Below are 117,523 nucleotides of genomic sequence, written 5' to 3'. Positions count from 1 at the left end.
TTAGAAAATTTTGGTTCCACCACTGCATAGATAATTACATACTAAGGTACTACCTGATGTAGTGATGTCTACATAAAAAAGTTGATCAAACAAGCAGCAAATAAAATCTAATAGTGCACAATTATATTCTAACAACCAAATGGGTTATTACACTAATTAACTTTTAAACATGGGAAGAGCTGAGTATTTATTAGTGCAAATGTACATAGACTACCCTGGTGGTTGTTTCTCCTAGCACGCGGATTGGTATCAGGAGTGTTCGTTGTGTAGTTTAAGTAGAAGTTAATACTGTGGCTATGTGGATATGTCGAAATTGAAAATGTTAGCAGTTGGCCTAGCTAGTCATATTAAGTACGAGTAGTACTTTTATTTGTTATTGTATAGTTATATACTTGAATATAAGCACTTAGTACCTGGACGTACTAGTTTTGCTCGAACAAATATGTTACAATAGAGAGTTACGTTGCCCATACATAAATGATTGTAATGTTTATAGAAATAATGAAAAGTAAATTTGAGAGTATGATATTGAAGGCAATAGGCAGTATTGAACTCAAACTTTGAAGTTCCCTGGAAATGCAGGGGTGTACCCTGTATTTTTCGTAAGCCTTTATTGCTTAGGGGCGGTAGGAAGGTAGGTATGGTGTTCGTTTGCTTTTCGAGTTCATTAAACAATGTCGATCATGAAGATGCTGATTGAATAAAGGATCAGCAGCCAGGACCTAGCTTGCTTGATTCCTTTACATAAAAATGAAGATATAAAAATCATAAAAAGCTTTAACTTTCACATAAATCAATTGGTCTTAGTCTTTATACACATAATAAAGTAAACTTTTGTTAATAGCATGGCTGCTTACAAAAAGCATGGTTTTTGCAAGAAAATCATTAGCATCAGTCAACTGCCCTATCATCTAATTAGTCAGCTAATTAAGTATTTAAGACTCTTAATATAGCCGAAAGCAGATAGTAATTTAATGTAAAGATCTCCACCTAATTGCTATATACGCAAATGAATATGTGAGCCCTACTATTATAATATGCCCAATTTCATTTATCAACCATAATTGACAAAAGCTAACGAACACCTCGGGGACGTTGGATAAGCTAAATAAAAATAGAAAACTAAAATGAAATTTGCTCACAATAACTAAATTTCATTTTTATTTTGTACACTTTTATTAGGCCCTGGTTATGCAATTTGCTCACTAGTTTTTCTTAAAATTCTATAATTTGGTCTACAAGGATAATTAGGCCCAATTCTATAGGCCCACTTATCTTTTTTTGGTAACACTTGTCCTAACTGATGACATGAATGTATACTCGATTTTGTCAAAATAATCTAACATGTTAGGTGCCTAACACGCCATGAACTGATAAGTGAAGTACTAACCCGATCTTAGGCATACTCATGACTTTGCTTTCGCTCTTGTAGTCTTGTTAATTTGTTGATGACTTCATACCCTCTTATTTTTTTTGAAGCTGTATTGTCAACTATGTCAATGACATGGTAGATTAGGCATAGACATACATCATGAACTTTGTCTCAATAAAAATAATCTTCATCAACTTGCTAATTTAAGAATTTGATATAGTTGCACATAAATTTGTGAGTTGACTTAGCTGCTTAGCTATCCTGGTAGTTGTACTAGTGACTAATTTAGTTCCAAATCTCATCTAATGATCTAAATATATCTAATGACATTGTTTATATACCACTTTCTATGCCAAAAGTGATTAAACAATTAAGTAAAAAATTGATTAGATTGGTGCAATAATGTGTCTCTTATAATCTTATCCAATTGTTCAAAACAATTTTTCATGATCCCAACTATTCATCATGGCCAAGCTCTAATTCGCAATTAAATCTCAGATGATGAGAATTGATCCCAGGATTCCTTGAAATCCGGAGGAAAACTCTAACCAACTGAGCTATCCCTCACTCTCGTGACCTCTTGCAATCTAACAAGCTTAACATTGTTGGAATATACTTGTGATATGTGGATTTATAGAAGTAAATTAAACTAATCACTGGAATTCGGAACTAAGCATTGAACAGGAATCTGTCAGCGAAATCAAGGCGAAAACAAACAAAAGATCTGACATATGAATCAAATTAACAATATGTGTTTCAAAGATCAAGAATTAGAGTATGCAATATAAAACAGAAATGGCTGTCAGAGTTTTAATTACTTTAATCACAGTAAGATTTAGCAAAAAGAAATATACTTTGTGCTTCAAATGGCATCCGAGGTGAATGCTAAAGAAGCACAAAAGTTTAACAATATAGTTCTTGCTTCGAAATCTTAATAAGCTATACCCCAACAAGGGGAGGAAAAATCCGTGATCGGATAAAAAAATAAGGGCTAATGAACAAGTACTAGTTAATAAATTCCCAAAAAACCGCGATTGGGAGTAAAATTTTGTGTGTGAATTTTTTTTGATGATTATGCTTGAATTTCAAACCTTGAACACTTGATGGATCCCATGCAGAGATCGATTTCGATGAAGTTCTCTTCGTTCATTTCGTTTAGCATCTCCATCCAATTTTGCTGTCTGAAATGTGATTTTAATGAGCAGTCTGATGACCATTTCTGATGCTGAAATCCATACCATGATTGTTCTTGTGTTCTCTTTGAGTCGACATAGTGGCCTGTTGGAAGCGCGATTTCAATTTAACTCTCTTCGTCTGAGATTGACCCGTCTGAATAGTTCGTGCTGTGGCTCAGATTTTCTCTGAACATAGAATCGTTTTCTGAATCCTCACTTGAAGTTGTGTGATCAACACTTTCACTGTCAGACAGCAGTATTTCTGGTGACCTGTGATTTTCATTCTGCTGTCTTTTGTGTTTTGACACCTCCTCTTCTTCAAATCTAGCAACATTTTTCTGTATTGTTTCATGAATTTTACTCTCAGCTTCTTCTTCTTCTTCTTCTTCCTCTTCTTGCAATGACTCATTCAACGGGCTGTCTGTCTGTTGATGACTTGATTCGGAAACAACTTCTTCAATGGAACGCGTACATGACTGTTCTCTTCGTGTTGATTTCTGCTCGTATGACTTTAACCGACAAAGAATTACAGGACATAGAATAAGAGCTGATGATGTAAGGAAGGTAGTAAGAAACCCGAAGCCTAGAGATTGAGAACAGACAAATAAACATCCAAGGGCAGCAAGCCAAGGAAGTGGATTTCTGACTAAACATGAACAAGCTCCCATTTTTTCTTCTTTGAATAGAACTATGCAATCTGTTGAACAAGGGAATCACTCTATTGGGTTGATGGTGTTTTGGATCTAAAAATATGTTAAACAAACTTATGTCTGGCTACGACGAAACAACAAAATGTTTAGTCCAAGAACAACACAGTACAACCAAAAACACTCGAGTTTAAGCTCTTTGGGAGTTGGATATATAGTTTCTTAAATGATTTCAAGTGGTGTTCCTATTTGATCCTAAGAACTGATTGCTAGAGATAGAAATATGTTCGACACGAAAACGAACATTATATCCGAAAATAGAAAATCAAAACCAGTATCATATATGTAGAGAGATAAAGAGACCCTTTGAACTCAATATCACAAAGTACTTAAGAAAAGGAATAAACTACGCTATATATTCAGAGTAAATAACAGAGGATTCTCTCTTGAAAAACCCATAAACTTTGTTTTTCAGGTACCTAGTTTTTATAGCATTTTAAAGAGATATAACTTTGGAGTAAGAGAAACCATGTGAAGTCTTCTGAGCTTACCACATGGCACTTTTCCCTCCAACTTGTATTTTAAATGAGTAAAATGACACACCAAAATTAGTAGTTTAGTACTATTACTAATTATATAAACTAACCTACTTTCTGTTTTTCTTAGAAATTTCCCTACTTCAAACTTCTGCTGTCACACCCAAACCACCTCCTTTGATCTTCTTTTGCTTCATTAACAAATAACAATGTTTCTCTGGCTCTTTGGAAGTCCGAGGGAACGAATCGAGCTCTCGGATGATCTATTGAGCGTTTACACTCAACTATAGAGGCACAGAACAAATGTAACAATATAAGCAAGACTAGAAATATGACTAATATTAATTTTTATGTGCTTAATTAGTGCTAAATGGATCTTGTTTGGCTTAATTCGGATCGCGGTAATCTGTAGAGAAGATCAAGAGGGACCAAGAAGGGTGATTTGTTGCAAGATTAGGCCATGCTTGCTTGTATATTTAGTCCTATAATGATGGCTTTTAAGCATGCTTTAGCATTTGGACCATCAATTTGTCTGCAGGAAAGTTAAACCCCGCTATCCATTGTCTCATACTTAGGCCCTGTTTGATTCACCTTAATTTTGCTGAACTTAAATTATTTTTACTGAACTGAACTTATTTTTACTGAACTGAACTTAATTTTACTGAACTGAAATTATTTTTACTGATTTTCTATTATAACTCTTCTTTAAGAAAACTGAATTTTACTGAACTGAAATTATTTTTACTGAACTGAACTTATATTTACTGAACTGAACTTATTTTTACTGAACTGAAATTATTTTTACTTAATATTATTTTTTTAAGGTGAAGAGAACAGGGCCTTAATCATACTAAAGTGGGGTTATTTAAATTGCTCGTGTAGTTTGTAACTGTTAAGATTTTTCTTGGAATAATTTTTTTTAGAGGGAAGAGTAAATCTTGTTCATGGTATAATTGTTGTATTATTATGTACTCCATAGAAGATAATAAAAGAAAAGTATACAGATTTTGTCCAACATTGAAAATCTTTTACTAGCTAGTAGTCTAGTATTATTTCCCAACATTGTAAATGGCAAAGTCATAAGTCATAAGTCACAATCTTTTTACTCCTCTGTTTATGAATTGATGCATCATACGTAATTGACAATTTGACATATAAACAAATAAGTATTTTATGCATTTGGTAAGCTTTAAAATAGGGTTTGTAAACGAGAAGCGGAGAGTTGTCTCCACTTATTTTGAAGATAAGATAGTAATTTCACATATAAAATCTTAATAACAATAGATTTGATACATCTATTAATAAATGAAAATTCTATCAGGAGCTACCCCACAGATGCCTTGATTTGTGAGCAACTATCCAATTTTTTTTATTTGGCCATGTTCTCTTCACCTTAAAAAAATAATATTAAGTAAAAATAATTTCATTTCAGTAAAAATAAGTTCAATTCAGTAAAATTAAATTCAGTTCAGTAAAAATAATTTCAGTTCAGTAAAAATAAGTTCAGTTCAGTAAAATTCAGTTTTCTTAAAGAAGAATTATAATAGAAAATCAGTAAAATAATTTTAGTTCAGTAAAAATAATTTCAGTTCAGTAAAATTAATTTCAGTTCAGTAAAAATAAGTTCAGTTCAGTAAAAATAATTTCAGTTCAGCAAAATTAAGGTGAATCAAACAGGGCCTTTGTAGACAAATACCCATAAAATGTAAAAACTTTGTGAAGTACTCCCCATTAACGGTTTCCGTTCAATTTTGTCGTTTATAGGCCCTATTTCCCCCATAATCACAACTAAAACTCCATGAACCATAAATTCGAGAAATTGAAGCCAGTTACATACATAATTTTGCAATTTTTTTTAAATAAAATTGTTGTAATTCGTTTGCAATGTATTGGGCTCATGGGTTATAATTTATTTCAATTATCATGATTAGGGATTCAGTTTATGATTTCAATTGAATTGGAGGCTTTTGAATTTCTAAGGTTCAGGAGGTTCAATTAAATTAGGGGAATTGCATTTTTTGGGATTTAGGGTTTATTGTTGTTTTAGCAAATTATGTTTCAATTTCCATTTGTAAAATGTCTAATTCATCCTACCTCTGTTTACAATTTTCGATCAAATGCAATATATTGCTGTATGACTGGTATCCACCAAATATGGTGCTCTACTAGTTAATTTACAGGGAAAAAGGGAAATATAGAGCAATAATTAATAAGATTCAATTAAGTCAATTTGGAGATGTTGAAAGGTGGAAGGAGATCGAAAAATAGAGGAAAATTCAATGAAGGAGAAGAGAGGCAATTGAACTGAATTTAATTGAGTGGGAACGTAACTGTGGGCCTAACAAAAGACAAAATTGGACGAAAACCGTAAAAGGGTAGTGCTAGACAGTTTTTACATACTATGGGTAGTTGTTTACAAATAAAAAAATTTCGAGTAGTTGTTTACAAATCAGACCATCTTTAGGGTGATTCCCGACAAAATTTCCTTGTTAAAAACACCAAAAGAAAAATGTATCCTAAAATAATAATTAACATGTTTAACATTTTTCTACTACATGAAAAAAGCTATAAATCTATAAGGACATATTTTTTTAAAAAAAATTAAATTAATGTGAAATATGTTGGTTTAATGCCCTGATAGGTTAAGAAGCTACTCGGATTTCAGTCATATTCAAGTCGTGTTCTCTTCAACTTTACAAAAATATTCATTAAAAGTAATTAAGAAATTTAACATGGTAGCCTCCAAGATTCACAAATTCTGTTTGTCGAAAAAAAAAAAAAAACAATCCACAGTTTCTAGTGACCACCTAGAATTGAATAAGTCTAAGTAGTGGTCTTCTAAGACTTATAGAGTGGACACTCACAGTGGGTGTGGCTCAAGCCCGTATATCATATTCCACAAAACTCAATGGATAGGGAGACAATAAGTGAGATTAAACCCCCACCCCCCCCACCCCCCCCAACACACACACACACACTTTTTCATAAATAAAATGCATTTCAAAATGGATTTTTAACTTAAAATATTTCTCATAATCCTTTGATGTGCTTGCTTTTAATTTAATCTAAATAATAACTAATAAGAGCATAGTTGTTTTTTCTAATTGCAAATTGCATTTTATAATGATGTTCAAACTCCGTATTAAATAGTGCAAGTTGGTGGTTTTGCTTGGTAATTTCATAAATTAGTTTTGGATACAACCCCAAACCCTTTTTTCTAAAAAGGGTATGTATTGTACATAATGAGGAAACTATGATCACTTTTGATTGTGCAGCTTGCCAAGATTATGCCAACTAGATCTCAAACACTATGGATCCTTCCTAAATCAAGTAATTTTATGTCAAACATCAAAGTTATTTAGAAGAAAGCAACACTATAATTAAACAAAATAATACTCTGTAGCATTATATTTAATTGCTCTAAATCTTCAAGCTATTATTAAAACAATCATCATATACATGGTATATATGATGAAAAGCTTATAGTGTAAATTGATTCATTAAGGCATATAATCAGGCAAATCAGCACAACTTATGCTAGTTTAATTTCTTATGTTACAAAGAGACTTTCCCTCCAAAATTACATTTTAAAGTGCGAATATAATTGGCTTATTGTTCACAAGCCTTAATTTATGGGTGTAATATATATAAGACTTTAACTTTGGTTTTCAAGTTTTTGAATCACCTTGAAAATTCTATGACAACAAAAATCATATCATAACTCATAAGTACTCTATGTGATTAACCTTTATGGTTAAGACTTTATTTCCAATCAACTGTATATGGGTTGCAAGTTACTTAATTTATTTGTAATGTCTTTAACCTAATCTATGAAGTTCTAAGACTTCTAACAACATGGAGAAGTGTATGTAATAAATTGTTATAAAGATTGGGGCTTGCCCCTCGTGTGCACCAAAAAAAGAAGAAAAAAAAAATGTTATAAAGAGTTAGTATGTATCACATAAACTTAACAACGAACTTCAAAGTTATATATTATGCATATGTGGCTATTTGAACACCCAAGATGTCAAAAATTATAAGCCAAGAAAAGACCAATATGATTGTTTATTAACAAACAAGCTAGCTATATGTTATAAACATCAAAGATTTCAAGGTAAGCTTGTCATATGTATCATCCCTACGCGTTTATTACTAAGCTAGCGGCCTGAATTGGACCGACTACTGAGTAACCTTAGCAACGCGTTGGCTCAAAATAAGGTTAAAACAAAGACTCAAAATGGTTTAAATCTTTCAACTTATTGCCATGTTAACGTCAATTTATCTCTTACGGGCAATGGACTTTAGAAAAGAACTACAGGTTGCTAGGTTTCATACCAAATCAAGTACAGTAGTAAAGGTCTTCCTACAAGAAACAAGTGAAGATCCCATAGCTAACATTGATGAAACCTATGGCAAAACAAATACAGCCACTTGTCGACTGTCTACAAGGAGCAAATGGTAGCTAAGGTACATGCCGAAAGAGATGCAGCCACTTGTCGAATGTCGACTAGATACGAACGCTAGCTGTAACAATGAAGCAATGCCACATGGAAATCCAGCAATTTAGAGACCTCTTTAGTGTTTGCCCTGAGTTCTAGCTACAAAACGTAGCTTGTGCAAATAAACAAAAGGGTTTTAGCCTTTAAGTTTGGATTTATTTTCGTTGAAAGTTGCTAACTTTGGTAGATGTAATTAGATCAATTATTAATATTATGCTAATGTTTTTGGGGAGAGTAATTAGGCTAAGGAATGTCTTAGGGTGTGATTTCCTATTCATTTACTAGGTTGGGGACCATGCCTCTTTTTTGATGAATGTTTCATTGTAATTTGTTGCCTATTAGGACTTGTGACTTTTGATAAAGAGTGGAAGTTTTTCATTTTTAAATTGATTATCTTTCCTTTTTAATTTTGTAAAAATTACGTACTCTTCATATTTTTGTTCCGTCATACTAGTGTCGTTTTCTTAGACTACTTTTAACGTAGTTTAATGGTACACATTTTAAAGAAAAGATTGATCGAATAATATAAACTGAAGAACTAATTAATCAAAATAATTTACATAATAATACACATATCTTCTTATCCTAGCTTAGTGTTAAAATTATTTTAAAACTATTCATTTACCTTCTCCACTACTATTAACTTTGGCCTTGTTTGGTAAGAGCTTTTAGCTTATTGCTTGTGAAATTAATTAGAAGTTTGACCAAATAAAAAAGCTAATATAATTATTTAATACTACCTCCCTTACATATTATTTGCAACGATTTGACATAAAGTAGAGAGAGAATATGTCTAATCGTTGCAAATAATTTGTAACGGAGGTAGTAAATAGTTTAATGAAAGAGTTTTATGGGCTCAAAAAAGCTTTTTATTTTTATTTTATTTTATATTATAGCACAAAAATGAGCCTTTTTAAAGTAGCTTAATTACATTTAGCTTTTCCTGTCAAAAAAAAAAAAAAAATTACATGAAATGGTTAATAATTATCATCTATTTATTTATCAAAAAATTATATACAACCGATTAGTCAAATTAGCTAATTAATACAACCAGCTAGTCAAACCAGGTAATACAACTACCCAGTTAAACTAGTTAATGTAATCAACTATTTCAATAAGCGACCATATAATTACCAAACAAGGCCTTTCACAGTAGTTTTTTACTCATTTGTTCAAATATATATCGCTTTGTACGTATCTTATAAAATGTTGTTAACAACTAGTCTAGTACCTTTGTTTTATTAGTTGTAATAAAGGAATATTATTTGTGAGACATACAACAACTAATAGTGATTTCTAGTAAGTATAAAAACTTAATTTTGAAAGAATATAAAAGTGGAGGGAACATGAGGATTAAATTGTACGTACTTTGTACCTAATCCCCTCAAAGTTTGGCAATTGGAACTACATATTTTGTCTGTTGCGATGATCTGATGCTGCTTTTGAAGGTTGGACTGCTTCACTAATCACTATACTTTCTAGTAATTTTGTTTTTTTAATGGATAGTTTTCGAGGTTACTTTTACGATTTCGCATTTTCTTGTACTAATGTTACCGTTCAAAACAACAATTTAAAAATGTTAATCGTAAGAAATGCAATTTAATCCATATTTCATGATTTTTGTCGTATTCGAGCAAAAGTGGCCGGTTGATACAATATGATTAAGATATTAACTTGGAAAACATAGCAAATTTAACCTAATTTGATAAGGTTGTAACTTGTAATTACATGGGAATGATATATTTTCATTAAGATTGGATATATAATGTAAATACATCCCCTCCATACTAAGATGGGTGAATAATAGTTGAAAAATAAGACTAAATTGATAAAAGATACAAAATACTTTAAATTGACTCACACGAGATAAAAGATGCATCGAAAGCGTTAGGAGTCAACATCACATGAGTAAGTGGATAACATATAAAGTATATTTTATGTAGCCAAGTTTTTTTGTGGACTTTATAAAATGAATTAAGGGAAGATTAGTTGTGCATGGAAAGCTCGGTTTTGACATATATTAAAGCCAGCTCTCAGAGCTAGTTACACAAAATCTGGTAGTAGATGCATATATGGCTGCCTGCCAAATTGGTATACAATAGGACCATATATAGGAGCTTTTATCAATGCATAGTTGCATCCAGTATTTGGCTCACTGCATTGGTGCATACTCTTTAGGCAGACTACATCATAAATCAAATAAAACGAAAAAACCAATATTTTACACCTTTATGCAATGGCTAATGGCTCCGTGAACTTCGAGCTCTAACACTATAAACTGAACACACATCAAAATGGAGCATTCGAGACACACATATAACAGATTATACAGCACAATACAAAAGGGGTGTGTAAGTATAGCATCCAACAGTATGTCATTGTATGTGTATTATATTAGAAGCTCCCAGTGCTAGTTACACAAAATCTCATCTGCTGATATATTTAGATGCAATGCCTGCTGCCAATTCAACCTGGTATACTATACAGTATTTATTTTTATCTAATTGGGAGTTTTTATCCATCCATTAGCAAATGCAATGGCTAGAATGATAAAAGGTGTGGACATGCCGAATATGAAAAAGTATGGAAGAGGTGTTGCCATTGGATTTTCGCCTTCTCTTTCTCCTGCCGTTTGCCAATACCTACAATTGTTTTTAACACATGGATTTTTGTCAGCTCGCTTGATCGTTATATGATGATATCCATTAGTATAGTATTAAGCCAATGCAATGTTATATGGATTTAGAAGGTTTTCAATCTTGCTCAATTTCATTGGTGCATATATACTTCATGTATAGAAGGTTTTCAATCTGGCTCACATGTCCAAGTGCATTGGTGCATACTTTGTACGTCATATAAGATATCTCACCGACCATTGTCCCACATTTTAAACATTCATTCACACACAACCCTTAATTATATCTTCTCACCACGCATGGCAGGCTGCGTTTCATTCATGGTTACGTTTGTAGAGTATATACCCCATTCATCCCATAATGTTTTTCCCATTTCTATTTTTATGGTTTAAGTTGTTAAACTTAGAAAACTTTTGTCCAATAATGCTCATTGATTTACATAACAAAAATATGGTCATGTGAGATATTGTTAAATTCGTCTTAAAGACAATGTAAATAGAAAAGGCCAGAAATAGCATCACAGCAGGAAGGGGGGAGTATTACTTTTTGGATTGAACCGATAGACCATTAATATAATTGATCAATAATTTGTATATATATATATATATATATAGTACTGTATTTTCTATCTTTGCATAGGTCTAGTTTCCTTGTTCAGCTTAATCTCAGATTCATAGCTTAATAATCAAAAGGAAATTTTGGATTTTGGTACCCATTAAATTTTTTTTTTTAAAATTGGTACATCAAAAATGACATAATTGTAGCTTCAGTACCTCCGTTTACATTCCGTTAAGTTTTCCGTTAAAGGGACCCATTATCTAATTTTTTAATAATTTAATTTATTTAAAAAAAAAAAACAATTTTTTTTTTAAAAAAAAAAACACTTGCCACTGCCACCCCTTCCCCTGTGCCGGATTCCAGCTGTTGGTGGCCAAATTCCCCGGGCACCGGCGCCGGCGCCGGCGTCGACCACCCCACCCCTCCTTTTTCCCTCCTCCAATCTCAGCCATAAGGGCCCATAACCCCTGTTTTCCCCTTCCTTGAAACCCTAGCGCAACCACAGCCTTCCCTCCCCCCTCGTTCCAGGCCGCGGCGACAACCTGCTGTGGGTGGGATTTGCGGCGGCAGCCTGCTGTGGCTTGGATTCGTTCCTGGCCACGGCGGCAGCCTGCTGTGGCTGGGATTTCCTGGCTGCGGCGGCAGCCTGCTATGGCTGGGATTTGTTCCTGGCCGCGGCGGCAGCCTGCTGTGGCTGGGATTTGTTCCTGGCCGCGGCGGCAGCCTGCTATGGCTGGGCTTCGTGCCTGGCCGCGGCGGTAGTCTGCTGTGGCTAGGCTTCGTTCCTGGTCGCGGCGGCAGCCTGCTGTAGCTTGGTGGTCGCCGTTGGGCAGGTATAAGGAGGGAGGCTGGCAGTGTAGTGGCTGAGGGGGAGGAGGGGGTGGCTGGAAGGTGGCACGACCATAGCTGGGCCCCACTAACGAAAAACTTAACGGAATGTAGACGGAGGTACTGAAAGCTACAGTTATGTCATTTTTGAGGTACCAATTTACAAAAAAAAATTTAATGGGTACCAAAATTCAATTACCCCCATTTTTTAGGTACCAAAATCCAAATTTTCCTAATCAAAAATTTTGTAGCATATCGGTCTTCTTTGCATACATATGCCACCATTTTTATTTTTATGTAGTTGTGAACAATTACATTACACCAATACAAATATATTCGGCCATAATTTCCCATTTCTACTTCCTTTTGATTTTTAATGCTTTTCTAGTTTATCAATTGATTAAAGGCTTACAGCTGCTTTCTTTTCACAATTAATCATTATTTTTCCTTCTAACTTTTCATATATGCTTGTACTTATTTTTGCGGGAAACTCATCCTTCTTGATTTGGTCTAATTATCAAACATTCAACTCTTGTTAGTCATTGGCCTGGGTACGTCTCTACAAGTAAGGATTTACCTCTTCATTAGTTGAGTTTTTACCACCTTAAAAGTTAAAATGACAATCTTTTCTTTTCGATTCTTTATACAAGTTACATACATGATACTATATCGATCAGGTAGTTATAGGCAGTTCCGTGATACAGGACACTATATCGATTGTACATAGAGTCTAGACAATTAGGCAGTTCTGTGATACAGAACACTATATCGATTATACATAGAGTCTAGTCAATTAGGAAGTTCCGTGATACAATTAAGTGACAACGGCCGAGAATATCTCAATCTCAAATCTTTAACCAACCATATATCGATTTGTACATGTTTAGCCCCATGTAATAGTAGATTAGTAGATTGCACAATATATTTGAATGTTTCACCAATTGTTACATCTTTTTGTTCCAACAACTCATAATTCTCTGTGCAACATATGTTATGCAAAATTACTAATGTCATACGGAGTAAATCTCGATATTCTTTAAGTAATGACATACGAGTAATGTTTAAGACGATCCCAATTCATTTATCATACTTGTATTATTTTAGCAAACATACTTCTTTTTTCCAAAATTTCAAACACGTAAATAAGTGACGATTAATTCTGGACGGAAGGAGTAATAAATAATTGTAATTGGGTAAGAGACTCACTGTTCTGGTTCTTGCTCTTTGGTGATAAATTTCCTCTTCCCACCCTTCTTTGGTTCTGCTTCTGCATCATCTCCACCTAACAACACAAACATCCCATTTCTTAGATTATGTTAAATTAATTAAAACAAATGTATTATTTATAAAGTGGGAAAATTAAATATGAGAAAATTAAAAGTACCTAATTTTGCATTAATTCTGAAATGTAAATTGGTGCTAGTTCTTGGTAGATAATGAAAATGGGGAGCTGAAGTTGAGGGTAATTTCGGTATGAGATGAAATTTGGTAGTGATATAAGAGGAAGACAAAGCAATTTTGGCTGCCATTTTATGTTAAGTTGCAGAAAGTGTTTCAAGTTATAATTTGAAGAACCATCAATCTTAAACAAAAAGATGACGAGTACTACTACAAGTTACTCAATGCTATGGATATGGTGGGAATCGCATATGACATATCTGCCTTTCGCCTTGCAAAAATCTTATCTTGCCTATTGATTGCGAAATGACCTTCTTGCCACTAAGATTTTGGGAATCTTACGTTTGTGTGATTGTTGCTTTGACTAAGAGTTAATACAAATTGAAGGTACTAACGTTTGCCAAAAGTTGCACTTAAGGTACTAATGTTTCAGAAGTTGCACAAAAGGTACTGAACTTGTTATAGGAGGTAAAGAATCCGGTACAAACTTGTTGAACCGGTTACAACAAGTTTTTGGTTTTTTAAAAAAAAGAAAAAAAAATTAAAAAAGAGTGACGTGTACTTAGGGAAACGAAAAACCATCATTAATGCCTTTTTATTTTCCTTCACCCCATTCGCTTCCCTACATTCTTCTTCGTTGTTTCCTATCTCCTCTGTACGATCGCCATTGTCGGCAGCTTCGATTACAACTTCTACATCATCACTACTATTTCTACCCTTCAATTCATAATTCCTCACAATCTCAATCTCCCCATTTGCTTCTTCGTTGTCTTCTCTCTCCACATTAGGATCGCCGTCTTCTCCGCCATTAACGGGGTCAATCGAGAGAAAAACAAGGCGATTGTTGCTGGGATCGGAAGATTGATGACAATCAAATGATGGAGATGAAATTGTTGAATTTTGTTGATTTGTGAGAGAAAGCCCTAAAGGGCAGGTTGTTGTTGATGATGATGATGATTCTAACCCTAACTCCATTTGTATGGGATGATATCTGAGTATGACCGATATCTTGTGAAGGCACGTGACCAGGCTCTAAACAGTTATGAGAGGATGCCGATATGTTCCAGAAAGAAGACATGTCGGCTTGTCGGAATTCAACACGTGGCAGCAGAAGCTCGACACTTGGCACAGAAGGCTCTGCATGGATGAGAGCCACCTGTCAAGGTAGATCATTATAAATAGTAGGTAAGACCTCATTAATGAGGGCATTAATTACACTCTTTTTCTCTCTCTCTCTCTACTTTCTCTCTCTTACTTACTTATCTTCTTCTCTTAAACACCTTTTGACTTTATCATCGGAGTGGTTATCCCCGGACCACCCCGGGGTTAGCTAACTTCTTCTCATTGTGTAGGTTCTCAGCTTACCGATAGGAGTATCAGGATCTCAGGTTCGAATTCTTGGGGAAGTCAGGATCAGACAGAAACAATTTGGCGCTAGAAGGAGGGGAAGTTGATCACTTCTATCGCCTAAGAACCTCACACAAAACATACATATAACAACGATAACCATGGCCGGAAACAATGGAATACCAGTAGAACAACCCCAGGTGGAAGTAGTAGATGAAACCCATACCCTAGAGGGTAATCAGTTTCACGTGCCGATAACTCCCCCTGCAGGAGGAGGGGAGGCAGAGGATCCTATGGCGGCATTCACTCCAGATGAGTTGGAAACGGCCGCAAGGGTGATGAGTGCAATGAGTAGGAAGAGAAAAGAGGTTGAGGCGGCGCAGGCTGAAAGAGAGGCCGCTCAGGCCGATAGAGGAGCATCGCACCGTCACCAGGAGGAACATCACAATCAGTTGGAGATGTAATACCCCGTATTTTCATACGTATTTTCCTAATTATTAATTAGGAATTATTTTATAAAAAGGGTATTTTAGTAAATTTATTATTTGGAGCCAAAATAATATTTGAATTTTGGCGCCAAAAGTATTTTGAAAACTAATCATTATTTTGGATAAGATTTATTATCCATTTATCCTATTTTAAAAACCGGATTATTTATATATTTCGGATATTTTAATTAAGGCAAAAGCTATATTTTATTATTATTTTAATAAGTCCGAAAATATAATTTATTTAGCTAATAATTTCAGATTTTCTTATGAATAAAATCTGATTTTTATAAGTTAAATTATTTGGTAAATATTTGGTATTTTATTATTTAATTATTTATTACAATATATATTATTTACACAATTATTTTTAATTCCTTAAAACTAGCAAAATATATTCCTAAATACTAAATAGGAAGGCTGAAAATATGAGCTTAGGAAAGCTCAATAATTTCGGCCATCCCATAAAGATTTTGGGAAAATATTTTGGTAATTTGTATTTTTAATTATCTCCCTAAAATCTCCTATTTTCCATAATTCTAATTCTCCATCTTTTTGATATCCAATTATTATATTTTGTTTCCATTCATTCTTCTTAATTATTCCCCAAGCAATTCCAATTTCCTTAATATTTTTCATGACATACATACCTTCCATATTCAATTAAACACAATCCCTTCAAATATCAAAACTTTCCTTAAATCTTTGCTTACTTCTCCAAGTAATCTCTTAAACCCTAATTACCATAATTATTCCTACATTTTCCTACCATAATTCATGCACATACTAGCCTATAAATACCCCTTCATACCTCTCACATTCTTCACACAAATTCTCTTCTTTTCTTCTCCTCAATTTTACACAAATCATCCCGTCCATCTTTGAAGCCAATTTTCGGGCACTTCTGGTCAGTTTTTGGGGTAGTGACATTTCACAGAAGGTTGTTCCTCTCGAAAAATCCTTGAGGTTAGGCTCAAGAATCACTCAATTCGGAGCTATATTGAAGGAGTTATAGCCTCTGAAAGTTCTGCCTATTATTTCCTGCGCAAATCCAATTCTTTTCTTCTCCTTTTCTTTTATTCAATTATTATTATTATTATTATGGGAGATTAATATGAAATTATTATGAGTAGTTTTAATTATATAAAATCATGTTTTAATAATATTCATGTTGAATTAATTTAAGAGGTTCATGTACATATAGTTGGGAGGGTTTAATTTAATTATTTGTGATTATTTGTTAACCTTATATTGATTAAGGTTATATTTATTTGTAGGGTGTTTTTGATCAAACTACTTGAGAGTTCTTTTGAAGTGTTGTTGGCTAAGTGGAGATCAAGGTACGTTAGGTGGCTAGATACCTTGAAAGTGATCGGTTTGAATGATGAATTGAATTAAATTGAATTGAATTATGGTTTATGAATTAAAAGTATGTTTAAAGGATTGGTTTTAATAATTAAATTGGAGTAGGAATTTTTATTACATGTTTTGATTAATTAATTTATTATTCATGTTTAAAAAGGATTGATTTTAAAAGCATGTTGAATTTATTAAAAGAAGTTTGAATTATTATTATTAAAGGTTGAATTATTGGATTTAAAAGAGGATTTATTGAATCATGGATTTATTATTATTTATGCTTTATAAGCATGTTAGTAATCCCACTATGGGGATTTGGTTTATTGATAAGACTATGGACTTTGTATGACCTAGTCTTTCCTCAAGAATAGCCTTGTAATATAAGGAGACTAGCTTGGGGGGTGTGCACACTTGGGAGAGGAATTGGTTTTAATATAAGGAATTGGTTTTAAATAATTGGAATTGGTTTTATTGATTATTGATATTGGAATTATTGAGAATTGGTTTTAAACCATGAGTTTGGAATTATTGGATCATTTATTGGAAATTGGTTTTAAAGCATGTTTGCGAATAAATTGAGTTTAATTATCTTGCACTTATCGTACTTAGCATATTTTGCTAACCCGTACTTCTTATTTGTTTTGGTTCGCCCTGTTTACCGTAATGGTGAGCAGTGTTGCTTATTTTCAGGTTGGAGTCAATAAATGATGCATTGGAGTCCCGGGATTGGTTTTCACTAAATTAGGAATTTGGTCTTGTATCTATTTTAAGTACTCATAACTTTGGTTACTATTTATGGTTATTATTAATAAAGAAGAGTATTGAAGTTTCCGCTGCAAAGTATTGTTATTTTTAGTAAGATGAGTAGCCTTGCGTAATCACGCGGCGGTAATACGCCTAAGTCTATCTCTACGGTATAATTATACGTATTATACTAGTATTTCCGTAGAGGGAGATTTGGGGGTGTTACAAAGTGGTATCAGTTTTCAAGGTCCTAAAAAGATTAAAATGGGAATAGTAATAAAAATTGTGGGTAGACTTAAGGGGCATATAGGATAGATAGAGTTTCGCATTTGTGCGTGAGTGAAAAGCTTTATTTTACTTAAAAACTATTTTCCTATTTGTGGAAAGATGATTGAGAAAAGGATGCTCGAGTTCTCTACGGAGGCCTATAATGGGTACGTCTCTCTGTCTAGGAAAGGCTCTCCTCAACGTCGTAGGTAACTTTCCTGGGAGATGCGGGCTTGACCGTCCTTTAATCTTGATTCAAGTACATATTTATTATTTTCGAAAATAAAAAGAATTGAAATTATTTGAAACTTGAGTATGCGATTATGTGTGCATTAAAGTTGGTGTTAAAACACCCTAGGGTTTGGTCAAGAGGTCCGAAATTTTGAGTCATTACCCATGGTTGGGTAATCTTGAGTTATGCTTGGTTGAGTTGTGAATTGCTTATTGCAAATGGATTTTGAATTGGATTGTTTGTGTGATTTGACACTTAATTAATTGTTTTGCATGTGTGTGTGAAACAGATGGAAATGATTGATGGAATGAGACACAAATATTTTGATATTCATTACTTGAAAGATAGTGGAGTCACAGTTAGTGATTTCATAACTGGAATTTGTACTTTGGCTTTGACCCTTTATGAGGAGAATGGTGAGGAAGCCTTGACCCAACAACCTTGGATGGTTCTTCTAGCCTTGGCCCATTTGCCTAGAATTGAGAAATACCAACCTCTTTTTGACAAATATGGGGATGTGATCAAGGAAGATGGAACAATGTGGAATGAGAAACACCATCATGAAGGGAAGTGGTTAGCAACCATGTCTAGTTTTAAGAGGGACTTGCACTATGTGGAGCGCAAGTATGAACCTAAGAGGAAAGTTGTGAATATACCCACGATCCCAAAAGACCGCACCTTTAGACCTGATGACCAAATGTACTTCTTAAATGCCCAAGTACCTTTTTCATACCCAAAGAAGCGGCATGAGTATGTGGAATCTAGTGATGAGTCTGTACCACCTCTTGGTAGGAGCAAGCATTACCGTTCTCTTAGCCAATCTTCGAGCTCTGAATCTTCAAAACATTCTAGCCCAAAAGCCCAATTCCACATTGCTAAAAGGCCCAGAACCCGTGCCCAAGTTGCCAAGGAGAAAGCCTCATGCTCAAAAGCCCAAAAACACATTGCTTCTTCAAGCCAACTTCTTGTGAGCCCAACTAAAAGTCCAAGCTATAACCCTGGCCCGGACAACAACCAAAGTGAATCTGGGTCAAATTCATCAGGCCGTACCCCAAACTACAGTGATTACAACCCTACCTTTATGACTGAACCAAGTGATAGGCGAGAGGATCCTGATTATGATCCAGTTGAAGATGGCTATGCTGAAAGTGCTATTTGAATAATTAGATTATGACTATGTTATTGCTTTGAATAATTGCCTAGATGGAAAAAGATGTACTTCTCATTAATTATTAATGATATGAAAGTTATTTTATTAAATTTTTCTCTATGTTATTAAGTGAATTAAATGCTTGTATGAGTAGAATTTGTTTTGATTTCCAAGTGTAATAATCATACCCAGGAATTATGTCTCCAAGAATGAGGGAACATTTAAGGAGTAAGCGCACTGGTTCCAAAGTTGGAAAGGTCCTTAAGCAGTTGACCCAAATTACTGAGAACATCACGAAGGTGGTGAACAGGGAACACCGAAATCCTGAGCTTGATGCCTATAGTGAAGTCTTTAAGAGGGTAGCTGCAGCTAAACCACCTGTTTACTTGGGAAAAGAGGACCCAGCCAGCCTTGAAAACTGGATTAGGGAGTTTGACAAACTGTTTGATGCTATCAATTGCCCAAGCGAGCTGAGGGTGAACAATGGGGTTTACTACTTGAGGGAGGAAGCTGACTTATGGTGGGCCCAAAGAAAGGATGAGTTGCTGAAAAGACCAAACTTCGGGTGGGATGAGTTCAAGGAAGCCTTGAGAGAGAAGTTTTACCCTTCCTACCTTAGAAAGCAGAAGTGTATGGAGTTTACCAACCTAAGAATGGGAAACATGTCAATTAGTGAATACTACAACAAGTTCATTGAGTTGATGAGGTTTGCCCCGGAAGTAGTCCCTACTGAAACCATTAAGGCTCAAAGATTTGAGCAAGGCCTAACCTTGACCCTCCAAGGGAAGCTAGGGGGAGTGACTTTTGAGACCCTAGATGAAGTCTATGGCCGTGCAGCCCATCTGTACGGAATTAAGGGGAGGGAGATGGAGCAGGCGGGAGAGAAAAGGAAGAACCCAGACTCTTTTCACGGGGGTGAAAAGAGGCACAAGCCCAATGGGAATTACCAAGGGAATTCTGGAGATAGGAGGGACAACAAAGGGAACTTTGGGAAGGGGAATGGGGGACAGCCATCCAACCATAAAGGGAATGGGAACCAAAGGGGTGAGAAACCCAAGAGGAAGTATTTCTGCAAGAGGTGTGAGAAAGACCACCCAGGGAAGGACTGTGAGGGAAACCCGGTAACTTGTCGTTACTGTCAGAAGTTGGGACACCGTGAGTATGAGTGTTTCAAGAAGGAAGCTGATGTTAAGTCTGGGAAGGTGAAAGAGTCTAGTGCACCTAGTAAACCACCTCAGTCTAGTGGACCTACAACCAAGGCTGGAACCAGTAGCGGTGCGGGAAGTGCCCCAAAGGGTCGTGTGTTCGTGATGAATAGTCGGCAGGCTGAGTCTGCTAATGATGTGGTAATTGGTGTTTTCTTTATAAGTTCTTCTCCTGTGAAAGTCTTGTTTGATTCAGGGGCGTCGCATTCTTTTATTTCTAAGAAAGTAGTTGGGAGTCTCGGGTTAGAGAGTCCTGAGTCAGTTTCTCTAGATGTGTCTATTCCGTCTGGGGAAGTGAGGAGTTGTTCGAGATTATTTTTGAGTGTGCCTATTTCCATCTCTGGGGTAGAGTTTCTGGCTGATTTGATCGAGTTTGACCTAAATGACTTTGATGTGATTCTGGGTATGGATTGGTTGGGAAAGTATGAAGCAAAAATTGATTGTGCGGCTGAAAAGGTCACCTTGACTAGCCCAAGTAAGACCAAAGTGGTGTATAAAAAGGAAGGGAAAAGCTCAGGGTTGAGAATTGTGTCGGCAATGCAACTACAAAAGCTGGTTAAGAAGGGTTGTCCTTTGTTTTTGTGTAGTGTTCAAGAGGTTGAAAGTGAGGAAAAGAAAGGTGAAGAGGGTATTCCTGTTGTGGAAGAATTTCCAGATGTGTTTCCGGATGAGATTCCTGGTATGCCACCAGTGAGGGATGTTGAGTTCACTATCGATCTAGTGCCTGGAACTGGACCTATTTCTAAGGCTCCATATAGGATGGCTCCAGCTGAGTTGAGGGAGTTGAAGACCCAGTTGGATGATTTGTTGGAAAAAGGTTATATTAGGCCTAGTTCATCACCTTGGGGAGCCCCAGTATTGTTTGTGAAGAAGAAAGATGGAAGTATGAGGTTGTGTATTGATTACCGAGAGTTGAACAAGGTGACGGTGAAGAATAAGTATCCCTTACCAAGGATCGATGATTTGTTTGACCAGTTGAAAGGAGCAGGGGTGTTCTCAAAGATAGATTTGAGATCGGGTTATCACCAGTTGAGAATTGCAGAGCAAGATATTGCAAAAAGTGCTTTCAGGACCCGTTATGGTCATTATGAGTTCACAGTTATGCCATTTGGTTTGACCAATGCACCTGCAGTGTTCATGGACTTGATGCATAGGATTTTCAGGCCATACTTGGACAAGTTTGTAGTGGTGTTTATTGATGATATTTTGATATATTCAAAGGATGAAGAAGAGCATAAGGAGCATTTGAGACAAGTGTTGTCATGTTTAAGAGAACATCAGTTGTATGCCAAGTTATCTAAGTGTGAGTTTTGGTTGGAGAAAGTAGCATTTTTGGGCCATGTGATTTCCAAGGACGGAGTTTCGGTGGACCCAAGCAAGATTCGAGCTGTGAGTGATTGGCCAACCCCAAAGAATGTGTCGGATGTAAGGAGTTTCTTGGGTTTAGCAGGCTATTACAGAAGGTTTGTGAAGGATTTTTCAAGGATCGCGAAGCCCATGACAAGTTTGATGAAAAAGGACCATAAGTTCTCATGGACCCAAGAGTGTGAGGAGGCATTTAAGATCTTGAAAGAAAGGTTAACCACAGCACCTGTGCTGGCTTTGCCGGATGGGAGTGATCTATATGACGTGTATAGTGATGCATCGAGGTTGGGATTGGGATGTGTGTTGATGCAGAATCGAAGGGTGATTGCGTATGCCTCGAGACAGTTGAAGATTCACGAAGGGAATTACCCAACCCATGATTTGGAGTTAGCTGCAATAGTGTTTGCCTTGAAGATTTGGAGACATTACTTGTATGGGGTGACTTGTAGGATTTTCACGGATCATAAGAGTTTGAAGTACATTTTCACCCAGACGCACTTGAATGGGAGACAGAGACGGTGGTTGGAGTACATGAGTGATTATACATTGGATATTCAGTATCATGAGGGAAAGGCTAATGTGGTGGCAGATGCTTTGAGCAGAAAGTCAGAACATACGGTGAATGTGATGGTAGTTCCAGATCAGTTGTGTGTGGAATTTCAGAAGTTGAACTTGGAGGTGATGGAACATGGTGAAGTGGCTAGGATGTTGAATGCCTTGGTGGTTCAACCATCCATTTATGATGAGATAAGGGATAGTCAATTGGAAGATGAGAAATTAAAAGCAATTAAGAAGAAGATTGATGAAGGGCAAGTGTTGGATTTCACCATTGGTGATGAGGGAAGTATTCGTTTTAAGGGAAGATGGTGTGTGCCTTAGAATCGTAGTGATTTGAAGCAAAGATTGATGGAAGAAGCCCATAATTCTCCTTATTCAATGCATCCTGGAGGGGATAAGTTGTATAAGGACATGAAGAAGACTTTTTGGTGGCCCAATATGAAGAAAGAAGTGGCTGAATTTGTGGCTAAATGTTTGACATGTCAGAAGGTGAAGATAGAGCATCGTAGGCCTCAAGGAAAGGTCCAATCCTTGGAGGTGCCCAAGTGGAAATGGGATTCGATTTCTATGGATTTTGTGGGAGCTTTGCCAAAGACCAAGGCAGGGAATGACACTATTTGGGTAATAGTGGACAGGTTGACGAAGTCAGCAGCGTTCATACCCATGAGAAGTACTTGGACCATGGATCAGTTGGGAAGAGCTTATGTGAAGTTTGTGGTGAAGTACCATGGGGTACCCACGGATATCATTTCGGATAGAGATTCAAGGTTTTTGTCTAACTTTTGGCAAAGTTTACAAAAGGCGATGGGAACTAAGTTGTTAATGAGCACAGCATTTCATCCTGCGACAGATGGTCAGACAGAAAGAACGATTCAGACATTGGAGGACATGTTAAGAGCTTGTGTGATGGAGTATCAAGGGTCTTGGGAAGACCACTTGGATTTGATAGAGTTCTCATACAACAACAGTTACCATGCAAGCATTGGGATGGCACCGTTTGAAGCTTTGTATGGTCGAAAGTGTAGAAGCCCAGTATGTTGGAATGATATAAGTGAAACTATGGTACTTGGACCAGAAATGATTGAGGATATGGTGAAGCAGGTCAAGTTGATCCAAGAAAAGATTAAGGCAGCCCAAGATCGACAGAAAAGTTATGCTGATTTGAAAAGGAGGGAAGTGGAATATGAAGTAGGAGAGAAGGTTTTGTTAAAGATCTCACCCATGAAAGGTGTGATGAGGTTCGGGAAGAAAGGAAAATTAAGCCCAAAGTACGTAGGGCCTTATGAGATCATTCAGAAAGTGGGGAAAGTGGCTTATAAGTTGGAATTGCCTAATGAGCTTGAAAGGGTTCACAATGTGTTCCATGTGAGCCAAATTCGAAAGTATATTCCTGATGTGACACATGTGTTACAACCAGAAACCATTGAGATGGATGAGAATTTGACTTATGAGGAAAGACCGGTAAAGATTCTTTACTCTAAGGTCAGGAGCACAAGGAACAAGGATGTGAGCATTGTGAAAGTATTGTGGTCAAATCAGAAAACTGAAGAGGCTACATGGGAAGCTGAGGCTGATATGAGGAAACGTTACCCAGAACTGTTTGCCTAAGGTTAGTGGTCGAGTTACGGGGACGTAACTCCTTTTAAGGGGGGTAGAGGGCGATAGAGTTTCGCGCGTCAACTTTTCGGGTCATTTTTGAGTTATTTCGAGTCTTATTTGAGTTGACTTGGAGTCTTGAGTCAAGTTAGGATGTGCATGAACCAATAATTTCGAAATGTTCTTCGTTTCTTTTGACCAAGTTTCGAGTCGAAACTTATTTTAAGGGGGGTAGACTGTAATACCCCGTATTTTCATACGTATTTTCCTAATTATTAATTAGGAATTATTTTATAAAAAGGGTATTTTAGTAAATTTATTATTTGGAGCCAAAATAATATTTGAATTTTGGCGCCAAAAGTATTTTGAAAACTAATCATTATTTTGGATAAGATTTATTATCCATTTATCCTATTTTAAAAACCGGATTATTTATATATTTCGGATATTTTAATTAAGGCAAAAGCTATATTTTATTATTATTTTAATAAGTCCGAAAATATAATTTATTTAGCTAATAATTTCAGATTTTCTTATGAATAAAATTTGATTTTTATAAGTTAAATTATTTGGTAAATATTTGGTATTTTATTATTTAATTATTTATTACAATATATATTATTTACACAATTATTTTTAATTCCTTAAAACTAGCAAAATATATTCCTAAATACTAAATAGGAAGGCTGAAAATATGAGCTTAGGAAAGCTCAATAATTTCGGCCATCCCATAAAGATTTTGGGAAAATATTTTGGTAATTTGTATTTTTAATTATCTCCCTAAAATCTCCTATTTTCCATAATTCTAATTCTCCATCTTTTTGATATCCAATTATTATATTTTGTTTCCATTCATTCTTCTTAATTATTCCCCAAGCAATTCCAATTTCCTTAATATTTTTCATGACATACATACCTTCCATATTCAATTAAACACAATCCCTTCAAATATCAAAACTTTCCTTAAATCTTTGCTTACTTCTCCAAGTAATCTCTTAAACCCTAATTACCATAATTATTCCTACATTTTCCTACCATAATTCATGCACATACTAGCCTATAAATACCCCTTCATACCTCTCACATTCTTCACACAAATTCTCTTCTTTTCTTCTCCTCAATTTTACACAAATCATCCCGTCCATCTTTGAAGCCAATTTTCGGGCACTTCTGGTCAGTTTTTGGGGTAGTGACATTTCACAGAAGGTTGTTCCTCTCGAAAAATCCTTGAGGTTAGGCTCAAGAATCACTCAATTCGGAGCTATATTGAAGGAGTTATAGCCTCTGAAAGTTCTGCCTATTATTTCCTGCGCAAATCCAATTCTTTTCTTCTCCTTTTCTTTTATTCAATTATTATTATTATTATTATGGGAGATTAATATGAAATTATTATGAGTAGTTTTAATTATATAAAATCATGTTTTAATAATATTCATGTTGAATTAATTTAAGAGGTTCATGTACATATAGTTGGGAGGGTTTAATTTAATTATTTGTGATTATTTGTTAACCTTATATTGATTAAGGTTATATTTATTTGTAGGGTGTTTTTGATCAAACTACTTGAGAGTTCTTTTGAAGTGTTGTTGGCTAAGTGGAGATCAAGGTACGTTAGGTGGCTAGATACCTTGAAAGTGATCGGTTTGAATGATGAATTGAATTAAATTGAATTGAATTATGGTTTATGAATTAAAAGTATGTTTAAAGGATTGGTTTTAATAATTAAATTGGAGTAGGAATTTTTATTACATGTTTTGATTAATTAATTTATTATTCATGTTTAAAAAGGATTGATTTTAAAAGCATGTTGAATTTATTAAAAGAAGTTTGAATTATTATTATTAAAGGTTGAATTATTGGATTTAAAAGAGGATTTATTGAATCATGGATTTATTATTATTTATGCTTTATAAGCATGTTAGTAATCCCACTATGGGGATTTGGTTTATTGATAAGACTATGGACTTTGTATGACCTAGTCTTTCCTCAAGAATAGCCTTGTAATATAAGGAGACTAGCTTGGGGGGTGTGCACACTTGGGAGAGGAATTGGTTTTAATATAAGGAATTGGTTTTAAATAATTGGAATTGGTTTTATTGATTATTGATATTGGAATTATTGAGAATTGGTTTTAAACCATGAGTTTGGAATTATTGGATCATTTATTGGAAATTGGTTTTAAAGCATGTTTGCGAATAAATTGAGTTTAATTATCTTGCACTTATCGTACTTAGCATATTTTGCTAACCCGTACTTCTTATTTGTTTTGGTTCGCCCTGTTTACCGTAATGGTGAGCAGTGTTGCTTATTTTCAGGTTGGAGTCAATAAATGATGCATTGGAGTCCCGGGATTGGTTTTCACTAAATTAGGAATTTGGTCTTGTATCTATTTTAAGTACTCATAACTTTGGTTACTATTTATGGTTATTATTAATAAAGAAGAGTATTGAAGTTTCCGCTGCAAAGTATTGTTATTTTTAGTAAGATGAGTAGCCTTGCGTAATCACGCGGCGGTAATACGCCTAAGTCTATCTCTACGGTATAATTATACGTATTATACTAGTATTTCCGTAGAGGGAGATTTGGGGGTGTTACAGGAGAACTCGTCAAGGAGACCCCGACATGAGTCGCCGGTAAGATCGCATACAACATCACGACGGGTTGAACAATCCTCAAGTCACGTTGTGAGTACCAGAACTCAGCAGCAGAGAAGTTCGCAGGTAGAGGGGCAAGCAGTGCGCACAGTGGTGCAGTTAAGGGCATCCCCATTTGCCCAGCACATCTTGGATCAGCCAATGGAAAAGGTGAAAATGCCGACTTGTAGGTATGATGGAAGAGGGGATCCGGCAAGATTCATAACGTCCTATGAGGGGCACATGATGCTGTACACTAACTCGGACGCAGTCTGGTGTAAAGTCTTTCCGACAACCCTGATTGGGGCTGCAGCCGATTGGTAACAACCTTGAAGTTGGGTCAGTAGATAGCTTTGAAAGATTGACTAAGATGTTTGTGAGTCAATATGTCAGTAACAGTGTGAGGCAGAGAACCTCTGGAGAATTGATGGCCGTGGAGCAGAAACCGGATGAATCTTTGAGGGATTATATCAGGCGATTTAACAATGAGGCAAACACCATTCCAAAATTGCAACAGGAAATAGCTGTGATGGCTTTAATGAATGGATTGGTTGATTCTGATTTTAAAAGGTATCTTACAAGGAAAAGCTTGCCGACATTGGCAGCAGCGTTTAGCAAAGCTCATGATTACATAAAGAGTGAAGAGTTAATGAAGACAAGTAGCAGACATGTCGTTGCCGGAAAGGGGCAAAGTCAGTATGAAGGGACATCGTCTGGAGGAAGTAGGCAGAGAACTCCTGCCCCAGGACGGGGAGGAGGAAGCCGGCAAGATACCAGACCGACAAGGCTGCCAATGAGATATAGCACCTACACTCCCCTGAATACACCAAGGGCAGCAATCTACTCAGTAAACCAGAATAGAGAAGATTGGTCAAGGCCGATTCCCATGAAGGCAAGGCCAAGGGATGTGAAGAAGTATTGTATGTTCCATAGGGATGTGGGACATTATACGAAGGAGTGTACACAATTGAAGGACAACATTGAGGAATTGATCAGAAAAGGGCACTTAACACAATACCGGTTGAATGCGGGCAGGAATCAGCAACCGGCACAAGCAGCTGAGAGGCAACAGATAGAAGCCAGGCCCGAAAGGACGCAAGGAAGAATAGTCCGACAGGGGGATGCAGGAATACCACCGTTATCTACTGGAAGGGTAGATGTGATAACGGGAGGACCGATTCATGGAGGGACAGTTAGTGGGGCTAAGAAGCATTTGGCGGAGCACCGTCATCTAGTTTGTGCTTTGGACGTAGATAACCGTCCTCGGCCGGCGTCAATACCCCAAGTCGTGTTCACAGAAGAAGATGCACGAGGTGTAGTGTTCCCGCACGACGATCCGTTAGTCCTGATAACCAAGGTAAATGGGGCTGACATCAAAAGAGTGCTGGTAGATGGAGGTAGTTCAACAAATGTGTTGTTTATGCAAGCTTTCAATGAGATGAATATAGGAAGGCAATACTTGAAGCCGGTATCGTATCTTGTGATCGGGTTTAATGGGTCGACTGTAAGGCCAGAAGGGAGTATTGTGTTGCCGGTAAGGATGGGTGATGGGCTACAGGCAAGAGATCTGATGGCAGAGTTTCTGGTGGTGGATGTTAAGTCGGCTTACAACGCAATCATCGGCAGACCGATAATACATGACATGCAAGCTGTTGTGTCAACTTACCATCTGGCAATAGCCTATGTGTCGAACTTGGGTGCTGTAGAGAAGGTGTATGGGGGTTAGGTTATGTCAAAAGCCTGTTATGTGACAGCTTTGAAGAATCCGGTTGGTAATGCTACGGTACCATGTAATCCAAAAAGGGAAGGTGAGCCGACAGCTCAGGATTTAACCATGAAAAACTTTGATGCAAGACCTGAGGAAACACCAAGGCCGTTACCGGGGGGAGAAACCGTCCAAGTTGAACTGCAACCAGGCGACCCGAGTAGAACAGTGAAGGTTGGGGCTGATATGGATGTGGATACTAGGTGTAACCTGATAAGCTTGTTGCGTGAGAATGCCGACGTCTTTGCGTTCTCGGCCAGTGAGATGCCGGGAATACATCCAGAAGTAATGGAGCATAAGTTGAATGTTGACAGAAAGTTCAGGCCGATAAGGCAAAAGAATCGCAATTTCTCAACTGAGAAAATAGAAGCAATTCAGGCTGAGGTAAATAAGCTCTTAGCAGCAGGGTTCATTGAGCCTTGCACATATCCAGAGTGGTTGGCGAATGTAGTAATGGTGAGAAAGCCGCCAGGGAAGTGGCGAATGTGTGTGGATTTCACAGATCTGAATAAGGCTTGCCCTAAGGACTGCTACCCACTGCCCCGGATAGACAGGCTAGTAGACTCAACCTCTGGTCATGCCATGCTTAGTTTTCTGGATGCGTTTTCAGGATATCATCAAGTCAGCATGCATAAAGCTGACAGGAATAAAACGGCTTTTATAACAGATGTTGGTGTATATTGTTATAAGGCAATGCCGTTTGGGTTGAAAAATGCAGGGGCAACCTACCAGAAATTGGTAGACAAGATTTTTGAGAAGCAGAAGGGACGGAATGTTGAGGTGTATGTGGATGATACGATAGTGAAGAGTAAGGAAAAAGGAGACCATATAGCAGATCTGAGAGAAACATTTGAGACTTTAAGGAAATATCAGATGAAGTTAAATCCGGAGAAGTGTGTTTTTGGGGTTAGATCAGGGAAGTTTCTAGGCTTCATGGTCAGTGAACGGGGAATAGATGCGAATCCGGATAAGGTGAATGCGGTACTTCAAATGAAACAACCAAAAACCATTCGTGATATACAGAGGTTGACTGACAGGATGGCAGGGTTAACCAGATTTATCAGCAAGTCAGCTGATAAGGCACTTCCGTTTTTTATGGTACTAAGAAAGAACAAGGCATTTGAGTGGGGAAAAGAACAAAGTGATGCCCTAGAAGTAGTAAGGAATCATCTTAGATCTCTTCCCACAATTGCCAGGCCCGAGAAGGGAGAAGTGTTGCAGTTATACATCTCGGCATCGCCAAAAACGGTAGCAGCCGTTTTGTTAGTAGAAAGGAAGAATCAGCAACAGCCGATATACTTTGTCAGTCATGTTTTGAATGCGGCAGAGCGTAGATATCCAGTGATAGAGAAAATGGCGTTAGCAGTAATAGTGGCAGCCAGGAAGTTGAGGCCTTACTTTGATGCACATCCAATAGAGGTACTCACCAATCATCCCTTAGAGAAATCATTGCGTAAAATGGATACATCTGGCAGATTACTGGCATGGGCAGTTGAGTTGTCGGAATATGAGATAAGCTACAAGCCAAGAACATCAATTAAGGCTCAAGCGTTGTCTGATTTTATTGTTGAAACCACATACACCGATGAAGAGGAAGAATTGGGAACATGGCAGGTATCAGTTGATGGATCAGCTACAGCAACGGGAGCAGGGGCTGGAATTGTGATAACGGCTCCAGATGGGAAAATGTTTGAATATGCCATGAAGTTTAAGTTCAAGGCAACAAATAATGAAGCCGAGTACGAAGCCGCGGTGGCCGGAATGCAGTTGTCAATAGCAGCAGAAGCAAAACGGCTAGTTTTGACAACTGATTCTCAGCTGGTATTAAGTCAATTTAGTGGGGAGTATGAGACCCGAGAGCCGGCAATGGTGAAATATTTGGAGAAGATGAAGCAGTTAGCAGCTCAGTTGCAATACTTTGAGATCAAATTAGTTCCGAGATTGAAAAATGCTCAAGCAGATGCGCTGGCAAGATTGGCAAGTTCAAGTTTTAACGACTTGGAAAGAACAGTTATGGTGGAGGTTTTAAAGCAGAGAAGCATAGATGAGATGTCGGCAGAGGTTTTATGTGTTGATGTGGGGAATCAATGGTACGATAAAATACTAGCATACATCGTTCATGGTGTAGGGCCGACAGATAAAGGGGAGCTGAAAAGGTTGCGGAGGGATAGTGTATGGTTCGTTATGTATCAAGGCCAGTTATACAAAAGAGGGTTTTCACTGCCATTGCAAAGATGTATAACGGATTTTGAGTCAACAAGATTGATAGAAGAATTGCATGAGGGAAGCTGTGGTAACCATCTCGGAGTAAGAGCCTTGTCCAGAGAAGCAATGAGAAGGGGGTACTACTGGCCGACAATGAATGCAGACGCAATGGCTTACGTTAAAAAATGCGAGAAGTGTCAAAAGTTTGCCCCAGTTATCAACTTGCCCCCAAATGACCTGACTCCGATATTAAATCCAATCCCTTTCGCCCAATGGGGAATGGATATAGTAGGCCCGTTCCCATCGGCCACAGGTGGAAGAAAATTTCTGATAGTAGGAATTGACTACTTCACAAAGTGGATTGAAGCAGAGCCGATAGCGAAGATAACAGCATCTGAAGTGAAAAAGTTTATGTGGAAAAATATCTTCACAAGGTTTGGGTTGCCAATGGCGATGGTTTTTGATCATGGAACCCAATTTGACTGTAAGCCAGTTAAAGATCTCTTACTGATGTACAAGGTGAAATTTGCTTATGCAGCAGTATGCCATCCACAGTCTAACGGCCAGGCAGAAGCAGCAAATAAGCAAATCGTGACAGCAATTAAGAAGAAGATCGAAGATGCAAAGGGCTTGTGGGCAGATTTGATACCAGAGATATTGTGGGCAAACAGGACAACAGTAAGAGAAGCCACAGGTGAATCACCTTATACTCTAGTCTTTGGAACAGAGGCGGTCATACCAGCAGAAGTCGGGTTGCCGACATTTCGGATTCAGCATTACTGTGAAGACCAAAATGATTTACTCCTACGACAACAATTAGATTTTTTGCCAGAGCTAAGAGAAAAAGCAGCAGTTAAGTCAGCTGTATTTAAAGAAAGAATGTCAAGAGCCTACAACAGAAGAGTATCCCATCGGCCGTTAAGTGTAGGAGATCTGGTACTACGAAGAACAGCAGCAACCGGTAAGGGAAATGAAGATGGGAAGCTAACTGCAAGCTGGGAGGGGCCTTATCGGATTAGAGATGTCGTCATCCAAGGGTCGTTTTACCTGGAAACTTTGGATGGGACACCTCTAAAAAATGTATGGAACTCAGCTGTGTTGAAGAAGTACTATGTGTAATGTACAAATTTTATGTGAAGCTGATATCAAGAAGGATATCAGTGATGAATGAAGAAGTATTCAGACAATGTGCATTGAAATAGGCATCCTCCATTTAACAGAACATCGTTAAATGGGACGGACAGCTCAAAACCGCTTCCATGAAGTTAATAGTTATACAACCTGATCAGTTGTATGCATTAACTCATGAGGTTGCTGGTTCAAAATATAATACCGGCCAAATCAATTCGAGTATACGCCGACATGAGGCATAGCTCAGAAAGTGATCGCCGAGAGGGTACCTAACTGGCTGAAACAACAAAGCAGTAGGTGACCAATGTTATAATCTGAACCACCAACAAACGGCTACTGCTCAGTGTACATAGCTCTAACACGAACTACGTACACAGGGGGGAGTAAGGGATGATATGGTATAAAGAATGATATGGTATTTGTGATATCCATAGTACATTACTGATTTGTGATATCCATAGTACATTACTGATTTGTGATATCCATAGTACGTTGGTAATTTTTAATGTTATTTTCTAAGTCAGGTAACGATCTGATATTTTCCAAAGCTGAGGTTTTGAAATCTGATATCTTCAAAACTGCCTAATTGTTTTTTAAGAGATTTATAAAAGTTGACGATTGTTAGAAGTTGTCGGATATCAGATAAACCATCAGGTAAACCTTTATTTTTTGCAAATTGTCTTTTATATGTTGAAACTGGCAAGGCAATATAGTTATTGTAACATTGTTAAAACAAGCGCATTAGAAAGTGATAAACAAGGACAACACAGTTACGATAAGGGGTGTAAAAATTCGCAGACAGTTAGCAGATAATGAAAATAAAAATAAGTTTACATGACAGATAAAGTTGACAATCGACAGGCATCACCACAAAAAAGGGGGATATGCCGATAAAACAGCATTGTCGAAATAAATGTTAACACATACAAAAGACAGTAAAAAGAGTTATAGCTGGTAAGGCCCAATAATACAAGACCCACAAGAAGATGTCGGTGATGACTGCCCGCCCCTTCAGGCTTGTGCATTCTCAGGCACAGGGGAGTCCAAAATGCTGGGATCTTTGGGGCCGTCATCAGCACTGGGCACCAAATTGTACAAGTCCTCTTCAGAGAACTGCTGTGTCTCAAAGCCGGAAGGGATCTTGTAAGCTTCCTCATTGAAAGCTTTTTCAACTTTTGCCCAGTCTTCCTTCTTCCAACCGGCAGCCTGAGCAACACATCTCTGGGCAGCAGTCCAACCTCCATCAAAACGATCTTGGAGCTTGTAGCAGAACTCATCTGAAGCTAAATAACGGCCCACAGCTCTCTGGCGAATCCCAGGCTTATCAGCTTTCATTTGCGTAACCTTCTCCTCAAGGTTTTTTACTTTAGCCCTGGCATCGCTGAGATCCTTCTCAACTGAAGGAAGGCGCTCAATGGCTTTATCTTTTTCAGCAATCTGAGTCTTCAGACTCTGCAATTCCAACTCCAAGCCAGCAACCTTCTCAACCTTCATCCTCAATTCCGACAACTCCTGGTCATCTTTTTCTTTGATCTTCCTTAAATCGTCCAAGGCCTTCTCAGCATTGCTGATGATCTCTTGCATGGCGTTCTGACTGGAGGAGGCCTGATGGTGCTTCTCTTGATAATAGCGGTACATCTCCACAAGCTCCGTACCAGACATAACGGCCTGTGAACAGGAAAAATATTCTTAAACAAAGATAAACAAAAACTAAGAAATAAGCAGAAAAATGTATAAAGCGTATAGCGGTATACAAAAAATAAAACAGATCAGTTAAGGAAAAGTAGTAGAGTAAACATACCTTCATTAAGTTGTGCATATGAGCAGCGGCGAGAGGACCGACTGGACCAGCAGGTCTGTCCATTGGAAGGGTAAGGTTACTCAGAAGCCGGTAACCAAGTGTCCCACCCTGCATTGGATCGTCGGTAATCATTGACTCATTTCGACCAACATCCATGTTTGGCTGCCAACGGTCCCCAGAATGGCCGGCAGGAACAGCGAAACCTTTTAGAACTTCATCTGGAAACCGGCCAGAAACCCTTTCTATCCACTGGTTGGATCGATAAGTCAGGGCCGGAATGCTGGAATCTGACCCAACTGTAGTAGGAGCGATTGTGGTGGTTGCCTGAGCTTGACGAGGGGACTCGGCAGAGGTGAGATCTTCGATCTCAACACCCTGAATAACCTTCTTCACAATGACCTCAGGGCTCTTAGCTTTGTTGGTGGGTGGAGTCTTCTCGGACTCCGATTGGTCCTTCTTCTTCCCACCACGCCCTTCAGGTTGTCTAGGGCTGGAGATCACAATTCCACCACACCGATTGGCGAGAGATGTCAGCTTTCTCTTCTTGGCGTTGTCGTCAGCCATTAATTCAGCTCTCCTCTTAGCACTAACAGCCGGTGCACGACCGCAAATTGAAGCTAAGGTGTCGTAAGAAGCGGTAGCTTTAGGACAACGCCTAAGAACTCTCTTTCCGTCAGCTGATAAGCCTAGCAACTTGTTGTCCAACTTGTCGATACCTAAAAAACAAAAGGTAAGGAAAACAATAGTAAGCTACGAGTAAACAACGTTAGAAGCAAGGTAAAAAAAAATAGTAATAATAAAACTTAGAAAGATAAGTTGTACCATGTTGGTCAGTCCAACAGAGACCGACACGAGATAACGGTGCGTTGCCCAGAATGTAACTCACATTCGGCACCCACACCGCAGGAACTAGACGGACCTTGCCGTCAACTTCATCAAATTCAGAGATGTCAAAGTGACTGACAGCCCTTTCTTCATGTTTACCGAGATCTCTCTCGGGGATTGAGTCGAAATGGGGATGAGGCTTGAAAAAAGTTCTCCTCAAAGGAAAGTCCTCTGGGACCGACATAAAGAAAAACCTATCTTTCCAACCCTTGTAGCTGGATAGTTTAGGATGAACGGTGTACTTATGGGGTTGAGTGTATAACGACCACCACCCATCTGATTGACCATCCCTCTTCAAGGTAATTAACCGTCTAAATACGTTAAGGGTTAGAGGGAAATTACGATACAACATGACCCAAACCGTAGCAATAACGGCACAGATTGTTTGGGGAGTTAACTGAACCAAACAAACATTCCAAGCCTTCAAAATTTTAGTAACGAAAGGATGTAGAGGAAAACGGAGGCCAAAATCAAAATGTTTCAAGTAAACGGCCACAGAACCAACCGGGCAATCCAACACTGAAGCTCCAGACGGAGGGAGAGATAACCCATACCCATCAGGTAGGTTAAAGAACCTTTTTGCGCGACGGCAATAGTCTTTTTCAATTGCCGTTTTCCTAAAGGCCTCACTTATTTTTGCCTTCGCGACTTTCCCCTCGTTAGCAAGAACCATGGGTTGTCGGAACTCAGCTCTATCAGTCTCGGAATTATAACCCTCATCCAAATTTTCTTCCTGGATAACCTCAGCCGTCATATCGACAATATCTTCCCTACTCTCATTGTTGATACTGTCTTCTTGAGTCTCGTCATCTCCTAAAACCGAATTGACGGCTGAATCATGAACTGGAGATGACGGACCTTCCAGAGGGTTTGCAGGGATGTCATCCACTGGTTCTTCTTCAGAAGAACTTACAACCTGACCTTGCCCAGGTCTTTTGCTGGGTTCTGCTGCCTTAGCGGCCTCAGCTTCCTTAGCTGCTTTGGCGGCCTCAGCGGCTTCACGGGCAGCAGCTCGAGGCTGATAACTGGTACTCTTTACCCTTGGCATAGTGTTTATACCTATATTGCCAACGTTAGTGCCGTATTGATTAAAATACCGTCTCCCAGTAAAGCTGCGTAAGTGATAACGGACATTAACAGGCTCAACGTCAAGAACTTCAGTATCAGCAGGGATATCAGGGTTAAAAGGGTGATAGGCACTTTCACGATGAGCAATGGTCCTATGTATCATAAAAGCGCGTTTTTCTTCTTCAGAAGATAACGTCTCAAACGGGTAGTCTATATTATCAGAAAGAGAGGATGAATTACCCTGATTACTACCGGTTTCTTTGCCTAAAGACTGCCAAATTAAACGACGCCTAGCAGTACTAAGGTTAGGAAAATTCTCTTCAACACTATCTTCAGACATTTAATTAAATATAAGAAAATAAAAACAGCATGCAAAGTCAGGGGTTAGGGTACGACAATACCTTCGATGAAAATCGCTGCTATAATGTCTTTAAATGATAAGAAACGATGAAGAAGGAGAGCACGCCTGAAGTACTGAAGTGCGCAGACCGAAAACAAAGAAGAGAAGAAAGGTAGGAACTCTGGTCGACAAATTCTAACTTTTGAGAGAAAACTTAGAAAAAATGCAAAGTAAAGGGAAAATGGCGTTATTTTGATCTAAAAAGGGGAAACTGAATGGCCAGTTGAAGTGAAAGGCGGTTCAGAGATCCGACGGTTCCCGATCGATAAGTTGTTTCAAAAAGCAGCGGCAGGATTTATGACACGTGTAAAATTTTCCCGCTCAAAAAAAAAAAAAAAAAAAAAAAACGGTTACACTGCCATAACGTGCACATTGTAACAAGTAGACCTTGTTTGCTATCGGCATACAAGGTCAACTGGGGAGGAAATCGGAGTTTTTCGCTCCCAAGTGTTTTATAACAAGTTGACCTTGTCTGCTATCGGCATACAAGGTCACTTGGGGGGGGGGGGAAACGGAGTTTTTCGCTCCCAGGTATTTACAACAAGTAGACCTTGTCTGCTATCGGCAGACAAGGTCACTTGGGGGGGGGGAAACGGAGTTTTTCGCTCCCAGGTATTTTACAACAAGTAGACCTTGTCTGCTATCGTCACACAAGGTCACTTGGGGGGGGGGGGGGGAAACGGAGTTTTTCGCTCCCAGGTATTTTATAACAAGTAGACCTTGTCTGCTATCGGCATACAAGGTCACTTGAGGGGGAAGAACGGTTAAAAGCCAATAATAATGCAAATGGATACAGTATAGGATTATAGTACAAAGATTGTCTTCTTACAATAACAAAATAGAAATAAAAACAATGAATAAGAATAAATCTTCTCAGCAAAAGAATATAGAGCTTAAAAGAATATAGTGAATATGAGTCTCTGAGATATTCTCAAGCTTCGTCTGATAATGTGTCTGAGTATAAGCCAAGCAAGTATAACGAACTGCGGAAACGGCAAGGTCAATAATAAAGTTTTGTTAACGCACAGTGCTTGACAGAGTACAAGAAATGTTGTCGCATGAAATTTCCAACATAAGGTGAAATTTGAAGAATGAGAAGTGGAGCCCAAAGTTTGTTTAGTTAAGTTTGTTGCCAATATTAACTGAGAACGATGATGTATGATCACGCGTCCTCACTTGGGGGGCTAATTGTATGGGATGATATCTGAGTATGACCGATATCTTGTGAAGGCACGTGACCAGGCTCTAAACAGTTATGAGAGGATGCCGATATGTTCCAGAAAGAAGACATGTCGGCTTGTCGGAATTCAACACGTGGCAGCAGAAGCTCGACACTTGGCACAGAAGGCTCTGCATGGATGAGAGCCACCTGTCAAGGTAGATCATTATAAATAGTAGGTAAGACCTCATTAATGAGGGCATTAATTACACTCTTTTTCTCTCTCTCTCTCTCTACTTTCTCTCTCTTACTTACTTATCTTCTTCTCTTAAACACCTTTTGACTTTATCATCGGAGTGGTTATCCCCGGACCACCCCGGGGTTAGCTAACTTCTTCTCATTGTGTAGGTTCTCAGCTTGCCGATAGGAGTATCAGGATCTCAGGTTCGAATTTTTGGGGAAGTCAGGATCAGACAGAAACACCATTGTTGAAGCTCTAACATTTCAAAACCATAAATTTAGATGATGACTCTAAAGTTATTGTCTCTAAATTAGATGATGACAATCAAAGAATTAGATGATGACTTTAAAATAAAGTTATTGTCTAAAATTGATTTCCTGTAATTTTTTTTTTTTTTTTTTTTTTTTTTTTGAAACAGATTTCCTGTAATTTTTGAAATTGCTTCTTCACAATTTTTTTTTATTTTTTTTCAAGGTATGTGAGTAGAAGAAGATGGCTGTGGAGAGCAACATTAATGGAAGTCAGTATTTTTGAGTTGTAATGGCTATATTTTAACCACTCAAAACATTAAACAATTGCAAACATTAGTACCTTCTGACTTTATGTCAGAAATTTCTTTTTCCTTTTTTTTTATTGTTTGGTTAACCTGTTGTAGAAGGTAAAGTTTCAGTTGAGTACTCTATCTGCAACTTGTGAAACTTGAATCCCTTTTGTGCAACTTTTCCCAAACGTTAGTACACTCAATTTGTATCAACTCCTTTGACTAACGTAACGCTTTGACTTACTCCATAATATATACTCCCTTCGTTTTTAAATACTTGTTCCATTTCTCCATGCGCGGAATTTTTTGAGAAATTAGAGAAAGTAATAAAATATGGAGGTGGTGAAATAATTGAGAAATAAAAAATTCTAAAAAGCAAAAGTAGTGGGAGAATAGGAGGAGAGAGAATATTATGTTGGGTCCACCAAGTGTGAGAAATGAATTAAATATTGTAATAGCTTTCCAAAAAAAGAAATTGAGCAAGTATTTAAAAACGGCCGGAAAAGGAAAGTAGAGTAAGTATTTAAAAACGGAGGGAGTACAAAGCCTCATTTCCTTTTTGGGTAAACCAAAATACAATACCTCTTTCGATTTAAAGATTGTTTTTTTTTTTTTTTGACATTATTACCCTTTTTGATAAGTTGTCATCTTTTTTCCTTTACTTTTTGTACTTTTAACATCAATTCCCAACACTTTCTCTCTCAATTTCTTCAATTATTCCAAACTATTTTTCTTTCTCTCTATCTCTCTCTAACCCCATATGCGTATACAGTATGTACTTTTAATCATTAGTTTTAAATAATTTACAACTTTCTTAATTTCCGTGCAAAAACCAAAAGAGACTTTGTATTAAGGGACAGAGAGAGTACTATATTTATTTCGTATTAGAGCATTACACTTATCAAATGCCACCGTATTTTAACAAGCACAAATTCTTATATGTGGTTGATTGCACCGTGTGGCCAGCCATCATGATTAGTGTTACAGGGGTTACTTGGTCAGTGCTACAAGGGTACTTGATTAGTATTACATGGGTTATTTCGTTAGTATTATAAAGTTACTTAGTCAGTGTTAAAGGGTTACCTGATCAGTAGTTATAAGGGTTACTCGATTAGTATTATGGGGGTTATTTTGTTCTTCTACAACTGCCACACGGTGTGACCACAAAACGAAATGTTGAATAAGTGTTACACTTTCTTTTTTGTCTAAAAGATACATTTTAATACTATATCTTTCATATATGACACTCGCTTAGGCATAAATGTTTCACCTACCATGGACAGGCTTGGACAATTTTTGTTTTACTTTGGCTTCTATCTTTTTAATTTTTTTTTTTTTTTTTGGCAAGTCTGGACGTGCCTAGCTGGGATCTAGCTCCATATAACTTAAGCTTCAATCAATAAGCTTTGTGAAGGTTCTTGAGCCTTGGCTTAGCTCGTAAAATCTTCGAAATAGCCTCGTTGACCCTGAAATGCATCAAAAGCAACGGATATTTGAAAACTACCCATAAAAGCATTACATGATCACAACTAAATTAAAATTAAGCTAAAATAAGCAAGGTAACTAAATCATAACTTAAAACTACCTAAAAGACTACAAAAACACATAAAATACTCATCTTATTAGAGATAGTGACACCTTCACACCTGTTTAAAGACTATGAGATTGTGCAACAATTGGTCTAAGCTGCACCCTTGTGCAACTATTCTAGCTGCAACATCTGCCCACAGGCCCACTTTTAAATGTGCCCCTTAAAAAAAAGCCCAAACCAAAACGAGCCCACCCAGATAACTGAGCATATCTTTAAACTCACTCATCCAACTGTCATTTATACAAAATTGTCACTTCCATCGTCTATCTTTTTTAAAAATATAATTTTTTTTTTTTTTAAAAAAAAGACTACTTACTGTCACTCTTAAACTTAAATTTCTGAAATTTATTACTCCTCTCTTTGATTTTCTCTCTCTTAATCAAACATAATTCATTCCCTTTCCTCCAAAACAACCATGGATATTTGAGATGAGATTAAAAAAAAAAAAAAAAAAAAAAAAAAAAAAAAAAAAAAAAAAAAAAAAAAACCTCTCAAAAAAGGTTATTTTATGTAAATTTCACTTGATTTTGTTTGAATTTATATGAATATCAATAAATTTTGTTTGAATATTGTTCTGTTGTTCAAAATTTTTTATTGGAATTGTTAAAAAATCAAACGGATACCTTATGTTCATAAATTTTTTGAAATGTTCATAATATTATATATGTTATTCATATGATATACATTCTTAATGTTCATGAAATATTCTCATTTTGTCTATTTGTGCTTATGTTCATATTTTGAATACTTATGTACACTTTATGAAATGCATATGATGTTCATATTTTTTATGCATATGTTCACTTTCTTAAATGCTTATGTTCATATTTTAATCTTTTTGTAAACTTTTTGAAATGGTTATGTAAATTTTCTTAATTGCATATGTTTACTTTCTGAAATCCATATGTTTATATATTTTTATGTATATGTTCACTTTGTGAAATGCTTAATTATGTTTATACACATTCAAAAAATAAACCAATGCATATGTTCATATTTTGAAGGTGTATGTTCATTTTCTAAATTTCATATGTTCATATTTTTAATACACTTATGATGTGTATGTTTCATAATCATTTTATATTTTATATCTTCAATTTTCTTATGTGCATAATTAAAGGCCGTAAATTCAATTCATATGAATTACATGTTCACAAACCTAATCAAATTGATCAAAATTCATTACAAAATCATCACAAAAAAAAAATCAAAATTTTTACATAGATTAAATTGATAAAAATTAAGGAAAATACAGTTTAATAATCCCAACTTTACTCAATTTACTTTGAATAATCCCAACTTTTGATTATTCTATACTAATCCCAACTTTTACCTCCATTTTCTTCTATCAATCCCAAATCGGTCAACAAAAGTCAACCACCTATTATTGTAGGTAATTTTCCACCTTTCAAGTTGTAAATGGTCCAAAATATTTTTAAAAAAAAATCAGTAAAAAAAAAAAAGAAAAAAAAACCAGCAACCTCCGGCCCACAACCACTGGCGGTGGCCATTCCCTTCCCAGCCCAACCGAACCACCACGTCCCAAGCCTCAGCCTCCACAGCCTCCCCTGAAACCGCCTCACCCCAGCAAAACCAGCCTTCCTCCCTCCCCCTACCCCGTAAAACAGCTATAGCCAAAATCCATAACCCCGAAACAACCACCCATAACCCCGAAACCACCTGAAACACCATCCCCTGCCCTCGAATTCACCTTCCTCGCCAACGAAACCACCAAAAACGCAAATCCCTAACTTTCTCTCTCCTCCATGCGCCGGAAAACGCAAACGACAGGTGCGAGGGGAAGGTTTTCGGTGGCTAAAGGGAGTGAGGGTGTTCGGAAAAGTAGGTTTGAGGGATCTAGAAGGGTGGTTTGGGGTTGGGCCTTGGCGGTTGGGGAAGGAAGGCCACCAGCATTTGGTGGCTGACTGCTGGTGGTCTTCTTTATCTCCTTTTTTTTTGTTTATTAATTTAAATTAATTTTTTTCAAACTAATTAGAATGCAACACGTGTCAAGTAATTTGTTTTAAATTTTTTTTTAACCATTTTTACAGGTAACCGGTAATCTGGCTTGAAAAAAGAAAACACAGGTGAAAGTTGGGATCGTTGCAGAATAATTAAAAGTTGGGATTATTTAAAGTAAATTGGGCAAAGTTGGGATTATTTAAAGTAAATTGGGCAAAGTTGGGATTATTAAAGTGTATTTTCCTAAAAATTAAACAAAATACAATTACCATTGAATATAACTTAAAAAAAAACTAATTACAATCAACAAAATAAAAAACTAACTTGCATTGAAGATCTCTTCAGGTTTAACAACTAATTCCATAGTAAGCACAAAATCATTCAAAAAGTGAACAAAATAGACAAATAAAGAAAATAGAGGAGAGAGAAAATGAAGAAAGAAAGAGGAAAAACAGAGGAGAATAAAATTTTTGATGAAAATTTTGATTAAAATTATTATAGAATAGAAAAGTGAAGAGAGAAGTACTACAATCAATTTGTGTTCATCACCAATTACCCAAAAATTGACAAAATACCCAAAAATTATATATTCAATATCAATCACAAATTCAGAAAATATAAACAATTAAACCAAATTATAAATCAATAACATAAACTAACTTATATCAACAATCTCTTCAAGATTCCAATTAAATACATCACAAACCAAAAAAAAAAAATACAAAAAAAAGGAGGAGAAAGAAAATCTTAAAAGAAGATAATGTCAAACTCATTGGAGAGATAAAAATTCAACTAAAATTAAGAATTAAGTAAAGAATTTGGAAAATAGAGAAAAATTTGTGTGAAAATTAAAAAAAAAAGGAGAGAAATAAAATAGGAAGAAGATTGAAGGAAGGAGATGAAGTAATATATACCAGTACTCTAGTAGTACATAGTATATATGTGTGTTTGGTATATAAAAGGGGATATTTGATAAATGGTGCAGCCAACTTAGACAAAGGTGCATATAAGAATATGCCATTGTGCAATAAATATGGCCTTGTGGCCCCCTAGGCCTCAACATGTTTAGGAATGACCCAGAAATTTCTTGGCCTATATAATGAAGATTCATAGTCAAAAATTAGGGAATGAGAGAATAGATCCTATATCTACATTTTATAGCATTTGTTTAGGCTCTTGTGTTTGTTAAAAAAATCCATAAAGAGATTTAGGGGGCGTTTGACATGACTATTGGAAATGGAGTGGAAAGGAAACCAATAAATGGGAGGAAAGGAATCATTTAACCCTTACTTTTTCATTTTTTTGGTTTAATCATGAAATGGAATCAATTGAATCTATCTAACTATCTTCCTTTATTTTTGTTTGAGGAGAATATGGGTAATTGTTAGCTTAGGTTTTAGAGAGATAACAAATAGGTGGAAGGGTAATGGTAATCGATATCCAAACTTTTCAACTAAACACTTGGTAAATGATTTGTTTAAATCCGTTTCCAATAAAAAAAAAATATTCCAACCAAACATGCTCTTAAAGGCATGTAGTCGAATAAGGACACATTAGGTTATATTAAGGATAAAATGGAGAAAAAATCCACATTCTAGCCTTCTAGGTCAAGGGCATAGCTAAGGATCGGATGAGAAAACATATGGAGCCTCGAAGAATAAACCAAAAGAACTGGAACAACAAGAATAGAATGGGTCATCTCTTTCCAGGGAGGAAAGATAGAGCAAGGAAAGAGTTCACGAAAAATCCGTCATACGATATAATGCAAAATGTTGGCTATCTAGAAGGGGTTATGACTTATGAAAAGAAGCAATCAAGTCCTTAAAGACTTAGCTCAGGTTGGACACCAAAAAAGCAATAGCCAAGCGGCAAAGCACCAATCGAAGTGAAAAACATAGCCAATGCTATCACAAGAATTGTAATTAACTTTTCTTTCTCCCTTTGTCCCCTTTTATAGTTCCCATTTGGAATTTTGACATTATTTATAATGTGAGATAATCTTCTAAATTACTCCTAATATATAAGATATAACATAGTCATGTTGGGTCTTATTTTATTCGTCTCGATGAATAGATTATTAATATTCGATTGTTATTTTACAAATAAGCAACTAACGATATTTATGGTCAAAGTGTTGCATCGGTAAACGTGCACGGTCCAAATGGAAACTATAAAAAGGGACAGAGGGAGTATTATCGTTGTTGTTATGTTTCTAGGGTTAGTGTGGCTAAGGCTGATAACCTAGGGCTTGTTCTCATTGACTGAACTGAACTGAAATGAAATGAATATTTTATAAGAGAAGGAAATTAGGAGCTATAAACTGAACTGAACTGAAATGAACTGAATTTTAACGTATGAGAACAGGCCCCTAGCCTAGAAAAAATACAAATGGAGTATAGTTTAATGTAAAAATAGAGGTATTGGAAGATGATGATTATTTCTTTTATTTATATATATATCCTACCTCTGTTTCATATTATCTGCAATGATTTAACACAAAGTAGAGAGAAAAAATGTATAATCGTTGCAAATAATATGAAACTTTGGGGTATTAAGTGTGAGATACTCCCTCCGTTTTTAAATACTTGCTCCATTTCTTTTGGGCACGTATGCCGATGCTAATTTTTGATCAATTATATCTTTATATATCAATAAGTATAAATTCTAACAATTAAAAATTAATAATCTATTCATTGAGACAATTCCAACAAGTACCCACAAGACTATATTTTTCTTATGTATAAATCACAAACATTAGTCAAAGTAGGACAAATGAATAGTGTAAAAAATAGATGTGGACCAAGTATTTAAATACGGAGGGAGTATAAAAAATAATATCCCAAAGTCTCCGTTAATTGTTATCGGTAACTTTGGGCTATGATTTGTAATATATAAAAAATTCCAAAGTTGCAGATAACCATTAACAGAGATAGACAGATAGTAGGTTGATTCCTAGAACGCCTACAAAAGGCCCATAAAAACCACAACACTAGACCTTTTTTCTACAAGTATCATAGTGTGTATAAAAAAATCAAGTATCAAGGTTTGAGTAGTGTTTAACAGAGTAACTATAGTCCAGTACCGGGTATATGGGCTCATAGTTGTCCATACCACAATATAATATTATTTTTCAAATAACTTTTTAATGTAAATGAAATTAAAAAAAGGTAAAAGAGGTGCGAAAAAACATAACCCAAAAACAGAAGAGTAATGTTATGGAGTACTTCCAGCTGAAGTTTAATTCTCATCGGACTTGTAGTACTCTTAATCTACGAGGAGTAGTGCTCGATCTATCTACCGGAGGTGTGAATTTTGTGGCAAGAATTTATTCAGAGTTCAAATGATGAAAGATAGTAAAGTCGAAGAGCGGCAAAAGATTTTCATGGTCTTCCAACATAGACAAGTTCCTTGATGGAGTCACAAACTTATGGCTCTAGCCATTAAAACGGTGAGTCCTATGGTGGGAATTGTCTGAGTTCGGTCGAAATTGACGACGTTAATTGTTTGTCGGTGCTCAATTATTATTAATTTGTATACCGTTATTATTGGTTTGTATACTGCTATTTTTTATTTGTATACTGTTTTTGGTGAATTACATACTCCCTCTGTTTTTTATTTTATTATTATTTGCATCACTTGTGTTCGTGTGGAATTGTAGGAGAATGAATTTGGTATAATATAATAATGTGAGTGAATTAATTATTTATTATGGTAAAAGTATTGTGGGGACCATGAATGTGAAAGTATGTGAGAGAGAGAAATGTGGACCATGAAAGAGAAAATGATAAATTATTTAAGTGGGGTTTAAAGTAAGAGAGATAAATAATAAAATATAAAACCTCCGTTTCGTATTAGTTGCAACTTTGGAATATTTTATATCTCACAAATAATACCCCAAAGTTGCAACTAATAAGAAACGGAGGTAGTAGTATAAAGTTACTATATATGGAAGTGATGCAAATAGAAAAACATCCATAAAAGGAAAGTGATGCAAATGAAAAACGGAGGGAGTACTATTTATCCAATAAAGTATTTCTAGTGAATTGTAAGTATTTGTTGGTGCTTAGTTACTAGTATTATTGATTTCATGATTTGTATACTATTGTTATTAATTTGTGCACGGTTATGGATGATTTTTTTACTGTTATTATATTGTTGAATGTTGTTATTAAGAGAGGAGAGACTACTTTTTTACAGCTTAGTAAGCAATATGCAAAATTACATTTTTGACCCGGTATGGACCTAACGAGCCTAGAAGATTTGACTACTCGTGGTAGCACGTGTTTGACATTTAACTACTGTCACACGTATGTACTACTTATTCAACGTAATAGGTCAAAAAAATTCTAGGGTGCCAAGAGCTTGAATGAATATCCTTCCAATACTTAAAGATATTTATGTATTTAGAATGATATGAGGAATTGTGTAGAATTCTCCTTTAATTAAAAGTTAAAATATTCTAAGGAGTAGAAATTATGAAGATTCTAGGTTAGGGACCTAAGAATCCTATAAATAAGCCATGAGGCCCATTTGTTAAAATAATAAAGTTGAATGCAAGCAAATTTTAATTTCAAAAAAAAAAAAAAAAAAAAAAAAGATTCTGCTCTCCATCAAACTTCTTCCCACAAACTCATCCTTCTTTTCCAAGCATTGTTTCTCTTCATTAGCTCCTTTAGTCAGGATTCACCGATTCTCCATTAGCTTATACGGAGTACTATCTAGATTTCACGAATAGAGAATATGTAGTAGATGATTGAAATAACATCGAATTTTTTCTACATTTTTATAATACAATTTAATCAATTGAATGGTTCACATTTTTTTAGAAACAAAATTAATTTTAAAAACAAATCTATCCACAAAATATGATAATTTCTTGAAAATTAAGTATTTGATTTAAAACTTTAAACGACAGTTAGTTTGAATCTAATGCATAAATTATACAAATAGTAATAGTTGTTCTAGACTTAGATTGATAAAATTTGATAATTTCTCTAAATTATATTTTGAAACAAAAACTTTTAACTACAATGAATTTTGATTGTGTTTTGTTATAAGTTTCCATTACTCGTCAATGTAATTATAAAGCATAGCAATATCCCAATCATATTTAACAATTCAAGAATTAATAAATAAACCTCAAGAAGGAAGGTAATTCTATAACAATAAATCATGAAGATGAAGATTATGTACAAAATATTAACTTTTTGAATTGGAAGAAAAAACAAATAAGAGTACTTGATGAGATTTTGAAACGAAATAGTGAAAAAAGAAATAAAAATGGCGTATATGGAGTGAGAAAATAAAAATGCAAGGTTGATTATGGGGTTTGCAAGCAAACAAATTCGAAAGAGAATTTAATAATATGATATAAACATAGTTTTTTTTTTTTTTTTAAGATTATATAAATGTAGTTAATGCCTATAAATTTACGTATAAAAAATCAGTCGAATTGATAGGTTCGTTATATATGTTTTGACCATATAATTAAAATTAAAAAAGCATAACACTACTAAATTGTTTAAGAAGACATTAATAAAAGGGGCATTTTTTATTTTAACATTCTCCAATGAAATAAATTTCTAATTTGTATATTTGTTTGTCTTATTTTGTTGATATAATTTTCAACAGTTTTTTACATGCATGTTATTTTACTTTTTAAAAACCTATGTTAACTCTATTATTATGCTATTACCGCCGTGATAACGATTACGAATTTAAGTGTACAAGCATAACAAAATTTAAATCTAAATAAATTGATCACCACATAAGGACTGAATATTTTATAAAAATTAACACATACTTTCCATTTTATTAACAATTACAAAATGTTAAACAGACCTGATTCACATTAATTTATTGTGAACCACTATTATTAGGGACATTATGGTCACTATATTAAATTTTTAAAAAGGTCGTTATGCTAAAATAAAGGTTCCCGTTAATAAAATAAAGGTTTTTATCTTAAAATAAAATCATTGTGTTAGTATAAAGATCATAAGAGGTTAATTTGTTTTTTTTATTGAATGTGTTTTATACTGGTCAATATGAATAATAAAGGTCACTGTATTAAAATTAAGGCCACATAGCATCAGTTGTATATGTATACTTCAGTTTCACAATAATATTAAAGGTCTTTACACGAGTTTAAATAATATCACTATTAGGGTATTTATGTTCAATACAACATTATCAGCGTGAGTATAGGTCTACAATAATATTTATTGCGAGCCAGGTCCACAATGATTTTATTGTGAATTTGATCCACACAAGTTTTTTCCTTTAATAATTGCAATACTTTTCTGAAATGGAAATGTCATAATACTTGCAACACACTATATGTCAAAAGTTATTTTGGGAGAAAGTTAAACTATATACTAGATTAGATACACGGATATAATATAATAGTAAAAAGAATTTATGTGGGTACATTTTCAAGTCATATTATCACTCAAAATATGTAAAATATTTGTATTAAGTTATTAACATAAACAAAACTACAAAAATCAAAAGAATATAATAAAAAAATTCATGTCTACACCAAAAATTTAGTGGACTTTGTAATTAGACGGAGTAATCACATATATAAATGGTTAATATTTTATATTTGCTTTCCTTAAAGATTAGCTATATGTAACTTTTTTTAGGTAATGTAACTTAAGATAATGTACTGTACAAAAGTACTTTGAAGTTAAAATTCAAAATAAAAGGTTGCAAAAAAATTAAAGAAAACTAGGAGAGAAAAAAAAATTAGGTGGGAAAAAATTGAAGGAGAAGCTGACACATGTACAATTTGAAAAAATACATGATATCAGCGGTTGTTATTTTAGTGTTAAACTAGTTTTGTGCCCCGTGCGATGCTCGGGTTGTTGTTGAACTTAGAGATAATTATGTCATTCGAATTTTCTACTCATGGATTAATTATTACTTGTCAATCATACTTGTAAAATAAAAAATATATCGCTCATAAAGATATGGGTGGTTTTAGGAAAGAGTTTGGCCTATCGAGTAGTTCTTGAAAGTAACAGCATGGTTAGAGCAATTAGAATAAATGAATTTGGATTTAAACCTATTTTCATATTAATGGATGAAATTTCTAGGATAAGTTGTGATTTTAACGTCTTTAACTGTGTTCATGTTTGACAAATGGGTATGTAATACGACTACCCATATGATAGCTAACTAGAAGATTGTTATGAATTGGTCACTACTCACTTGTACATACTACATATAAAATATTGGTATTTTATTGAAAATAAAAATCTAAACCAAAAGTTTAATCTTAGCTTCAAACCAAATTTTATTGAAAATAGAATTCAAAAGTAATTTTTTTTATCCTACAAAATCTAAACCTATCCAACTTTTTTTTTATCCTATTTTACTACAAATATTTTCAAATAAATCATACGAGGCATGATGTGTCGCCTGCACGACACTTGGCGAAAAGCTAGAATGCCAAGTGTCAATGTCTCGTGGTGTGGTGAAAAGTTTAGCTTTATATATTAGTTATATGATTATAGATAAATTTTTCTTATTTAAAACTCATAACCCTCTAAATTATACTGCTAACAACCTTTCACCCCATTTTAAAGTGTATTAAGTCATGTGAATCCTACTTTTCTCAAATACAGTAAAAGTATGGGTTGCAAGTATTAAATCGTGGAGAAGGTACATATTAAAATGGGTTTTTCTACATTATAACCCTCTAACTTTCTGATTTCTACGATGTGCCCCCCTTTTGAGAAATTTACACTGTAACCTCAAAATACATTTAGTTTCTATACGGTAACCTTGCCGTTATATTGCCGTTAACACATTCCGTTAGTGAGGCCCACTCACCACGTAATAATATTTTATTTTTCGATTTGCGTATTGGAAATGGTTCTGTTAAAAGTTTTAGGGGCTGTTTTGGCCCTTAAGGATCCAAATTGAGCTTAGATTTGACAAAAAAATGACGCAAATGTCTTGTTTTGCGTATTAATTACGTAAACACGTAAATCGAGACATTTTTTAATATGTAAAGCGAGACATTTGTGTTTTTTTTTTTGCTAAATCTGAGCCCAATTTGGATTCTTTAGGGACAAAATAGCCCCCAAAACCTTTAACGGAACCATTTCCAACACGCAAATCGATAAAAGATATTTTTAAGTGGTGCGTGGGCCCCACTAACTGAATTTGTTAACGACAAGATAACAACAAGGTTACTGTATAGAAGCTAAATGTATTTTAAGGTTACTGTGTAGATTTCTCAAAAGGGGGGGGGGGGAGACATTGTAGAAAACGAAAAGTTAGAGGGTTATAATGTAGAAAAAACCCTATTAAAATACTACTTGTAATTAAATCACGCAATAAAGATCACTTAACACTTAACTTGAATGTCAAAGACCTTGAAACTTCATCTACAATGTTTGGGACAAATCTTAGAAAAGGGTTTCTAGGAATTTGTTAAAGGTTTTATGGGGTTTTAGTAATCAAATCTGCCAAAAGAAATAAACACAACCTCCAAATGAATTAGTAAGAGCAATAAAACAATAGAACTATAATAATAATTATAAATCAAAGAACAAGGCTCAAGATAAGAGAGGCATTTCTGAGTAAGGACGAACTGGTGTCAGTAAGGACGAACTGATGTCAGTAGGGACGACATAAATCAGAGATTTCAGTATAAGAGTGTAGTAAATTATATTAGACAATGTGTGTCTCTGTGAATTACAATGAGCATCCTATTTATAATAATTTATAAGTCTAATAAAGGTAAATATTGAAGAATCCTTGCTATTATGGTAATGTTGACAATATTGATTGGAATCTTCTTATCTTAGGAAATGTTGACTTGGTAATTGATATTTCCTTGATTTGCTCCTTCAATCATGGGACTTGATTGTGCTTGTTGCCCAAACATTCATTACGTGTCTTCAAATGGTCCAAGCTTTGCAGGGAAGTTGCCTTTCTCAGAAAGGCTCAGTAAGGCGGTCAATTTACTCAGTAAGGTGCATTGAGTCCGTGCTGTCCGTACTCAGTAGGGACCACTGCGGGGATAATACTCCATCAATCAAGTTATCCATTTCCCGATTTAGCTTTATTTGATTGATTCCATAGTTTCATAAGATCTTTGATTAATTATTGACTTCTTAATTGGACTAATTAAATCCTTGATTATTATTCTTTGATATCTTTGACCATGTATGCTTCCTCGTTTCCTTATTGAGTGTAATTGATTCTTTTATTATTATCCTTTTCCTATTTTGTAACTTGCTTGGAATCCACTCCCAACATACAAGACCTCAATTAACCAGCAAGTAATGTAATTGCGAAGGGTGGGTACATAAAGGAATGTTCCCTGACCAACCAGCAACAAACAAAGATGAATACGTTTATACATACATTTTTGTTTGTTTGGCATACAAACTAATAAGAGCTAACTATAATCAAACTAATTAGAGCTAACTATAATCAAACATCTTAGGGCTTGTTTGACATCATTTTTTGTTTTCGGTGTTTTTTTTTTTTTTTTTTTTTTTTTTTTTTTTTTTTTGTAATTTTTTGTAAACTAAAAATAAAAAACATGAAACAAAAAAGGTGTTTCCACTTTTCTGTTGTCAGTTTTCAAAATTATCATGATTTAATAGTAAGTCTAAATAATTTTTTATTCATTATGTGACATATATAATATATACTTTTAAAAACAAAAAACAGAAAACCACAGTGATGTCAAATGAACCCTTAAGTTCCTGTTCCCTTCACCTTAAAATAATAATATTCAGTAAAATAATATTAGTGTAGTAAAAAAAAGTTAGATTTTAACAAAGGAAAAATTACCCTCAATAATCCGACCTTTTGCCCGTCCACTGAAAATAATCCCACCTTAGGATTATTTTTAAATAATCCCACCTTTACCCCCCGATCTTTTTTAATGGTCCTAACCGGTCAATTAACTTGTTATAGCAAGTTACTTGACACGTGTTGGCACCCAATTAGTCCAAAAAAAATTAAAAAAATAAAAAATAAAATAACAATTAAATAGTTTTAGAAACCACCCAAACCACCCACCCACCAGCCAAACCACCGCCCCTGCCACCCCTGCGCGCCGACCGCCCCTGCTACCCATCCTCTGAACCACCCTCAAACCCCTCCCTCACGAAACCACCCTCGCTCTAACCCCTCCCTCCCTCAAGAAACCACACACCACTCAAGCCACCGTCGTCCCCGCCACGCGGCTCCGGCCAGTCAGCCCCCTACCCTCCCCGCTGGCTCGGCGCGCGACTGACCCCACTCCCCCTCCCCCATCCCTGAACCACCAATCCCCTCCCTCCCCCCCCACGAAAACGGAAACACCCAGCAACCCTTAACCCTCGAAAATCCCTTTCCTGGCCTGATCCCAGCCCCCTCCCCGTCCACCGTCCTTTTTCCAATCGCTCTGACCTTCCCATCCCCAATCCCGATCCCAGCTGCCCTCCTCGACCTCGAATTAGGGTTTTCGATTTGCCGTGGGTTTTGGTGGAATGGTGGGTTTTCGAAAGGGGGTTTTTGGGTTGGGTTGGCTGGGGTGGGATGGGATTCCGGTCAGTGCGTCAGTGGAGGTGGTTTCGAGTTGGTGCGTCAGAGGCGGTGGTTTGGCGCATCAGTGGCAGTGGTTAAGGGCTCTTGGTTTTGGGTAGTGGTGGGGATGGTGGTGCTGAAAGGTGATGTTTTTTTTTTTTAATTTAATTTTACTTTTTTTTAATTGTTTTTGTTAATTTTGGACAAATCAAATAGTGACACATGTAAATTAAATTTAATTAAAAAAAAATTACCTCTTCAATCGGTCACTGGTCATCCGGGACCATTTTAAGCAGATTGGGTATAAAGGTGGGATTATTTAAAAATAATCCAAAGGTGGGATTATTTTTAGCGGACGGCCTAAAGGTGGGATTATTTCGGGCAATTTTTCCTTTAACAAAATTAAGTCAAGTTCATGAAAAATAAGTTCGGTTTAGTAAAAATAATTTTTAATCAAATTTAATTAGGAATTATAGAAAACAATTATAATAGAAAATCAATAAAAATAATTTTTAATTTGTAAAAATAATTTCAGTTCAGTTAAGATAATACATGAATTGTGTGGCCAGACAATGCCTTGGGTTGGTATATACTTTGTACTTGTTTGGTTTGATTAATCGTGTTGGAACTTCTTTCTTGGTGTTTCAATAATAACTATCTTGAAAGTTTTCTTATAATAGATTACTCGTACATACATACTAATAGACAATGAGACGAGTCAATCAAGACCCCTACTTCACTATTTTTTTTCTTAAGAATAAATCGCAAAATGAAGTCAACGATACTTATGTGAATATATAGTTCGAATGGTTTCGTTTGGTTATTGATCAATCTCAGTTTGACATGGTTTTATATGTTATCAATTTCCAATTGTTTATACTAATATATTATGCTTGTTCTATACATAAAGTAGGTTGGTTTGAATTTAGGGCATCTTCACTTCAGTTTAGTTTCAGTTCAGTTCAGTTCAACTCCAATCAGTTCAATTCAGCTCCAATCAGTTTAGTTAAGTTCAGTTCAGCTCCTAATTTTCTTCTCTCATAAAATATTCATTTTAGCTCTATTCATTTCAGTTCAGCTCCAATCAGTTCAGTTCAGTTCAACTCCAATTAGTTCAGTTCATTTCAGCTCAGTTCAGTAAATGTGAACATGCCCTTAGCCTCCATTTTAATAATTTTGTGCATCAATTGAAATAGTATTAGGTTAGTTTGATCTAGTGAATTCAAGTGAGATCATGTTCAAGTGAAGAATTATTGAGGCTGATTTAATTACATATTGGGTTGTGTCAACTAGATTAATGAAGAATATTAGTCAATTTCATGTTCTAATCTATCGATTGTTTTGAGTTGAGCTATTTTTGTCAGACATACACGCTAGTGACATGCGCTCGTCTCGTGACAAGGTGCATCCTCGTTAGGTACAACTAATCAAAAAACAAAAATTTGCTCATTTCTCATTACAAATGAGGCATTTCAAATAGCTAATGGTTTGGCATCTAATATTGCATTAAAGGAGCATATTATTGAATTCGCAAACTATTGGATGTGGGCACCCGCACCTAATGTTCGGTGCGGCCATTCTACTTTTTCCGCCTTTTCGCATTTCTTCTCTCAGAAAATTAGAAAACTTAATCTTTCTCTCTCCTCTTTCTTCCACCAATTTGCAATATACTTGGAAGCAATTTGTGATTTACGATTTGCAATTTGCTATTTACGATTCATGATGCGATTCATGATTTGCGATGTGCTGGTGGCGGTTTGATGGTGGTTGGGTCTACTGTTGTTGGAGTTCGATGGTGGCTCAATTACGATTTGTGAAGGAGCGAGGTTGTGGTGGGGGCGTTCGATGGTGGATGAGTTGTCCGCTGGTGGTCGTGGAAGCATGCGGATGGTGCTTTTGGTTTGTGTGGTGCTTCTGGTTCGCTGGTGGTCGTATAGGCGTGCGGCCGGTGATTTGGTTTGCGTGGTGCTGTTGGTTCGCCGGTACGGTGGTGCTTCTGGTGGTGCTTCGGCGTTGCTGCATCAAGAAGAAGAAAGATTGGTGGTTGGTGGGGATCGGTGGGTGGGTTCGGTGGTTAGGTGTTTGGTGGTTTGTGGTTGATGGGTGTGATAGGATTAGTGGCGTGGATTTGTGGCCATTGTAGGTTCTTTGAGAAAGAAATTAAAGAGAGGACGAGGGGGAAAGAGGAGAGAGAAAGAAATGATTGTGGGTATGTTGTTAATATTAGCCAATAAAAGATGTATATTATCCATTAGAATGAACATATCAGCCAATTAATGTTTTATATCAGTCAACATTAGGGACATATAAGACATTGGTGAAACCGTATCAGCCTACAAAAGATACATATAAGCCAACAAGAGGAGTATATCAGCCAACAAAGATACAAATAAGTCAACAAGAGGAGTATATAAGCCAACAAAAGATACATATAAGCCAACAAGAGGAGTATATCAGCCAACAAAAGATACATATAAGCCAATAAGAGGAGTATATCAGCCAACAAAAGGTACTTCTTAGCCAACATAAGGAACATATCAGCCAATAAATGAAGCATATTAGCTAACAAAACCAACAGGTAAGCCAACAAAATAAACATATCAATCAACAAAATAAAATATATAAGCCAACAATTAAAATACACATATCAGCCAACTAAAGAAACATATAAGCCAAATGATGTTTGATATCAGCAAAAAAAAAGAACTTATCAAAAATTTAAAAAAATATATCAGCCAACAAAAAGAATACATTAGCCAGGCCAACCCAAAAATCATATCAGCCAACAAATAAAAAAACATATCAGCTAACTCATAAAACATATAGGCCAACAAGTAAAACATATCCGCTAAACTATCCGCACGAAAATTTGTGTGTGGGCATCCGCACGCAATAGCTTCTCTATTGAATTTTTAGTGTCACGGTAGTCACTTTAATACCATTATTACAACCATTTATAATATTTTTTTTTAAACCACAACCATTTATAATATACTAACTCCGTTAACTTTTAGTTGCATTTTGGAATATTTTATATCTAACAAATAATACCCAAAGTTGCAACTAAAATTTAACGGATGTAGTAATTAGATTATTAATGATACAATTTCATAACCAAATAGTACATATATTAACTTCAAAAGTATACCATTGTAATCTTTTTTGGTACCATTATAAATTTATAACCATTCATAGTACTATTTTACTATTCAATATTATTATAAACTTAGTGGTACAAATGTACAATATACCACTTAGTGTACCAATGTTGTTTCCTATTTCTTTGTTCTCATAGTTACAGATTTTCCTTATTATGCAACAACATATCATCAATAACTTGCATTACTTCTCCATTTTTCTAATATTTGTATCACTTTAGTTTATGGACTATTCACATCCTCTTTTTGATTTAAGTTTTTAATTTAATATATAGTGAATAAATGTTACTCGTATTACTCTGTATGTAACCTATCATTTTTTGATGTGGATTGAACCACGTGTTTTATAGTTTGTGAAATAAAGATACTAGCAATTAAGAACAAATCTGATTCAATAAAATTTTGATCTTTTCGACTCAAACAAGAAGAAAAACAACGGTTATAAATCAATTCGATTTACTCAAACTAACTCAGAATTTTCATACTTTTATCAACTAATTAACATATTTCTCATCAATGAAAACAAATTATACATAGGCATACAATCCCATGCCCTATAGGATAAACAAAACTAAAAAATTAAAATACATCCTTAATTATATGTTATAATTATATAGTTAATGATCATATGTAAACTAGGAAATCCCCTATTTATTAGTCACAGGAAAATTAATTCTCTTATTATTTTAGTCATGCATAATTTTTAGATTGACATCATTCAATCTCATTTATAATGAACAACTCAAATAAAAATTTAAAAAAACTTTGATTTGATGCCTTTTAATCAACATCAGTTACAATGTCTATTACCAAGTAAAGCTTGGGGAGAGTCAGGGATAGCTCAAGTGATAAGAGCTTCCTTTCCGATTCCAGGAGATCCTGAGATCGATTCTCATCCCCGCCCTTGTGGCTCCCTAAACACCAAAAAAATCAAGCAAAACTTAGGAGTTGGTAGGGAACTCATCTTGTCACTTTCTCTCTAGTGCTGACTTGGGGAGCTGAACTGGCTCAATCTGTGAGAAGTGTCGGTTTAGTAGAGTCCTTCATCTTACCTTAAAAAAAAAAAAAAAAAAAAAAAAAAAATCTCACCTTGTGACTTTGAGATCACTTATGAGAGATGCCGGGATATTGATAATCTCTTTCAAAAAAAAAAAAAAAAAAAAAAAAAAAAATTAAAAAAAAAAAATCAAAGTAATTCTTCCTCATTACAAACATCTACCAAAAACAGCCAAAGAAAAGTCCTCTGCCGCAAGTCTTGACTTCAAAGTCCTCTCTCAGTCATTTTCTCTTTCTGAATAGTCCATCATCAATCTCCTCCCAAGTCCCAACCCCTTTAACTCTTTTATCTCCCAAATTCATCAAATTTCACCCTTTAAACTTCCAAGTTCAGATCTTTCACCTTCTTTACCCCATCACAATTTCTCCGATTTAATTCTTCTTCTAGCATTAAATCGAATTTAGGGTTTTTTGGGTGCTGATTTCTCACTTGGAATTGCTGATTTTTCAACGTAGAAATAGTTAATTGAATTTTACAGTAAAGGGTTTTTCTGGAGGATTCAACTTCAGTAAGATTACAACAAATGAGGTTACAATTTCTTCTCTTTCTTGATATTTTTCCCTATTAATTGCAGTTCTAGTGAAATTGGTTAATTTTGGATATAATGTCTGTTTCGGCTGCCATGATTCCAAACAAAAAACCTCCTGTTAGAGTTAGTAGTTTTGGGCGATATGTGCTGATTTCAGTCATTGCTACATCATTGGTTTTATTGTTTGTTTCACTAATTAGAACTAATTCTGCAATTGGGTATGATGAGAGTGTACATGATAATCTGAAACCGGGTTCTGTTCTGAAACACCGGGACATTAACTTGCCAAAACAGAATGAATTGTCGAAATCGTTGGAGGAACGGAACAATTTGCCTCCCCGGAATTTGGATTTGTATCCAAGTTTGCCTAAGGATCATGTTGTGATTGTTTTGTATGTTCATAATAGACCACAGTATCTAAAAGTGGTTGTTGATAGCTTGTCGCGAGTAGAGGGGATTAATGAGACTCTACTTATAGTTAGTCATGATGGGTATTTTGAAGAGATGAATAAGATTGTGGAAGGTGTTAAATTCTGTCAAGTTAAGCAGATTTTTGCGCCGTATTCTCCTCATATCTTTAGTGATAGTTTCCCTGGTGTTTCGCCTTTAGACTGTAGGGATAAGGATGATGCTAGTGAAAAGAAGTGTGCTGGAAACCCTGATCAGTATGGGAACCATAGGTCCCCGAAGATTGTCTCTTTGAAGCATCATTGGTGGTGGATGATGAACACGGTGTGGGATGGATTGAAGGAGACTAAGGATCACTTAGGTCATATACTTTTCATTGAAGAAGATCACTTTATATTTCCCAATGCTTATAGGAATCTTCAGCTTCTTATAAAGCTGAAACCTAAGAAGTGTTCGAGTTGTTATGCTGTTAATTTGGCTCCCTGGGATGTGAAAACTAGAGGAGAAGGTATTGCATCATTGGTTGCAGAGAGAATGGGGAATGTTGGGTACTCGTTTAATCGGACAGTCTGGAAGAAAATCCACAACAAGGCTGAAGAATTTTGTTTTTTTGATGAGTACAATTGGGACATAACAATGTGGTCTCAGGTTTATCCCTCATTTGGGAGTCCTGTATATACATTACGAGGACCTAGAAGTAGTGCTATTCACTTTGGGAAATGTGGGTTACATCAAGGCCAAGGGGATAAAGATGCATGCTTAGACGATGGTTCTGTAAACATTGAAGTACAGAATGATGACAGAGTTGTGAACATTAGCCCACAGTGGGATGTGTTTTTTTATGACCATCAAGCGGGGTATAAAGCTGGATTCAAAGGTTGGGGAGGATGGGGAGATGCAAGAGACCATAAGCTATGTCTGGATTTTGCCTCCATGTATCATCAATGACTCGCAAGTTTATTCATTCCTACTTTTGAGGCCTGTGCTGCTTTGCTGATTAGAGTCATTAGACGCGATGGTCTAAGTCAAGCATCCTCATCTGTGACATTGTAAGAGTATCTATTGTGTTCTTATACAGAGTGTTCTTTTTGGGTAGATTTAGATTTTGCATCCTACATTTTTGGTGCTCTTTAATTTTAAAATGCCTTGTATACTGTTATCACTAACAAATATTCAGGTAATTAGAGAGATGCTATTGTATTTAGTTTTATTATTTTTTAGTAAAAATCTGCTTGAATACATTTTCACCTATTGCCTTCTCTCATGTGTTCATCACCTTTATTAGGGCTATTATGCCACAGCATACTTTATTTTGCATAATAACCTCATTTCATGCTGATAGAGCAGAACTCTGGTGACTTATTTTTTTTTTGACACCATCTATCTCCAGCGAGCCATGTTTCCTAAACCAAGTTTGGGGCATTATCATTCTTAACACACCTTTTCTTGGAACATTATCTACTGATGTGTGGAGCTTGCAGCTATTATGTGTGTGTTTTTTTTTTTTTTTTTGTTTTTTTGGGGTGGTATTTCCAGTATAGTGCTTTCTGCAAACCACTTGATTCATTCATTCAACCAGCTAGCCTTTTTTTTTTTTGTTAAGGTGTAGAACCCCTATGTAGAATAAATGACTGCTCCTCCACAAAACCTGTTTTAAACATAATAAATGATTGCTCCTCCACAAAACCTGTTTTAAACATGTATGACATAGTAGTTGTATATGGGCAGAAAAAGTATTTTAATGAAATCTCACCTGCTTAATCTGATGCGTACATCAAGAATAAACAAGATGGATTTGGTGCTTGCTATATGAATCTAGATTTCTGTTCTGAAAAAATTGTTGGAAAGCTTATAAGATAATATATTTAGACTTTAGAGTCTAAATAACTGCCCTACACCACTTCATAGTTCATCCCATGTTGTTCAAGTAACTTCCTTGGACACATAACTGTTGGTATCATAGGTTTGCATCTTTGTGTGTTCTTTGCATGGTGCTGCAATGACACATAAACATATAACCTTCTATTGCGACATCAGCTTAGCACTGAACATGGCGAAAATTACATATAAGCTCATATATGCCGCTTCATCTTGCCTTTGTACTATTCAAGTAACTGCTCAACTTCTTGACTAGCTGAGGAATCAGGTCCCAGATCCTTTCTTGTAATGACAAAAAAGAGTGACAATGGTGCTACTGAAAGAAGAGGAACTATTATGCTATACTGCAAGTACTTTCCTCCGTATAACTCTCCTTTTCTTCTGAGACTTATCGCTCTGTGCCTTAGGAGGCACTGGTGCAAAGCTCTCTGTATCAAGCCACACTGTCCTTGAAAGTTCCCCTAGCTGTGAATTCAAAATCCTGGGAAATAATTCAAGTAAATTATGCCTTCTTACAGAGTCACTTCAAGGGGGGAAAACTTCAACTTGTTTTACGTTTTTTCCCCCCTACTCAATTTACTAAAACTATATAAAACATTGTAGATACGCAGTTAACCAGAAGGGGAAGAACAGAAATTACGAGTGCTTGAAAACTTGTCAATTCATATTAATGGGAGGGAGAGGGGAGGAGGAAGTGCTGGTAAAACGAACCTGAAAGCTGCAGTGAAAAAGAGGGAAACTCCAACCACATTGAAATGGTTGTATAGCAGTTTATCCATCCCACACATCATCTGATACCTCCAATTTGTGTAGAGGCCGAGGAAAGCTCCATATCCGAGTGCATTTGTATTTGCAGGTGGTATTGGCACAGACAACCTACTTGTATGATTCACATATAAGAAATTCTGTACAAAACAAATAAAAGACAAAGATGAAGTGCTTAAATCAACCTTCTCTCTTTTCCTTTAGTACAGAGATGTAACAAGGCGCTCTGAAGTGCCCCTGCTGTAAATCCCACTAAACTAAATTGTACAGCCTTGCATAAAAAAGACAGAACTCTTTTCTGCAGATCAAATTCTCTATAACGATAACTTGCTTCAAATATGTTGTTTGGGAGCTTCTGCAGTGTGTTCTGTAGATCAGAGCTGAAGGTATTGGCATATGAGCAGCAAGGAGCGAGTGACCAAACAATTACTAAATTGCACGCTGCTACTGTGAGTACATTTATAAGTGCTAAATCCCATTCCTCCTTTATTCTGTTACAAACAAAAACAAAACTTTGGTCCGGCAGCTGTTTGATGATTGTCAATGCAATGAGATTGTTACATCAGAGGGAATGGAACTTAGGGAAGAGTCGACTACTATTGTTTCTAAAAGCAGTAAGACATTAAGGTCATACCTGCCCTTCCGGTTTTTCAGTTCTGACCGAACAGAACAAGCAATAGTGACAAACTGCTCAAACAGAAGCTTATGCATAAACGAAGGGTCTGCCATTATCCTGTTGCAGCATATCGAGGATTTAAGGTCATATATTATGCTCAGTTCATTCCATTAACACTCATTGTATGAAATACATGTCAGTAAATCGTATAGTATGGTCATATAATCTGCATTAAGAATTCAAGTGATTTAATGACAGCATTGATCTGCTATTACGGCACTAGATGAGTCGAAGCCAAGGTTATGATTGCAAATGCACCGATTGAAGATGGCAAGTTTTAGTTTATACCTCCCAAGGAATTCCCTTGAAATGTCCTTATGAAGCCTTCGATGTAGTGCTCTTGTGAAGGATGGCCTCGCCTCATTCATCAGGTATTTCACCAATTGAGCTGAACTTACTGCACCCTGACATCAATGAAAATCCAAGTTTACGGCCTAAAATTGATCATAAATAAACAATGCTGTAAACTATAGCTTTAGTACCAGTTCACATGCTTGACGAATTCCTGCAGGTAAATCAAGCAATGTCTTCTGCCACTCACTCAATACCGCATCAATGAAAACTCTATCAAACAGCTGAAATTTCACAGAAAACACTTATTGGCTGTTGCCTGTTGGCTCGTTGTAAATGAATCCTAAAATACACATATACAATCTATACTGTTGTTTGCATACCTCTGGCAGAGATATCCTGCGACTGAACAGTCCTTCGTCGTCTCCCTCCTCATCATCGTCAAAATCCTCAAAAGTAATCATCTTCGTCCCCAGACCCTCCACCACCCTTATCACCACCACCCACATTGCCTTTACCAATGTTATCGCTGTTGTTGTGATCAAAATCCCCAACTGAAGCCTTCAAAAGCCACACCAATCAGTAAATTGTATCAGGATAAACCACCATGTTAATAACATATTTCTTCATCATACAAACACACTTAATTAAGAAAACGGGGGAGGCAAGTGCTAGCTTAGTTGGTATGCTCCACGACGTATGATTTAGACATGAAAACGAGACATGTATAATAGTTCATGTGCATCTAATTAAAATGGTTTGTATAAATACATACACCCGTCTACATCATTGCCCTTAAACGAAGCTTTCAATAATGACTAACACCATGTAAATATAAACATATTATTTCATCACACAATTACATTTAATTAAGCTTAACACTGATAATACAACACAAAACAGGGCAGGCAAGTGGTAGCTTAGTTGGTATGCTCCACTACGTATGATCTAGACATGAAAACGTGACGTTTATAATAGTTTACGTGCATCAAATTAAAGTTGGTTCGTATTTATAAATACATACACCCGTCTACATCATTGCCCTTAAACGAAGCTTTCAATAATAACTAAAACCACTTAATAGTTTATTAAATGCCACAAACCCTAACAAAGAAACACATTGAAATCTAAGAATCACTAACCTCAAGAACAGGTTTGCTAGTCTTGACATCCAACTCAGGTTTAGGCCTCTCTAAATGACCGAAGGCGACGAACCATACGATCCCATAACGATGGTGGGATTTTGTTACGATAAGCATGGATCATCCAACGTCAAAGCCGATAAGGCCGACATTCTTAGACTCCTCGAGGACGATACAAGGACGGGTTTTGGTGGGAAAGATCTAGGATGATCGACGACAATGGCATTCTTGGTGATGTTGTAGGAATTATTAGTGTTTAGGAAGGTGACTTTGTTAGGGGAGGTGATTGTTTGGAGATGGTTGCGACGTTTGTTGAGAGTAGTGTTGTATGAGATGGAGAAGCAAGGTTTAAGGGCTTGAATTGTGGCCATTGTTGTCGAATTTTGAGGAAGGTTTTTGGTTTTGGAACGAACTCAAAATGTTTGATTTAGACTTTTTGATGTGTTAGTTTTGACAAATTTTGGAGGTTTTTTTGGCAATTTAATTGGGTAACAAGAATGATTTTGGTTGTTTTATGGGAACATAGTTCATACATGTTTCTCGTACGTAGATGCAGCTATAGGACTATTTGTTGGCGTGGTTGTATTTATGAGCTTATGTGGCCGCATTAATTGTTGTATTCTTTCGGAAATTAGGTCATGGTTAGAGGTGTCAATTCAGATGATCGGATCTGATCTGATGAGGTTGAGTCATGTAAATTTTTAAAGTTGAGTCATACTAAATTATTGTGTCTACGCGAGTCAAAATCCGAATTAGATATATTTCGGATCGGGTCTGATTTTGACACCTCTAGTCATGGATAAAAGCAATATGCACTTGAAGGATAGAGTGCATATAGTGCTTATGAACAATTATGATAAAAGAACATGAAATATGAACGTTCATTTACGAAGAATTATCTTACTTTATAGAGTTACAGCTATGAAATTACAATGTTTTTCGTATAATCGTATGACTATATCAGACTTCAGACATGTGCATATGAGTTACACTTACATTTGTCCTCCATCCCTCCTAAATTATGGTAAAAAAAAGTTCTTTAAATAACTATTGGTCTATTGCCTACAAAAAGTTATTTAATGATTTCCTTGAGAAAATCTACAATCAAACAATTAAACTAGTGTGGTGTTGTAGGATTATTTAAGTCTAATCAGGTCATTAGGATCATAGTCTATTGAGTTTCTTTTATGTTTAGGTTGAAAGCTACCAATCAATTTTAGTCATATAGTCATTCATGAATACAAATTAATTGAAAGGCAACTTATCTAAATAATTCAAAGCCTGCAAAGTAACAAATGATTTTTAATTTACAGCTCAAACTCAAGTCAGAGAGGTTGTTATATACACCCATGTGTACCGTACATCCATGAATATTTGTTCTTACTTTGAATGATTGTTTTTCATTTTATCATCATTGAAGAGCAAAAACTAACCTTAGGTTAGTTGAGTGTACGGTACATCCAACTGTATATAACAAATTCTACCCGAGTCATGTTATCTAAATTTCAATATAGTCATCAGAGTAATCCCAAGTTATCAAAACAGAACTCAGAAAAGTCATAATTCATGAATTGTGGAATGATAAGAGAATGAGAATAGAAAAGAAACATAAAATCTGGTGTACTGTACATGATTCTTCAAATTTGAGTCTTTTTAACCACAATGTTGGCTGACCAATAACCACAAATGTGGGGCCAAAAATTGAAGATGAATCAAACAATCACTCAGCTTTCTTTCTTTCTTTCCCTCGTAAGAGTTTTGCTTGGAGGCATCTCTCAACTTCTATGATGGACCCAATTTATTTCTATACTTCTATTAACCTTTAACAAAAATTCATGATTCTCACTCCACTTTTTTATTTGGGTTTTGTGTTCTTCTTACCATCAAAGCTTAGAGCTTTTTAAATGATTCTCTTCTATCCAGTTTTCTTCTTAATTTCAAGCTCTTCTGTATAATTACATGGTATGTTCATTTTCTTTCAGCTTTATGAATTTGAATTTTGATTTGAATTGAATGTGCAGTGTTATGCCTAATTTTATAGTCCATTTTGTTATGGTGATTATTATGCTGTGAATTTGCTTATACTCCATGATTTTGCTTGAATTTAGGTGGGTGAGCAATTTTACTGAATTTGCTGCACTGAAATAAGTGATTAGAATGTAGAAATGAGAATTGGGTGAGAAAATTGGATAGTTTGTGTGTGTTTTGAGGCTAAATTGAATTGGGTTTTTACTCAAATTTGAATTGTTCTTTTTGATAATTGAAGGATTATTAATTGAAATGGAATTGTTCAGTTGATTTTTGAAGGAATAATTGAAATAAATTTAATTCAAATTGTAATCTTTGTTTGTTCATTTGGTAATTGAATGCTAATTTGAAATGGGTTTAACTCAAATTTGAATTTTTTTTATTCTTTTGAATACTGATGTATTATTTATTGAGATGGGTTTTATTGAACTTACATTTTATTTACATTTAATAATTGAAGGAGTAAATGAAATGGGTTTTGTTCATTAGTTTTTTTGTTTGTTCATTTGTTTTTGAAGGCTAACTTAAATGGGGTTTCCTCACATTTGGATTTTTTTCGTTCATTTGGAAGATTAATTGGGGTTATTTTCTTGAATTCCATTATTGTTTTTTGTTGATTTTGGGCAGTAAGGAATTAATTAAGTAACTATACTCTTATTGTGTAGGTTGAGTTAATTGAATAAGCTTGTAGAAGAAAGAAGAGTTGCAGTGAAAGATGTCTTCGAGGTCAACTCAGAGGACAAGTAAGATGTCTTCAAGGTCAACTCAGAGGACAAGTTCTAGGGGTAGTTCGGCTCGTTCGAGGCATGATGCCCGGGTAATGGCTCAAACCCCCATTGATGCCAAGCTTGCTTTGGATTTTGATGAGTCGAAGCGCCACTTTGATTATTCATCTTCAGTTGATGTCAATTTGTCAAATTCTACTAGCAATATCTCTCCTTCAACAGTGTCATCCTACCTTCAAAAGATCCAAAGAGGGAGTCTTGTCCAGTCTTTCGGGTGTCTGATTGCCATTGATGAGCAGAACTTCCGTATCCTTGCGTACAGTAAAAATGCCCCTGAGGTGTTGGAGTTAAATCCAACTGTTGCCCCCAGCTTCCAACAACGTGAGGTTCTAAATCTTGGAACCGATGTAAGAACACTTTTTAAAGAATCAAGTGCTTCTTCACTGCAAAAAGCTGTACATCTTTCTGAGGTTAATCTTCTCAATCCCTTGCTTGTTCATTGTAAAAACTCACATAAGCCTTTTTATGCCATTCTGCATAGAATTGATGTGGGGTTGGTCATAGACTTGGAGCCAGTAAATGCTGATGATACAGATGTAACAACTGCAGGAGCTTTAAAGTCTTATAAGCTTGCAGCTAAAGGGGTTTCAAGATTACAATCATTGCCCAGCCACAATATTCAACTTTTGTGTGATGTTTTAGTTAACGAAGTGAAGGAATTGACGGGTTATGATCGGGTTATGGTGTATAAATTTCATGACGATGAGCATGGGGAAGTGATTGCTGAGTATTGTAGGCCTGAATTGGAACCTTATCTTGGTTTGCATTATCCGGCAACAGATATTCCTCAAGCTTCGAGATTTTTGTTTTTGAGAAACAAGGTGAGGATGATATGTGATTGTCTTGCTTCTCCCGTGAAGGTGATTCAAGATGAAAAATTGACTCAACCTCTGAGTCTTGGTGGATCAACTTTAAGATCACCCCATGGTTGTCATGCACAATATATGGCAAATATGGGTACCATTGCATCTCTTGTAATGGCTGTGACAATTAATGAGGAAGATGATGAGGTTAATGATGGACAGAGAGGAAGAAAGCTATGGGGCTTGGTTGTGTGTCATCACACAAGATCCAGATTTGTTTCATTTCCTCAAAGATCTGCATGTGAGCTTTTAGTTCAGGTCTTTGGCATACAAATAAACAAGGAAGTTGGTTTGGCTGCTCAAATGAGGGAAAAAAACATTTTGAAAATTCAGACTGTGCTTTGTGATATGCTCATGAGAGACTCCCCCGTAGCCATTGTTACCCAATCACCTAATGTAATGGACCTGATTAAGTGCGATGGAGCTGCACTCATCTTTCAGAGCAAAGTATGGGTCCTTGGTATCACTCCAACTGAGGAACAGCTTAGAGATATAGCTCAGTGGCTTGTTGATCACCATGGCCCCACTAAAGGATTCAGTACTGATAGCCTAAAGGAAGCTGGTTACCCTAATGCTTCACAACTTGGGGATGCAGTCTGTGGGATGGTTGCAGTTAGGATAACTTCACAAGATATCTTGTTTTGGTTTAGGTCCCATACAGCGAAAGAAATAAAATGGGGTGGTGCAAAACATGACCCTGTGGACACCGATGATAGAAGAAAGATGCATCCAAGATCATCATTTAATGCCTTCTTAGAGGTAGTCAAGTGGAGAAGTCTACCTTGGGAAGACATGGAAATGGATGCTATCCATTCATTACAGCTCATATTACGAAGATTATTAAAGGATAGTGCTACAATTACGGATGATTCAAAAACCACTACAAACAATTCAAAAATGATTGTGAATGTGCCTGGAGTTGATAATTCACTAGTGAATCAACTCCAAACTGTGACTGGTGAAATGATTCGTCTCATTGAAACAGCTGCTGTTCCGATTTTCTCTGTGGACGCGTCTGGTGTCATTAATGGATGGAATGTCAGAATGGCGGAAATAACTGGTTTGCTTATAGAGAAAGCAGTTGGCTTACCTTTAGTTGATGTTGTTGCTGATGAAACAGTTGGAACAATTAAAAATGTTCTCTCCTTGGCTGTACAAGGTAGTCAGTCTATACTCTGATTTGTCTTCCCTTCTTCCAGCTATTTTACCACACTAACAGTAAGCATCTTTTGTTAAAAGATGGATGGTATTTTTTTTTCAATTATTCATCACACTGATGTTTGGCTACTCATATGCATAACAATTAAAATTTTCATACTTTAATCATTTTCTCTAGGCTGAACATGATAGTGTAATTTTTATATCTGGAAATGTTTAATGTAGCTGCAAATTACCTCACGGTTGTTGATTTTTACATTGATGTTGATTTGATAACCCACACACACACACAACAACAACAACAACAACAACAACAAAAAAAGGAGAAAATGAAAGGTATGTGAAAATACTGACAAGTGATCATAGTATACACATGTGCTTTGAGTAAGATTGTGCGAGATCATATGTGTTTGTATTCATTAATTAACTTTGCTCTATATCCTTACTAATATTTTTCTATGCTGATCTCCATGAAAATTTGAATTGGCAGGCATAGAAGAGAAAGATGTTGAAGTAAGATTAAGAACCTTTGGTTCCCTGGAAAAGGATAACCCTGTGGTTTCAGTAAATGCATGTTGTAGTCGGGATGTGGATGAAAATGTTACAGGAATTTGCTTTATCGGGCAAGATGTTACTTTACAGAAAGTCATTATGGAAAAATATACTCAACTGCAGGGGGATTATACTGGAATTGTGAGGAACCCTAATCATCTTATTCCTCCAATATTTATGATGGATGAGCAAGGTCTATGCTTGGAGTGGAATGATGCAATGGAGAAACTATCTGGTTTTGGGAAAGAAGAAGCCATTGGTCGGATGCTTCTTGGGGAGGTGTTCACTACTGAAAGTAATGGTTGCCAGGTCAAAGATCATGACACCTTAACCAAGCTCAGGATACTACTAAATAAAATAATTGGAGGTGAGGATGCAGATAAAGTGTGTTTTATGTTCTTCGATCGGCATGGTAAATGTGTTGATACATTGCTCTCTGCAAGTCCACGAACTGATGCTGAAGGAAAGGTCACTGGAGTTTTGTGTTTTCTCCATTTACCAAGTCCAGAACTTCAATATACCATGCATTTGCAGAGGATTTTAAAAAAGGCTGCTGAGAATACCCTGAACAAGTTAGCATATTTCCGAGAGCAAATCAGAAATCCAATACAAGGGATGCTATTTACACGCAATTTGGTGGAATCATCTGAGTTGAATGGAGGGCAAAAGCAGTTGCTGGTGACAAGGGCATTGTGTGAAGATCAGTTAATGAAGATAACTGAGGACACTGATATCCCAAGTATTGAGGAAGGGTAAGATAATAACTTTAGAATTTGGAGTCTTTCCTTTTCATTATCTTCTTTTTTCTGCTTCCTTCATTTGAAAATTCAAGGTGGTTGTCTGAGCTAAAATATCACTTCTCTGTCAACTTAAAATTGTTTATTCTTTTTTGAATTTTCTATCAATATCCTATACTACAAATTGAGTTTTGATTGTTGCTTGCAGTTACATGGAAACCATAACTGGTAAATTCAATCTCGGGGATGCTCTTGAGGCTGTCATGAGTCAGGTAATGCCCTTTAGCCAGGAAAGCCAGGTGCAGCTCATGCGTAATTCACCTTCTGGTCTATCTTCTATGTATCTGGATGGAGACAATTTGAGGCTACAGCAAGTCCTTTCAGATTTTTTGGCGGTTGCTATCCGTTTTACCCCTGCATGCAGTGGATCCTCTGTTATGTTCATGGTAAATCCTAAAAGGGAATCTCTAGGAAAAAAGATGCAACTTCTTCGTGTTGAATTTAGGTAATTACCTGATGGAAGTTTGATGTTATGATCAATTAAACCTAAAATAAGAAGAAAACACACTACAAATGCTACTGTCATCCATTACTGATAAAATTATGAATACTGACGAGTCTTTTTCCTTGCAGGATTATACATCCATCCCCAGGGGTCCCTGAAGATCTGATCCAAGAGATGTTCCACCGAAACACAGGCATGTCAAGAGAAGGACTGAGCTTGTACATTAGCCACAAGCTTGTCAGAATCATGAATGGCACTCTGCAATATCTTAGGGGAGAAGGTCACTCATCTTTCATCATTCACCTGGAATTTCCGCTCATCCAAGATATTGGCCACAATTAAAATTACTTTTAACTTCTTAAGCAAAGCAGCTGTCAAAACTTGGAAGAAATCTTATTCCAAGAAGGCAGTTCAAGAACTGATCTCTGTAGCATAGCACCAGTTTTCAGACATTGTTTGCAGGTGGGGCTTTCACACCTTTCAGTGTTCCATTTTGTGGTTCAAGTCCTCATGTACATTCTGAACTTATGGTTTTATAGTAAGCTGTAGGCTGTAGCTGAAGGGGATATTTAGGACTTTGAAAATGGTGGATATTCGTCAGAATAATGACTTTCAAATGATTTCGGTAAGGAGGTGACATGTACCCTATGAGCTGCTATGTGCAGATTAATTTCGATGTTTCTCTACAGGATGAAGCTGAGTAAAATAAAACAGATTTGTATATACGCTGATCTGTCACTTCTGTTCTGTTGTAATATGTGAAGTAGCTAAATCAGGTAGGTGGGTTTGTGCAAAAGAGGGCTCCAGGGTACTCTCTTCTAGGAGATAGTCTTCAGATTGTGGTTCGATAACAGTAGCTGTAGCTAGAATATGAGAAAGTCTGATGAACAGAGGACAGAATATCTCAAGGTTCATAGAAGTGTCAGTTTGTATATGCAACATCCATCTAATTGACATTAATCCACTGCTTGATATGTGTGTGTATGAGTGTATGACTATGCTTAAACTTTCTAACTATGTCTGTCTCTCAATTGTTTTACGGAAAGTCTTCTTTATAGAATCAATGGCCAAAGTAAGTCCATCTCCCAAATCAACTGCAACATTATAAAGAGAAAGGAGTGGAATGGAATCAATGGATTTTTTGTTTTACACAGATCTTCTGGCATTTTCATCGATTGTCATATGTAAGTCTACTGCTATTCCTTTATTCTTCTTCTTTCTTTGTTGCATTTTTATCTGTCAAATCAAGTATATAAAACCATTGAAAATAGAAAGTGTGAATTCGCATGATAAAGATTCACGTCTGACGTACTGTAAATGCCCTGCTTTATGGATATTGTGAGAAAGTAGCTGTTCTTTTGCTTTATGTTTGTGATAAAAGAATAACTTTGTATACTGCTTTCTGTAGTTTTTCTCAGGGCCATATATTTCATCAAAGTTTACACAGATGCGAAAAGCAGGTCCCCTACATTCCAACTTGCAAAGCCAGATTATGAGCTTCCTGGGTATGTTTCTACTGTAATAGGTACATCTTACAAAGTCATCGAAGATATTATATCATTGTATTGGTATTGACCCTTTGGAGTTATGACTTGCAAGATTTTAAAAAGTGAAGTTTGTCATGTATACCTCATCCTGATTCCACATAATTACTTTGTTTGACAACAGTAGTGTCATGTACTGGTTTTTGATGTCTGGAAAAATCTGGTGCATCCGTGCATGGGAGATGCCCCGAGTAACTTTGTAAAATATAATTAAATTTCTGAATAAGTGAACAGAATTGTTAACTAGGATTTAGCTTGTCCTGTGAATAGCACAGCTCCGATTGTGTCATCTCTTATAAGGAACGTGAATGGATAGTTAGCTGCGAAGTTTAACACAGGCCTTCTGCATTTCTTTATCCCCGGTTGATAAGAAGTGTGAATTGCATTGTAAATTTTCAGAATTATTGTTTGTTTTGGCTTTTGGATACTGTGAGAAAGTGGCTTTACTTTTGTTTTATGAAAGTGATAAGAAAATTACTTTGAATGGTTTTTGTAGTTTATCTCAGGGCCATATATTTTGCTTCGTACTCCTTATTAAAGTAATGGTGATGCTAGAAGAGAATGTCTTTTTAAAGATATTCATACTAGGTCACAATCACAAGTTCACAACACCATGTAAACTAGTGAATAAATTATACTTTGTACGCCTTCCATGCATTAGGTCCTCCATTTTTTTTTATAAATTTGCAATATCAATTTAGGATGGTTCTGATACCATGTCAAAGTAGGGCTTAAAGCTTACCCTCATTGATTCAATTAATCAAAATGTATAGAGTACATTGTCCCCTAAGCAAATCAAAAAGATATTCAAGATAATCTTGAGCCTATAAACTAGGAAACGGGTACAAATGATAATAATCTCAAAGATATGATAATATTTCCTAATATTTCTAACATTTTGGTTGTTGATTAATTGCTGAAGTTCCATTATTTTTCTTTAAAAAAAAAAGTCATTATTTTGATATAAACAAACAGAATAGGAAAGGATTGAGGACTTGTTCTCTTCACTTGAAACAAGAAGATCTAATTTGATTTTCTTCATAAGGTCTTATCTGGTCTGATCTGAATTTTTATTATCTGATCTGGTCTGATCGGATTTAATAATTTGACTAAACTTTGACCGTATTTTAACAATAATCTATAAAGAAAAACATTGTCAAAATGGATCTTGTTAGATTCGTCTCATCATGAACTTTTCAAATATGTAATTTTCATAATTTTTTATAATACGCAATTAACGATATTTAGCAATAAGTAAATGATAAATAAAAGTTTCGATCGAGTCTAATCTGAATGTTCTGGTCTGATATGAATTTATTAAGAATTAGGTAATAAGTATCTGAAACAAGTTGAGGACATGTCCTGAAAGGGGTTTTTTTTTTTTTTATTTATTTTTTTATTTTGGATGGGAAAGTCTAATTTTGAACTTGGATTGATAATAAAGAAGAGCCGGTCTCACGATTAATATTGAAATTGCCTTTGGAAAAATTTCTACTCAGGTTTTTTAAAGAACAATATATTATAGTAACTCTTCATACTTTCTCCGCTTTTTTAGTTTACACCATTTGATTTCTGATTACTTTATTATTACAAATTATATTTTTACTAGCTTTCGTAAGTTTTAGCTACAATAATAATCAAATTGTATCTTTTCTAAATCATCTCAGTATATACATTTTATTAATATCACTTTTTATAATTTTACAATGTCAAAAATTAAAGATATTAATCGTTAAAATAGTACATTGACTAGCATGATAAATAAAGAAATATGACATTATTAGCATATATATAGTAGATCGTGAGACCAACAATCCATTGCATCATCAAATAAAATTATATTATACCTTGGGCATTATTAGCATATATATAGTAAAATCTTAGCTTGTTTATTTGTCTAAACCAAAGTGATGGATCTTCAACAATCAATCACCAACCAAACGGACGTCTCATTGACAATCACCGAAAGCGTGTTGTCATCAGACGAGGCTAAGAAAACCAACTTGGTCCTCTCACCTCTATCACTTCATGTTGTGCTGAGCTTGATCACTGCCGGAGCGTCCGGCTTAGCTCTTGATCAACTTCTCTCTTTTCTCAAATCTCTTTCCTCCAATAATCTCAACAAACTATGTTCGGAGGTTGTAGCACACGTCTTCGCCGACGGAAGTGCCGTTAATGGACCGAAGCTGAACTATGCTAATGGAGTTTGGGTGGATCAAACGCTTCCTCTTTTGCCCGATTTTAAACATGTTATTGATCATCTTTACGAAGCTGAATCTAACCCAGTTGACTTTGTCAACAATGTATGTCTTTCTTTCTTTTTCTATTCTAAAGTTTTTAATTAAATTGTCCTAACTTTTGTCTTTTTCTAAAATAGACTAGTCTTATATCCACGCGCATCTATAAATTAAAATCATTTTACGCCTTTATCACAATTATAATGTCTTTTTTACAGCCTTTTAGACAAATTATAAAATTTACATCCTTTCACACAAATTTTAAATACAAATTCTTAAATGGACCTAGTTCACATTAATTTATCGTGAACCACTAGCATTAGAGAAACAAAGGTTGTTTTATTAATAAAAAAAAATGTCACTATAATAAAATGAAGGTCACTATGTTGAAAATAAAAGTCATTTTGGTAATATATAGGCTATAAGAGGTTAATTTTTTTAATGAAATATTTTATAGGGTCAATATAAATAATAAAGGTCACTATGTTCAAATTAGGGTCATAACGTCATACTTCAAGTTCACAATAGTATTAAACATTATACAACTTTTAATAAAGATTACTATGTTAAAAATAAGGTTACTATATTAAAAATAAGGGTCACTATGTTCAATATAATGTCAGTTGCGTGTGTATAAACCTCGGGTCCACAATAATATTATTGTGGACCAGGTCCACGCAAGTATTTCTGAATTTTAAAATTGAATATCATCAATTAATAACTATATATTAAAAGACACGCTAACAATGACACATGTAAGTTTCTGGTGTGTCCTTAGTATTTTTTTCAAAAAAATAATTTAATAAAATATTTATTTAAGAAATTATTTTTGAAATTTGATAACTACTATATAAATAGCAATGATATTTACCTTATCTTTTATATTGACATTCAATTTACTAATATGGAAAATATAATATACTTGTATAATATTTTTTGAAATACAATCTTTCACTATAAGTATATGTATGACAAACATATTATATGCTTTAAGGACATAATTGAGATAGACAAAAGTTAATGACTAAAAACAAGACATTATAATACGAAGTATATGATCTGATAAGTATAGGTATAGATTTTTTTTCGGCAAAACTCATACAAAACGTTTTGTGTGAGACCAGACTCACGTGAGACCGGGCTCAACAATAAAAGGCCAACAAAAAGACGCGGGCTGACTAAGCCCGATGGCGAGGCCCGCGACACCAACTCCACATCAGTACCACTTAGAATTTCAACGAGCAGCGCGAAACATACATATCCCCGCACCAGATGCACCTCGCCTCACCAGATTCTCTCTTCGTCCTCCTTATTTTGTAAGCACTTCTTTTTTTAACTTTAATTTCTCCTTTTTCATTTTTATTAAACTTCAACTTTCTCTCTCATACAACCCAAAAAAAAATAAAGCAACTAATGTTCGATCTTGACACAGACCAGGGTAGGAAGCGAAATTAAGGTGGATTTTACAGTCAGTGTATAGACATAGTGGACATCTGTTCAGCTCACCCCAAGAAACTAATGTTCGATCTTGAAGATGTAAGAAAGATATCAAACAAAATAAATCACCGATTTCTTGGAAAACTAAAAACAACCTACAGTTTCTACTTCTTCTACAGAGGCGGAGTACAGGTGTATGAATGGCGCCACTTGCGAATTAAAGTGGCTCAAGGGCTTATTGTTAAGTTTGGGAGTGCAACATCATAAAGCTATTAAATTGTTCTGTGATAGTGAGTCTGCATTGCATATTACGAGGAACCCTGTGTTTCATGAGCGTACGAAACATATTGAGGTTGATTGCCATTTTGTTCGAGATGCGATTACTGAAGGCTTAATTTCCCCGTCACATGTGTCTACTAAAGATCAATTGGCGAACATATTCACAAAGGCACTCGGAAAAGCACAGTTTGATAACCTTCTTTCCAAGTTGGGCATTTTCGATCCCAATGCTCCAACTTGAGGGGGGGTATTAGGATATATTTAGGAAATATCATATATTTAGGAGAATAATTATCTTGTCATGATATCTTTTCTATTTCCTTATCTTCTCTAGTTTCCATATTCATTTAGGACTAGGAGTCTAGAGATATTTGTATTATATATTTCGGCAGTGTTGATGAATGCAAGCTAAGCTAATTTCTGCCTAATTCTATAATGAGTGTGCACTACTTTCGACCATTCAATAAGTCTACCATGGACCCTGGTGCAGCTACAATAGATGGACCACTCATTTTACGCGGCCCACTAACTACAAACCTCATTTTAGGCGGCCCAAACACATGAATTTTTATTCTTTCAAAACTTTACTCCAACAACTTCTCACTCCTCTACACATTCATTTTGAATATTTTCTCTTTCAATAATTGCTGAACAACTTCTCACTCCTCTTTAAATTCACGAATCGTCATGGAAGAAAAACAAGAAAAAGATGAAGAAAGGTAAATTAAATTCACTACAATACTTAAAATTCGTTTAAATTTCGTATAATGTACATGAATTTATGCAAAATTCTTAAGTTTTTTTTTTTACAAATACAATTAAATTTAAGAGTAGTAATTTGAGTGAAGAGTAGTAATTTGTTTATTTTCATTGAAATTTTAAGAGACTCGACAAACTATTATACATGTAGTGATAGATTAAGATGAATTGTTGAATCTAATCCGATTAATTTCAAGGCGTGCAGTTGTACATCGCCATTGTTCATATATTTTTATTAAATGTTCAAAATTTGTGATGTTCGAATTTTTTACTAATGTTCAAAATTTGCAATTGTTCATATTTTTATACTAAATATTTAAAAGTAAGGTATGGTACATTCCGAATGTTCAAATTTTTTACTCAATGTTCATAATTTGCGATCTTCAGATTTTTTACTAAATATTCAAAATTTGCAATCGTTTAAATTTTTTTTACTAAATGTTCAAAAGTATAGGCGTGGTACATTGCGATTGTTGAAATATTTTTACTAAATGTTAAAAACTTTCGATGCACAGCTCAAATTTTTTTTTTTACTAAATGTTCAAAATTTGCTCATTTAGATTTTTTACTAAATGTTCAAAAGTATAGGCGTGGTACATTGCGATTGTTCAGATAATTTTACTAAATGTTCAAATTTTTAATGTTCAGTTCGGATTTTTTTTACTAAATGTTCAAAATTTACAAACGCTCAATTTTTTTTACTAAATATTCAAAATATGCAATGTTTGAATTTTTTTACTAAATTAATCAATCAAATTAATAAGAACAATAAAAAATATCAATTAAATTAATCATTATGAATTACGAATTGAAATCGATCAGATTAGTTTAAACAAATTCAATAGATATTAAACAATAATTTTCAACAAATTCATCTCAAAATCAAAAATATATTATTATTGATCACAATGAATTCATAGTAATTAACGTCAAAAAATGGCCTGGTTAAAGGACCCTCCTCACAACCCAAACATGATATAAGGACCTTTTGTGCCACAATTTTTTATAAAAGGGCCTTTGTCACAAAAAGGTCTACTTAAAAGGACCTTGCTCACAAATTTTCCTTAAATTTTTTATTAAGTGAACAGATTGTTGACTAGGAAGTAACTTGTCCAGCGAATAGCGCAGCTCCGGTTATGTCATCTCTTATAAGGAACGTGAATGGATAGTTAGCTACGAAGTTTAACACAGGCCTTCTGTATTTCTTTTTCCCGTGTTAAAGAAGTGTGAATTGCATTATAAATAGTCAGAATTACTGTTTGTTTTGGCTTTTGGATACTGTGAGTAAATGACTTTACTTTTGTTTTATGAAAGTGTTCAGAAAAATCACTTTGAATGCTTTTTGTATTTTATCTTAGGACCATATATTTTGCTTCGTACATAAAAAAGTTTGCTCAGATGAAAAGTAGTGGCGATGCTTGAAGCTAAGAGAAGGTCCCTTTAATAATTCAGACTTGCATAGTTGCAAAGCCAATTAAATAAAGAGCTTACGGAGCTGAGTAAATGTATTTTGTAAATGCGGTGTTTGGTTAGCATAACTTTAAAATAAGTTATGATTCGATAAGGGTTTAAAAGTCCAACGAGTACCGGGAAAGTTGTTATACCTTTAGGTATCAAATAAAAGAAAATTGTTCATTTTCGAACAAAACCAAACACATTTTTTAAGTATGTTGTTTAAGTACGGGTAGTAATGGGTTGGTGTGTTTGTGCTTTAAGAATCACTGTGAAATTGATAATATAGCAACTTTGTTATAGCACATACTTGGTACATTATACTACACACAATATCTCATACACAGTATATATAACTATTCATGAATCATGATAGCAATAGATGGATAACTTGCCAAAGTGTGGCACCAAACAAACTTCAAACGAAAGCATAAAAATTAACTATTACACGCTCACAAATCACATCATTGGTACTAGATACATATAGTCTAAAATTATTCAAACTCGAACTTTTTAACTCTCAAGAGGATTCGTAACTTGTCCGGTAAATAACACAGCTCTGGTCATATCATCACTTATAAGGAACATGAATGGATGGTTAGCTATGAATTTTAACCTGGTAATTCTGTCACACTCCAGCCGTTTAGAGGCTGTAGAAGCAGCAGCAGATTTAGTCCCTTTCTCGTTGATCTCAATAAAGGATTTCTGAAAAATGTTTGAAACATAAAGTTTTCGAGCTAAGGCCGATGATGATGAGTCTGTCATCTCAGTAAGTCCACCCGCCTTAAAGGGCAGTTCAACGCCTAAACCCCTTAAAACATTTGAAGCTTCAAATGCAAATGAAAACTTGAATTTAGGAATCTTAAATTCAGCAACTCGAACTTTATTAACTAATAATGGAAGGTGCTCATGTAGAAAACCAGGTTGTGAGCTTAGTTGTTGCATCAAGGTGGGAAGCCCATCTTTCGCATCTGGAAGGGAGATACATAGAAAATTGGCGTTTATTTTTTCCTTGTTTATAAGGAAGACGAAGAACTTTAAAACCAATGAAAGTTTTGATGAACTGATTGTGCTCGTTTGTCATAAAAGGAACCTTAATCGAGTTGCCATTGAAAAGATAAAAATCATCTTCCTCTGTTTCGGATGCATTAAACTTCTTCTTCCATGCTCCCTTGAAGTAAATCGCGTTTGCAAAGATGAGCTTTGTGTTGTTATCAATGGAGTCAGGAGCCAACAAATCGGTTATAAGGCCATTAGTCTTGCTCTTTGCCCATGAATTCACATCTATGACCACTTCGTCGGCCTACATACATATATGTATAGACATCATATGGTTAGGTTGCTGTCAAAAATGATCATTTTGTTATTCAAACTTAATCGTGTAAAAAATAAACTTGTAGCTAAATTGTAAAAAATAAACTTGTAGTAAAAATCAGTACATCTTCCAAGCATATGATTCGATTTCTCAATACCTCTTTCTCATCATATGGGTCCATTTTTGTAAAAAAAAGTTCACAATAACAATTTATATAGATATTTGAATAATATTCTTTATCAAAATTAAGCACAAAAATCAATTTTTTAACAAACAAAAAAAATAAAATAAAACAAAAGTTTGGTATGTAAAGTGGTAGAAGTAACATACTTTGTTGCAAAAATCCACTTGATTAGAAGCCGCTTTGTAAACATGATCAAGTAGTTGTTTGAAAGAGGGGTTAAGAGGAAGTGTTTGATCAACCCAAACTCCATTGGCATAGCTCAACGTAGGCCCACCAACGGCGCTGCCATCAGCTAAGACGAGTGATACAAGCTCTGCACATAGTTTGTTAAGTTCGTCCGAGGAGTTAGCCTTAAGAAACGTGAGCAGTTGGTCACGAGTTGAGCCGGATGATCCGGCTGCGATCACACTAAGTATGACATGAAGTGAGAGTGGTGAGATGACCAAGTTCTTGTTCTTATTTGCCTCGATTGACGAGACACGGCTGGTGAGAGTCAGTGAGACGTCTGCTAGGTTGGTGAATGATTGTTGAAGGTCCATTGCTAAGAACACTTAGTTATGGATAAACAACAAGAAGTAGTAAGCTTACTTTTGATAATTTGGATGAGATGAGATTTGGTCTGATTGAGTAACTTTATAGGAGGATTTTGCTTTAATGAAAGAGTTCAACGTGCAACACACCTTCAATGAGTTCCAAAACATCTACTGTATATGTAATTTTAGTCCTCTATTTTTTAAAAATTATCTTTCCTTTTTGTTTGTTCCATTTGTAATCCTCTAGTAAAGAAAGTTACTACCTCCGTCCTAAAATAAAAGGGATACTTGACTTTTATTTTTATCAACGTTGACCACTTTTATTGCTATACTCTAAAATAATAAGAAACAGAGGTGGTATACTGTTATACACAAAATAATTATAATAAAATAATAATAATAATATTTTTTAAAAAAAAACTAATCAAAGTCTTGAGCACCTAATAAGCATTCCAAACAATTATGCAAATACCAGTAATGTAGTAGCTAGGGATCCAAGCCAACCAATTGAGCAGTACATTAATTCTGCTTCGAATCTAGCTTCGAACCCTAAATTGAATATGATGGCACAATTAATTAGTAATAGATGAAGGAAAAAAAAAAACTTTTAAGACGGAGGATTCAAACATAGCACATCAGAAAGAAACATAAAGTAAAGTAATTAATTTATTTTTTGTATAATGTAAGTCATTGTAAATATCTTTTTAATGGTACTTTTTTTTTTCCTTTCTAAATACCTTATTACAATACAACCCGTACTAAAAATTAAAAATAAAAAAAATCCGTATAGCAAAATTGAAGTTTTTCAGTTACAGTTGCTTTGGTAGAAAGAAGCACTAGTAGAAAAAACTAAATGGGAAGCCCCAAATGGCAAGAGGTTATTGAATTCCGCTTCTAATAACACCTTTAAAAAAATAAAAAAAAAAAACTAAAATAAGCAAATGGCAAGCGGAATTTGAGTGAACCGCTTGCCAAAATGTAAATGGCAAGCGGTTTGGACATTGAACCGCTTGCCATTTGCTTAAAAACCCTAAAGCGCGATTCTCTCTCCTCTTTTCCTCCTCAGGCCTCTTTTTCTTCTATCTCGTCTCTTATTTCTCACGCTCATTTCTCTCTCCTCTCTTCCTCCTCACGCTTTCTCTTCTTCTCTTTCCTCTCCCCTCCATTCTCTTCACCTCTCGATCTCCTTCATTTCTTTCTCATCTCGATCTCCTCTCCCCTCCATTCTCTATCTCGTTTCACCACAACAACCACCGAGAAAAACCACCGAATAGCCCTCCCAACAGCCCGCAACACCCATCAGCCCACCCAACCGCCCGCAACAACAACAACGTCGACGAGCTTCGTTCTCGGTCTCACGAACTTCGGTTTTCATGGTTTTTCATGTCAAATTAGACCATTAAACTCTAGATCTAGAGTTTTCGTGGTCGAATTTGACCATTAAAACCCAAATTTCAAGCCAATTTCAAGGTTTTGGTGGAATTCAAGGTATGTTCCTTTTTTTTATTTTTTATTTTTTTTAAGTAATTTTTGGTAGTTTTTTTTTTTTTTTTTTTTTTTTTTTTTTTTTTTTTTTTTTTGTGGTGAGGTTCAGGTCGTGGTGGCCTGGGGGTGAGGGGTTTTTTTTTTGTTTTTTAATCTGTGTTTGATTGACTTCGATTTTGTTTATATTAGTTGATTTGTTGAAGATTTTTGTTGATTTTGGTTTTGATTGTGTTTTATTTGGGTGAAATTGTTTTCTACGTCGAGAAGAAGTAAATCTGAAGTTGATTTCAAGGTAGGCGGTCAAAGGCTGGTGGCGTCGGTTGTGATGGTTGCGGTGGTGGGCCGGTGGCGGTGGTGGCAGTGCGTCAGTGCCCCCTAAGAACATGCGGTTCAAAACCGCTTGCCATCAGGGGGTTTGAACTGCTTGCCATTTAGGGGGTGTTTGGAAACCAGCTTTTTAGCTGGCTTTTGGCTTCTTCAAGTTAGTCAAACAGCCAAAAAACATGTTTGGTTAGTGGCTTTTTTAACTAGCTGAAAAGCTGGCTTTTAAGCCAAAAGCCAAAAGCTAGTTGGAGCAGCTTTTGGCTTATGGCTTTTGGCTTGTTGACATAATTAACTTTTGATTAATAATAATTAATTAATAATTAATAATTAATAATTAACAATTAATAATTAACAATTAATAATTAACAATTAATAATTAATAATTAATAATTAACAATTAATAATTAATAATTAATAATTAATAATTAATAATTAATAATTAATAATTAATAATTAATAATTAATAATTAATAATTAATAATTAATAATTAATAATTAATAATTAATAATTAATAATTAATAATTAATAATTAATAATTAATAATTAATAATTAATAATTAATAATTAATAATTAATAATTAATAATTAATAATTAATAATTAATAATTAATAATTAATAATTAATAATTAATAATTAATAATTAATAATTAATAATTAATAATTAATAATTAATAATTAATAATTAATAATTAATAATTAATAATTAATAATTAATAATTAATAATTAATAATTAATAATTAATAATTAATAATTAATAATTAATAATTAATAATTAATAATTAATAATTAATAATTAATAATTAATAATTAATAATTAATAATTAATAATTAATAATTAATAATTAATAATTAATAATTAATAATTAATAATTAATAATTAATAATTAATAATTAATAATTAATAATTAATAATTAATAATTAATAATTAATAATTAATAATTAATAATTAATAATTAATAATTAATAATTAATAATTAATAATTGATAATTAATAATTGATAATTAATAAATTCATAAATAACAATTAATAATTAATAATTAATTAATTAATAATAGTAATTAATAATTAATTAATAATAGTAATTAATAATTAATAATTAATAATTAGTAATTAGTAATTAATAATTAATAATTAGTAATTAGTAATTAGTAATAAGTAATTAGTAATTAATAATTACTAATTAATAATTAATAATTAACAATTAGTAATTAATAATTAATAATTAATAATTAATAATTAGTAATTAATAATTAGTAATTAATAATTAATAATTAATAATTAATAATTAATATTTTTTTGAAACATAAATTATTAGTATTTTATAATTAGTTTTTAATAATTACTATTTAATAATTAATATAATTGAATAATTAGTTTTAATAATTAGTATTAAAATGGAGTAATATAAAATTATTAGTAATTTCTAACCAATAATTAATTAATTTAAATTATAATTAATTATTATTAAATTATTGTAACCTTATTGTAAATAATTAATAATTAATTTACAATTATAATTACCAATAATTTATTATTTAAATTAATATTAAAGTACTATATTAGTTCATTAGTGTTAATATAGTTTAACAACAGCTAGCACCCAACAGCCAATTTACCAAACACTACAACTCTAGTCAAACAGCCAACTCAAAAGCCAATCTAAACAGCCAGTCAAACCAGCCAATTAAAACAGCCGACAGCCAACAGCCAACAGCCAATTGCCAAACAGGGCCTTAGTATTTTCTACTAGTGAAGTTTTTCAAAATTGAAGCTGTTGAAATCTTACTTGCTGTCAACCATGTTACAAGAAAGGCTTAATGGATCGGATTAGCGTTGATAGCAATTGAAAATGATCTTTTGGAGAAGGTGGAATATGAAGATATGATTGATGAATTTGCTTCAAAAAATGCTAGAAGAATAGCTCTGTTTAAATAGTTTGATCTTTTAATAATTAAGATTGTATTTTGTTATTAACCATATTATTTACAATTTAAATAAAGTACTTTGTGTTTTTTTGGCTTCGTTTTAAAATGTTGTTATATGATAATTTCGTTAAAAAAAATTGATTAGGGCCCAATTTCTAAGTTTATAACAGGGCCCCAAAATGATTAAATTAAGACGGCCCTGTACACGACCATGTAGCGGATAGTTGTACGATAATGAATTTTCAACCAAGGAGTTACTCTCACGTGCTCGGTCGGACAAACCAACCCGATTCAGTATGAACAAAACCTTTCCGATATGATAGCATTACTAACTCCAACAGAATCATTAACAGCAATTACAAACATACAAACAAATATAGTGGTTTACATATGAGTCAATTAGGTTTTGATAATGGTCATGCACGCACAATATAATACAAATATTGTTATGTAATTGTCTGGACGCGATTGAAATAAATACATAATTAAAGTATTGCTGCCAAATATACTAATAAAAAAAAAGCATGAAATTAAATGTTATTGGTATATGCTTGTAGCATAGACATCACTACAAGAAAAACCATTTATTCCTTAAAAAAAAAAAAAAAAAAAAAAAAAAACCATTTGTTGCAATGACTTGACTCAAGTCGTTGCGAAAAGCTAATTGTCGTTGCGGGTACACGTGTAGCGAAAGGTTTAAAAATATTTGGGATTATTATTGATTCACACTTATATTAAAACTCAAACTCAAACTTTTAACTCTGAAGAGGATTCACAACATGTCCAGAGAATAGCACAGCTCCACTTATGTTTTCTCTAATAAGAAACATGAATGGATGATCAGCCACAAAGTCCAATGTTTCATATATTCTTAAGCACACTAGTCTCACTTTACCAGCAGTAGCAGCAGCAGCTTCAGTACCTTCCTCATTGATTTCAATAAAAGATTTCTGGTTAATACTCGAAACATATAATTTTTGAGCTTGAAGCGAGTCTGTCAATTCGGTGAGGCCACCCTCCATAAAGGGCAGCTCTAGTCCTAAGCCCTTGAGAATATTAGAAGCTTCAAATCCAAACGAAATCTTGAACTTGGGAATCTTAAAATCACCCACATTAACTTTTCTGAATGAAAGGTGTTCATTTAGGAAACCAGGTTGAGAGCTTACTTTATGTACCAAGGCTGGAAGCCCATCTTTTGCATCTGGAAGGAAGAAATACATGGAAAATCGACGCTCATCTTCTCCATGTTTATAAGGTAGGTATAGGACTTTAAAACCGTCGAAAGCTGTGATATATTGCTTCTTTTTAGTAGTCATGAAAGGCACCTTAACTGAGCTACCATTAATAAGGTAAAAGTCATCTTCCTTTGTTAGTAATGCATTAAATTTCTTATACCATGCACCCTTAAAGTAAATTGCGTTTGCCAAGATAAGTCTGGTATGGTTATCAATGGAATCAGGAGACAACAACTCTTTAATAAGGCCACTAGTTTGCTTCTCAGCCCAGGAATTCACATCTGCAACCACTTCAATTGCCTACAATGATTGAATATATAGATGTAACCAGTGTGCACATTAAATTAGGTTTCTAACAAAAAAGTAGTTAGGTCTCGTTCACTTCACCTTATTTTTGTTCAACTGAAATTATTTTTGCTTAACATATATTATTTTTACTGAACTGAAATTAGTTTTACTGAACTGAAATTATTTTTGTTGAACCGAAAATATTTTTATGACTTTCTATTATATTTCTTCTTTATGTTTACTGATTTTTACTGAACTAAAATTATTTTTACTGAACTAAAATTATTTTTGCTGAACTAAAATTATTTTAACTGAACTGAAATAAATTTTATCTAACTGAAATTATTTTTACTGAATATTTTTTTTAAGGTGAAGTGAACAAGGCCTTATATTTCTTATTTGAACTTGATAATTTTTACTGAACTGAAATTATTTTTACTGAACTGAACTTATTTTTTTACTAACTGAAATTATTTTTGCTGAACTAAACTTATTTTACTGAACTGAAATTATTTTTACTTAATATAATTTTTTAAAGGTGAAGTGAATAGAGTCTTTGCCTCGAAATAGCTAGTATAAATATCATACCTTTTTTTTTTTTGTAACATGGTACATCATGATATATAATCATATCAAGATCTAAGTAGTAAAGGAGAGATTAGCTTATTCTCATGTAGTTCCTTTATTCTTTTTTAGTTTATTATTATATCACGCTTACCACCACATAAATTCAATCATTATGATATCTATACAAAGGTCATGCTCGCTTGATCCTATTTTTGTTGAATTATTGAAATTATAATTTCTGATCTTAAATTATTTTTACAGAACTAAAATTATTTTTACTGAACTAAATTATTTTCATAATTATCTATTATAATTCTTGTTTATATTTACTAAATTATATTGAATTAAAATTATTTTTACTGAATTAAAATTATTTTTTACTGATTCTCTATTATAATTTTTCTTTAAAGTTGTTAATTTTAACTCAACCAAAATTATGTTTACTGATTCTATATTATAATTTTTCTTCAAAGTTATTAATTTTAACTCAGACAAAATTATTTTTACTAAACTAAAGTGAAAAACGCCTAAGTAATTGTTAAAAATATTCATAAGGTGTAGTAGATTCCCGCAATCCCGCATGACTATGGCCTTGTTTGGCAATTGGTTGTTGGCTATTGGCTGCTGGCTGTTTAACTTGGCTTGTTTGGCTGACTGTTAGTATTGGCTGTTTGACCATTTGTTATATGTAAATATGTTTGGTAAAACAACTTACCTATTGGCTGTAACTATGCAAAATGACCTTAAAAGACATTATTATGTGTTCTTATTCATTTATTATTAGTATTATTAATTACTAATTACTAATTTTTAATTATTAACTACTAATAAAAATACTAACTATTAATTATTAAGTACTAATAATTACTAATTACATACTTCTGCAACTATTAATTATTAAGTACTATTAACTACTAATTATTTTTAATCATTAATTATTAACTATTAATTATCAATTATTAACTATTAATTATTCATTATTCATTATTAATTATAAACTATTAATTATTAATTATTAATTATTAATTATTAATTATTAACTATCAATTATTAACTATTAATTATTAATTATAAACTATTAACTATTAATTATTAAATATTAAATACTCCCCCCGTCTCTTTATTAATGTCCACTTTCTATCATTTCTTGCTCACATACTCCGTAATAAAGAGAAAGTGGACATTAATAAAGAGACGGATGGAGTATTAATTATTAACTACTAAGAACTAATTACTAATTATTAATCAAGGATAAAAAAAAAAAAAAAAAAAAAGTAATTTGTTTAATGAAAAGCCAAAACCAAAAAGACTAGATTTTTGTTTTTGGCAGAAAAGCTAGCTAGTTGAAAAGATATTTATCAAACATGTATTATGGGTGTTTGACCAATAAAAACAAAAAAAGTCAGCTAAAAGTCACTTACCAAACAAGGCCTATATATTTCCTCCGTTACATATTATTTTACATTTTCCCTCCCTACTTTATCTCAAATTGTTGTAAATAATATGTAACGGATATAATATTTTTATAATTTCAAGTCAATAATTGAACTTAGGAAGTCGGTCAATGAATTGGGGTGAATGAATTTTCGGAAACCACGATAATCTTTATCATATTCCCAGAACACCATGAACACTCTCTCCGGAATAATAAAAAGTCAACGGAAATCGTAGAGATTAGAAAAATAGAGATAAACTCGAAAAATCCATACGGTAAGAAGAAGACAGACGTATCCAATTCAAAGCTTTAGCGATCCAATTGATAAGTACATTAAACATTAAGTAAAAGGAAAGAAAGACGTACTTTGTTGACAAAATCAACTTGATTAGAATCAGCTTTATACAGATGATCAGCAACTTGTTTGAATGTAGGCTTAAGAGGAAGTGTTTGATCCACCCAAACACCATTAGCACAGCTCAGCTTGGGCCCACCAATGGCGCTGCCATCGGCGAAGACGAGTGAAACGAGCTCCGAACAAAGCTTGTTGAGATGATCGGAGGAATCTAACTTGAGAAATGAGAGGAGTTGGTCACGAGTTGAGCCGGACGAACCAGCAGCGATCAAACTCAGTACGACTTGGAGTGAGATAGGTGACATGACCGTGTTTTTGTTCTTGGCCTCATTGGACGACAACACGCTTCCGGTGAGAATCGATGTGACGTCTGTTAGGTCGGAGATTGATTGCTCAAGATCCATTGATCCCTTTGGTATGGAAGAGACTGCCAATGGGTATGGGTTAGTATCACGATCTTTTTTTTTTTTTTTTTTTTTTTAAGTAGTCTCACGATCTTACATCATGGCCCTTCGCTGGTATTTCGCCTGCATTAATTTCACACGACATGGTTGGCTAGCCACGCTGGTATTTCACTTCGCTTAATAATAGCCCAATAGCCAGCATGGTATTTCACATGGAAACCTTGCAACGGACTACAATTCCGTCGCAAAAAGGGTTAATTTGCGAGGGAATAAATTCCGTCGCAACTTTGCGACGGAAACAAACTTTTGCGACGGAATTTCCGTCGCAAAGTTTGCGACGGAATTTATTCCCTCGCAAAAGTTTGTTTGCGACGGAAATAATCGTCGCAAAACAATATTAAAAAAAAAATAAAAAAAAAACATTTTGCGACGGATTCTGCGACGGAAATTCCGTCGCAAAAAGTTTTTAAATTTTTTTAAAAAAAACTGAAGTTTCGCTGAAGGAGAGAGAAAAAGAAAACGAAGAACAGAAAGAGGAAAGCGTAGAGAGAGATAGAGGAAAGCGTAGAGAGAGAAAGAAAATCCGGCCACTTCACCGCCGCTGTCGCCACCGGAACGACCGGAATCCGGCCACTCACACCTACTAACGCCCACCCCTTCCGTTCACTCCCACTCACGCGCACTCACGCCCACCCACGCCACCCCCTCCGTTCAAGCCCACTCACGCCCCTCCGTTCGCCGGCGGTGTGCAGCCACCACACCACCCTCCTTCCGGCAGCCGGATTTCCGCCACAACACCCTCAAATCCCGGTGAGTATTCCACTATCCCCCTTTGTTTTTGTTTTCAATTTAATTTTAATGTAAACCCTAACTTTTTCTAATTATGTTTTTTAATTTAATTTGTAACTAAATTTTATTATTTAATTACTTGTGTTTAGTGTAGTGTAGTTTAATTTATATTGCAATGTTAGAATTAGTTTAATTTTTAAGATATATTGCAATGTTAGAATTAGTTTAATGTATGTTAGTTTAGTTTAAAATACATGTTAGATTAGTTTATAATGTATGTTATTTTAGTTTAAAATATATGTTAGTTAGTTTATAATGTATGTTAGTTTAGTTTAAAATATATGTTAGATTAGTTTAAAATATATGTTAGATTAGTTTAAAATATATGTTAATTTAAAAATACATGTTAGTGTATGTATGTTTATTTGAATGTGGGTAATTGTGTGTTAATTATATGTGTTTCATCACTAGGCATACATTCACTAGTGAGATAAGATGTCCAAGGATGGGTTAGGTTGGAGTGATAAGGACCCCTGGATATATGTCATCTAAAACCTCATGTAGGTAATAACTAGTTTTCGCCCATTTTCAAGCCACTTGTTTCCTATATTGCCACTTATGAACTATTTCAAGCCTCGAACTCAAGTAACTATGTTATTTAGGTGTATTATGGTCAAAAATAAGCTCATTTGATAACAAATGTGAGAAATAGGCAAGTTAGAACCAAAAACGCCCCATTTTCGCCCATTTTTTCTAGTTTTAGGACCTAGTGAACCTATATTGCCACTTATAAACAATTTCAAGCCTCAAACTCAAGTAACTATGTTAGTTAGGTGTATTAAGGTCAAAAATAGGTTCATTAGATAACAAATGTGAGAAATAGACAAGTTAGAACCAAAAACGCCCCATTTTCACCCAATTTTCCTAGTTTTAGGACCTAGTGAACCTATATTGCCACTTATGAACTATATCAAGCCTCAAACTATTGGTTCTCATTCTTTATTTTTATTTCTGCATTGTATATCCTTTGTTTGTTACAGGAGGCGTACCAACACAGACAGGAGGAATCAAGAACCCAGGGTTCCCAACTGTCTGAAAATGAAATTTTCTTTGAGGCGGCTGGTGGTCGTAATAAGAAGGGTCGTGTTAGAGGTCTTGGTGTTGGTGCTGACTTGTACTACGGCACATCTAGGGGACGAGGATCGGGTTCTTCCAGCCAATACGTACCGTCGGTCATAACTCAAATGCAGGAAAACTTCCACAAGGAGTTGAATGAGAGGGTGGAAGCAATTGAGAGCCAGATCGATAGCCGTGTGGCGGAACAGCTCGATGCTCGAGTGGAGGCTCGAGTGGCAGAACAGATGGCTGAAATCGAGAGGAAGAACAAGGAGTTCTTAGAGGAGTTAGCCAGTAGATTTACAGGATTGACCACTCCTTTCACTTGTTCTACGATTCAGCCTCAGATTCGAGACCCCAGGAACGACCCGGGTGGTGGTGGTGGTGGTGGTGCAGGCCAAGGACAGCCAGCTTGTGTTTAGTTAGGTGTCATTTTTCGATTTTTGTATATGGATGACATTGTAGTTTAAAAAATTATATCATGTACCGTACTTGGTAGTTACGGCTACGTGTTGTATATATTTGAATTATGTTAGGGCGTGGACTTTTTGACTGAAATTATTTTAAATGCACGTATTTTATTAAACAAGATTGCATGAATACAGGTTCCAGGAAAACAAAACAAAATACAAAAAAATTAAACAGGATTGCAGGAATACAGGTTCCAGGAAAAAAAAACAAAATACAAAAAAAAAAAAAATTAAAATTACAATAACTTTGCGACGGAATTTCCGTCGCAAAATGGAGTATTTTGCGACGGATTATTTTCCGTCGCACACATGCGACGGAAAATAATCCGTCGCAAAAAACTTGATTTTGCGACGGAATTACATTCCGTCGCAAAATTTGTGACGGAATATTCCGTCGCAAAATGACTCCTCTTGCTACGGAATTTTCGTCGCAAATGTTGTTTTCAGCTACAACTACCTTTCCGTCGCAAAATCCGTCGCAATTCGTTTTGCGACGGATATTCCGTCACAAAAGGACTGTTTGCTACGAAAGTTCGAGCGACGCCATGCCTGTGACGGAAATCCGTCGCAAAGTCACTTTGCGACGGAATTTTGCCAGTTTGCGACGAATTATTTCCGTCGCAAAACGGCCCTTTTCTTGTAGTGAGGGGTGCTTATGAGATTAGACAACTCGCGAATCACTAGAGTTCGACTCGGTCAAAACTCGACTCGAGTGAGCTCGATTCGAACTCAAAATTGACTCAAAATGTTAACAAGTCGAATTGATCATTACTCGACTTGAAAGCTCGTAAGAAGCTCGAATTCATTCATACTATATTATATTTACAAAAATAAAAGGAAAATTTAAGAAGAATAATCCAACCTTTCATCGTTTCTCCCAAAATAATCCAACCTTTCAATTAACCCTGAATAATCCCAGCTTTACTACTTATTCTCCCATACCACCCCCAGCAGGTCACCACACCTCTTATGACCGGTTGCCAAGCCACGTGGCACTCTCTTATTGGTTAAAATTTTATTTTTTTAGTTAATCTTTTAATTTTAATACTTAAAATAAAAATAAAAATTAATAAAATTCCTACTTCTTCTCCCTTATCCCTTTCTGCTCCAATCTCTCTCCTCCCCTTTCATGGCCACCATTAAGCCCAGCCACCACTGCCACTTTTATGACCGTCATTAACCACCATCTTGCCATCTACCACACCCTACTTCCTCTACCTAGACAGAAAAAACACCACCCTACAACCTTCGTGGTGCTGGCGGCGATGGTAATCAGCCATTCCGGCAGCAGCTCCGACGGCAATTGCCTCTCCTCACCCACCGTTGAAATCTATCCACATCCACCAGAAAACCCTTAACCTTCAATCAAATAATCGGATTGTGAGGGTGGAGTTTGGGTTTTGTGGTGGTGGGTTTGTCAAGAAAGAGAAAAGGAGAAGGTGGTGGCGGGGTTAATGGCGGCCATGGATGTTCGTATTGGTGGTGGACTGGTGGTTCGTAGTGGAGAAGTGAGTGGGTGGGTAGTAGTTCAATTCGTGGTGGGGTGGTGTAGGGGTTTAGGTGACGGTGGATTGATGTCGTGAGGGTGGAGCTTAGTGGTGGTGGTTGTGAATCATGGTGAGGTGAAGTGGTAATGGTGAGTTGAACTGTTGAAGAAGGAGGATGAAACAGGAAGGGGAGGAAGGAGAAAGAAGGTTTTTTTTTTAAAAAACAATTTTTCTGTTAATTGAATAAAAATAATAACAAAACTAAAAAGGAAAAATAAAAAATTACGAGTTGTTTAGGTCACATGTAAAATAGGATTGCTATGGGGAATAAGTAGTAAAGGTGGGATTATTCTAGGTTAATTGAAAGGTTGGATTATTTTGGGAGAACTGATGAAAGGTTGGATTATTCTTGTTAATTAAATTTTCCAAAATAAAATTATTTTGGTAAAAAAAAACTTCAAAACTTTTGCGTGCCCTTGGTTTACAATAATTTTATTGTACATCGAACATTTTGCGAAAAATGACCTTTTTTCTTACAAAAGTGACCCATATTTTCACAAAAGTGACCTATATTTTCACAAAAGTTACCCTTTTTTCATAAAAGTGACCCTTTTTTTTCACAAAAGTGACTTTTTTTCACAAAAATAGAGTATCAAAATCAAAAAAATAAACACAAAATGCAAAAGTTTTTGTTCTATAAATATGTGTAGCACCCTAGAAATTCCTTTCCTTTAAAAATACCTATTTTACCCTTTAAATTACGATTTAGGAATATCTAAGACATTACCGCCACCGTGAGAACGGCTCAGGCAATTATCAAAGACACACAGCGGAAGACTTAACTCAAAACCATTCAAAACGAGTCAACTTAAAAGTCAACCAAACGAAAGTAAAGTTAAAACCAAAGTCAAACGAAGTCAAATAAGATCAACCTACAAATTGGAACCATTGTAGGCCCTTATCAAAACCAATTAAAATACGAAAACCTTTGCGTTAGTCTCATAAGCATAACCTAATATAATATTTGAAAGCAATAAACCACATCTCAACTAATAGAAACTAGCATGATTCGCTCTTCACTCATGCCCCGTCATGAATATGCTTCAACACCTGAAAAGATTATCTCCACTTGTCCCTACTACTCTCCATCAAAAATGGGTCATCATAAGGCCAAGATAAAGACATGGACAAACACACAAACACACACACACACACAATCAGCAAAGCTGAGAACATAAGCGTAAATAAACACACTAACATGCTTTTACCTATCAACACACACTTACCTCAATGCACCTGTTTACAAGCATTCACAACAATCAACAAGATACTTATACTAGACACTAAATAATTCATTTAGCGTTGATTACGCATCGAACGGGTTTCCAACTATACCTCCCCCAAATAAATTGAGGTTAACTGACACGGGAGCTAACCGTGCCAGCGACAAACCTGTGCCACACATAGGTGGCGGAATTCCAGTGCATAATAATAATAAAAAGGAATGTACAGCGTCCTGTACTCCATTAGAAGTTATGATCAAATATAAAGTCACATAACTCCCCTCATATGTTCATACTCAAGGTATATACGTTCCAAGAGTTTTGGTGCGTAATCTCTTTCACTTTACGTTATTTACATATTATTAGACTTGGTGATGACTCTCAAAGCATAACAATTCAATCATCAATAATTATTCAATCAACAAACATACCAATTTAATTCTTGAGTATTTAGTGACCACATAATATTTAATGTTGAACTCTTTTAAATTCTATCTCAGTGTCAAAGACACCTTAAACGCATAAAGCGCCAAAAATCCTATCCCTCGGTATTAAAAAACACCTTAAGTGCACAAAGGCACCAACATACAATTTATTCCTCGTGTACATAGACACTTATATAGCTCTTTCCTCATGCTTAAAGCATCAATAAAAATTATATGAACCATAATTAAATTCCTTTTCAATATTCCAAACATAATTAAACATGTAGTTTAATTAATCATGCATTCTAACTTGCCATAAATAAAAGTGTAGTCCATATAATCATGCCAAAATATAATTTTCCAATCCATAAACCATCACAAATAATTCATGCTTCACAATTCAATTTCCAACACCAATAATTCACAATTCCATACATAAACCTTAGCATGATACTACTTGTAATTGATTGAAACCAGCCCTAGCATGATTCTACATCATCAAAATATGCTAAGTACGCGAACGTACCTCAATAAAGCCCTTAAAGTGGCCGAAAACACTACAACAATTCCCGAATCAAGTCTCCTACATAAAGGGACAATAATACTAAATTAATTACCCTTGTATACACAATTTCCAGCAACTTAAACTCACTTTAAACCATTTAAAATAATCTGAAAATTATTTAAAAACTCCTAATTAAACTCCTTTTTAATAGGTAATCACACCCTTTTATTAAAATCACAATTATACTACTTTAAGTAAAATTCCAGCATTTTAAACTAATCAAAAACCACTTCAAAACTTCATCAAAATACATCTTTATACTTAAATTATCCATAGAAAAATTAAATTATCTCTTACCCTTTAAACTCAAGGATAAAATTTAAAAAAAACTTCGTTAAAAACCAAAAACTGCCCGAAAATCATATTTAGAGGCTGAATTTGGCCACTAGAGGGTGGTGCTCACTACCAAAGGTAGTGAGTATTTCTTAAAACGTTGTTTTCACATGGAAAACACTACTTTTTTGTCAAAATCGGATGAGTTTAGAACCTGATCGGGATTAATACGGGATTAATATTAACGAACGGAAATCTAAAAATTAAAACACGAATCTATGTGTTCAAAATAATCTGGAATTAAGTTAAACTAATTAGTAGTTATAATCACCAAAATTTCCAAAATATCATTACTATAAAAGCCCTAAATCAATTGTTCATAAAAATCCTAAAAATCAAGTCTTTAATAATTTTAAAACCATAACTTATAATTTTATGAAATCTGAAAATAAAACACTTTATTATTTAAAATTTACAATCTTTAATCATTAAAATACAATTACCAAACATACTAATCTTATTTAAACAATTAAAATCAAAAACCCAAATTATGAATTGTTAGAACAATAATTAAAACAAGAGGAGATAGAAAATAAGACTAACCTTTTTGTGTGGGAAATTTTTGGGGGTAAATGGAGTATTTATAGTGTAGAGTAGGTTAGGGTAGGTTTGGGCTTCATAAAAATAATGGACTTTAAATGATGAAATAGGTGGCCCATAAGTAAAAATAGGATGATTGGGTTCATAAGAAAGATGGGCTACATTTGGATTAAATACTTGTTGACCCAAATATAAATACTTGCTTTATCTATAATCCAATAATTAAAATAGTTTGACCCAAAATATATTTTATAATTAAATAAATAATTTATAAAATACATTAAAAATACGGGGTATTACAATATGCTTGATCACTAATCTTACATTCATACTTCTCAATTTGATTTTTACGCTTTTCTCATCAAAAATAATCACACTTTCCAATTTAATTTTACGCTCTTCTCATCAGAAATACAAATTGAGATTGTTGAATGGAAAATTTGTCTAAGACTACCTTTTAAAAGACAGTTTTTGTCTAAGACAACCTTTTAAATTTTTTTTGGCAAAGGCAGACCCTATTATAATTTTTTTTTTTTAACAACGACCAACCTCCACTTTTAGGTGTTGACCCACCGGAATCCGGCGTTAACACCCCTTCTCCACTATTTGTACTCCACTTGAACCACCACCCCCACCAGGCCACCACCACCACCACAACTAGAAACCCCACCACCACCTTGAACCCACCATCAGCGAAATCCGCAACCCCACCACCACCGAAACCACACCACCAGTGAAATCTGAATCCAAAACCCCACCACCAAGCACCAGCAAATCCCGAAACCCCACCCTACAATCACCCTCCTCGCAGCAAATAAAAGCCACCCCTTGACAGGAATTTAACCCACCGGCCTCACTCACCCTCCCCCGTAGACCGCATCAAATTGAAATCCACCACAAAAATACCAACTCTAGCTTTAGATCTTATCGATTTCCGTTGTTTTACTAAGATTGCACACCCAATTCTCTCTCTTCCGTGTCAATCGGAGATCCTTAATTGAGACAAAGAATAATGCGGCTGCTGCTGGTGGTGGCGGTAAAGAAGATGAAGAAGATTGGTGGTTGTAATGGTGCGATGTCGAAAGTGTTTATGGTGGCCTTGGTGTTGGTGGTCTGGTGTTGAAGGTGTTCATGGTGTTGGTGGTCTGGTGCGGTGGTTCTTATGGTGGTCGGTGATGATGGTGGTGGCTAATGATGATGGTGTTACGATGGTGGGGTGCAATTAGGAGAAATAAGGGTCACGTGAGGGTCAACGCCGGATTCCGGTGGGTCAACGCCTGAAAGTGGGGGTTGGTTGTTGTTAACAAAAAAAATTATAATAGGGTCTGCCTTTGCCAAAAAAAAATTAAAGGGTTGTCTTAGACAAAAACTGTCTTTTAAAAGGTTGTCCTAGACAAATTTTCCTTGTTAAATCAACACATATATTCATACTACCCAATTCTAAAATGTCGATTGGCTTAGAGTTGAATATATCTGCATACTTCTCAATTGAGATTGTTGAATCAATTTTGGGCGAAAAACAAAATTGAGATTGGCTATATTAATACTTCTCAATTGAGATTGTTGAATCAACACATATATTCATAATACCAAGTTGACTCCTTTCTTACAACTTCATATACCCTGCTGATATCACCCTCACTAATCAACAATGGCAACTGTTATGCCTTTGTTTGATTTGCAGGTTTCGAAGAGTTGTGTGGGTGTTTGAGGTTGCTGGGGTTGAATCTGGTGTTTGCTTCACTATATTCGCCCAACATGGTATGGCTGATTCCGGTGGTGGTGGCGGAGGTGCGGCTGATTTCGACGGTGATGCGACTGATTTCGGCGGTGCCTCCATTGCTTAGAGTTGATGAAGTTGTCAGCCCGATTTACACTAATTTAGTGTAAACCGGGTGTTATTGAATATTTGTGAAAAAAACTTTTATTGAGATTAATAATTAATAAATAGACATTATTTATATACTCTTATCATATATATATATATATATACTTTCAAGCGGAAAAAAAAAATGAAGAGATGTTACACTAGATAGGAGTTTACTAAGACGGATCAAATTGCGAGATCAACTATATCGAATTTAGTCAAAGCTCAACCGGGTTAAAACTCGACTCAATGAAGTCGAGCTACCTTAAACTCGAACTTGACTCGCATAATAAGCACCCCTAATTAGTAGTAATGCTGGTATTTCCATACTTTTAGCGTCATGATATGGTAGGGTAGCCACGCTGGGCATGTCCACGCAGGCAAATGTAATACAGAGTAGTAATGAATTTTTTCCATTATGTTTACGATTTTCTCCGTTTTCGCAGACCGTCAACTAACAACATACGAGTACGATCTTCCATTAATCATAGACTTTTTACTTTATGGTTCTTTGTTTTTCTCCTCCAAATTAAAAAGAGCAATCCTCTAATTCCACTCAGGATTGATCGAATAATTCTGGGTATCAGCTCTAAGTCACTCATTTCTGCTGTGCGACTTTTAATTGTACCACTTTTAGGGTTCTTCATTATTTTCCCCAATTTGATTTCAAAGTCTCTTATACTCAAATCGAGTAAACTAAACAAATGGGCCCTTAATTGTTGATTTTTTCACCGTTTGAGTATTCTATTTTGTTTTTTCACCATTTGGGTACTCTTACCTTTTTTCCGGTCAAAAAAAATAATTCATCCAAAACAATTGAGTACCCTTGGTATATCTTTAGTGTTTTTTTTTCTTCATTCTAATTTCTAAAACTCCTAGTCTCCTAATATATTACACTTCTCGTTTTTATCTTTTCCTTTTTTTTTTCACATAGATAATGTGGTTGAAGTCCAAATATTAAGTGATGATGATGATCATGCTGAAGGAAATGAGGCTGCTGCAACTTTTATTGGCTTTAATAAAATTGATTTGGATGATTTTGGAGTTGTTGATGATACCGATGTTGGAGTGACTACCACAGGAACTGATGTAGGAAGTGATAATGTAGATGGTGGTAGTTTTGGCTTTGATGATTATTAATTAATTTCACGTTTTCGGAGTATGTGCAATGGGATAACGAAATCGCCACAATGCTATTAGATCAAACATTCAAATAGTTCGAGTTGCTTGAATTTTTTGCAATAAGCTATGGCAATAGATCAGACATTGCATTTGAAATAGAGTTGGTTGAATTTTTTCATTTTTTGAAATATGTATCCATTAAAAAAAACAAAGGAAACAAAAAAATAATTGAAGAGAAGTAGGGTCTGTTCACATTTACTGAAATGAGCTTAACTGAACTAAACTGATTAGAGTTGAGCTGAACTGAACTGAACTGATTAGAGCTGAACTGAACTGATTGAAGCTGAACTGAACTAAACTGAACTAAATTGATTAGAGCTGAACTGAACTAATTGAAGTTGAACTGAACTGAACTGAAATTAAGCTGAAGTGAACATTAAAGGGTAATCTTTTTTTTTTGAAGAAAACTGATAAGAACGTGATAATTTTTTAATGGAAAAATTGACAAGAATACAATCATAACTTTGTTCAATTCATCCAAAATAATCTCAACTTTATTTCGATTATTTTTTAATAATCCAAACTTTAATGTGCATTTGCTTCTAATGATCCCAACCAATTACATATATATACTTCCTCTATTTTTTTTTAGTTGATACCTTTCTATTGTTATGCTTGCCAACGCATGTTTTTAACGCTTAATAACTTCAATTATCAATATTATAAAAATATAAAAAGTGGATACTAATAAAACATACATATAGAAGATTCAAATAAGATCTCACATGAATATGTTTTATCGTATTTATAAACCACAAAAGCGAGTCAAAACGTGTTGTGTGAAAAGTGTAAAAGTACAACGGTGTCAACTAAAAAAAACGGAGGAAGTATATAACTTGTTATCACAAGTCACCTGACACATATCAGCATGTAACTGGTTAAAAAATATATAAATAAAATTTAAAACAAAATTACAGGATTTTTTTAGAATAAAAACTTAATTATTAACAAAAAAAAAAAACAGTTTCACCAGTCCTCCACCCCTCCCCCAACCAGCCATACCTCCCTTCTCGCCGCCACCGCTGTCGGCGACTGGCCTCCCCTACCTCGATGCTGGCTAAGACCCATCCCCACCCTTTTTCCCTTACCCGACCTCCTTTCTCACCGAGCGACCAGCCAACTAAACTCAAACCCCTTAATACCCAATTACCTACCCCTCCCTTCTCCATCACGAATAGCTCCCCTGCCTTGAGATGCGATGCTATATATGTGAAGCTGTGTTGCCATGATGATACTTGGTGTTTGTGCGTGGCTGATTTGATGGTGCTTTAGAAGGTGATTGGTGCATTGGCAAGGAAGCTCGGGCAACATCAATGGTCGTGGGCGTAGGGTTAGGGGGAAAGGGAGGGGTGGGCCGGCTGATGGTGGAAATGGTGAATATGGGTGTTGGCGTGGCCGGTCGTCGGGGCGGGGATGGCTGGGGTGGCTGCTGGTTGTGGTTGAGGTGGTTTTTTTTTTACTTATTTTTAAATTAGTTTGTTTTTTTATTTATATTAAGAAAAATTTAGTTTTAAAATTGTTAGCTTTTCTTTTTGAACGAATTTAAATTGTTAGTTAAATGTTAATTAGTAATCAATTATCTTTTCTTTAAAAAATTAAAATTAAAATTTATTTTCGACCAATCAGTTAATGACACGTGTAAATTAACTTTATATATTAAAAAAAGTATCTACTCAACAGGTTAAAGGCCACTTGGGACCATTGGAAGAAAATGCATATTAAAGTTCGAATTAATAAAAAATTAGCTTAGTACTCGTGCCATGCACGGTGAATCCAATTCTTTTAAAAAAAATTAATTGTATCTAACAAATAAAATTTAATACAACATACACATCAATATATCCAAAATTATGTTGTTATAATCTATATAAAAAGGCAAAGCAAAAGATTAATACGAAGCAAATAATATTATATTTTAGATAAAAAATATAATTTAAAGGGTTACTAGGTCAATGTTATAAGGGTTATTTTACTCTTTTACAAGTGGCTATATGATGTAATATTATGAAAAATTAAAGTGACGACAGTTTTAGAGTAATTTCGTTAAAATCATTTATAATCAATTTTATTATTACATTTTTAGAAAAAATCTAATAATAATCCGTTTAAAAGAAAAATAAAACGGTTAACATAATATTTTAGGTAAATGTGTAGGAAGAATTAAGAACACTAAATACAAAAATATATTTATTAAGAAAATAATGCATCCGGATCCTCTAGAGTTGGAGGAAAACTCTACCACGTAGAGTTGGGCTTATCACAGCCCTTCATATATATCAACGGTTGACAGCCTTCAATCTTCCACTAACTTTATAAAAAATTAAAAAAAAAAGAAAAGAAAAAGAAAAAGAAAAGGCAATCACCCCAATTACATACGGTACCTATTTTTTCTTCACCTCCCTCCCTACATTCTCTCTCATGGGTCTTCATTCTCCATTGTCCAAAATTCTCATACCTACGGCAATTTTCAGCTTTCGATCGTCAATGAAATCCATTAAAGTATCAATTGGCATCTAATTAAATCAGGTTTGTATTTCTTGAATTTTAATTTTGGATTTGTTTTGGTTAAATTAGATAAATTTTGGGGGTTTTGATTCTCGATCTCTATGATCTTTGTGAGCTGCAATTGCGTAATTGTTGTTGATATATTGTGTGCTAAAATAATACTTCGTAATTGGTTTTTCGTTTATTGGAGCTTGATGGGTTTAATTTTGTTGCTCTTATTTTTTAATTAGTTTCAAGATTTGGGGAAATATAAATATAATCTTGATTATATCATGGTTAATTAGTTTAAACTTGGTTCTGGATTTAGACTGATTTTGATCAGACATGAATGTGTAGTACTTAAAAAGGCTTTTGTTGCTTTCCACCCATTTTAATTTACTTTTCAAACTGTTGAATTTTGTTCCTAATTTCTACTGCACATAGCGTTGTAATTAGTGGAACTTATATTCAGGTATATGACAACTACATTCATTTATAATAGTATGACAAGCTACCTCTCCTACTAGAGCTTACCTAGCTACTTCGGCTACTTGAATTTGGTATGCCACTAATGTCTAGCCTATTAGCTCAATATGGTAGAGCGTTGTGCTAAAGCACACAATGAAGTAGGTTCAAATCCTACATAGGCTACACGATTATGAAGAAATGTTTGAGTTGTGATAAAACTAATTGAGATAATAACATTTTATAAAATGAGCATTTGGATAAATTCATAATGATGTATGATTACATAGAATAAAAAACATGACTCTTTCTTCATCAAACTTAGCTTGCACCATGAGCTTCAACTCGTACTTGTAAAGCAACCTAGAGGGACCTTAAGCATCACATACCTACATCCATGTAAAGAACAAAAATGTCACTACGTGAACTCACACATAGCTTGTACTACCTAAGTATCACAGAATTTGTAGGATTTATATAACATTTAATATACCTCGTTGGTCAACATTTGACATGTTGCTAAAATAGGTCTGAGGATTGAGCTCAAGATCGAGTAGAATTTGGTACATTCATAGCCTACAAAAAGTCATTGAAGATGTATTAATATAAGGTATTACTTCCAAATGCAGATTATATTATTTACAACATACACCTGAGTTTGAAATGAGACCTCTTTCCATGTGTTATAATAAGATGAAGCTTCACTTCCATAACATTCACCCTATGTTACAAAACAAAAAACTCAGTGACATAGTACAACATAAATAAGAAAAATTTAGTTGTGTAATGATGCTTACCAACAACACTTGTGTATAATTGCTCCAGGGGACTCCAAGATTATCATAATTAATCTCATGTGGCATATTATAAATTTCTCCTTGCTGTAAAATTACAAAAAACAAACAAAAGAAAATTAAAAAAAGTTCAATTTAACGTAAAATATTTTATGAAGTTATGATTATGGGTTATGATTATGGCTTACTTGTGGTGGTATATATTCTGAATTTGGATGATTTGGCACTTTCTTCTTGCTGTGTTTTGTCTGCTTTGACCGAGAGGCTTGAGTACTTACATCATGAAATTTTTCAGTCTAACTTTTTCTTCGCTTTCCTCCTTTTTTCCCCTCTTTTGGTTTCAAAGTAATATTGTTAGGAACACATGCTTGTAAATGTTCACTTGAATTCACATCAAAAGAAGCTCTACCCTTTTCGATAGCAAGGCTCATAAATAACTTTTCAACCTCAGAAATCAAATTATTTAACCCATTCTCTAAAAGTGATGATGATTCTTCAAAATTAGAGGCTCTCGAAGCAACTTTCACAAATTTTTGACACAATGATTTATATCTACGAGTAGCATCCAACCGAGGGTCCTCAAGAATAGCCCTTCCAGAAACATCTTCCACAACTTCACTCCTAGCTTCTTTAGTCCAACGTTTCAAAATATATTTCTCAGGGACTAATTTAATGTTCATAGTATCAAGAACCTTTAATGAATAAGAACATAATAACCCCAATCTTTCAAACATTTTGCAACTACATGAAACAGTTTCGGTCAAAGGATCACCCAACACTTGATATTCTTTTCCAAAACAGTTGTCATTCTCAGGGTCGGAAATTACAACTCTATATTCATTGGTAAGCTGACCTTCAACACGTGGCTTAATATAAGCTGCTGTTGACCACTCATATTCATCTTGAAATGCTTCAAAAATATTAGGAGTATATATTTGGCTAACTTGCCTAAGTAAAGGTGTTCTCTTCATCTTAATTCTTGGCAGTTTTTCTCTTGAATCAAACTCATTGTGCAACTCATTTTGACGCTTTAATCCAAGAACTCTCTCAAATTGTTTAAAAAACCGCATCATATCCATGTTGCATTTTAGATAGTCTATTAAGTCTTTATTAAAGCTTTCACTTAACTGAGTACTTCGCATCCCTAAAGAAAACACATTTGTCATGTAACATTCTGCCCATTTTCTTTTCAAAGCATATATATTATCTAACCAAGTACCTTTGGTGACTTTGCCACGCAATGCTTCGAATGCCTTTTCGAACTCTGCTTCTTCTTTGTAACCATACATACAAGCTTTGAATGCACGAAGAACGTCTAATCCATCACGTAATATGTGCTTGGTTGCATTTTCTGTAATATGCCAAGTACATAATCCATGCCACACATAAGGCATCACTCTGAAATGGCCTTTCCCATAGCAATATCTTGGTCAGTGAAAATAGTCTTTGGCTTCTTGTTGCCATGTGTTGCTAGAAATGTTTCAAACAACCATTTAAAAGATTCAGTTGTTTCATCATATAAAAGAGCTGCACCAAAAACTGTTGTCTCCCTAAAATGGTTAAAACCAACAAATACACCAAGTGGTCTATGCTCTTTATTTGTACCAAAGGTAGTATCAAAGGCAACTACATCTCCAAATAAAGCATAATCAATAAGCATTTTTGCATCAGCCCAAAATATGTTTGTTATTTACTCTTCACAATCCAATTAAATTGAGTATTGGAATGAAGGGTTCTCCACTGTTTGTAAGTGAAAGTATTTTAATAAACTTCCTGCTTCTCCATACATCATATCTCTTTGGCGCTTACTTCGTAGATAATTTTTATGGTCTCGATGAGTGTAGCCAAGATTGGAAGAACCACCCACATGAGCACCAATGAACTCATGAGCTGCTCTAGGACAGATTCCAGAATCATCCGCAAGTTCAATTTCAATGGCTTGTACTGTATTTCAGAAATTTTTCTCTGCAAAGACAACAAGTGGCTGGTTTCCGGTGGATGAAGTACATGATTGTGTTTGGATACAAAATCATGAACTTGGTATTTACTTGTAGATCTAATTAATATAATACCAATGCGGACTTTGCATTCGGTTCTTCTTTCAGCTCCAGAATTGGCTGTCAAGTGGTCTCGTTTGTCAGGTTGACGGAAACCCTGTTTTGAACAAACAAATCTCCTAGAAGTTACCTGTCCATCCTTGCTCCTGTTCTCATAATGCTTACGAACATTAAATCCCATCTTCCCTGTAACCGAAAATTCCAAGCATCCTCCACCGAATCAAATTCCATGCCTACCCGAGGAACCCAATTTTCTAATTCATCGTTACGATCTGCATTCTAAGACAAATAAATTTTATTATAGCTATTAGTATGAATCATTAAAGATGATCATTCACATTATAAATAATTTAAAGTGTAAAAATAAAAAGATATAAAAAAAAATGAAGTTTTTGAATTGAAATATAAATTAAAATAGGGCATATATTGGAGCAATTTCATCTTACTTGTATTCGTTGAATGAAAATACGTAATCACAAATTATAGACTTCTTGATCAAATGTTGCGCCTTAAATTATTGTTAATGGTAGATGATTGTTGCATTAATTTTTTTTAATGGGTATATATATAGGTTTAAAATATGGGGAAGCAAATAAAATATATTGTTTAACAATGGTGGAGATATAGACTCATAGTAGTGAAGATTAGGAATCATAGTAGTAAATTAAGGATTTTGGTGGGAGAAATATTGAAGCAGCTAAGCAATTTAGGCCCCTACTTCGGTAACTGCTAATTGCCTTTTCTTTTTCTTTTTCTTTCTTTTTTTTTTTTATTTTTTATAAAGTTAGTGGAAGATTGAAGGCTATGAATCGTTGATATATATGAAGGGCTGTGATAAGCCCAACTCTACGTGGTAGAGTTTTCCTCCAACTCTAGAGGATCCGGACGCGAAAATAATATAAAAGATTTGGAATAATATTATTATTGTTATATTATACAAATATTCTAAAATAAGATATTCACTAAAAAAAGAAGGAAAATTTGGAAGGAAAAAAAAGCACTAGGAAGTGACATGTGTCACCTCCGGTATCTGTTTTAGTATTAAGTTATTGATTGATGATTGATTATTGAAAGTTGAGATTACTTTGGGCGAATCATGCAAAGTTGAGATTATTCTTGTCAATTTTTCCTTTTTTAATTTATATTGTTCAATTTTTTTTAAAAAAATAAGATACAAAGTAAACTATATCAACAATTTAAATTAATCAATAAAAATAAATTGCTATCATATCTTATTTATACTCCCTATGATTTCTGTAAGGAATTGACTTTTCTTTAATTGACTCTCTGTGATGAACTTAATTTATTAGAAATTACGAGTAAATTCCTTTTAGATTTGTCCTATAGTTTTCTATTAAGGCAACATGATATTATTGTGTGATTGCAATATTATTGGAGGAATTATTTTGTAAAGTTGGAGAATGTATTATGATAGAGTTAAGGGCTTATTCACATTTACTAAATTTCAGTTTAGTTCAGCTCAAATCAGTTCAGTTCAGTTCAGCTCCAATCAGTTCAGTTCAGTTCACTTCAGTTCAACTCCTAATTTTCCTCTCTCATAAAATATTTATTTCAGCTCAGTTCAATTCAACTCTAATCAGTTCAGTTCAGCTCCAATCAGTTCAGTTTAACTCAGTTCAGTAAATGTGAACGGGCCCTTACGAGAAGTGGGGAGTCAATGGAATCATTTTATAATCGTGTAAATTGATTATTGGTTGGAGCATGTGAATAAAATTAGCACAATGCAACAAAAAAAATATAGCAATTGAATTAAATACATCATGCTGCCCAAAGATACTAATCAAACCAAAGCATGAAATATTATTGTTATATGCTTGTGGCATAGATAGGTTTATAAATGTTTGGAATTATTATTGATTCACACTACCCAAACTCAAACTCAAACTTTTTCGCTCTCAATTGGATTCAAAACATGTCCAGTGAATAGCATGACTCTAGTGTCGTTTTCTCTTAAAAGAAACATGAATGGATGATCAGTCCCGAAATCCATTAATGTTTTGGGATCAAAGATCAAGAAATGAGATTTTGCTACATGGGAGAAGATATCCAACTATATTTTATTTATTACACTAGAAGATATCAAGTTATGTAATCATCAGGGGGAGAATTTTGCTCGTCAGGTTTTAATGAGGCAGTTGTTCGAGCATATTACAAAGAATGTTGTACTCTTTTGTCAAAATGTCTATTTATCCCCCGGGTTTGGCTCCGCCACTCAAGCATAAACCTAAATTGGAGAATTAATGTATGACATTTCTTAATGTATAGTCTTTGCTTGGAAGCTAGCTCTTAATGTATTGCAGTATTGCTTGAAGAAGCCCCTATTGTTGGACGTAATGAACGTTGTAATTGCTGACATTTCTTAATTATACTCTCACCGTCCATAATACTTGACACAGTTTTCATTTTCGTTCGTCCCACAATACTTGACACATTACTAAATATGGAATGGGACCACTAATTAAAAATATTTTATCACATTTTCGCTCTTCTCACCTACCCCACTTCCACTCCACTTGTTCTTTTCTTACAATATAAAAATACAAAAGAAAATCTTTAATATAATAAACAAATGTTTTAAATGGACCCACTTATAGTTTTCTCAAATTACGTGTCCATCCCAATGGCCCAAGTATTATGGGACGGAGGGATTATTGTTGTTAGCATGCTGTAAAAAAATAAATAAAAAATAAAAAAGTTTGGTATATGCCTTAAGATATACAGTATGTAGCACTTAGAAAGTCAAAGCAACACATACAATTAATAAGAATTGAAGAATGAATTGATAGCAGGGAAATGAAAAAAAAAAAGTACGAATTATTGAAAACTGAATTAGAACGTGATTGATTTTTAAGGTTTTTTTTTTTATTTTTTATTTATTTGTCAACGTTTTCTAAAATAAAATCCATAGTCAACTTTATCGACGGTTCATGTTAGTCAAAATAAATAGACGGTTGTGATTTAATCTAATACAATAGCCATAATTTTATTGTGGTCATTCAAAAGTCATCCTGTGTTTAAACATTGATTTTTTCTAACATCTTTGTCAAAAAGTCTATTTGTCCTTGTTGTTTGCAATTTTTAGCTCCACTACACAAGCATAAACCTAAATTGAAGATATTAATGTATGAGTATGACATTTCTTAATGTATAGTCTTTGCTTGGAAGCTCTAGCTTAATGTATTGCTTGAAGAAGCCCCTATTGCTGTAATGAGCGTTAATGCTGACATTTCTTAATGAGTATATTGCATCATTGTTGTTAGCATGGTGTCAAAAAAAAAAAATGGTATATGCCTTAAGATATACAGTAGCACTTAGAAAGGCAATAGCCAATTTTTTTTTTTTTTTTTAGGGCATTAATGTTGAAAAGGCATTAAGAGCAATTACAAACATACAAACAATGGTCTACATATGCGTCAGCCGTCAGTTAGGTATGGATAATGTCATGCAAAGCACCATATAAATATGGTTATTTTATATTTTTGAGAGAATATGGTTATTTTATATAGCGATTGAAATGAAGAACTATAAAACAGAAATAGCGATTTCCCCTCAAAAAAAAAAAAAAAAAAAAAAAAAAAAAAAAAAAACAGAAATAGCGATTAAACTAAGGAAAATTTACACTTTGGTGTCCCAACGTTTAAGTAAATTCCACTTTGGTGACCCATGGTTTCAATATTCCCATTTTAGTGTCCTGTCATTAGATAATTGTTCAATATTAGTGCCTAATAGTTAACGGTGTTAAATTCTCCATAAACAAAAAAAGAAAAGAAAAAAAAAAAACTAAAGTTGTATAATTAATTAATTATATTAAGGTCTCTAAAATTTCCCCCAAAACCCATTTACCTCATCTCTCTCAAAATTTCCCTCTAACTTCTACGCCTCTAGGTTCTACACTACTACCCATTTCCATAATTCATCTCAAACTAAGTATCTCTTCTAATAAAATAAAATTTGTCTCATTCATTGGTGAAGATAATGCCGCAATCGTAAAACTCAATCCAAGCGACAAGATCTTACAACAGTTGCATCAATGCAATACGCCAAGTTCCTCACTGAACAATAGTATTCTAGGGTTTTTATTTTTTTATTTTTATTTTATTAACATTACTTTTTGGGCATGCATGTAGTCATAAAATTTTTTGGGTTACAAAAAATGATGTTAAAAGTGCAGTACATTGACTTTTTAATTGTTTTTAATCAATTTATGCATGCCTAAGGATATATTTTTGTTTAATTAGCTGTAATCTTAGTTTCATGGCTCTTAGTTTCATGAGGAGAAAGAAGTTCCACTACTATTGACATCTTTTACACGTAGTAGTAGTAGTAGTAGTATATATATATATATATATATCATGGTCTGGTTATGTTTTAATGCTAATATTTAACTTTAGTGCTTTAGTTTAATAAAAAAAAAATATTGATATTTTAACACATGGGTCACCAAAGTGGAATTTACTTAAACGTTGGGACACTAAAGTGTAAATTTTCCTTAAACTAAATACATAATTAAATGAAACGTTATTGTTATATGCCTGTGGCATGATAGGTTTATAAGTGTTTGGAATTATTTTTGATTCACACTACTCAAACTCAAACTCGAACTTTTTAACTCTCAAAGAGGATTCACAACATGTCCAGTAAATAGCACGGCTCCAGTTTTGTTTTCTCTTAAAAGAAGCATGAATAGATGATCAGCTACAAAATCCATTAATGTTTCATTATTTAGTCTGTAACACTCTAGACTTACTCGACAAGCAGTAGCAGCAGCAGCTTCGGTACCGTCCTCATTAATTTCAATAAAAGATTTTTGGTTAATGCTCGAAACATATAACATTTGAGCTTCAGGTGAGTCTGTGAATTCAGTAAGGCCACCTGCCTTAAAGGGCAATTCTACTCCTAAGCCCTTGATAAGTCTGGTTTCGTTATCAACCGAATTAGGAGCCAACAACTCTTTAATAAGGCCATTAGTTTGCTTCTTAGCCCAGGAATTCACTTTTGTAGCCACTTGCCTACGTACAAAGACAGTAAGTTGTTGTCAATAAGTATTTAGCCCGAACGAGTATATCATACTAAATATGTTTTAAGTTGTAAATTAGTACATCGTAATGATTATAACAAGATCAAGCAAGGATCAAAGAGGTTTATTCTCATGTACATACTTCCTCTATTATTCTTTTTTATTTCCTATATCATGTTTGTCACTGTATAAATTTAATTATTATTGTATTTTATAAAATAGCTCATGAGTTGTTCATTCGTGGGAAATTAGTCAATGAGAGGGTGAATGTAACAATGCTTAAATTAATCTCATGTACATACTTCCTCTATTATTCTTTTTTATTACGCTTTTGCTAAAAAGTTGGGTAATAATGCTTAAATTAATCTCCATCAATATGCCCATTGCCCAAAACATGTAATTGTAGAGGTAAATATGAAAAGTTCATACATAAAATTATAGCAATTGTTCCGATATCTCATATTTCTAACAAATTGATACGCACAATTAGCATAAAATTAACAATTAACATAAAATTAAAATAAAACAAGGAAAGAAGACATACTTTGTTGATAAAATCAACTTGATTAGAATCAGCTTTATAGAGATGATCAACAACTTGTTTGAAAGTATGCTTAAGAGGAAGTGTTTGATCCACCCAAACCCCATTGGCATAACTCAGCTTGGGCCCACCAATGGCGCTGCCGTCGGCGAAGACGAATGAAACGAGCTCTGAACAAAGCTTGTTGAGATGATCCGAGGAATCGGACTTGAGAAACATGAGAAGCTGATCACGAGTCGAGCCAGATGAACCGGCAGCGATCAAACTCAGTACGACATGGAGTGAAAGAGGTGACATTACCATGTTTGTGTTCTTGGCCTCATTGGACGACAACACTCTTCCGGTGAAGCAATGGCGGAGCCAGGATTTTAATAATGGTAGGGCACCGACATTATTTTTAATTAAAAAAAAAAAAGTTAATCAAGATACATCTACATACCGACATTAAGCCAAAAATAAATAAATAAAGATACGGAGTTATACATACCGACATTAAGCCAAAAAAAGTAAAATAACGATACGAAGTTAAAAAGTAAGGACCTGAAGTAAAAAAAAAAAATAAAAAAAAAATAAGGACATTAAGGAATAAAAAGAGGAAAAAAATACATTAAGCCAAATAAAAGAGAGAGAAAAAAGAATGTTGGGTAAGAGATTAGAATCCATGACCTTAGCCCTTAGGTAGATAAGGTGATGTTCGAACCACTAGGCTAGTAGTAAGTTTAAACACTATGATACACTTTGTATTTTATTTAAACAATTTTTGACTTTTTATTCCTAAATCTGGTGGGGCACGTGCCCCACCAGGATCTATAGTGGCTCCGCCACTGGGTGAGAGTTAATGAGACGTCCTCAAGGTCCGTCATATTGATAGTTGATGACAAATTTAGGGTAAAGAGTTTAATAATATAGCTTTATCATTATTCATAGGGAGATTGAGTATTTATACAAAATGTAGTATAACAAAAGATCGGAAAGAATCGTTCTAAAATATATACTATTATAATTATAAATGCTAAACATATATTCACTAAATAATATGATAACATAAATAATCTTAAATATATTATTCTCATAATAATATACGTAGTAGTATGGAAATATATCAGGTATGAGTATTTTTTGATATTTGATTGATTATATCTCATATTCTAATTGTGGAATACTCGTGTCAAAAAAAAAAAAAAAAAAAAAATTGTGGAATACTCTTTCTATATATTTTTAATATTCTAACCTTGAGATACTCTTTCTATATTTTTATTCACAAAATATGCTTAATCAACAAGGAAAAAAAAAAGTTTGTAGCAAATTATATACCTACGTAGTAAGATTTTGTCGTGCTTATCAAAAATAGAGGGAGTATGGAGTACTAAAGTAATGTCCATAAGAGTTTACAACGTGTTTGTCAAAGACTAAAATAAAATTGCATAAAAAAGAAATGTTATGATATGAAATGTGTGATGGATTTTTTTATTGATACATGGGTTGGAGCTTTGATTGGATTGGAGTTTGTAGAGATTTGAAAATTCAAAACTTGAAACTAAATTCAAATTGAATTGAATAATATAAACTGAGTATAAACCGAAAATCAAACTTTCATCCTAGCTTTTAAATTATACGAAGTACTTTGATTAGCATTTCATAAACTCAACACAACACATAGTTAATACGAGTAGGACCTATGTAGATCAAGGACTAGCCAACATGGTACACAAAGTCACAACTTACAACCATATTTGTAAATCGTAAAACCCGTGACCACGGGTATTTAAACTTTGGCGCCAAATAAAAAGTATGAACCAATTGAACTCACCAAGTAAACTGTAAATGTCTCTCCGAGTACTCCAACGGAGTTTCATCACTTGGTGCTCCTTTCGCTTCTCTACGCTAGCAGCCACCCCTTCTTCGCTTCCTAGAAGCTGTTGCGCCGCCATTGTCGACCACCATGATCCTTTTCTTCCTTTCTCCTCCTCTTACCCTCTTCTGCAACACACTTGTAGCTCTGAAATTCGAGACTTTTTCGTGTATCGGTACCAGCATTCTTGTTCTTCAATTGAAGCTAATCAGCTTCATCTTGGAATTTGGAAACATGGGTTTGAAGCAGATTTGTTTCTTGTTAATACCCTTATAAATGTTTATGTTAGATTTGGTGATCTTGTTTCTGCACGCAAGGTGTTTGATGAAATGCCTGAAAGAAATTTGGTTAGTTGGGCTTGCTTGATTTCGGGTTACAGTCAAAATGGTATGCTGGTTGCAGCATGTGCTACTTTTAGGGACATGGTTTCTGCGGGCTATGCCCCTAATAGTTATGCATTTGGTAGTGTGTTGCGCGCTTGCCAAGAATTGGGGCCTGATTATCTGAAATTTGGTTTGCAGATTCATGGTATTATATCGAAGACGAGCTATGCTCATGATGTTCTTGTTGGTAATGTGTTGATTTCGATGTATGGAAGCTGTTGCTTGGGGTCGGGGGATAATGCTAGGAGAGTGTTTGATGAAATAGATGGGAAGATTGCAGTATCATGGAACTCTATTATTTCAGTGTATTCTAAAAGAGGAGACGCGATTGGTGCTTTTGAGATGTTTGCAAGGATGGAACATGAAGGTTCAGGGTTCAATTTTAAGCCTAATGCGTATTCATTGAGTAGCTTAATTGCTGTTGCATCTTCATCTTCACTATTTGGCTCAAGCTTACTTCAGCAAATAGCCTCCCGAGTGCAAAAATCTGGATTTTTGGACGATTTGTATGTAGGAAGTGCTTTAGTTAGTGGATTGGCCAAGTTTGGTTTAATTGATGATTCATGGAAGATTTTTGAGTGTATGAGTACTAGAAATGCAGTCACTATGAATGGCTTAATGGTTGGGTTAGTAAATCAAAATAGAGGAGAACAAGCTGTTGATGTTTTCAAACGGATGAAACATTTGGTTGAGGTCAATCCGGACTCTTATGTAGTCCTCTTAAGCGCTTTTGCTGAATTCGATGAACTGGAAGAAGGGAGAAGAAAAGGTAAAGAACTCCATGCTTATGCAATCAGAAGTGGCCTAAGGGATGCTAAAGTTGCAGTTTCCAATGCCCTTATTAATATGTATGCAAGATGTGGAGCTATAGATAGTGCTCGTGCAGTTTTTGAACAAATGGGCGAGAGAGACTTGATTTCATGGAACTCATTGATAGCTGGTCTTGATCAAAATGAACTGTTTGAAGATGCTGTTACTACTTTCTGCCGTATGAGGAGATCTGGAGTTAGACCCACAAATTTTGCATTAATAAGTTGTTTGAGTTCATGTGCTAGCTTGGGTTGGCTGAGGCAAGGGGCGCAAGTACATACAGAAGCACTTAGATTAGGACTTGACTCTAATGTCTCAGTTTCCAATGCACTTCTTTCTATGTATGCAGATGCTAGAAGTTTCAAAGAATGCCAGAAACTGTTTTCTTTGATGCCAGAGCATGATCAAGTTTCTTGGAATTCTATTATTGGTGCATTGGCTGACTCAGGAACATATGCATCGGAAGCTGTGAATTATATCCTAGAGATGATGCGATTGGGCTGGAGGCTTAATGGGGTTACCTTAGTGAATATCCTTTCGGCAGTTTCTTCTGATTCTCTTTCACTTTCTAAATTAGGCCCGCAGGTTCATGCATTGGCATTCAATTATGGCTTTGCAAATAACATTACAGTTGAAAACGCGCTCATCTGTTGTTATGGGAAATGCGGCAGAATGGAAGACTGTGAATCAATCTTTTCTAGAATGGCTCAGAAGGATGAGGTTAGTTGGAACACCATGATATCTGGTTGCGTACATAATGAGTATTTATCCAAGGCTGTTGATCTCGTTTGGCTCATGATGCAGAGTGGTCAGAAGTTAGACCACTTCACCTTTGCAACTGTTCTTAGTGCATGTGCCTCAGTTGCTACTTTGGAGCGTGGGATGGAAGTCCATGCTTGTCAAATCAGGGCTCATCTGGAATCTGATGTTGTGGTGGGAAGTTCAATTGTTGACATGTATGCAAAATGTGGAAGAATAGACTATGCTACAAGATTTTTTGATCTGATGCCAGTGAAGAATATATTTACTTGGAATACCATGATATCGGGGTATGCACGGCATGGGTTTGCCAACAAAGCTTTAGAGATTTTTGAACAAATGAAGGAAGAAGGTCAACCTCCAAATCATGTCACATTTGTTGGAGTCCTATCAGCTTGTAGTCATGGTGGATTAGTTGAAAAAGGTTTCAAGTATTTTGAGTCTATGAGCAGCGACTATGGATTGGAACCTCAATTGGAGCACTTTTCATGTATGGTTGACCTCCTTGGGCGATCAGGTAAATTGGATAAAGTTGAAGATTTCATCGACAGAATGCCTATGAAGCCAAACAATCTTATTTGGAGAACAGTTCTGGGGTCTTGCAGTCGGACCAGTGGTCGCAACAGTGAATTAGGTAAGCGAGCTGCTGAGATGCTTTTGCAGCTGGAGCCCGAAAATGGCGCAAATTATGTACTTCTTGGTAACATGTACGCTGCAGGATCAAATTGGGAAAACTTGGCCATTACCCGGTCTGCAATGAGTTTAGCAGCAGCAAAGAAGCAAGCTGGATGCAGTTGGGTCACTATGAAGGATGGTGTCCATGTGTTTGTTGCAGGAGACAAATCACACCCAGAGAAAGATGCAATATATGAAAAACTTGGAGAACTGCTGAGAAAGATGAGGGAGGCTGGTTATGTACCACAGACAAGCTTTGCTTTGTATGATCTTGAACCAGAGAGCAAGGAAGAACTCCTAAGTTATCACAGTGAGAAACTGGCCATTGCCTTTGTCCTTACTCGCACATCAAATTCCACTATCAGGATAATGAAAAATCTGCGAGTTTGTGGTGACTGTCACTCAGCTTTTCGATACATATCAAAAATTGTTGGTCGCCAAATTGTGCTGCGAGACTCTAACAGATTCCATCATTTTACTGATGGTGAGTGTTCATGCGGGGATTATTGGTGAGATTTATCTCCACACAATATGAGATCTTTCAGGCCTTTCAAGTTTACAAACATGAGATGGAACCTTGGAAGTGGAAATGATACTGCTGTCACTGGACTGTTATTACTTCATGTGTTTGAGCTCAGAACACTAATATGATGAGTTGTGGGTGAAGCAGAATAATCTTTTAATCTTGTTTTGTGGACTGCAGTTGAATTATGCTGGTAAATCAGAAGTCTACACAAACAGTGGCAAAAGCAGCCCTGTTTAAAAGATATACTTTGTTAACCCTTTTTCAAACCCTTAAGGTAAGCAACCACCCTCTCTTCTCCTCTTCATATACGCAGCTGCCTGCTCCATCCTGAATAAACAAACAGGAGCGAGAGATTGCTCTATTGAGTAATGGGAAGCGGCCTTGAAAGGCAAGCCCTTATGGCTGTGAGCCCGAGAAGTGCTTTTTTTTGGACTTTGAAAAAGCTTTGGGGAATGAAACAGGCCCTATCAATACAGGGTCTAGCAGAACAAGCCAAGCTCCATCTTTGCTTGCGCTCTTCGCTCTTCTGTAGCGGTTGCCGGAAACCTTAGACGGGCGACTATGCTTAAGAAATGGTTATGCTGCTTTGTCATGGTTTGATTTTGTACTGTTAATGAAGCATGGAAATGTTTTAGCAACCAAAAGCAACTTGCCAAATATAAAGCAATGCTCAACTTTTCAACTGCTTATCAGGTTTTCAGCAGCAGGAAGAACCTACTTGCAAATGGATTGCATTACTCCTTGAGCTCGACAGGAGAGGGAGCCCGTTATGTCAATTACAAGGTTATGGGACTGGAGTCTCACATTGGTCATATGGGGGACTGATGTAGGGCTTATATAAGATTATGGGCTCTCCTCCTACCTTGGGGTTTTAATTTTGGGGATGGTTTCCCTGTGGTCCTGTACCTAAGTGTAACCTGTTTCTTGGAGCAGTATGTGAGAAAAAAAGGAATACTTTGCAAGGTTTTGGAGCAAGAGCTTTCTAAAACCATCTCTGGATTTGCAAGTGTCAGGAACACTCTTTCTTGTCAATCAAAGCTCAAATTTAAGAATTTGTTTCTACTTAAACTAGCACGTAAGCTGTAAGAATTTTACTTTAAATGTTCTTTCTTCATCTTTAGTACAACCAACAGGCATCATTGCATCAGGAAAAAAATATTTCCATAGAAATTGCTGTTTTATAAATTTACTATTTACTGCCATTTACTTATCATGCATCTTTTACATGGACAGATTGACATTTGGAAGCTCAGTCTGTTCCTCACCAGGTAAAGTTTTACATAGCTTGTTTAGGCTTTATTAGCTTCATTTGTTGTCCATTTAGGGTTAGTGGCTTAGGTACTGTTTTCCTCAACTTATAGAAATCTACTTGTATAGTAATAAGCAGTTTTATCGTCATGCTAAAGTTCCTAATATACTTCCAACTCTTTTTTTTTTTTTTTTTTTTTTTTTTTTTTTTTTTTTTTTTTTTTTTTTAAAGGCACTGTAATACTATATTTTGGTTGAGGCAAATGACTGTATATGGATTGCATTTCCAATTAGTTTGCAAGACAGACAGACACACACACACACACATTGATATGTCATTTTAGATAGCCATTGCTTGTCTGAACATAAACATTACGTCTTATCATTATCAATTAGATTTTGCAGCAATAATTTACCCTGTGAAAATATTGCGCAATATCCTGGATCTCAAATTTGTAATGTACAAGCCATTGAACTCATGTAGGACATCACTTATGAATTGAGAGTATTTTTCATAAAGCTAGGATGCAATGCACAACACAAAACTGAGTGACTGGTACTACTATCTATAGAGCTGTTCACCTGAATTTTTAAATAATTGGCAGGGTTATTTCGCTTCTGACCTTAAATCATAGCATTATCTATTCTGTACAAGGTGTCTGACAAATTGGATCATGGGTGTTTAAATTAGAGTATAAAGCATGAAAATATGATTATATGTTATTGTATGGACACACTTTTAAATTACGTGTATTTTAGATGTTGATTATTAATAATGTCTTACAAATCAGTAACTGATTTCTTTCTGGCATTGTTTATGTTGGAAAAATACCTGTTGAAATCAAGAACAAACCGTTACAACTGATCAAGATCCGTCCTCCTTCTGTTGTGCCGTGGTTTGGTACCCACTGACTTAGAAGCGAAATACGCCACCACCGGTACAGGTTTCCAATGACGCATGCCCCCCAAGTTTTACACAACGACCTTTGCAATTCGTGTACCCGAATCAAAGGTTGGAATTGCTCAAGAACTGTTCAGATCTCAAAGGGTGGGTTTGTGTTTAGGTTTTTTTTTCCTTTTGAAAAGAACGTATATGAAAAATAGTAGTAGTAGTATATTTATAAGGTCTCTAAAAGAAACCTAATAAATATAAACTTCTTCTCTTACTGCCGCCGTACACGGTCGTGTAGGTGAGAGTACACGGCCGTGTAGAAAAAGCTTGTTCGCAGATGTACACGGTCGTGTAGGAAAGAATACACGGCCGTGTAGTCGGGTTAATATGCAAGAGTCATCACACGGTCGTGTAGGAGAAAACACACGGTCGTGTAGCCAGGTTCATATGCGAGAGTTATCACACGGTCGTGTAGGAGAAAACACATGATCGTGTATCAATCTCTTATGGGAGTATACAATCAAACGAGAACAAATATCTCCGGTTGCATTACCAACTCCAACAATCCCCCACTAATGCAAACGGAACCTGAGATCATGAAATCTGAACAGTAAATGAAAGTCTTAGTACTTAAATGCTAGTATCCGAAGATTTGAACTAACATATTAGTGCACAAGGTTTTCAACACTTCCCTAGTAAGTATCCTAAGATTTGAACTTCTAGGAGCGAGGAAAGGACCTTGTAAACACATACCTTGACTTTAGAGCTTAAGCAATTCCGCGAATTTGGCTACCCTTGGGATCTCATGAGTACTTCAGAAGGATCACGCCCAATCCTCCCTAGAAGAGCGCCACTCTTCGTACCCAAGTAGGTGTTCTCAACATTCCCAGCAAATCCAAGGACTATTCATGCAGACATGTGAAACTTCACTTGTACCTTGCAAATCCAAGGACCATTCATACAATGGAACTAAACATTAAGAACATTTAAGTTCAACCTCCATCATTCAGTAGTGCACCATCTAGCCGCAGCTCAACGAGCTTTCGGGCAAGATGCACTCACTAGTGCACCATCTAGCCGCAGCTCAACGAGCTTTCGGGCAAGATGCACTCATCTTCGGTGTCTCTATCGGTCCCTGCTCAAGTAGTATCTGGGCTAATAGTTCCTGATCACTTAAGATCACTACAACTCCCTACTCTTGAGCCACTGGGCTAGAGACATTAAGAGCTACGCTCAACCCGCCTCTTGAATCTACCTGGTCAACAACCGCTCAAAAGGAGTCATTAGATTCAATTCAATGTAAGCATAAACACAACAATAAACCCAACTAACTTCACCAATTGAACAATAATCGATAGGTTAGGATTTATTCATATCATAACATGTCAAATGCTAAACACATACACAATTCACACTCGATCAACATAAGGTTTCAAACCCATTCCTGTTGACGATTCAATTACCATTCTCTTGCATAAACCCTTTGTAAAATGGTCAGCTAGGTTTTTCTCTGTTCGGACATAGTCCAAAGAAACAACCCCATTCAAAATAAATTGTCTTACTGACTTCTGCCTAACATGTATGTGCCGCTTCTTGCCATTATAGACACTATTCTTAGCAACACAGATAGCAGCCTGTGAATCACAATGCATAGAGACCGGTGGTGTTGGCTTCCCCCACAACGGGATATCTGCTAATAAATTTCTCAACCAGTCGGCTTCTTGAGTAGCAAGATCCAATGCTATGAACTCTGCTTCCATCGTCAACCTGGCAATACATGACTGCTTTGCAGACTTCCACGAAATAGCACTCCCACATAGAGTAAAAACAAATCCGCTGGTGGAGTTCACTTCATCACTGGAACTCACCCAATTTGCATCACAATAACCTTCAAGAACCAATGGATGACCAACAAAGTCCAACCCCCAATTCATGGTACCTCGAAGATATCTGAGTACTCGCTTCAAGGCTCCCCAATGTTCATTACTAGGACAATGAGTGTACCTGCTTAGCCTGCTCACAGCGAATGCAATATCTGGACGAGTGCAATTCATCAAGAACATCAGACTACCTATTACTTTTGCATACTCTCCTTGGGAAACAGCTTCTCCCTTATTTTTCATGAGAGCTATGCTACTATCATACGGAGTCCTCAAAGGCACAACATCAAAGCTTTCAAACTTCTTTAATATGTTCTCCACATAATGAGACTGGGTTAGGAAATAACCTTTCTTGGTCTTCAAAACTTTGACACCAAGAATGACATCTACTTCTCCCAAATCCTTCATCTCAAACTTAGAAGAAAGCATTCTTTTTGTTTCAGTTATAGCACTCATATCAGCACTAAACAACAACATGTCATCCACATATAGGCATATGATCACACAATGATTACCAAACATTTTAGAGTAAACACATGCATCACTACCATTGACAACAAAACCGAAACCAAGAATAGTATTATGAAATTTTTCATACCACTGCTTTGGTGCCTGCTTCAATCCATATAAGGACTTCTTAAGTCTACAGACCTTATTCTCCATTCCAAGAACTACGAACCCTGGAGGTTGCTCCATATAAATTTTCTCTTCCAAATCACCATTCAAGAAAGCTGTCTTGACATCCATCTGATGCACAAATAAATTAAATGATGAGGCTAAGGCAAATAAAGTACGAATAGTAGCAATTTTAGTCACCGGAGAATAAGTGTAGAAATAATCAATGCCATATTTTTGAGTGAACCCTCTAATCACCAATCTGGCCTTG

General features: G+C 35.0%; 4 protein-coding genes, 2 long non-coding RNA genes and 5 pseudogenes across 10 annotated transcripts; 4 read left to right on the top strand and 7 right to left on the bottom strand.

Moving 5' to 3' along the window:
• Positions 1 to 10,585: 10,585 nt before the first annotated feature.
• On the bottom strand, positions 10,586 to 13,885 carry LOC145619513 (uncharacterized). The gene is made up of 3 exons (XR_014108138.1): positions 13,636 to 13,885; positions 13,458 to 13,533; positions 10,586 to 10,871 (listed from the first exon to the last, which is right to left on the bottom strand). It is a non-coding gene; the product is annotated as an uncharacterized LOC145619513 (long non-coding RNA).
• A 42,415-nt stretch (positions 13,886 to 56,300) lies between these two features.
• Positions 56,301 to 58,293, top strand: LOC145620624 (alpha-1,6-mannosyl-glycoprotein 2-beta-N-acetylglucosaminyltransferase pseudogene; annotated as a pseudogene).
• A 632-nt stretch (positions 58,294 to 58,925) lies between these two features.
• Positions 58,926 to 61,902, bottom strand: LOC145619040 (protein RETICULATA-RELATED 6, chloroplastic-like; annotated as a pseudogene).
• Positions 61,903 to 63,436: 1,534 nt separating this feature from the next.
• On the top strand, positions 63,437 to 70,206 carry LOC145619291 (phytochrome C-like). Of its 4 annotated transcripts, XM_081673957.1 has the most exons (8): positions 63,437 to 63,747; positions 64,479 to 66,620; positions 66,845 to 66,955; positions 67,110 to 67,923; positions 68,117 to 68,413; positions 68,542 to 68,875; positions 69,472 to 69,597; positions 69,822 to 70,206. In XM_081673957.1, the coding sequence occupies exons 2-6, from the start codon at positions 64,529 to 64,531 to the stop codon at positions 68,753 to 68,755; spliced, it is 3,528 nt and encodes a 1,175-aa protein (XP_081530083.1). In that variant the 5' UTR covers positions 63,437 to 63,747; positions 64,479 to 64,528; the 3' UTR covers positions 68,756 to 68,875; positions 69,472 to 69,597; positions 69,822 to 70,206. The 4 variants fall into 4 exon arrangements, with proteins under 4 accessions (XP_081530083.1, XP_081530082.1, XP_081530084.1 ...); XM_081673956.1 differs by having other exon boundaries at positions 68,542 to 69,597; XM_081673959.1 differs by lacking the exon at positions 63,437 to 63,747 and having other exon boundaries at positions 64,874 to 65,008; positions 65,148 to 66,620; positions 68,542 to 69,597.
• Positions 70,207 to 72,028: 1,822 nt separating this feature from the next.
• LOC145621433 (uncharacterized) lies at positions 72,029 to 74,312 on the top strand. The gene is made up of 3 exons (XR_014108417.1): positions 72,029 to 72,260; positions 73,319 to 73,510; positions 73,627 to 74,312. It is a non-coding gene; the product is annotated as an uncharacterized LOC145621433 (long non-coding RNA).
• A 2,090-nt stretch (positions 74,313 to 76,402) lies between these two features.
• Positions 76,403 to 78,299, bottom strand: LOC145621050 (serpin-ZX-like; annotated as a pseudogene). Its single transcript, XR_014108345.1, has 2 exons — positions 77,767 to 78,299; positions 76,403 to 77,424 (listed from the first exon to the last, which is right to left on the bottom strand). The product of XR_014108345.1 is annotated as a serpin-ZX-like (transcript).
• Positions 78,300 to 82,443: 4,144 nt separating this feature from the next.
• Positions 82,444 to 86,176, bottom strand: LOC145621509 (serpin-ZX-like). The gene is made up of 2 exons (XM_081676241.1): positions 85,784 to 86,176; positions 82,444 to 83,427 (listed from the first exon to the last, which is right to left on the bottom strand). The coding sequence occupies exons 1-2, from the start codon at positions 86,174 to 86,176 to the stop codon at positions 82,648 to 82,650; spliced, it is 1,173 nt and encodes a 390-aa protein (XP_081532367.1). The 3' UTR covers positions 82,444 to 82,647.
• Positions 86,177 to 100,272: 14,096 nt separating this feature from the next.
• Positions 100,273 to 101,370, bottom strand: LOC145619039 (protein FAR1-RELATED SEQUENCE 1-like). Its single transcript, XM_081673636.1, has one exon. The coding sequence runs from the start codon at positions 101,368 to 101,370 to the stop codon at positions 100,273 to 100,275; it is 1,098 nt and encodes a 365-aa protein (XP_081529762.1).
• On the bottom strand, positions 101,370 to 102,214 carry LOC145619038 (protein FAR1-RELATED SEQUENCE 7-like). Its single transcript, XM_081673635.1, has 3 exons — positions 102,049 to 102,214; positions 101,786 to 101,920; positions 101,370 to 101,602 (listed from the first exon to the last, which is right to left on the bottom strand). Exons 1-3 carry the CDS (start codon positions 102,212 to 102,214, stop codon positions 101,370 to 101,372), a joined length of 534 nt encoding a protein of 177 aa, XP_081529761.1.
• Positions 102,215 to 106,666: 4,452 nt separating this feature from the next.
• LOC145619037 (serpin-ZX pseudogene) lies at positions 106,667 to 107,915 on the bottom strand (annotated as a pseudogene).
• A 1,521-nt stretch (positions 107,916 to 109,436) lies between these two features.
• LOC145619036 (putative pentatricopeptide repeat-containing protein At5g09950 pseudogene) lies at positions 109,437 to 112,728 on the top strand (annotated as a pseudogene).
• The last annotated feature ends 4,795 nt before the right edge of the window (positions 112,729 to 117,523 follow it).

This window comes from Chenopodium album, chromosome 27 (assembly GCF_948465745.1).
Source record: "Chenopodium album chromosome 27, dcCheAlbu1.1, whole genome shotgun sequence".
NCBI lineage: Eukaryota > Viridiplantae > Streptophyta > Magnoliopsida > Caryophyllales > Amaranthaceae > Chenopodium > Chenopodium album.
This window is presented reverse-complemented; position numbering and strand designations above follow the sequence as displayed.

What these genes read in the sequence shown, in the direction of transcription:
- LOC145619039 (XM_081673636.1), bottom strand. Translation starts at nt 101,370, where the DNA reads ATGCCTTATGTGTGGCATGGATTATGTACTTGGCATATTACAGAAAAT.
- LOC145619291 (XM_081673957.1), top strand. Translation starts at nt 64,529, where the DNA reads ATGTCTTCGAGGTCAACTCAGAGGACAAGTAAGATGTCTTCAAGGTCA. An exon ending in TCTCTCCTTGGCTGTACAAG is followed by an intron (nt 66,621 to 66,844) that starts GTAGTCAGTCTA and finishes TGTTTAATGTAG; the next exon opens with CTGCAAATTACCTCACGGTT. An exon ending in CTTCTTCGTGTTGAATTTAG is followed by an intron (nt 68,414 to 68,541) that starts GTAATTACCTGA and finishes TTTTCCTTGCAG; the next exon opens with GATTATACATCCATCCCCAG.
- LOC145619038 (XM_081673635.1), bottom strand. Translation starts at nt 102,214, where the DNA reads ATGGGATTTAATGTTCGTAAGCATTATGAGAACAGGAGCAAGGATGGA. An exon ending in CGAATGCAAAGTCCGCATTG is followed by an intron (nt 101,921 to 102,048) that starts GTATTATATTAA and finishes TCTGAAATACAG; the next exon opens with TACAAGCCATTGAAATTGAA. An exon ending in CCATAAAAATTATCTACGAA is followed by an intron (nt 101,603 to 101,785) that starts GTAAGCGCCAAA and finishes TTGGAGATGTAG; the next exon opens with TTGCCTTTGATACTACCTTT.
- LOC145621509 (XM_081676241.1), bottom strand. Translation starts at nt 86,176, where the DNA reads ATGGATCTTGAGCAATCAATCTCCGACCTAACAGACGTCACATCGATT. An exon ending in AAGTTGATTTTGTCAACAAA is followed by an intron (nt 83,428 to 85,783) that starts GTACGTCTTTCT and finishes CAATCATTGTAG; the next exon opens with GCAATTGAAGTGGTTGCAGA.